The sequence below is a fragment of the Triticum aestivum genome, chromosome 1B (genome assembly GCF_018294505.1).
Source record: "Triticum aestivum cultivar Chinese Spring chromosome 1B, IWGSC CS RefSeq v2.1, whole genome shotgun sequence".
Taxonomy (NCBI): Eukaryota; Viridiplantae; Streptophyta; class Magnoliopsida; order Poales; family Poaceae; genus Triticum; species Triticum aestivum.
The window spans coordinates 436,826,499-436,970,677 of record NC_057795.1 but is presented as its reverse complement, the minus strand read 5'-3'; the positions used below and the strand labels follow the sequence as shown (position 1 = coordinate 436,970,677).

Here is a 144,179-nt window from a genome sequence, read left to right as displayed (position 1 = left end):
GCGGGACCTATGGCCTGTCTAGCCCAGTCTTTTATTTCATATATTTAGCACATGACCAGCCCAGTTTGTTTTTTTCCTTTCTAAAAATGGCTAGCCAGCTATTTTGTTTTTTGCAGAATAACCAACGTAGGCCTACTTGCTTTTCTACGCCCCGCTGGGTCGGAAATCTTTCAAGACGAGGAGGGATGCATTTTGCCCAGAAATGGGCTATAAGTAATAAGAAATGGTCTATAAGTGATAATAAATGGGCTGTAAAATGAAAAAATACAGCAAACAGGCAATTAGTTCCAAAAATGCTTTTTTCTTTCGGATTTTGATATTTTAAATTTCATTATTTTTGTGTGGGTAAAATTTCATTGAATTTAAATTAAGGTATATTTAGTTTTAAAATTAATTTGAATCTGGCTAGAAATTTCGGGCTGTATGCTGTTTGGGACAGATTTGGAGGCTGACTTGTGGGTCTACTAGGTTGACGTGTACGAAAGGCTTTGTTAACTTAGTCCACAAACAATTCTAGCAGCAGTGACCATTGGATGTTAATCCAACGGCCATGTTGCTTCTTCAATATCTGATCTTCTTGCTCCAGCTGTCCAAACCAGCGCCGGTGGGACTGCCTGCTCCCGCCTCCCATGGCCGGCTATGCTGCCGCACAGGCCGCACTGCCCCACCCTACTTCATTGTTGGCCAGGCCATTCCTCTACTCACCCACACCTCCTGTTATTTTCCGGCGACGGCAGTCGTACCAGTAAACCCTCGTACTCCCCACCGCGTGGGCAACCATTGCCGAGTCTTCCCTGGCTCTGTGTCGTTCCCTTCCTAGGCCTCACCTTTGTCCACCGCCATGGTGCTCTCAGTGCGGCCTGGTCAACTTGGTCAACGAACAACATCCATCAGACGTGGACTGTATGTGGAGAGGCTGACAGCTGGGTCCACGGCCGCACACAAGGAAATGCCTCCTTATTACACGCAAAATAATGATTCCTCCACCTGACAGCTGGGACCCACCGGAAGGGCCATTGTATTTGGCAAAAAAACATTTGCCCCGCTGACAGGTCGGACCCACCAGCTATATCTTCGCACGCAAGGAAGTGCCTCCTTATTACGCACAAAAAAATGAATACCCCCTGCTAGCTGGGACCCACCATGGTGGGCGGCTGACTTGTGGGCCAACTAAGTTGACAGGGATGGAGGGCTTTGTCAACTTAGTCAATATGAACGATTCTAGCTCCAGTGACTGTACGATGTCCATCAAACGGCCGTAGTGCTTCTTCAACCTCTGGTCTTCTTGCTCTAGCCGCCCAAACCAGCATCGGTCGTGCCGCGTGCTCCTGCCTCCCGTGGCCGGCTGTAATGTTGTGTGGAGGCCTCACCGCCCCTACTACTCCCACTGCTGGCCAGGCCATCCCTCTACTCACCCACACCCCCTGTTATTCTGCGGCGACGACAACCTCACACCGCAGCCGAACCAGTGAACCCTCATACTCCTCTCCACGTGGGCTTCCACTGCCGCGTCTTCCCCAGCTCCGCGTCGTCCCCTTCCTAGGCCTCGTCATCGTCCACCGCCATGGTGCTCTCGGCGCTGCGTGCTCAATGTGGTCAATGACCAACTTCCATCAAAAGAGTACTGTACGTGGAGAGGCTGACAGCTGGGTCCACCGCAGCCGCAAGGAAGTGCCTCCTTATTACGCGGAAAATAATGATTCCTCCACCTGACAACGGGGACCCACCAGACGGGCCACCATATTTCGCGAAAAAAACATTTCCCCCTGACTGCTGGGACCCACTAGCTACATCTTTGCACGCAAAGAAGTGCGTCCGGGCAAAAAAACGATTCGCCCCCCTGACTGCTGGGACCCACCAGCTACATCTTCACACACAAGGAAGTGCCTGACAGTCGGGACCCACCTGATCAAAGCGTACGTAGTGTTGTCATTCTGGTCGCGAACTTGTACGTACATACTGGTCGATGTAGAGGCGCACACGTGTCGTAGTAGAGGCGCGCATGTAGCATGTACACGTACATACAATGGCCAGTGTGCAAGAAAAAAATACGGCCACGTACGTACATATGGGCGGGGTCTCGAACGCCTACTCGCGCATACGTACGGCCAGGGCTCGTGTACATGGCTGGGTCGAAACGGAGAAATTGCGTCGTCATCGTGTTCATGGGGAGGCAACGGAATGCGTCATGTTCATCGGGAGGCAACGGAATGCGTCGTGTTCATCGGGAGGCAACGAAACGCATGGGAGCCAACCGGCTGGGTCGGAACGGAATGCGTCGCCGTGTTCATTGGGAGGGCTTGGACGGAACAACCGATGGAAACAAGGCATGGCGTACCGCAGAATAGAGGAAACGGCCTTGTGTTCGATTGGCCACGTTCAAAACCGGATCATGTTCATCGGGAGGGGTCTGGCGTACTGCAAAACGGAGGAAACGGACTAGTGTTGGACCTCCTACGGTCGAAACAGGGTCCTGTTGATCGGGAGGGGTGTGGCGTACCGCAAAACGGAGGAAACGGACTTGTGTTGGAGCGCTACGGTCGAAACGGGGTCCTATTCATTGGGAGGGGTGTGGCGTACCACAAAACGGGACTCCACGGGATACTGTTCATCTCCACCGTTGACCTCCTCCAGCCTCCACAGGCTACTGTTCATCGACCTCCTCCAGCCTCCACATGCCACTGTTCATCCACAGGTTCCTGTTCATCCAGCCTCCACCACGCGCTACTCCACGGGCTACTGTTCAACCAGCCCTCTCCATGGGTTCCTGCTCAACCGCCCCTCCACGGGGCTACTGTTCATCCACCCCTCCATCGTCTACTGTTCATCCAGTCCTCCACAGGGTCGTCCTGTTCATCTAGCCCTCCACGGGGTCCTGTTCATCCAGCCCCAACCGGCTCGATCGATCGGGGTCCTGTTCATCTAGAGGCAACACCACGGGGTCCTGTTTATCCACCCCCACCGGGAACTTTTCATCCACCCCCCCCCCCCCCCGCAACGCTCACTGTTCATCTAGAGTCAGCATCGATCGGCTTCAATTAGCAGCAATAGCGAAGGAATCGCTCGATCGGGTTCAGTTAACAGCCATCGATCGATCGCTCGGGTTCTGTAACGCGTTGCAGTGCAATCGCTCAGGTTCAGTTAAAGCCCAACGCCTCACACCCACGCGCGTGCGTGTACGAGAGAAACACGCAAACCTCCATGCATCGCTCGGCCCCGACCACCCACCGTAACAGGGAAAACCCCGATATTTTCCTCGCCCTTGCTTCTACCACGGTTTTTTCCATCATGGACGGCCCAAAGAATGTCATGCAGCTGCGTCTCCGGCCCGCCCAGGACGAAAATCCCATTTTCTATCATGATTTTTTGTCATAGAAGTAGGAGCCCACCACATCTATGACGATACCGGGTTTTTTCACAATTATCGTCATAGAAGTGTCATAAGTATGACAGGAAAAAAATTTGTTCGGCCCAAAATGTCACGGATGTGTCTTTTTTTTGTAGTGGGAGGAAGCAACAGTCAGAGCCGTTCCAACCCCGCGACACCCGCCAAGAAGGATCTGAGTCACTTTACTTGTTTCAAGTGCGGGAAGACCGGACATTACGCCACTGAATGTTCTGAAGCAAAGAATGGAAATGGCAATGGAAGTTCTGGAAAGAAGCCCAACCCTTTCACCAGAGGTCGGGTGAATCATGTCAGCGTGGAGGAGATTGAGGAGCAGCCCGACGCAGTCGTCGGTAAGTTTTTGATTAATGCATTTACAACCCTTGTTCTTTTTGACACTGGTGCATCTCATTCATTCATATCAAGGGGATTTGTGGACAAGTTTAAGTTGCCAACAGTAGCACTTAAGTCACCTATGTTAGTGAGTTCCCCAGCAGAAGAGTATATAGCTAGTTGGGGATGTTATCAGTTGCCAATAACCATAGGTAGACATGTTTTCCCCACCGACCTTATTGTCCTGGAGTCACAAGGATTGGACGTGATCCTAGGCATGGATTGGCTATCCAAGTTTCAGGGAAACATCGGTTTCGCCAGTAAATCGATTCTTCTCACCACCCCAGAGGGAAAAAGGATCACGTATGTGTCTAGGCATGCGCCGAGGAGGACTCGGGTGAATTCCCTTTCTGGAGTTTTTCAGGAGGAAGTACCAGTTGTGAAGGATTACCCCGATGTATTTCCATAGGAGTTACCAGGCATGCCACCAGACCGAGATATTGAGTTTCTGATCGATTTGTTGCCAGGCACCAGACCAATATCAAAGTGACCGTATCGGATGCCCGCAAATGATCTAGAAGAAATAAAGAAGCAGATTAAGGAGTAATTGGAGAAAGGTTATATTCGACCAAGCTCATCACCTTGGGGAGCCCCAGTGCTTCTTGTTTAGCAGAAGGAAGAATCTTTGAGGATGATTGTTGATTATCATGCACTGAATGAGGTGATGATCAAGAACAAATACCCTCTACCGATGATCAATGATTTGTTTGACCAGCTGCAGGGAGCTAAAATATTCTCCAAGATCGATCTACGATCAAGTTAGCACCAGCTGAAGATCCGAGAGCAGGATATACCTAAGACAGCTTTTACCACAAGGTATGGGATATATGAGTATACGGTTATGTCATTTGGCTTGACTAATGCCCCTGCCTATTTTATGAGTATGATGAACAAGGTGTTCATGGAGTTCTTGGACAAGTTCGTTGTGGTGTTCATTGACGATATATTGGTCTACTCGAAGACTGATGAAGAACACAAGGAAAATTTGTGCTTGGTTCTCGAGAAGCTCAAGGAACATCAGTTGTATGCCAAGTTCAAAAAATGTTAGTTTTGGTTGAAGGAAGTTGGATTTCTCGGACATGTTATATTAGGAGAAGGAATAGCAGTAGACCCTACCAAGGTTGCATCTATCATTGAGTGGTTAGCACCCACCTTAGTTGGAGAGATCAGAAGTTTTCTTGGACTCGCAGGTTATTATCGGAGATTTATTGAGAATTTTTCCAAGATCGTGAAGCCCATGACAGAGTTATTTAAGAAAGACACCAAGTTTAAATGAACCAAGGATTGTGAGGCCAGTTTTCAGGAATTGAAGAAATGTTTGGTTACAGCCCCAGTGTTGATTCTCCCAAATATACGCAAGGATTTCCAAGTATATTGTGACGCTTCTCGTCAAGGACTTGGAGGCATTCTTATGAAAGAAGGAAGAGTTGTTTCATATGCCTCACGTCAGCTTCGACCTCATGAGTTGAATTGTGCCATGCATGATTTGGAGTTAGCAACCGTAGTGCATGCGCTCAAGACATGGAGACATTTTCTCATCGGAAACCATTCCGATGTTTACACGGGTCATAAGAGTTTGAAGTACATCTTCACACAGAAGGATTTGAACCTCAGGCAGAGGAGATGGTTGGAGCTCATAAAGGATTATGACATGAGATTGCATTATCATCCAGGAAAGGCCAATGTCGTAACAGATGCGTTGAGCCGCAAGAGTTATGTTAACATGCTCATAACTGGAGGATTACCCCAGGAGTTAGCCGATGATCTCCGAGAGCTTCGCTTGGAGATAGTTCCGAGAGGTTATGTTGCGGCACTAGAAATTCAGTCCACTATGTTGGGAAAGATCCAAGAAGCCCAGAAGACGTACAAGGAGATTGCAGAGATAAAGGAAAGGATAAGTAAAGGAAAGGCTAAAGGTTTTCGTGAGGATGAGCATGAAGCTTTATGGTTTGAGGATCGTATCTATGTGCCTAATGACCCAGAGATCAGGAAATTAATTCTTCAGGAGGCTCATGAGTTGCCTTATTCGATACACCCAGGCAACACCAATATGCATTTGGACTTGAAGGAGAGTTTTGGTTGGACATGAATGAAGAAGGACATTGCAGAGTATTTAGCAGTATGCGACGCATGTCAGAGAGTTAAGGCAGAGCATCAGAAACCAGCAGGGTTACTTCAGCCTTTGCTGATACCCAAATGGAAGTGGGATAAACTTGGCATGAATTTCATTACCGGATTACCCAGGACCCGTTCAGGCTATGACTCTATCTGGGTTGTAATTGGTCGCTTGATTGATAATCCCCAAGTGAAGGGAATCACCGTAGCAATTCCCAAAGGTGGAAGTGATAAGTATGGAGTGTCGAACCCACAAGGAGCTAAAGGTAAGAACAATATTCTCTCAAGCCGTATCCACCACTGATACGACTCTACGTGCACCAAACGTTTGTTTCCAACTAGAAACAAGAAATAAAACCGTGTTGTGGGTATAAAGAGGATAACTTTGTATGATATCGGAGAGCTAAAACATAAAACTAGGTGTTGTTATCATAAAGTTAGAATATATTACTAAATAATATAAATAGCGAGTGTGGAATAATGGTGGATCGGTGTGCGGAATTGTCCTAAGCAATTGTCAACAAGATCGATAGTCGTCATTGCAATTTCATATGAGGGAGAGGCATACACTAACATACTTTTCCTACATGGATCATATGCTCTTATGATTGGAAACTCTAGCAAGCATCCGCAAATACTAAAAGATTCATTAAGGTAAAACCCAACCGTAGCATTAAAGCATCAAGTCCCCTTTTGTCCCATACGCAACAACCCCCTTACTCGGGTTTAAGCTTCTGTCACTCTAGCAACCCACTATAAGCGAATCATGAACGTATTGGAACACCCTACAGCGGGAATCCCTCACGCTTGCGCGACACAGAGGGCACCATAGGACAGCACCAAGATAAATCATACAACTCGTACCAATCTAGATCATCAATCAACTCAAGGACAAAAGATATCTACTCAAAACATCATCGGATGGCAACACATCATTGGATCATAATATGTAGCATAAAGCACCATGTTCAAGTAGGGATTACAGCGGGGTGTGGGAGAGTGGACCGCGTAAAAGAGATGAGGATGGTGATGATGATGGTGATGTTGATGAAGACGATCACCGCGGCGATGATTCCCCTCCCGATGGCACTCCGGTGCCACCAAGAGAGAGGAGGAGAGGTTCTCCCCCTTGTGCTTACTCCTCCATGGCTTTCCCCCTATGGTCCTTGGCCTTCATGGAGATGATGGCCCCTCCGAGATCCTCCTCCGTGGCCTCCAGTGATGATGGCCCCCTACGGCAGGGTGCCGGAGAGGGCCAAGATTGATTTCTCGTGGCTACAGAGGTTTGCGGCGGCGGAACTTCCGATCTAGGTTAATTCCCGAAGGTTTCAGTATTTATAGAAATTTTTGGCGTTGGTTTCACGTCAAGGGGGCCTCCGGGCTGTCCACGAGAAAGGAGGGCCCCCCTGTCTCGTGGGCAACCCAGGACTCCTCTGGCCCAACTGCGATGCTCCGTGGTCTTCTTTTGGTCCAGAAAATATCCTCAAAAATTGGAACGTCAACTGGACTCCGTTTGGTATCCCTTTTCTGTAAAATACTAAAACAAGGAGAAAACAAAAACTGGCACTGGGCTTTAGGTTAATAAGTTAGTCCCAAAAATCATATAAAATGATGTATAAATGCATATAGAACATCCTAGATGGATAATATAATAGCATGAATACTTCATAAATTATAGATACTTTGGAGACGTATCAGCATCCCCAAGCTTAATTCATGCTCGTCCTCGAGTAGGTAAATGATAAAAGAAATAATTTATGAAGTGTGAATGCTAGCAGGTGCACAAGTTTTATCAATGATAATTTCAATCACCGTTTCTAGCATCAAAATGTGTCATAATAGTAGCTTATCTCATAAAACTTTTCATGATCAAGTAACAATCTAGTCACAATGTCAAGCATGGTTCAGAAACTTCATTGAGAACTAACAAACTATAATCTCAGTTATTGAAGCAATTTGAATTTATCGTAACGTCGGAAAGAGTCAAGAATAGAGCTTTTCAGCAAGTTCACATACTCAACTATCATATAGTCTTCTACAATTGCTAACACTCATGCAATACTTGTGGTTATGGAGTTTCAGCCGGACACTGAGAAAGATAGGGGCTTATTGTGTTGCCTCCCAACGTATTCACCTTTAGGTGATGTCAACAATAATAGCCCATGCTAACTTACATCCAATTGGATATATATATCATGATCTTTCAAACACGAGGAGCTTGCCAAAGGATAAAATGAAAAAGGGAAAGGTGAGGATCACCTTGACTCAAGCATAAAGTAAAAACATAAAGTAAAAGATAGACCCTTCGCAGAGGGAAGCAGAGGTTGTCATGCGCGTTTAGGGTTGATGCACAAAATCTTAATGCAAAAGAACGTCACTTTATATTGCCCCTTGTATGTGGACCTTTATTATGCAGTCCGTCACTTTTATTACTTCCACAACAAGATCGTACAAAGCTTATTTTCTCTGCACTAATAAGTCATACATATTTAGAGAGCAATTTTTATTGCTTGCACCGATGACAACTTACTTGAAGGATCTTACTCAATCCATAGGTAGGTATGGTGGATTCTTATAGCAAAACTGGGTTTTAAGGGTATTTGGAAGCACAAGTAGTATCTCTACTTGGTGCAAGGAATTTGGCTAGCATGAGGGGGAAAGGCAAGCTCAACATGTTTGGAAGGTCAATGACAATATACTTTAACTGAGATGTCGGAAAACATAAACCATTATGTTGTCTTCCTTGTCCAACGTCAACTCTTTTAGCATGTCATACTTAATGAGTGCTTCACAATCATAAAAGATGTCCAAGATAATATATTTATATGTGAACCTCTCTTTCCTTATTACTTCCTATTAATTGCAATGATGACCAAAACTATGTTTGCCAGCTCTCAACAACGTTTATGCCTCATGCTTTCTATGTGTGAAGTCATCACTAACCATGTTATAAGTATATAAAAATTCAGATTTATGACTTTCAATTTATTCCCCCATTTACTGATAGGATAAACGTGAAGCACAAGAGTAAATGACAAACTACTCCAAAAGATATGAGTGAAGGACACTGAGTAGTCAAATAATTAACTAGCCATGGGAGGGTTCCTTTTCTATTCAAAATTTCTGATCCAAAGATTTTATTCAAACAGCAAGTAAAACAAAGTAAAATGACATTGCAAGGATAGCACAACTCATGTGAAGAAGCAAAAACTTAGGTTCAACCGATACTAACCGATAGTTGTTGAAGAAGAAAGGTGGGATGCCTAACGGGGCATCCCCAAGCTTAGATGCTTGAGACTTCTTGGAATATTATCTTGGGGTGCCTTGGGCATCCCCAAGCTTGAACTTTTGTGTCTCCTTAATTCTTCTCATACCATGGTTTCTCTTTTTATCAAAAGCTTCATCCACACCAAACTCGACAAGAACTTGTGAGATAGGTTAGTATAAACCAATGTAAAACCTTATCATTTTCTACTGTAACAAATCACTAGAATTATTATTAAACATTGCATACTAAATGTCTCTGCATATTTAATACTCCTATCCTCAAATAGAATCATTAAACAAGCAAACATATGCAAACAATGCAAACATAACAACAATCTGTCAAAACAGTACAGCCTGTAAAGAATGCAAGAGTATCAATACTTCCTAACTCCAAAAATTATGAGAGAACATTCCCACTGTAGTATATTTATCAGAGCTAATTATGCAAAAAGTTTCAACATTATATCATGCTCTGACTTTTCTAGGGAATTTTTGCAACGGTGGTAAACTTTCTGTTTTCAAACAGCAACATGCATACTAGCAAAATAAGCATGGTAAAGGCTATCCTTGACATTTTTATTGAAACTAAAGATACAAAACACTATTCTAAATAACAGCAAGATAATACTAACAAAAGAAAATGATGCTCCAAGTAAAACACATATCATGTGACGAATAAAAATATAGCTCCGAGTAAGATGTACCGATAGTCCTGAAGACGAAAGAGGGGATGCCTTCCGGGGGATCCCCAAGCTTAGGCGCTTGAGTCTTCCTTGAATATTACCTTGGGGTGCCTTGGGCATCCCCAAGCTTAGGGTATTTCCACTCCTTATTCTCCTCATATCGATATCTCACCCAAAACTTGAAAACTTCAATCACACAAAACTTAATGGAACTTCGTGAGATAGGTTAGTATGATAAAGAGTAAACCATGCACTTTGGTACTGTAAAAGACAAGGTTCATAATTGTTTTCACATAATTCCTACTGTAACATATCATTTCTACAATTTATATTGAGAAATATAAGCCATAGAAACTAGAAAACAAGCAAACTATGCAATGAAAACAGAATCTGTCAGAAACAGAACAGTCTGTAATGATCTGAACAATAACCATACTTCTGCTACTCCAAAAATTATGAAATAAATTGGTGGACGTGAGGAATTTGTCTATTAATCTTCTTCAAAAAGAATCAACTCAAAATCACTCTTCTGTAAAAAATGACAGCTAATCTCGTGAGCGCAAAGTTTCTGTTTTTTACAGCAAGATCACATTAACTTTCACCCAAGTCTTCTCAAAGGTCTTACTTGGCACTTTATTGAAACAAAAGCTATAAAACATGATTAATACAGTAGCTTAATCATGTGGGCACACAAAAACATTAAGGATAAATATTGGGTTGTCTCCCAACAAGCGCTTTTCTTTAATGCCTTTTAGCTAGGCATGATGATTTCAATGATGCTCACACAAAAGATAAGAGTTGAAACACAAAGAGAGCATCATGAAGAATATGACTAGCACATATAAATCTAACTCACTTCCTATGCCTAGGGATTTTGTGAGCACACAATTTATAGGAACAAGAATCAACTAGCATAGGAAGGCAAAACAAGTATAACTTCAAAACTTTAAGCACAAAGAGAGGAAACTTGATATTATTGCAACTCCTACAAGCACATATTCCTCCCTCATAATAATTTTCAGTAGCATCATGGATAGCTACTTTGTTCTCATACTCAATTGGAACCTCTTCCGAAATAGTGGAATACTAACTAAAGTTGACACTCTTCCAAATCCACTTTCATAAATATCGTACGAAGATTCAACACCCTCCAAGATGGTGGGATCACTAATTCCTAAAGTCGACACTCTTACAAACCCACTTTAAATTATACTATTATTCATACTCCAAAATATATAAGTGATGTTCATGGAACATTCTACAATTAACATAGACTAACCAATTTCCAAGCTCAAAATATATAAGTGAAGCGCACGAAGCATTCTATAGAACCATACTCAAACGGTTTAAGTGATGCACAAAGAGCAATTCTATAAGATCATACTTAAAAAATATAAGTGAAGCACATGAAGTATTCTATAAATCAATGAAGAGCTATCTCATACTAGCATGATTCTTAAAGAAAAATAAAAACACAAAGGGCACAAACAATGTGAACAAAACAAAAACCGAGGTATACCGATATTTGTTGAAGAAAAAAGATGGGATGCCAACCGGGGCATCCCCAAGCTTAGATGCTTGAGTATCCCTTGAAATATTTACTTGGGGTGCCTTGGTCATCCCAAGCTTAAACTCTTGTCTATCTTTATTCTCCTCACATCGGTAACTCCTTGTTCTTCAAACACTTCATTCACAAAAACTTAAACAAAAACTTGTGAGATCCGTTAGTGTAATAAAGCAAACTACCACTTTAAGGTACTGTAATTAACTCATTCTTTGTTTATATTGGTGCTAAACCTACTGTATTACAACTAATCTATGGTTCATACCCCCCGATACTAGCCATAGATGCATCAAAATAAGCAAACAACACACGAAAAACAGAATCTATCAAGAACAGGACAGTCTGTAGTAATCTGGTAATTTAGTAAACTTCTGTAACTCCAAAAATTATGTAATAAATTTGAAAATTTGAAAAAATTTTACAGAAGTAATGTGCAAAAAGTTTTAGACCCATTTGACTTTCCAGTAAAAAAATGTAAATTCATGCACTACAGCCAAAGTTTTTGTTTTTGTTCTGCACATAGTAAGCAAGCTATTTTATCATCCTACAACCAAAGCTTGGCACATTATTTTTATAATACAATGAATATATACAAGGGGATAATTATTTACAGAGAAACTTCCATGAAAAATTCTACATTGTTTCCATGAGCATGAACACAAGTGCTCAAGGTTGACCCTCACTTCTTCAATGCATAACTTTCCAATCACTTCTCTTTTTGAAAAACTTTTTTTTAGGCATGAGAGGCAAGTAATAATTTTTGGTATTTTCATTATTTTTAAATTTTTTGTATGTTTCACCCACAACTAAACAGAAACAAAAATAAAAACGAAAATCTACTAAGTAAAGAAAGCAAACAAGCACACACGAGAATATCAACCCCATGCTATTGCTCCCCGGCAACGGCGCCAGAAAAGAGCTTGATAATCCCCAAGTGAAGGGGATCATCGTAGCAATTCCCAAAGGTGGAAGTGATAAGTATGGAGTGTCGAACCCACAAGGAGCTAAAGGTAAGATCAATATTCTCTCAAGCCCTATCTGCCACTGATACGACTCTACATGCACCGAACGTTTGTTTCCAACTAGAAACAAGAAATAAAACCGTGTTGTGGGTATAAAGAGGATAACTTTGTATGATATCGGAGAGCTAAAATATAAAAGTAGGTGTTGTTATCATAAAGTTAGAATATATTACTAAATAAAATATATAGCAAGTTTGGAATGATGGTGGATCGGTGTGCGGAATTGTCCTAAGCAATTGTCAACAAGATCGATAGTCGTCATTGCAATTTCATATGAGGGAGAGGCATACACTAACATACTTTTCCTACATGGATCATATGCTCTTATGATTGAAAACTCTAGCAAGCATCCGCAAATACTAAAAGATTCATTAAGGTAAACCCCAACCATAGCATTAAAGCATCAAATCCCCTTTTGTCCCATACGCAACCACCCCCTTACTCGGGTTTAAGCTTCTTTCACTCTAGCAACCCACTATAAGCGAATCATGAACGTATTGCAACACCCTACAGCGGCATCCTTCACGCTTGCGCGACACGGAGGGCACCATAGGACAGCACCAAGATAAAACATACAACTCGTACCAATCTAGATCATCAATCAACTCAAGGAAAAAAGATATCTACTCAAAACATCATAGGATGGCAACACATCATTGGATCATAATATGTAGCATAAAGCACCATGTTCAAGTAGGGATTACAGCGGGGTGCGGGAGAGTGGACCGCGTAAAAGAGATGAGGATGGTGATGATGATGGTGATGTTGATTAAGGCGATCACCGCGACGATGATTCCACTCCCGATGGCACTCCGGTGCCACCAAGAGAGAGGAGGAGAGGTTCTCCCCCTTGTGCTTCCTCCTCCATGGCTTTCCCCCTCTGGTCCTTGGCCTTCATGGAGATGATGGCCCCTCCGAGATCCTCCTCCATGGCCTCCGGTGATGATGGCCCCCTCCGACAGGGTGCCGAAGAGGGCCAAGATTGATTTCTCGTGGCTACAGTGGCTTGCGGCGGCGGAACTTCCGATCTAGGTTAATTCCCGAAGGTTTCAGTATTTATAGAAATTTTTGGCGTTGGTTTCACGTCAAGGGGGACTCTAAGCTATCCACGAGATAGGAGGGTGCCCCCCTATCTCGTGGGCATCCCGGGACTCCTCTGGCCCAACTCTGATGCTCCGTGGTCTTCTTTTGGTCCAGAAAAAATCCTCAAAAATTGGCACGTCAACTGGACTCCGTTTGGTATCCTTTTTCTGTAAAATACTAAAACAAGGAGAAAACAGAAACTGGCACTGGGCTCTAGGTTAATAATTTAGTCCCAAAAATCATATAAAATGATGTATAAATGCATATAAAACATCCTAGATGGATAATATAATAGCTTGAATACTTCATAAATTATAGATACGTTGGAGACGTATCATTGACCAAGGTAGCCCATTTCAACCCCGTGAAGACAACTTATACAAGTGCTAAGTTGGCGAAGATATACATGACCAGGATCGTATATCTGCATGGAGTTCCGAGGACCATCGTATCAGATAGAGGAACTCAGTTTACTTCATGGTTTTGAATCATTTGCACGAAACTTTGGGTACCAGGCTAGAGTTCAGCACAGCCTTTCATCCGCAGACAGATGGACAGATCGAGAGAGTCAATCAGATTCTGGAGGACATGTTGAGAGCTTGTGCGCTAGATTATGGACCTAGTTGGGATGTTAATTTGCCTATGCAGAGTTCTCCTATAACAACAGTTATCAAGCCAGTTTGAAGATGGCCCTTTCGAGGCTTTGTACAGAAGGAGGTGCACGACACCATTGTCGTGGGATGAAGTTGGAGATCGACAGTTGTTCGGACCAGACTTAATCAGAGATTCTGAGGAGAAGGTTAAGTTGATTCGAGATAGACTCAAGATAACCCAGTCCAGGCAGAAGAATTATGCCGATACTACGCAAGGAGGTACCTATGAAGTCAGAGATAGATCATATCTTCGTGTGTCCCCACTTCGAGTAGTTAAGCATTTTGGAGTCAAAGGAAAGCTAGCACCATGATTTGTGGGACCATATAGAGTTTTGGAGCGTATGGGAGAAGTTGCCTACAAGTTGGAATTAACCGAAGGTTTGTCAGGAGTTCACGAAGTGTTTCACGATTCCCAGTTGAAGAAGTGCCATGTAGAGGTGGTTGAGATTCCTTTGAGAGATACCGTGCCACTTGAAGCGATTCGCTTGGATAGTGATCTGACCTATGAAGAGAAACACGTTAAGATTCTCGAGTTTTCCAGCCGAGTTACTCACAACAGAGTCATCAAGCAAAGTTCAGTGGAGCCATCATACCGAGGAGGAAGCCACCTAGGAGTGCGAGGAAGACCTCTGCAAGGACCACCTGCTACCTCTTGAGCTTGCGTTGGTTTTCCCTTGAAGAGGAAAGGGTGATGCAGCAAGTAGCGTAAGTATTTCCCTCAGTTTTCAGAACCAAGGTATCAATCCAGTAGGAGACGATGCACAAGTCACCGAATACCTGCACAACCAATCAAGAACTTGCAACGAACGCGATAAAGGGTTTGTCAATCCCTTCACGGTCACTCGCAAAAGTGAGATCTGATAGAGATAATAAAGTAAATATTTTTGGTATTTTTGGTTTATAGATTGGAAAGTAATATTTCAAAATAGTAGATCGAAAACTAGCAAGATGTAAACGATATTCAATAATATGGAAAAAGAGACCCGGGGGCCATAGGTTTCACTAGTGGTTCTCTCGAGATAGCATATATTATGGTGGGTGAACAAATTACTACCGAGCAATTGATAGAAAAGCGCATAATTATGATGACATCTAAGCAAATGATCATGAACATAGGGCATCACGTCCGTGTCAAGTAGACCGACTCCTTCCTGCATCTACTACTATTACTCCACACATCGACCGCTATCCAGCATGCATCTAGAGTATTAAGTTCATAAGAACGGAGTAACACATTCAGCAAGATGACATGATGTAGAGGAATTAACTCAAGCAATATGATGAAAACCCCATCTTTTTATCCTTGATGGCAACAATACAATACGTGGCTTGCTTCCCCTACTGTCACTAGGAAAGGATACCGCAAGATTGAACCCAAAGCTAAGCACTTCTCCCATGGCAAGAAAGAACAATCTAGTAGGACAAACTAAACCGATAATTCGAAGAGACTTGCAAAGATATCAAATCATGCATATAAGAATTCAGAGAAGAACCAAATAATATTCCTAGATAATCTTGATCATAAATCCACAATTCATCGGATCTCGGCAAACACACTGCAAAAGAGTATCACATCGAATAGATCTCCAAGAACATCGAGGAGAACTTTGTATTGAGTATCAAAGAGGTAGAAGAAGCCATCTAGCTAATAACTATGGACCCGAAGGTCTGTGTTAAACTACTCACGCTTCATCGAAGAGGTAATGGTATTGATGTAGAAGCCCTCCATGATCAAATCCCCCTCTGGCAGATCGCCGGAAAAGGCCCAAAGATGGGATCTCATGGGTATAGAAGGTTGTGGCGGTGGAAAAGTTGTTTCATGGATCCCCCTGATGTTTTTAGGGTATAAGAGTATATATAGGCAAAAGAACTAGGCCGATGGAGCTATGAGGGGCCCATGAGGGTGGGGGCGCGCCTACTCCCTGGGCATGCCCTCCTGCCTCGTGGCCTCCTCGTTACATCGCCAACTTCATCTTCAAGTCTTCTGGTTTGCTTTCAGTCCAAGAAAGATCATCATGAAGGTTTCATTCCGTTTGGACTCCGTTTGGTATTCCTTTTTTGCAAAACTCTTAAATAGGCAAAAATAATAGAAACTAGCACTGGGCCCTCGGTTAATAGGTTAGTCCCAAAAATAATATAAAAGATCATATTAAAGTCCATTAAACATCCAAAACAGATAATATAATAGCATGGAACAACCAAAAGTTATGGATACGTTAGAGACGTATCAAGCATCCCCAAGCTTAATTCATGCTCGTCCTTGAGTAGGTAAATGATAAAAATATAATTTTTGATGTGGAATGCTACCTAACACATTTATTCATGTAATTTTATTTATTGTGGCATGAATGTTCAGATCCAAAAGATTCAAGACGAAAGTTTAATATTGACTAAAAAACAATAATACTTCAAGCATACTAACAAACCAATCATGTCTTCTCAAAATAACATGGCCAAAGAAAGCTATCCCTACAAAATCATATAGTATGGTTATGCTCTATCTTCATCACACGAAATATTTAATCATGCACAATCCCGATGACAAGCCAAGCAATTGTTTCATACTTTTGATGTTCTCAAACTTTTTCAATCTTCACGCAATACATGAGCATGAGCCATGGACATAGCACTATAGGTGGAATAGAAGGGTAGTTGTGGAGAAGACAAAAAGGAGAAGATAGTCTCACATCAACTAGGCATATCAACATGCTATGGAGATGCCCATCAATAGATATCATCAATGTGAGTGAGTAGGGATTGCCATCCAACGGATGCACTAGAGTTATAAGTGTATGAAAGCTCAAAAAGAAACTAAGTGGGTGTGCATACAACTTGCTTGCTCACAAAGACCTAGGGCACTTTGAGGAAGCCCATCATTGGAATATACAAGCCAAGTTCTATAATGAAAAATTCCCACTAGTATATGAAAGTGACAACATAGGAGACTCTCTATCATGAAGATCATGGTGCTACTTTGAAGCACAAGTGTGGAAAAAGGATAGTAGCATTGCCCCTTCTCTCTTTTTCTCTCATTTTTTGGGCCTTTTTGTTTGGACTCTTTTTCCCCCTTTTTTTATTTTTCATCCGGAGTCTCATCCCGACTTGTGGGGGAATCATAGTCTCCATCATCATTTCCTCACTGGGACAATGCTCTAATAATGAAGATCATCACACTTTTATTTACTTACAACTCAAGAATTACAACTCAATACTTAGAACAAAATATGACTCTATGTGAATGCCTTCGGCGGTGTACCGGGAAGTGCAATGATTCAAGAGTGACATGTATGAAAAATTATGAACGACGGCTTTTCCACAAATATGATGTCAACTACATGATCATGCAGAACAATATAACAATGATGGAGCATGTAATAATCAACGGAACGGTGGAAAGTTGCATGGTAATATATCCCGGAATGGCTATGGAAATGCCATAATAGGTAGGTATGGTGGTTGTTTTGAGGAAGGTATAAGGTGGGTGTATGGTATCGACGAAAGTTACGCGACACAAGAGAGGCTAGTAATGGTGGAAGGGTGAGAGTACGTATAATCCATGGACTCAACATTAGTCATAAAAAACTCACGTACTTCTTACAAAAATTTATTAGTTATCAAAACGAAGTACTACGCGCATGCTCCTAGGGGGATAGATTAGTAGGAAAAGACCACTGCTCGTCCCCGACCGCCACTCATAAGGAACACAATCGATAAATAAATCATGCTCCAACTTCATCACATAATGGTTCACCATACGTGCTTGCTACGGGAATCACAAACTTTAACACAAGTATCTCTCAAATTCACAACTACTCTACTAGCATGACTCTAATATCACCATCTTCATATCTCAAAACAATCATAAAGAATCAAACTTCTCTTAGTATTTAACGCACTTTATATGAAAGTTTTTACTATACCCATCTTGGATGCCCATCATATTAGGACTAATTTTATAACCAAAGAAAATTACCATGTTGTTCTAAAAGACTCTCACAATAATATAAGTTAAGCATGAGAGTATAACAATTTCTATAAAATAAAATCACCGCCATTCTCTAAAAAGATATAAGTGAAGCACTAGAGCAATATTGTCTAGCTCAAAAGATATAAGTGAAGCACATATAGTATTCTAACAAATCACGAATCATGCGTATCTCTCCCAAAAGGTGTATAAAACAAGGATGGCTGTGTTAAACTAAAAAGCAAATACTCAAATCATACAAGATGCTCCAAGCAAAACACGTATCATGTGGTGAATAAAAATATAGCCTCAAGTAAAGTTACCGATAAACGAACACGAAAGAGGGGATGCCTTCCGGGGCATCCCCAAGCTTAGGCTTTTAGTTGTCCTTGAATTTTACCGTGTGGTGCCTTGGGAATCCCCAAGCTTAGGCTCTTGCCATTACTTATTCCAAAGTCCATCAAATCCTTACCCAAAACTTGAAAACTTCACAACACAAAACTTCAACAGAAAAATCTCTGGAGCTCCATTAGTATAAGAAAATAAATCACCACTTCAAGGTACTGTAATGAACTCATTATTTATTTATATTGGTGTTAAACCTACTGTATTCCAACTTCTCTATAGTTCATACCCCCCGATACTACTCATAGATTCATCAAAATAAGCAAACAACACACGAAAAACAAAATCTGTCAAAAACAGAATAGTCTGTAGTAATCTGTAAATTTAGAATACTTCTGTAACTCCAAAAATTCTCAAATAAATTGGTGGAAGTTAGGAATTTGTTTATTAATCTTATTCAAAAAGAATCAACCTAAAAGCACTCTTATGTAAAAAATGACAGCTATTCTCATGAGCGCAAAAGTTTCTGTTTTTACAGCAAGATCACATAGACTTCATCCAAGTTTTCCCAAAGGTTCTACTTGGCACAAACACTAATTAAAACATAAAACCACATCTAACCAGAGGCTAGATGAATTATTTATTACTAAACAGGAGCAAAAAGCAAAGAACAAAAAATAAAATTGGGTTGCCTCCCAACAAGCACTATCGTTTAACGCCCCTACCTAGGCATAAAAACAAGAATAGATCTAGGTATTGCCATAATAATGGTAGGGTAAATCTCGAAAACTCATCTCGTACTCCCTACGTTCAGCAGCAAGTTTTTGTGGCAAGCAAAAGTAATCAAAATGGCTAAATTTAATGGGACAGAAGTCCCCAAGATCAAGCTCGGGAGGAATTGGTTCCTCCTTTGGCCCTTCATATTGTACAACCAACTCATCATTAGAAGCATTCTTTTGGGAAAAAAGTCATGAGCCTTTTTTCAAGAGGAAATCCCAACCCATTGTTCTGAATAGCAAAATTATCATTAAGTTCTGAAATCCAATCAACTAGAACATCAGTAGGAACCCTCTTTCTAAGATTTTCATTATAAGAAACATGATCTAAGGATAGTAAACGCATCATGTCTTCTTGGTTAAAAAGAATTTCTTCTATAGGAGGACAACCGGCGTCCACCCTATAATGCGCAAAAATTTCATTAGCCTCTATAAATCTAAACTCATGTGCTAGAAAGATGGTAGCAGCTTGCTTATTAGAAGAATGCTCAATATTGGAAAACTCTAGAAAATCCTTTGTATGCAAGGATGCATGTGAATAAATTGTCTTTCAAGTTCAGCTATGAGCAAAGATATAGCGTCCGCAAGACTACTAGTTTTATGAAAAATAGACCCATCAATAGTGGGCAAGGCACCATCACAAGTAAAGAAATCTTGAATAACCCCTTTTCCAATAATATTAACACTACCAATGCAGAACTTTTTAGTGTGCAAAATAGTAGGTTCTTCATGAGGATTATCACAAGCATCAAAGTTCCCCCCATCGTTACTACTATCTTTTTCAACGATAACCTCCCTAGTTTCAAACATGATGGAAACAAACCACACTAACAAACGAGCACACAAGAAGCAAGTGAGAAGAGATGAATAGAAGAGGGGCGAAGAAAAGGCAAAGGTTTTCAAAAATCATTTTAGAAGTGGGAGAGAGGAAAATGAGAGGCGAATGGCGAATAATGTAATGCAAGGGAGAAGAGTTTATGATGGGTACTTGGTATGGCTTGACTTGGCGTAGATCTCCCCAGCAACGACGCCAGAAATCCTTCTTGCTACCTCTTGAGCTTGAATTGATTTTCCCTTGAAGAGGAAAGGGCGATGCAGCAAAGTAGCGTAAGTATTTCCCTCAGTTTTGAGAACCAAGGTATCAATCCAGTAGGAGACGATGCACAAGTCACCGAATACCTGCACAAACAATCAAGAACTTGCAACCAACGCGATAAAGGGGTTGTCAATCCCTTCACGATCACTCGCAAAAGTGAGACCTGATAGAGATAATAAAGTAAATATTTTTGGTTTATAGATTGGAAAGTAAAGATTGCAAAATAGTAGATCGGAAACTAGCAAGATGTAAACGAGATTCAATAATATGGAAAAGAGACCCGGGGGCCATAGGTTTCACTAGTGGCTTCTCTCGAGATAGCATATATTATGGTGGGTGAACAAATTACTGCCGAGCAATTGATAGAAAAGTGCATAATTATGATGACATCTAAGGCAATGATCATGAACATAGGCATCACGTCTGTGTCAAGTAGACCGACTCCTGCCTGCATCTACTACTATTACTCCACACATCGACCGCTATCCAGCATGCATCTAGAGTATTAAGTTCATAAAGAACGGAGTAACGCATTAAGCAAGATGACATGATGTAGAGGAATTAACTCAAGCAATATGATGAAAACCCCATCTTTTTATCCTCGATGGCAACAATATAATACGTGCCTTGCTGCCCCTACTGTCACTGGGAAAGGACACCGCAAGATTGAACCCAAAGCTAAGCACTTCTCCCATGGCAAGAAAGATCAATCTAGTAGGCCAAACTAAACCGATAATTCGAAGAGACTTGCAAAGATATCAAATCATGCATATAAGAATTCAGAGAAGAACCAAATAATATTCATAGATAATCTTGATCATAAATCCACAATTCATCGAATCTCGGCAAACACACCACAAAAGAGTATTACATCGAATAGATCTCCCAGAACATCAAGGAGAACTTTGTATTGAGAATCAAAGAGAGAGAAGAAGCCATCTAGTTAACAACTATGGACCCGAAGGTCTGTGGTAAACTACTCACGCTTCATCGGAGAGGTAATGGTGTTGCTGTAGAAGCCCTCCGTGATCGAATCCCCCTCCGGCAGATCACCGGAAAAGGCCCCAAGATGGGATCTCACGGTACAGAAGGTTGCGGCGGTGGAAAAGTGGTTTCCTGGCTCCCCTTGATGTTTTTAGGGTATAAGAGTATATACAGGCAAAAGAACTAGGTCGGTGGAGCTACGAGGGGCCCACGAGGGTGAGGGGCGCGCCCTCCTGCCTCGTGGCCTCATCGTTACGTCTCCAACTTCATCTCCAAGTCTTCTGGTTTGCTTTCGGTCCAAGAAAGATCATCGCGAAGGTTTCATTCCGTTTGGACTCCGTTTGTTATTCCTTTTCTGCAAAACTCCAAAATAGGCAAAAAGAATAGAAACTGGCACTGGGCCCTCGGTTAATAGGTTAGTCCCAAAAATAATATAAAAGAGCATATTAAAGCACATTAAACATCCAAAACAGATAATATAATAGCATGGAACAATCAAAAATTATAGATACGTTGGAGACGTATCACCACCCACACCTTTTTGCTGACCAACCCGAATCTTGAGGGCGAATTCATCTTAAGGGGGGTAGGTTTGTAACATCCCAATTTTCAATTTGGATGTTATTCATATATCATTCATATGCATCCATGATTTATGCATTTTGTTGTTTTGTTTTAGTTGCATTTTGATCCAATAGACCTAAGCAACTAAAGGACCAATTTGAGAGAGTTGGAGGTTTCACAAAAGTCCAATTTTTGATTTATCAAAACTTGGGAAATTGGACCAAATTGTTTTTCAAAATTCTTTTTCAATTATTTCTAAATAAAGAGAGAAGATAACATGACTTCTTCAAAGTCCGCAAAGAAATATTGGAAATTGAATTTTGAATTTTTGGAGAGTTTATTTGATTTTATTTGCTAGTTTAATTATTTGTTAGCGGAGTAATTAGTACTATAATGTTTGTTTTTAGTTTAGTCATTTTTGGCCCAGAAAAATGTGCACTAGGTCAATAATAACGTCATATTACTACGTGAATTTTTCTTGTATTTTTAGGATTATATTTATATTTATTTTAGCTAGTTTTGTCTCTCTGAAAAAATGTTTAAAAAAAAGTTCGGGCCGACCGAACTGGGTCGAGCCCAGCCCAGCCGGCCCAGGCCGCCGACGCGTCATCTCCGAGCCGGACTTCCACCGGAGTCCGCCGCCGCCTCAGTTTGCCCCTCCCGCAAGCCGCCTCGACCCCCTCCCCCTCCATAAATACCACCGCCCCGATCCCCTCTTCTCTCCATCTCGAACGCAGCCGCCGCAAGCTGCCCACCGCCGCCTGCGCCGCCGCTGCAACTGCGCCGCACCCCGCCGCCGACACCGTCCCTGTCGTCTGCCGCCGTTCCGCCGCCCGCCGAAGTCGCCACCGCCACCTCGCCCGAAGCCGCCGCTGCCGACGAACTCGCCACCGCCGCCGCCGAACTGCCGTGAACCAGTAGAAAACAGCCCCGGTCCAATCCAGTCTTTTTTCGGTTTTCTTTTTAGTCTGGTTTGTTAGTTTAGTTCAATTATTTAACGAGCGTTCGTTCATTTAGTTTCTGTAGCAAACCGATTCACTAGATTAGTTTTGGTAGTGAACGTTCGTTATGTAGATTTTTCTTTTTAGTTTAACTAGCAAACATGCCCATGCGTCACAACGAGAGAATAAAAATCACACGCTCCTAGATGACTTACTGAAAAAACCTATCAAGCTATTGGATGAGATGAATTACTTGAAGAACACCTTTGTCTTATCTGGTGCTCCCATGATCATGGACTGAAAGAAATGAAAAGACTAGGATCCTGCATGGTGTTTTATTGTTGTATAGGGCATGTTCATTGATTCAACAGGAAAGTAATGTATATACCTGATATACGAACTCCCAATAATTAAACTTCTGTAGTTAAAGAAAACTAACATGTACCATGGCTATCCAAGAGCACATAGTAGTCACAAATCTGAACAGGGTCCCATTTTCTCACGATCTGGTATAAAAGAGCAACACCTTCAGACCAATTGAACTTTGGAAGTCTGAATGGAAAAACTTGCTCTAGCTATCTTGGAAGGTGGGCGACTGCACCAAATGTGTAGCGTAGCCAGTGCACCACCAAAGCTTTGAAGGATATGATTAGAGGCCAAGTCTCTTAAAGGCTGCGACACACATTCGAGCCATGGTTTCGACGCACATCAGCAAGGCCATCGCCCCCATCATCTCAAAGCGACACATAAGACAGAGGCAAAAGTGAAATTCATGTATGCAGATCACAGGCCATGGCTTCACAAGCTTCCGCCGCTCTGCCAATCCAATTCTCCAGTGAGGCCGCGACTCTTTAATCAAAGATTTCCTTCTTTGCGAGATGAGATTTCCTTCTTTACTTGCACGTATTCATAATTCTATCCCTCAATTCCTTTCCCTCTCTTTATTCCTTTCCATATTCGATGGTCTCCATAATTCTGTGCCTCAATTACTTTCCCTCCCTTTATCCATTTCCTTATTTGAGGCATGTTTTCTTTATTTCTTTGTCTCAAATATCCTCTTTACTCTTTCCTTGCACCTTCTCTTATTAATTCATAATAACACAGCTCCTTTTTTTGCGGGGTATATAAGACAGCTCCTTGATACCAGGTAACTCAAAATTGTTTATAAGTTGGTAAGATCTGATGTAAAAGGGCAAGGTGGGACTATTTTCATAATTAAATCAAACATTTAAACAAAACATTAACATGAACACGGGCCCGAGACATTTTTCTTTCACTTATCGGGCCAAAGAAGTAGCCTGGATGGGCCGGCCCACAGTCTCCTCATCGCCTATCTATAGGTTTTATTTTCAATCAAAATTCAAAAGAGTTATTTGGTTGACTGGTTAGCGCATGACTTATCGACCTGAAGTATCGAGGTTCGATTCGCAAACATTGCAATTTTTTAACGTGCTTAGGACAACTCATATTACTTATTATTTACCAGAAAAGGTGGGGGGTTCTTTTAACATGGTTAGGACAGCTCATATTACTTATTATTTATCAGAAAAGGAGGGGGTTCTCTATAAAAATGAGCGACGGTGAACTCGACGGTCTCAACCCGTGCTTTATTATTAGGGAAATATTTTCGGCCAGGGACCCATCCGTGAATATTTTCATCATAGATTAGCCCCTGATCTTTAAATCCTCATAACTTTTTACTCGTTTGTCCAAATTCGACGAAATCATCGCCGAAATCTTCAAAGCAATCTCATCTATCCAGTAAACCAACTTGACACTACTAGGGAAAACCTTATACATAGAACTTTAGCAGTATCGTGGGTCAAAAAAGCACGCTGGTGCTAAGTAGCAGTAGCGCGCCTGTGCAAACCTGCTGCAGATAATTTCCTAGCAGTAGCGCGTCTTGCTGTAAACACGTTAATACTAAAATTCTCATGGCTTAGCCGATAGGCTACACATAGTAGTAGCGATCTATATGGAACCGCGCTACCGCTACTTTCTTTGTAGCAGAGCATTTTATTCTAAACTCGCTACTACTAAAGGATATAAAATTAAATAAAAAGCAAATAGAAAGATAACTGAAAATGAAAGAAATAGAAGAAGGTGAAAGGAAAAAAATAAAATGTGAAGAAAAATAAATGAAAAAGGAAAAAAGAGAAAGGAGTAGCAGTAGCGCGTATCCCATAACGCGTTGTAGCTAACGTAGCAGTAGCGCGCTCTCTAGAACGCGCTACTACTACTTTCGACTTAACCACCGAATTTGTCCTTCCCCACGGCCACTTCCCCCCAAATCAAACTCCTCTGCTCTCGCCGCCGCCGTCGACCGTCGGCCGCCGCGCAGTCTCCACACACCCCTCTACGCCGCCCCCGACCCCGGATTCAACGCCGCCCCCGCCCCCGACCTCAACGCCGCCTCGGACGCTGCCCCCGACCCCGACCTCGACGCCGCCCTCCGCCGCGTGCCCGGGCCCCGACCCCGACCTCGACGCTGCTGCCCCTCTCTCGCCGCAGGCACCTGAGGTGAGCACGCCTGCTCCTCCCCCTCCCCTACCTCTGCCTAGATAGGGTTCTTCAAATTTTAGTTGCATCAAATTAGTTAGGGTTCATCTATGGGTGGAAATGAAATGGATACAGATGCGGCTAGGATGTTTTCTTAGATGATGTTTTCTTAGATGATGAATAAACACTAGTGTAATGCATAATAAAACGAGTAAAATTTGACCACTTATTTCACTTTTAAGTTGGATAATTGGAATATCCGCTACCACTTTCCACCCCTAGCTTCATCAAATTAGATGGTAATTAGGGCAGTAGTTCCTAGGTACTAATTAGTTAGTAAGAACTAGGTACTAATTAGGTACTAGTTTATTTTTATTTATAGTAAGTTTATTTTTAGTAAGAACTAGTTGAATTAATAGAACTAGTTAGTAAGAACTTGTTGCTATTTTTTTAGTTAAAGTAATTTTTCCCGCATCGACGTGGACGATGCCTATCCCGCATCCTCGTCGTCGAGTCGGCGGAGGACGACACCTACTTGACCAGATGGGCCATGTCCGGGACTGGGCTCCGCCGGGGTGGTACTGGGAGGCGCTACCTGAAGGAAATATGCCCTAGAGGCAATAATAAAGTTATTATTTATTTCCTTATTTCATGATAAATGTTTATTATTCATGCTAGAATTGTATTAACCGGAAACATAATACATGTGTGAATACATAGACAAACATAGTGTCACTAGTATGCCTCTACTTGACTAGCTCGTTTATCAAAGATGGTTATGTTTCCTAGCCATGGACAAAAGAGTTGTCATTTGATTAATGGGATCACATCATTAGGAGAATAATGTGATTGACATGACTCATTCCGTTAGCATAGCACTTGATCGTTTAGTATGTTGCTATTGCTTTCTTCATGACTTATACATGTTCCTGTAACTATGAGAATTATGCAACTCCCGTTTACCGGAGAAACACTTTTGGTACTACCAAACGTCACAACGTAACTGGGTGATTATAAAGGAGTACTACAGGTGTCTCCGAAGGTACATGTTGAGTTGGCGTATTTTGAGATTAGGTTTTGTCACTCCGATTCTCGGAGAGGTATCTCTGGGCCCTCTCGGTAATGCACATCACTATAAGCCTTGCAAGCAATGTGACTAATGAGTTAGTTGCGGGATGATGCATTATGTAACGAGAAAAGAGACTTGTCGGTAATGAGATTGAACTAGGTATTGGATACCGACGATCGAATCTCGGGCAAGTAACATACCAATGACAAAGGGAACAACGTATGTTGTTATGCGGTTTGACCGATAAAGATCTTCGTAGAATATGTAGGAACCAATATGGGCATCCAGGTTCCGCTATTGGTTATTGACCGAGAATAGTTCTAGGTCATGTCTACATAGTTCTCGAACCCGTAGGGTCCGCACGCTTAACGTTACGATGACAGTTATATTATGAGTTTATGAGTTTTGATGTACCGAAGGAGTTCGGAGTCCCGGATGACATCAGGGACATGACGAGGAGTCTCGAAATGGTCGATACGTAAAGATCGATATATTGGACGACTATATTCGGAGTTCGGAAAGGTTCCGAGTGATTCGGGTATTTATCAGAGTACCGGAGAGTTACGGGAAATCGCCGGGGAGAAGTATTGGGCCTTATTGGGCCATACGGAAAAGAGAGAGGGGCTGCCTAGGGCAGGCCGCGCGCCCAACCAAGGCCTAGTCCGAATTGGACTAGGGGGAGGGGCCGCACCCCCTCCTTCCTTCCCTTCTCTCTTCCCCTTCCTTCTCTCCTACTCCTACTAGGAAAGGAGGAGTCCTACTCCCAGTGGGAGTAGGACTCCCCCCTTGGGCGCGCCTCCTCCTCCTTGGCCGGCCCTCCCCTTGCTCCTTTATATACGGGGGCAGGGGGGCACCCGACAACAACACAAGTTGATCTACGGATCGTTCCTTAGCCGTGTGTGGTGCCCCCCTCCACCATATTCCACCTCGGTTATATCGTCGCGGAGTTTAGGCGAAGCCCTGCGCCGGTAGAACATCATCATCGTCACCACGCCATCGTGCTGACGGAACTCATCCCCGAAGCTTTGCTGGATCAGAGCCCAGGGATCGTCATCGAGCTGAACGTGTGCTGAACTCAGAGGTGCCGTACGTTCGGTGCTTGGATCGGTCGGATCGTGAAGACGTACGACTACATCAACCGCGTTGTCATAACGCTTCCGCTTACGGTCTACGAGGGTACGTGGACGAACACTCTCCCCTCTCGTTGCTATGCATCACCATGATCTTGCGTGTGCGTAGGAATTTTTTTTTTGAAATTACTACGTTCCCCAACAGTGGCATCCGAGCCTAGGTTTTATGCGTTGATGTTATATGCACGAGTAGAACACAAGTGAGTTGTGGGCGATATAAGTCATACTTCTTACCAGCATGTCATACTTTGGTTCAGCGGCATTGTGAGATGAAGCGGCCCGGGCCGACATTACGCGTACGCTTACGCGAAACTGGTTTCATCGCTACGAGCACTCGTTGCTTAAAGGTGACCGGCGGGTGTCTGTCTCTCTCACTTTAGTTGAACCGAGTGTGGCTACGCCCGGTCCTTGCGAAGGTTAAAACAGCACCAACTTGACAAACTATCGTTGTGGTTTTGATGCGTAGATAAGAACGGTTCTTGCTAAGCCCGTAGCAGCCATGTAAAATTTGCAACAACAAAGTAGAGGACGTCTAACTTGTTTTTGCAGGGCATGTTGTGATGTGATATGGTCAAGACGTGATGCTATATTTTATTGTATGAGATGATCATGTTTTGTAACCGAAGTTATCGGCAACTGGCAGGAGCCATATGGTTGTCGCTTTATTGTATGAAATGCAAACGCCCTGTAATTGCTTTACTTTATCACTAAGCGGTAGCGATAGTCGTAGAAGCAATAGATGGCGTAACGACAACGATGCTACGATGGAGATCAAGGTGTCGCGCCGGTGACGATGGTGATCACGACGGTGCTTCAAAGATGGAGATCACAAGCACAAGATGATGATGGCCATATCATATCACTTATATTGATTGCATGTGATGTTTATCCTTTATGCATCTTATCTTGCTTTGATTGACGGTAGCATTTTAAGATGATCTCTCACTAATTATCAAGAAGTGTTCTCCCTGAGTATGCACCATTGCGAAAGTTCTTCGTGCTGAGACACCACGTGATGATCGGGTGTGATAGGCTCTACGTTCAAATACAACGGGTGCAAAACAGTTGCACACGCGGAATACTCGGGTTAAACTTGACGAGCCTAGCATATACAGATATGGCCTCGGAACACGGAGACCGAAAGGTCGAGCGTGAATCATATAGTAGATATGATCAACATAATGATGTTCACCATTGAAACTACTCCATCTCACGTGATGATCGGACATGGTTTAGTTGATTTGGATCACGTGATCACTTAGATGACTAGAGAGATGTCTGTCTAAGTGGGAGTTCTTAAGTAATATGATTAATTGAACTTGAATTTATCATGAACTTAGTCCTGGTAGTATTTTGCAAATTGTGTTATAGATCAATAGCTTGCGTTGTTGCTTCCCTATGTTTTTTGCTTCCCTATGTTTTTATATGTGTTCCTAGAGAAAACTATGTTGAAAGATGTTAGTAGCAATGATGCGGATTGGATCCGTGATCTGAGGTTTATCCTCATTGCTACACAGAAGAATTATGTCCTTAATGCACCGCTAGGTGACACACCTATTGCAGGAGCAGACGCAGACGTTATGAACGTTTGGCTAACTCAATATGATGACTACTTGATAGTTTAGTGCACCATGCTTAACGGCTTAGAATCGGGACTTCAAAGACGTTTTGAACGTCATGGACCATATGAGATGTTCCAGGAGTTGAAGTTAATATTTCAAGCAAATACCCGAGTTGAGAGATATAAAGTCTCCAACAAGTTCTGTAGCTAAAAGATGGAGGAGAATCGCTCAAACTAGTGAGCATGTGCTCAGATTGTCTAGGTACTTCAATTGCTTGAATCAAGTGGGAGTTCATCTTCCAGATAAGATAGTGATTGACAGAATTCTCTAGTCACCATCACTAAGTTACTAGAACTTCGTGATGAACTATAGTATGCAAGGGATGACGAAAACGATTCCTGAGCTCTTCGTGATGCTGAAATCGACGAAGGTAGAAATCAAGAAAAGAGCATCAAGTGTTGATGATTGACAAGACCACTAGTTTCAAGAAAAGGGCAAAGGGAAAGAAAGGGAACTTCAAGTAGAATGACAAGCAAGTTGTCAGTCCCGTGAAGAAGCCCAAAGCTGGACCAAAGCCTGAAACTGAGTGCTTACACTGCAAAGGAAATGGTCACTGGAAGTGGAAATGCCCTGAATATTTGGTGGATAAGAAGGATGGCAAAGTGAACAAGGGTATATTTGATATACAGGTTATTGATGTGTACCTTACTAGTGTTTATAGTAGCCCCTGAGTATTTGATACTTGTTCGGTTGCTAAATATTAGTAACTCGAAACAGGAGTTACAGAATAAACAGAGACTAGTTGAGGGTGAAGTGACGATGAGTGTTGGAAGTAGTTCCAAGATTGTTATGATCATCATCGCACACTCCCTATACTTTCGGGATTAGTGTTAAACCTAAATAAATGTTATTTAGCGTTTGCGTTGAGCATGAATATGATTTGATCATGTTTATTGCAATACAGTTATTCATTTGAAGTTAAAGAATAATTGTTATTCTGTTTACATGAATAAAACCTTCAATGTTATACACCCAATGAAAATAGTTTGTTGGATCTCGATCGTAGTGATACACATATTCATAATATTGATGCCAAAAGATGCAAAGTTAATAATGATAGTGCAACCTATTTGTGGCACTGCCGTTTGGGTCATATCGGTGTAAAGCGCAGGAAGAAACTCCATAAAGATGGATTTTCAGAATCACTTGGTTATGGATCATTTGATGCTTGCGAACCGTGCCTTTTGGGCAAGATGACTAAAACTCCGTTCTCCGGAACAATGGAACAAGCTACTGACTTATTGGAAATAATACATACCGATGTATGCGATCCAATGAGTGTTGATGCTCGTGGCAAGTATCGTTATTTTTCTGACCTTCACAAGATGATTTGAGCAGATATGGGTATATCTACTTGATGAAACATAAGTCTGAAATAGTTGAAAGGTTCAAAGAATTTCAGAGTGAAGTGAAAAATCATCATAACAAGAAAATAAAGTTTTTGCGATCTGATCGCGGAGACGAATATTTGAGTTACGAGTTTGGTCTTCAATTAAAACAATGTGGAATAGTTTCACAGCTCACGCCACCTGGAACACCACAACGTTATGGTGTGTCCAAACGTCGTAACTGCACTTTATTGGATATGGTGCGATCTATGATGTCTCTTATCGGTTTTACCACTATCGTTTTGGGGTTGTGCATTAGAGACAGCTGCATTCACATTTAAAAGGGCACCATCTAAATCCGTTGAGATGACACCGTATGAACTATGGTTTAGTAGTAAACCTAAGCTGTCGTTTCTTAAAGTTTGGAGTTGCGATGCTTATATGAAAAAGTTTCAACCTGATAAGCTCGAACCCAAATCGGAGAAGTGTGTCTTCATAGAATACCCAAAGGAAACTGTTGGGTACTCCTTCTATCACAAATCCAAAGGCAAAAGATTCATTGCTAAGAATGGATCCTTTCTAGAGAAGGAGTTTCTCTCGAAAGAAGTGAGTGGGAGGAAAGTAGAACTTGATGAGGTAATTGTACCTGCTCCCTTATTTGAAAGTAGTTCATCACAGAAATCTGTTCCTGTGACTACTGCACCAATTAGTGAGGAAGTTAATGATGATGATCATGAAACTTCAGATTAAGTTACTACAGAACCTCGTAGGTCTTCCAGAGTAAGATCCGCACCAGAGTGGTACGGTAATCCTGTTCTGGAAGTCATGTTACTAGACCATGATGAACCTACGAACTATGAGGAAGCGATGATGAGCCCAGATTCCACGAAATGGCTTGAGGCCATAAAATCTGAGATATGATCCATGTATGAGAACAAAGTATGGACTTTGATTGACTTGCTCGATGATCAGCAAGCCATGTTAAATAAATGGATCTTCAAGAGGAAGACGGACAATGATAGTAGTGTTACTATCTACTAAGCTCGACTTGTTGCGAAATGTTTTCAACAAGTTCAAGGTGTTGAATACGATGAGATTTTCTCACTCGTATCAAAGCTTAAGTCTGTCTGAATCATGTTAGCAATTGCCACATTTTATGAAATCTGGCAAATGGATGTCAAAACTGCATTCCTTAATGGATTTATTAAAGAAGAGTTGTATATGATGCAACCAGAAAGTTTTTGTCAATCCTAAAGATGCTAACAAAGTGTGCAAGCTCCAGCAATCCATCAATGGACTGGTGCAAGCATCTCGGAGTTGGAATATACGCTTTGATGAGTTGATCAAAGCATATGGTTTTATACAGACTTTTGAAGAAGCCTGTATTTACAAGAAAGTGAGTGGGAGCTCTGTAGCATTTCTGATAAGTATATGTGAATGACATATTATTAATTGGAAATGATGTAGAATTTTCTGGAAAGCATAAAGGAGTGTTTGAAAGGAGTTTTTTCAAAGAAAGACCTCGGTGAAGCTGCTTACACATTGAGCATCAAGATCTATATAGATAGATCAAGACGCTTGATAAGTTTTTCAATGAGTACATACCTTGATAAATTTTTTGAAGTAGTTCAAAATGGAACAGTCAAAGAAAGAGTTCTTGCCTGTGTTGCAAGGTGTGAAGTTGAGTAAGACTCAAAAACCCGACTATGGCAGAAAATAGTAAGAGAATGAAAAGTCATTCCCTATGCCTCAGTCATAGGTTCTATAAAGTATGCTATGTTGTGAACTAGACCTATTGTATACCTTGCTCTGTGTTTGGCAAAGGAATACAATTTTGATCTAATAGTAGATCACTGGACAGCGGTCAAGAATATCCTTAGTGAGGACTAAGGAGACGTTTCTCGATTATGGAGGTGATAAAAGAGCCCGTCATAAAAGTTACAACGATGCAAGCTTTTACACCAATCCAGATGACTCCAAGTCTTAATCTGGATACATATTGAAAGTGGGAGCAATTAGCTAAAGTAGCTCCGTGCAGAGCATTGTGGACATAGAATATTTGCGAAATAATACGGCTCTGAATATGACAAACCCGTTGACTAAGCTTCTCTCACGAGCAAAACATGATCATACCTTAGTACTCTTTTGGGTGTTAATCACATAGCGATGTGAACTAGATTATTGACTCTAGTAAACCCTTTGTGTGTTAATCACATAGCGATGTGAACTAGATTATTGACTCTAGTAAACCCTTTGGGTGTTGATCACATGATGTTGTGAACTATGGGTATTAATCACATGCAGATGTGAATATTGGTGTTAAATCACATAGCGATGTGAACTACATTATTGACTCTAGTGCAAGTGGGAGACTGAAGGAAATATGCCCTAGAGGCAATAATAAAGTTATTATTTATTTCCTTATTTCATGATAAATGTTTGTTATTCAAGCTATAATTGTATTAACCGGAAACATAATACATGTGTGAATACATAGACAAACATAGTGTCACTAGTATGCCTCTACTTGACTAGCTCGTTTATCAAAGATGGTTATGTTTCCTAGCCATGGACAAAAGAGTTGTCATTTGATTAATGGGATCACATCATTAGGAGAATGATGTGATTGACATGACCCATTCCGTTAGCATAGCACTTGATCGTTTAGTATGTTGCTATTGCTTTCTTCATGACTTATACATATTCCTGTAACTATGAGAATTATGCAACTTCCGTTTACCGGAGGAACACTTTGGGTACTACCAAACGTCACAACGTAACTGGGTGATTATAAAGGAGTACTACAGGTGTCTCCGAAGGTACATGTTGAGTTGGCGTATTTCGAGATTAGGTTTTGTCACTCCGATTGTCGGAGAGGTATCTCTGGGCCCTCTCGGTAATGCACATCACTATAAGCCTTGCAAGCAATGTGACTAATGAGTTAGTTGCGGGATGATGCATTATGTAACGAGAAAAGAGACTTGCCGGTAACGAGATTGAACTAGGTATTGGATACCGACGATCGAATCTCGGGCAAGTAACATACCGATGACAAAGGGAACAACGTATGTTGTTATGCGGTTTGACCGATAAAGATCTTCATAGAATATGTAGGAACCAATATGGGCATCCAGGTTTCGCTATTGGTTATTGACCGAGAATAGTTCTAGGTCATGTCTACATAGTTCTCGAACCCGTAGGGTCCGCACGCTTAACGTTACGATGACAGTTATATTATGAGTTTATGAGTTTTGATGTACCGAAGGAGTTCGGAGTCCCGGATGAGATCAGGGACATGACGAGGAGTCTCGAAATGGTCAAGATGTAAAGATCGATATATTGGACGACTATATTCGGAGTTCGGAAAGGTTCCGAGTGATTCGGGTATTTATCAGAGTACCGAAGAGTTACGGGAATTCGCCGGGGAGAAGTATTGGGCCTTATTGGGCCATACGGGAAAGAGAGAGGGGCTGCCTAGGGCAGGCCGCGCCCCCCCCCCCCCCCCCCAAGGCCTAGTCCGAATTGGACTAGCGGCAGGGGTCGCACCCCCTCCTTCCTTCCCTTCTCTCTTCCCCTTCCTTCTCTCCTACTCCTACTAGGAAAGGAGGAGTCCTACTCCCGGTGGGAGTAGGACTCCCCCCTTGGGCGCGCCTCCTCCTTGGCCGGCCCTCCCCTTGCTCCTTTATATACGGGGGCAGGGGGGCACCCCACAACAACATAAGTTGATCTACGGATCGTTCCTTCGCCATGTGCGGTGCCCCCCTCCACCATATTCCACCTCGGTCATATCGTCGCGGAGTTTAGACAAAGCCCTGCGCCGGTAGAACATCATCATCATCACCACGCCGTCATGCTGACGGAACTCATCCCCGAAGCTTTGCTGGATTGGAGCCCGGGGATCGTCATCGAGCTGAACGTGTGCTGAACTCGGAAGTGCCGTATGTTCGGTGCTTGGATCGGTCGGATCGTGAAGACGTACGACTACATCAACCGCGTTGTCATAACGCTTCCGCTTACGGTCTACGAGGGTACGTGGACGAACACTCTCCCCTCTCATTGCTATGCATCACCGTGATCTTGCGTGTGCGTAGGATTTTTTTTTTGAAATTACTACGTTCCCCAACACTACCTACCGGGGGGCAGGTTGGTGAGGAGCCAGCCTGTTGTTGACCCGAACCTTCTTTGGTGGCGGTCGCGTGGGCCACTGACGGTCTAGAGGCTCAAGGACCCCGCGGGGGTGGTGCATCACTGTATTAGTGAGGGATCTCACTGGAGCTATGATCCCGTGATGGTTCCTTCTCTGTGGGTGTCCACCGCTCGCGCCGATACCCGTCGTGTGCTAGGGTTTTAGTTATATTAGTGATGTTATATGTAAGATAATATTCAGGATGTATTAGTGATAATATTCCATGATGTATGGACGCATGAGATGATTTACTTTTGCTTATTGAATGCATGCTAATTTGAGTCATGTCGGGGATATACCCCGCGGTATGACCCGGCCGGAAGTATGACCCGGCCCGACTTGGCGCTTCACCGATGACCCGTCGGAGGACTGGCGACTCACGGGTCTGGCAGCTCACTAGTCAGACGACTCACTAGCCCGACGACTCATGGATGACCTCGACGGCGGGTCAGATAGAAGACTAGGCCCAAGGCCCAGTAGGCCGGCTCATGTTATTGTGGGCCGGCTTAAGACGGAAGGCAAGAGGAATATTTCCTTTACAAGGAAGCAAGACCCGGACTTGTAATCGACTTGTAAGAGAAGATAGACTAGTCCTAGTCCTACTAGGACTCCACATGTAACCCGCCCCTCTAACTTATATAAGGAGAGGCAGGGCTCCCCTAGAGGGGGGACAAGAAAATAATCTCTAGGGCTAGACAAAAAGAGCCGGCTTACCGGCGACTCTCCCATGAGCATAATGAGATCTAGCCACAAACAACATGTAGGGTTATTACCGGATGATATTTCCCGGGGCCCGAAGCTGTCTAAATCTTCGTCTTGCGTGTTGTGTCTCTCGATTCCGATCAACCCCTTCAAGCTACTGCATAGATGCGTTGGCCTCGCGACTAAGTCCTGACACTAAGAACATCTGCCGTGACAATTCCACGACAGTTGGCGCCCACCATGGGGCCTCGCGCACGGTGGTGTTGAGATTTTGAAGGGATCTTTTTAGGGTTCGAGAAGCTACGACCTGCCGGATCAGCAAGAGCCGGCGTGGAAGGATTCACATCAACTATGAATTTCGTTAGTCAAAGATTGGAAAAGTTTTTTAGCAGCGGCATATACAAGTTTGAGACGAGAGAAAATTAGGGTTTCGACTTGTGCGCCACCGGACGCATCTTTAGCATATTGTCAGTCCAAGGGCGGATACACAGGAGCAATCTGACGAAACCAAGCTGTCCTAATCAGCGGTAATTACAACAAGTATGAGATTGGTTCGGCCCTAAACCAAGGTTGGAAGGAAAATAAACCAAAGGACAGCGACGAGGCGTCAACAGCCAGCGTCCAAATTGACGGTGACAAGGAACCAACTTTGTCAGATTCCGACTTGGCCCGTACCACTAAATCGTAAAAGGAAACTAGGGTAGCGTGACGGTTTGTGGGATGCGCTGTGAGTCGCCGAAACGACAAGTTCTTTTGCTGCCAATTCAATGCATAAGCCATGATGGAGATCGATTTTTGTGCGGGCAGTCCGCCGAGGTGGACACAAGGCTTCTGCTGCACCACTGCTGTCAAATCACAAGTCATCTCTGCACACACACGCTCAAGTTCATCCGGTTGACCCAGCAATAGTAGCGTTGTCACATCTCTGAAGCTACAGCCCTGCCACCCACGAGAAGGACCAAGCACCAATGCTTATGCGAGAATCAAAAGCTAGTAGTATTAGGCCAATTCCACCACGCGACCCTATCCTGCCCGCCCCCGTCCGTTTGGGGTAAAAGGGACAAAGGAGGCGGCCCAGCGCGCGGGCGCAAATGGACTTTTGTCCGTTTTGTGTCCGCTTTCGACCCATCCGCGGCCCAAGTTTGCGCCGCTTTTGGGGTGAAACAGACATCACACGGACGCGCAGGTCGTCTGCACGTGTCCTCCCCTGGCCCGCCCATCGGTGGCACAGGACGGGACTTTTTCTATCCGCCCCCTCCTCCCTCCGGCCGCATCCACTCCACTCTTCCACACTCTTCCCCTCTCTCCCCCTCGCCGCCGCCGGCCACCCGCTGCCATTGCAGCTGTGCACCTCGAATGCGCGCTTGCCCAGCCCCTCCCTCTCGTCGCCGCCGAGCTACCCAAGCACGGCCACCTTGTTTGCGCACCCGCCGGACGGATTTGGGGCGGATCCGGTCGGTCTTGAGCTCGCCCGGCTGTGGGAGGCCGGGCCGCACCATGGACTGGCCGGGCACCTTGCTGGAAGGCCCTGGCAGGGCCGCAAGGCCACATGCAGGCAGTGCCTCGTCGTCTAGCCGCTCGGATCTGCACCGTCGGTGGTCCGCCGGCAGATACGCGAATGGCGGCCGGCCGGGCTCGGTGCTTGCCCAAAAGCTTGTCGGCGCACCGTTGCCCCTCATCAAGTGCGACCATTATCCAAGGGTGGTCGTGCGCCGCTTGTCTACAACGCCGGAGCATCCCGGATGGGTGTTCATCAAGTGCTTAAACGATGGGGTATGTGCTCTTTTAGCTTTGGTGCATGTTTGTGCTCTTGGATTAGACTAGTGGTGCTAACTTTAAGTTTTATTGTGTAGACCGGATACAAGTTTTGGTATTGGGAAGAAGAGTACATCGATATGTTGATAGAGCGAAATGTAGTGCATGTTCGTGCACTTTTAGCTAGCCTAGAGGGTTTAGATGAGACAAGTGCACTTGTTGCTAGATTAGAGTCTAGGCACAATACTACGTGCGAAGAAGCAACAAGGCACGATACTACGTGTGAGGAAGCAACGTCGACTTCTGGCTTGAAGAAGAAAGGAGGGGGCAACGTCGTGCCTCCTCCACAGATCAACAATAAGTGCATCGAGAAGGCGCTAACCCAACTCAAGGGAGCAGTTATGGAAGTTGGGTATCTTCTCAAATGTATTCTTGTGGTTCTTATTTTCTTTGGCCTTGTTTTACTAGTCAAAATGTGATGATGTATTGTCATGTATCGAAAATGAATGATAAAAAAAGTTGAAGTACTTGCAAAGAAATATACGCAGACAGGATGGGGCAAATGGATGCGGCCGCGCGCTGGGCGCACGGCCACTGCATCCCAGGACAGGCCCAGACACGACCCCAAACTCCTACCCAAACGGACAGAATCCGGACAAAACGGACGTCCGTTTGGGGTCGCGCGGTGGATTTGGCCTTACTACTTACTCCTACATGGGAAGGACAAAGACATATACGCCAAGGATCCCTCACGTGAGTTTATCAAATGTGCTAGTTCACGTCCAAAAAAAAGGGGTGGCCAAGTGTTTAAAGACCCAGAGGATTCCTTCTGAGCCGTCACAGCCGTTTTAAGCCGTCCTTGCTGCGTTAAACCGCCGGGCTGTTTTGAATCGCCGTTTTTGTTGTGTGGAATGGATTATTTATCGACCAGACGAATCAGGTGATATCCATTCAAGTTTATATTATTAATATATATTGTTTTCATCAAAGAACAATTTCTTGGTCTTATAATATTTTCGCAGGGCCATTACAAAAAGGTGTCACCTAAGGGGTGCGCGTCAACATCACTTTTACACTGGTGCTATGTCCGTGCTATGATGCTCGGCGGTTACGTGTGCAAGTCGCCTCCCCGATGTTCGGATTACATCCGTCTGCGCCTGCGGCCGATTCGTGCATCTGCACCGGTTAAACAACGTCACGTTTGACTTGACGTCCGCGACATTTTACAACGTCATGGACGACTCGTCCATCTGCCCTCATGGCGGTTCACGCATGGGCACCGGTTTATAATGCAGAGCACAACTGGCTCGTCTGCACCGGCTTACAAGGCCGCAACCGACTCATCTCCCGGAAACCGTTTCTGATGCTGCGGTCGTTTTACTGTCCGTCCTACGGTCCGACATATCGAAAGTGCCGAGTTGACTAAAATGCACAGATCATCTATCGTTCACAAACATCAGGTGATATCCATCTAAAGTTTATCTATTAAACATTTATTGTTTTTTGTCAAAGAACAATTTTCTCCGCCCTGTAATATTTTTACATAGGACAATTTTTTCTGCCTCGAATACGGAGTGCATGGACTAGCATTCGTCCATCCCACGCTGCTTGACAGACATGCGTACAAGCCGCCGTTCCCACGGTCCAGCCTGCATCAACTCGTCAAGACCGCGTGAGTTACCCAATAAAGCATGCACATGCCGCCGACCCCCGCAGTCCGGTCTACATCAACCTACGGCCGACTCACCTGTTCGCTGCAGGCTTACAATGCCGCGGCCGATTTATCTGTCTGCTTGTATGGCCGACTCGCCCATAATTGATTTTAGCTTCACCGTGGTGATCATCAACTCCGCGGTGGATAACTTCTGGCCTAACATATGAGGTGAAATCCATCCAGTATATTTTTATATATTATATATTGTTTTCTTTAAAAGAACAATTACTCTGGTTTGCGATGTTGTTGAGGCAGGACAATGTTCACTACATCAACACGACGTGGTTGACCTGCCCGTCTGCGCCGGCTTACAACGCCGCGGCCGGCTCATCCGTCTGTCTCTCGCAGCCTGGTTTACATCAAGACATCGGGCCGCACTTGTCTGCGTGATCTGTTCATTGAGTATGAGCAAGTCACTACTTGGTAAGCCCGATTTCTCTTCCAATAAATTGGAGGCAAATTATCATATATATCAACCGCCGTCTGCACTGGATGGTTCAATGGGCAGGCGCACAAGTCGCCGCCACTACGGTTTGGTTAACTTCAAACAGCCAGTTGGAAGGAGTCATTGGCCGAGTCGCTGCCACGGCTCATACGGGATCATTTATAACCCGCCGCGGTCACTTCAACCTTCTGTGGGTTCACATCACACGATCACCGCCAATGATATACACCTTCTGCTATGGTCAAATATGGAGAATGTCAAGCCAACTCCTCGAGTCGTCTTGAGACTCGGGGGCTACAATGGTATGACTCGACAAAATTAGCCGGTTTCAATAAATTCAAGAACTCCGGGTCATTGAAGGGAAAAATAATCCGGCCTCGGAGATTACTGCTAGATCGATGAAAATTTAAAGGCCATCAGACGATTTCCGGCTCAAAATAAGGATTTTTAAAATCCGGTTCAAGAGACATCTTTCTCCCACAAAGCACTGAAGCTCTCAAATCCGGTTCAAAATCCGGCCCAAGGTAAATTTGTCCTTCACAAATTTTTGAAGCTTTCAAATCCGGTTTAAAGTTCTAGTTCAAAAAGAATTAATTTCTCGCAAGTTCGAGTTCTCAAAAAAATTTAAAGGTTGCCAAAAAGAACTTGCTGCCATTATGCGCGTTTCAAACTTGGGTATCCTGCCTTACGGCTTATCTTATTATGATCATTTGGCGGCTTCCTGCTCATCGAGCATAGCTATCAGTACCCTCTTGATCGGCGCAATGCCAAAACTTATATGGTCACTTGGGGGCTTCCTGTTCAAACATAGGTCGTATTCGAACCAAAGAGAACATAGCTGTCGATACCCTTTTGATTGGCAAACTGCCGAACCTACTTGGGGGCTTCTTGATCGTATCCGAATCATAGCTCAACCACTTTGGGAATCGACATGGATCGTATTCGAATCAGCGTCGCTAAACAACTCTTAAGGTCATTTGGGGGCTTCCTGTTCAAACATAGGTCGTATTCGAACCAAAGAGAACATAGCTGTCGATACCCTCTTGATCGGCAACACCAACGCCACTGGGGGCTATATGATTGTATTCGAACCTTAGCTTAACCCCTTTGGAATAGTTTACTGATCGTATTCGAATCAGAAGCCTCAAATTTTTTTATCTGTTTTTATACAATTGCAAGTATTTGAGTTGTCACAAATATCATATGTGCCGGCTTTTACAGAGTTGAGTTATCAACTTCACCCTCCGGATCACATAAACCGGCGATATCATTTATTTATAACCCGGCTTGACTTTTGACTATAAGTCGCCAGCTTATAACAATCATCATCTATGTGGAAGCATTGGCTTCTAAGGATTGGGTTATCACCCTTACTGCACAGGTCATGTAAACCGGTAGTACAAATTCAATATCACAGTCGTTATATGTGAGGTATTATGACCCGCCCTGCGGAAAACCGCCAAGGGTTCTTGTGATCTACTTGTGTGCAGGGTAAGATTACATTTGGGTGGTTACCCACCCTGGCTCTTGATGTTAAGTCGCCAGGGCATATGTTGTTTAAACTCTATGCAGGATTTACAGAACTATGACTTATATAAATGCTTCAGTCCAAGCTCATCACTGAAATTGGTGTCTCAAAAGGTTTATCAATTATTCATTTTCTCAAGGGCTATAGGCCACCGGGTTACAAAAACTCTGGCTTACAATGAGTGCGCATTAAGTCGTTATCGGCCAAGAGCCGCCAGGTATTTAAACTCCGGATTTACTTGTCAACCGATGAGGTATTCAAATCTTTAATATCCAAAACTGGCTGGATTTTCATGATGATATTGAATAATTGATGTTTTCATACCGGATTATATTATTCAAATCTTGAATAGACACCATGGCTGGATTTCTATTATGATTGAGGTTTTCAAAGTCGCTTTAGCGCAATGGCTATTATTTTTATCAAGGGGCAGGATTTATTTTACAATGGAGGAAATAGTCCCGAGTCACTGCAGGCTTACGACCCGGCACTTGGGGGCTACATTGTTCAAATTGAGATTACATCGAATATACAAGTCCCATGTCACTGCCAGCATGCACCATGGCCCTTGGGGGCTAATGCAAAGTCATTTTTTGCTCAACTTATTGAAGATCCGACTCATCACATTTTAAATGAGCCGGCCCTTGGGGGCTACCAATTGCTCCTGCAGAAAATTCAAGGTACACAAGCCTTAATCCATTATATTGAAAGATCCATTATTCAGTTGGTAGAGTACAAAGCTCTTAACCTTGTGGACGTGGGTTCAAGCCCCATGGTGGAGATTACATCATTTGATGGTATTATCAATGAATCATATACAAAGTCCCAACTCAGTAATATCTTATTGAGCCGGCCCTTGGGGGCTACACGTTGTTGCTCAATTTTACATGATCATATTTACAAAGTCCCTGCTCATTATTGCATAATGACCCGGCCCTTGGGGGCTACACTGGTTGAAATCTTTATGAGCATAAGGCAATTACAAGTCCCAGCTTGCTGCAAGCATGACAACCCGGCACTTGGGGGCTACAGGTGATATGCATATAAGGGAGGAATAACTTCAAATTATCAGTTTTGAGAAAATCAGTTATGACCCGGTGTTATCAATATTTACAAGCTGACAATTTTTCTCGCCAGCCTCTACATCTTTAAACCGGCGGATCACCAGATGAATCTTGAGTCCAATATGTTTATTAAGCCGGCGCCTTGGAAGCCGACTCAAGTGGATTATTCTTCACAATATTTTTCTGTGAGAAACCAACATCAGCAAATTGAGTATGAAGCTAGCTTATTGACCCGGATTTTTCTAGATGAAGGAAATGACAATTGTATTTAAGGATAATCAGGTCCCGGCTCAGGAGAATATTTAAGCCGGAGTACAAGGAATTAAGGATGATCAGGTGCCGGCTTACAAGAATTTTTAACCCGGCACACAATCTGTCAAAATTGCTCTTGTGTTTGTTTTATAGTATCAGTTTAACATGGATAAATCCAAATTAAACTGTGGGCTAATGTCGGGGATATACCCCGCGGTATGACCCGGCCGGAAGTATGACCCGGCCCGACTTGGCGCTTCACCGATGACCCGTCGGAGGACTGGCGACTCACGGGTCTGGCGGCTCACTAGTCAGACGACTCACGAGCCCGACGACTCATGGATGACCCCAACGGCGGGTCAGATAAAAGACTAGGCCCAAGGCCCAGTAGGCCGGATCATGTTATTGTGGGCCGGCTTAAGACGGAAGGCAAGAGGAATATTTCCTTTACAAGGAAGCAAGACCCGGACTTGTAATCGACTTGTAAGAGAAGATAGACTAGTCCTAGTCCTACTAGGACTCCACATGTAACCCGCCCCTCTAACTTATATAAGGAGGGGCAGGGCTCCCCAAGAGGGGGGACAAGAAAATAATCTCTAGGGCTAGACAAAAAGAGCCGGTTTACCGGCGACTCTCCCATGAGCATAATGAGATCTAGCCACAAACAACATGTAGGGTTATTACCGGATGATGTTTCCCGGGGCCCGAAATTGTCTAAACTTCGTCTTGCGTGTTGTGTCTCTCGATTCCGATCAACCCCTTCAAGCTACCGCATAGATGCGTTGGCCTCGCGACTAAGTCCTGACACTAAGGACATCTGTCGTGACAATTCCACGACAAGTCCTATAAGATATTTTGAAATGTATATCTTGTGTTGCTCAAATAGGATATGTGCTTGCCCAAGTGGCCAGTCATGTTTGCAGGTTACACCTCCGAGTGGCCTATGTTTTGCAGGAGTGTTGATTCATTTCCGTTCCGGCAAATTTCAGGCGCTCGATATGTCCTATTTTAGCAAAGGTCATGCCGAATTTTTTCATGATTTTTGGCATGACTTGTGCCAGAATATGTAGAAAATATCGAGTGCCCCCGGATTTGTGTGTTGAGTATCCTGGTAGTTGTCTTCGATCGATTTTCAATTAATGTTTTAACTATGAACATAGGAAATGTCTGACGACGAAAAGGATTTCGGTATTTGCAAATACTGCGAAGACGAGTGCGGCCTGTGCGACGGAATCTTCCTAGATGATGATAGGCGCTTCAGCATCAAGCTGGATGAGAACTTCGAAGTGGATACAGTAAGTCACAACGACAAGTCTTTTTTTGTAATTAAGCATCACATCTGCTTCATTTGCTTCAACTTATAATTGTTTTTTTACTATTCTACTAGCGTATCCCCTGCCATGCAAGAGTTTTTGTATTGGATAAGATAGGTTTCAGTCGTACTATGGAGGTAAAGAAAGTTTACTTGAAGACCGAGCATAGTTATATTTTCCACGCAAAATTATACAATTCAGACGACTACACCTATTTTGGATGCAAAACATGGCGAGCACTATGCAAGACTTATGCATTTGATCCTGATATGGTTATCACCTTTGATATTCGTCCGGAAGATGATATTGAAGGTAATACCGACATCTGGGTCGATGTGTTGACGCCTCCAGTTGTTACCATTATGTGAGTTTCTCAACCATATTTATGTCTTTGATACTGTTTATTCAAAAATAGTTGACAACTAGTTTCTATTGTCAGCTTATTTCCGTTCAAGAAAACATGTCCAGCGCTTGGTAGACAGGGCCTACTACTGTCCCGGGGCTGAACTAAACTGTGAGGAGCTAAGTCATTATGTTTCATGGCTTGTGGATCTTGATACTGTCAAGACAAGTTTTCTTCCTGGATTTAGAAATGTTAGTACTGAAAACATGCGACCAATAGTGTTCATAATAAACTACGGTCACATCTATTAAGGAAAGATGGTAAGATTTTTACTATTTGTCCTCGGTGCATCTTTTCCATACATTATTTTTTAAGCTAAACTTCATTGCTAAGTATGTTACTATACGATGTTACGTTCTTCAACAGGGACTCCCGATTAATGTTGTGCCTTATGGGATCGAGACTAAAGGTACCATGAGTATTGTTAGCTTACGACCAAGATATCCTACAAATCACTATATTGCATTCAGGATTAGCGACGAATTCTTAATAGTGAAAGACTGGACCAAATCTGTGATGGAGGAGCGCAGACAAGTACTAGGAGGCAGCAATCAGAAGCGCAGCCCACGATTAAGAGACAAGTTCATCTGCATGCTCCAACTTGATGAAGGAGGAGAGCTACACATGTTTTATGTTATTTTACCTAAGAGAGAGAGAGAGAGCAGCAGGAGTGATTAGCTAGCTAGAAATGAGTTTAAAGATGATGATGTGCTACACTATGACTATGATGATTAAATAGCTAGTGTTGGTGGTAATGACTATGATGATTATTATGAGCTAGTGTTAGTGGTGATTAAATAAATACTGTTGGTGCTAATGATTATGATGATGATTAAATAGCTTGTGCTGGCGGATTAGATTCAAGTAGAGGCAACATGTGGTGCACATCGAAAGTACTACTAGTCCAAACTAGATCAAGTTTGGATTAGTAGTATACTTTTGACATGCACCACATATTGCCTCCACTTGAACCTAATCGACCTTCATTTGACACATTGTTATGGACATAATGATATAAACCTCATAATTGGTATTGTACCAAAATTTGTATAACGGCGGATAAATACACTAAAAAAAGAATACTAGTAGCGATGGACAATAAACACGCTGCAAGTAGCTAGATTAGCAGCAGCGCGGGTGTGAACAAGCGCTGCTGCAATGTCTCTTAGCAGTAGTGCATGTCACACGCGCTACTGCTAAGTAATAGCTATAGGGCCTCATTAGTAGTGCGGCAGCACGCACTACTAGTGGGCTTTAAACCTGCGCTACTACTGGGGTTTTCCCTAGTAGTGTGAACATGATTTTGACAATTGAAAATTTGAGTTTAGTTCCGATTTGAATTGATCTTGTTTTGTTCGTATCTTGAGTTTCGTAGCTCCGTTTGAGTTGATTCTTTTTGCAAATCATAGCTAATCACATATACCTACTGTTAAGATCTAATTTACATAAATATAATGCTTTTAGAATTTGTTTTCTGTTTAGATTAGTTATTTGCTTGGTTTTGAGTTCTTTGGACCTTCCTTCGTTTTCTTTCTGCATCGTTTGCTTGATTGCTTATGTATGCTATTGTTTGTCTACGCTAGATTTTCCGGAGTGCGAAGCTTGTCACTACGAATCCCTAGAGTTGTCCGATCGTCAGCAAGGCAAGTTACACTTTGATCATACTTTTCAATACCCAGTTTTTACTATGCATTAGTTTTACCCCTCAAATATTTGCATGAATAGGATTGGGAACATGTGGTTTGGTTTTAGTACTTGAGGTAGGAACCTAATACATTTGATCACCCCGGGAATATACGTTATGCTCAATTATTGCTTAGCCATGCTCGTAGACGTGGATTGGATCGTGATATTCATGGAAGTTGTGAGAGATAATAATTTTGGACAATATTAAGGTGGCAACTTTAATACACATCTGGGTGGATTGGTTGGGGCACCTGGAGAAACAAGTGCTTGCCCATGGGAATCCCAGAGTACCCGTGTTGTTTTCCCTCGGTTCACCACCCAGGCTCAAAGGGATCATATGATATTAAATGCCTAGAAACTTTCGTGTGCAGCCACAAGCCATTATGGGCTCTGGCATAGTTGAGTAAGTTGTGTGAGCTCTTGAAGAGGTGGACTAGCAGATGTAGGGGAAAATAGGTGTACCGATCTACCCAGAGTAGAGAGTTAATGCTTGAGAAAGACTATGTCTCGATCTTCCGGTCATGGATGCGATCGAGTCTTGTGGGGAAAAGTGCGCAAACCTCTGTAGAGTGTACAAACTAATCATGGTTAGCCGTGTCCCCGGTTATGGACAATTTGAGTATCTGGAAGTGGATATTTATGTTGATCTCATCACTCTTTAATTAATGTATTGGGTTGAATGATTATACTTGGTTAATTTTAGGATTTTGAGTTGGAGGAACCTTCTCAATCATTGGTATAAACTTTGTAGTAAATAAAATTTATTCCTTTGTTGTAGGAAAAAATTAGCTTTATGCAAAAATTAAACTTAGATCCTCCACCAGCCAAATATGCATGTAGATATAGTTTCTTGCATTCTTTTGCTCTACAGTCCAATTAACTCTACCAGCATATTCCATGTGCTGACCTACACGGCTGCAACGTCTCATGTTGCAGACTTTACCGAGGAAGAATAAGGTGTGCTACGTCGTTGTCACACACTTAGCTATGCCGTTAGAGTTTGATGGACTCATTTATCTTTGAAGCTTCCACAGTTATTTTGTTTAGATGGCCTTTAGCCATATTATTTGTGTAATAAATACTGTTTATGAGGACCTTAATGTAATAAGTGTGTGATTGAAACTCCGTTATAATTCCTCGAGTATTGTGTGTGTCAGCATACCGATCCAGGGATGACACTTAAGCACAGAGACTTCGGTCCATTGGGATCGTGGTCGCTACCGCAACTTATATCATCTGAAGGTTGGCCCCTTTATTTAACACAACTTTTGGCACCCGTTGCAACTGTTTCTTCAACTCAGTAGTGATGCTCCTGCTGTCTCCACTCCCACTATATATCTCCACTTCCGGCCCTTACACCAAATGGACCAAACCGCCTTTCGTCTATACCATAACTTCCAGGATTGAATCGGAAACATATGAGAGATGACATCTGATTTATTATTAGTGTAGTTTACCTGTCAAAAATTCAGAGAAACATCAATTAGATCGCAGGGTTGTGTTGTAAATGAACAAGAACCGCTGCATCTAAACATCTGTAAAATCAGGCCTGCTCATGAGAGCTTAGCGATAATACATCAAATCTTCCCAGTACCAATGTGTAAAGACGACAACAGTTATATCAATAAAAAATCACGGCTATGTGTTCTAAACTGAAAATTGAGACATCCGAATAATGCAGAAGGAACCAGAGGAGGAGACATGGAGCATCTGGCCGTCGGGGCCAACAAATCCAACCAGGTCTCTTCGCGCACCTCTCCAGGGTCTTCGGCACCGACAAGCTCGAACTGCCTCCACTTCCGGCTTCATCGACCCTCGCTTGCCCTGCGGTCTCACAATCCAGGTCGTAGTTGGTGCTGAGATGGAAGTGCGCCTCGTTGAGCTCCAGCACGAGTACGAGCCCCTCGCCCTCGTCGAGCTCATACAGGCCGCAGGTGTTATAGAACCCGTGAAGCCAAGGCATCCGAACGGCGCAGCATACCCACCGACGTCATATTCATCGAAGACAAGTCAGCCGATGTGGGAATTGACCCCACCAAGACGGACGGGGTTGTTAACGCAGGCGAGGGCCGGGTCGAGGGGCTCCTCGACCTCCTCGATGTGGTTGACGTCGGCATGGATGCACGGGGGGTGCTTGAGCACGAGGACGGCGCGGGAGAGGGCCCAGTCATCGAGGCCATAGAGGCGGACCCGCAGGGCAGCGGTGGCGGCGGTGAGGTGGTGCGCGGGGGCGTCGAAGAAGAGGTTGCGCTGGGAGTCAGTGCGGAGCAGGCAGGGGGCGACGAAGGAGAGGCGGCGGTGCATAGCAGCTGAGTCCCACCCCACGGTCAAGGCACGGGTGATGTTTTTGTGCGTGTAAGAGAGGACGCGAGAAAATCAGTTGTGGTGATAGGAAACTGGTTTCCCATCAAAAAAGGGAAGGAGTAATTATGTATGCGATGCAAAATATGATCGTGATTGATTCTATAGTAATTATGTATATATGTGATGGAGATTAGGATTGCGACTGATTATGGAGTAAGGGCGTGTTCGGGAGCCCTCCAACTGCTGGCTCCTTCGACTTCAACTCTGGAGTTTCACCGAACGCTCCAGCTCCTGGAGTTTAGCGAGAGAAGCTGGCGGCGAGCGCAGTGTAAAAACGAGGATTCGTGGAGCTGGACAAACCGAGCTCCCAAAAAAGGAGAAGCTGGAGTTGATGGATATTACCAGCCCCTGCCACCGCCAAGTGAGTTCCTCACGTACCGGTTCGCTCGCCAAGTGAGTACTGAACACGCCCTAAATATGCGATGGAGACTACCCCCTCCCTCACCCTTTCATTTGAATTTATTTTGGTACCAAATTTATCGGCATGTTTGAGATTGACTGCCAACCGTGGTCTGATTTATTCCCATGCGATATTTATTGCATTACCGAAGTTTAATAATCGGTTTAAACCTGCGGGAGAGGGGATTTGTAAAGAGATAAAAACCAGTTGGAGGGGGGTGGTGGAAAGTGGGACGAATAAAAATTAGACAAAGATAAACCGTACCAGGCTACCAAGTGCTTCATTAGAAATAGAGATTATTTGCTTGCCTCCCCCTCCCATCGAAATTTACGAGTGGGCCCGGGGCCACTAGCCATTGACATAACTCTAGGGCGAATCATCAAACCCTATGTAAAACTAGTCAATGTGTACGTGCAATGCACGTTAATTTGGAAGTATATTAAGTGCATGCGGATATTAAGTAGGATATTATTTGTGTGTTATTATGTGATTAGCATTATATTTGGCATGAAATTAACTGCATGCTAAACATGTTGAGCACTCGACATTGAAGTAGTCTAGGTCATTGGATTGACATAATTTAATGACCGAGATTAATTGGATCTGCCTCTTTGGATCTTTTTATATTGATACAGATATAGATGGGGCAAATGATCCAAATCCCCAGGATTGAGGGGCCTCTGGAGCCGCTCGAGCAGGCGACCCAGGTGGCAGTTCCGCTTTCTTAGCAACACTCGATTCTTAGGTTCATCCAGCTTAACTTTCACTTCGACATCTCGCTGTTCACACTTGATCTCCTTGACGGCTGGTACGCTCCACCGTACTCTTTCAGTGGCGACTCGTGCCGTCTAGCTTCGCTGGCCGGTCACGATGCGGCGGCGGCGTGTCTTCGTTGCTTGCTTCGATCCAACAGTGCCGTACGTCAAGCATCAATCCCCGGCCTTAATCACAACCGGTGATCGCTGACGAACAGCTAGCAACATCTGACCTGCGGCTCCGGCGGCAATCTTGTTGCTGTTTCGATGTTAGGTAGGCATGTGATTCTTCCTCGGCACATGGTGGATGCTGGTGGAAGGAAACCAATCATGCCAGGCAGCAGCCAAGCACCACCCCCAACCCCACCCCAAGGTTCCCAAAAATGAACCAAAGATTCCGTAGCTCGTGACCAACACCGTGCAGTACGCGCGGCCAACTAATTAATAATCCACAAACTCCGTCCAAATCATTCTACCGTCGTACCCGATCGTACGTACAACCACATGGCATTAAGGACAAGATGCCCCCTCCTCGTTTGGGCATCTCTTGACCAGACATCTTTCTGCTCCAGGATATATATCGTCGAGATAATGTCACACGTCACCGGTCTCCGTACACGCGCGTCCACCTCAGTCAAGTTGGCGGTACTCTGGTGCGCATGTGTGGTGGCCGTAGCTTTCGATGGTGCCCCTTCCCGCGCGCGGAGCACATGGATCCGGCTTTCTTGTCGTCGTGCCTTTGAGAAATGGGAGGCGACGACGACGGAGAGCTCGTTCGCGGGTTGTTTCTTTTGGGTTTTTTCCTCGTGTGACCACGTCACCGTCGACATACCAAAACGGTACGATCTGAGGACGGTACAACAGACCAGCACGACGACGGCGTAATTGATCGGGAAAGAGATTTTCGGAGGTACGCCCCGCAGGGTTTAGACGTGGCGTTTTTCCCCGACTCCTCTAAGGCGCTCCTGGCGGCTGACTGGCACGTCGGCAGGGAAGATGGCGACGTCCTCTCCACCGGACAGCGCGCGCGGAACCCCGGGAACCAGTAACCCTAGATCAGCAAGATCGCAGCTTGAGGAAGCGCTAGGGAAACTGGATATCTCCGAGGAGGAAGCTACTCCTCTTGTGATCGATGATCGCGTTGAGGGCGTTCAGGCGAAGTGGTTACTAGCGGGCAAAGTGCTTCACCGCAATCAATATCATGTCCAGATCATTGGCAACGCGCTTCGGCCAGCTTGGGGTAATCCGAGAGGTTTGCAGTTCCGCTTGGTGGGTTCTAATAAATTTGTCGCTGAATTTGAGACACACAGAGATCAAGATAGGGTTTGGGCGGGATCACCTTGGCATATCAATAAGAACGCGGTTATCTTGGCCGAGTTCGAGGAACATATGCGCCCAGATGAGGTCAGTTTTGATCGGCTCTAGGTGTGGGCTAGGGTTCTTAATTTGCCTTATAATCTGAGAGATGATGCATGGGCCCTAACCATTGCGAGGATGATTGACAAGGGAGCCACTAGTGCAAAGTTTGATCATAATGGTGGCTACCTGAGAGCTAGGGTTTCAGTGGAAGTCAGCAAGCCACTCCGTAGATGGATATTGATTGATTCTGCTAGGAGGAAGAAGGTAGACCCATATGATATCCAATATGAGCAGATTCCTTACTTTTGTTTCTCATGTGGTAGGCTCGGACATTCTGAACTTTTCTGCCAGACACCGGGTACCAGAGATGAGAAGGGTGAGCTACCCTTTGGGACGAGTTTGCGAGCACCCGAGGAGAATAAGAAACCAAACTCTAATGATAATCCGGCCAGGGGGCAGAGCTCAGAGCCTAGTAACAAACAGGAAACCAGGAACTCAAGTACCAAATCCAAGCCTGATGGCGAGCAGGAGGTGAACTCGCCGGTGAAAAACAAGGACAGATCACATAATAAGAGGAAAGATGCTCCATCGTTTGTGTATAAGCCGAAGCAGCTCTTGCTTCTGGCTGGTACAGGTGGTGCTGATCATGCAGATCCAACTTTAGCAGCAGCTAATCAGGATGAGGATGAGGGGACCGAAAAGTGTCCGAAGAAGAAGAAGCCTACCCCGGAGAACTCGACAAAGACCGTTGATCGGTCCTGCCCGGCCCAATCAGATGCATCAGCTGAAACTGCCGGGGGCTTGGGAACCCCGAGGCAGTTCGCGAGCTTCGCAGTATTGTGAAGCTGGAAGGACCCACTCTTCTCTTCGTCATGGAAACAAAAATTAAAGGGAAGAGAGTGCAAGACTTACAGAATCACCTTGGCTTCGACGGGTGTTTTGCTGTAGATAGTGTTGGTCTGAGTGGGGGCATAGGCCTCTTTTGGACTAAAGATGTAATAGTGGAGCTGAAGAACTTTAGTTCGGCACATATAGACGTGAAGGTGAAATATAAGGACCAAAACTCTTTTGAGTGGAGGTTTACGGGTTTTTACGGAGCACCTCGAGCTGAGGATCGTCACCATAGCTGGAGGTTCTTGCGTACTTTATATGCCGTGCCGCACTCGGCGTGGATATGTGTTGGTGACTTCAATGAAACGTTATATGCATGTGAACATTTTAGTAGGGCAGCAAGGCCGGAGAGCCAGATGCGAGCTTTTCGTGAACTTACTGATGATGTGGCCTTCCAAGACCTAGGATGGTCTGGCACTGCGTACACTTGGGACAATCGTCAGGCAGGTGTATCCAATGTAAAAGCAAGGCTTGATAGAGCGTTTGCTAATGAGGAATTCCGGCAACACTTCAGACATATCAGGATCAGACATCTTCCATCCATAGAATCAGATCACTGCTTTGTTGTAGCGGAAATCAAAGAGAATTCTCCAAACATGTCAAGACCAAAGAAACAGTTCAGATACGAAAATGTATGGGCTTCGCATGTGGATTATGATCAACTAGTCGCAAGAACTTGGCAGCAAGCTCGTTGTGGCCCGGGACTCCAAGGTATAGCCGGCTCTCTTGATCTGTTGCGAAGAACGCTAGAACCATGGGGCTCTCGGGAGTTTGGCTGCCGCTCACGTAAGGTGAGACAGCTCCAGAAAAGGCTTGATAAACTGAGATGCCGATCAGTCGGACGTGGACCGACTGAGGAGGAGCGTGCTACTGTACGTAGCTTGCGGGAGGCGCTCCAGTAGGAAGAAATCTGGTTGCGGCAACGCTCACAGGTACCGTGGCTTCGGGAGGGAGACCACAACACCTCTTATGTCCAGGCTCAAGCAGCGCAAAGACAGAGGCTGAACAGGATCCAAGGCCTGCGTCGACAGGATGGTTCACTTTGTGCCACCGAAGCCGAGGACAAGAATGAGGTGCAAGCTTTCTACGAGAACCTTTATGAGTCTCAAGGTTACTCGGATGCAACCAATCTGTTGAACCATGTTCCAGCGAAAGTGACGTTGGATATGAATACTGAACTTACAAAACCATACACAGCGGCTGAGGTTCGAACAACGTTATTCCAAATGGCCCCGTCTAAAGCTCCGGGGGTAGACGGTTTTACGGCTGGATTTTATCAGCGGCATTGGAGTTTAATTGGTGAGGATGTTACCCGAGCAGTGTTGGACTTCTTGAATGGAGGGGACTACCTGCAGGTCTGAATGATACTTCAATTACACTAATTCCAAAGGTACTACATCCTCAATCAATTTCTCAATATCGGCCCATTGCTCTCTGTCCGGTTCTTTATAAAATTACAGCTAAATGTATTACAAATCGGCTGAGACCTGTAATGGACTTGATCATTAGTGAAGAGCAAAGTGCTTTTGTCCCCGGACGGCTTATAACTGACAGTGTCCTAGTGGCATATGAAAGTGTTCATACTATGAGGAGGAGGAAGGATGGGAACAATTTTGCTTGTGCTGTTAAATTAGATATGATGAAAGCCTACGATCGAGTTGAGTGGCATTTCCTTGAGGCCATTCTAACAAGGCTAGGGTTCAACATGATCTTTACTCGTTTGATAATGAAGTGTATTACTTCAGTCAGGTTCTCAATTCGGTTTAATGGAGAGCTACAGCCTTTTTTCACAACCTCACGTGGATTTAGGCAAGGAGATCCAGTGTCTCCATATCTCTTTTTGATATGTGCAGAAGGCTTCTCTTCACTGCTAAAGTCTCATATTGGAGGACATATCGATAGAGGTATTCGAGTAAGTTATAGATCACCTTGGGTGTCACATTTACTGTTTGCAGATGATAGTTTGATTTTCATTAGTGCAACTAATCAAAGTGCTATTCGATTGAATGAGATTCTCAGAATTTATAGTGATGCTTCTGGACAGTGTGTCAATCGCGACAAAAGTTCTATCTATTTCAGCTCCAACACACCAGCACACTTGAGACAACAGCTAAAAGCAGTCCTGAACATTTCTGTGGAGGCGTTTAGCGAGCGATATTTGGGGCTGCCAACTGCTGTTGGGTGGATTAACAGTGGTACTTTCGATCACATCGGGGAGAGGGCACGGAGCAAGATGCAGGGATGGTCTAAAAAGCTGCTGGCTTGTGTCGGGCGGGAAACTTTGCTAAAGTCGGTGGTTCAAGCCATTCCAACTTACTCGATGAGTACTTTTTTGCTCACTAAGAAAGTCTGTAAGAGTCTTACTTCTCCGATGGCAAAATATTTCTGGAGTAGTTCTCTTGACAAGAATGGGATGCCTTGGGTGTCATGGAAGAATCTAGCAACACCCAAGTGCATAGGAGGTATGGGTTTTCGAGACCCTCATCAGTTTAACCTTGCGCTACTCGGAAAGCACGGATGGAGGTTCTTAACTAATCCGATCTCTCTTTGTGCAAGGGTTTTAAAAGGCCGCTACTTTCCTGACACAGATTTTATGCATGCAACTTGCCCCAAGTCTGCTTCTGCAACTTGGAGGGCGATAATAGCCGGCAGGGAAGCTTTGAAGGCGGGGTTGATTAAAAGAGTGGGAGATGGATCCTCCATTGATGCGTGGACAGATAAGTGGATCCCGGGCACAATTTCTATGTCGCCCATGATGAAACCGGCGTCTGCTACAGTCCACATGGTGTCAGACCTCATTGATCCGGACAACTGGTCCTGGCGACAGGAGCTAGTTGGATCAAACTTCATTGCCCCGGATGCAGATGCGATCCTCAACATACCAATCCGGCATGGGGGTGGTGATGATTTTTTTGCTTGGGCCTTTGAGACTTCAGGCAACTACACAGTTAAATCGGCGTACCGTGCTCTAATGACTCAGAACGAGCGTCTTGCTCTAGGAGAAGGGGCGGATACCGGAGCTTTAAGAGATGAATCACAACTGTGGAGTGCTCTATGGAAACTCAAAGTTATCCCAAAAGTTCATGTGTTTTGGTGGCATGTACTTCGACGGATTCTACCGGATGAGTGCACACTTAAACACTGTCATATTGCAGTCATCGACAGATGCAATGTTTGCTTGGCCAAGGAGGAAGATCTTATGCATGCTCTTATTCACTGTACTCATGCACAACGCTTCTGGAACGAAGCTTGTGCTTGGTTTGGCATCAGATTACCTCCATTACACCCGGATTCTTGGTCACGGGATATTTTGTGTGATACGCGGTTTCCTGAGGATGACCGACCAAAGATCATCACAAGCATGTGGACGATTTGGCATTCTCGCAATCGCATTAAACATGGAGAAGCAGGTAGGGACCCGACAGCAGCTATTCGAGCCACTAGGGAAGCTATGGCCTTACTGGAGATGCCACGCAACACACCCACAGTTCTCCCCGGCTAAGGGTGGAGACCACCAGAACTGATAAGGACATGACTACCTTGGATATGACCAAAAATATTGCATACATGCATATTTGTCAGGTGATTTCTAGTGCAAACTATTCAATAATCTATTTATGTTATCCAGAACAAAAATACTTCACACACTTTTGTGTTTTGTCTAATTGCAGGTGTATGGTACATTTGTATAATCCACATATGAAGATAAGAAAGAAAGAGACGTTTATTTGCTGTTCAAAAAGTTCTCTCACGTCACTTTTGGCCCAAGAGAAGATAGAGTCCAAGTCTCTCACGTTCTGGACTCAGATTCAGACTGCACAGACATACCTGACTCAAAACGTCAACAACTTTTTCATACGGACTCCGAATTGGGTGATTCCTTTTTTGTTGGAAAGTAGATTTCGTGCTCTTTCCACACCAATTGGATTCACCTTAAAATCCGCCCGGAGCATTGAGTTATGGACGAAATAATCTGACGCTGCACCAGAATCCGAGTCAAACTACAAGTCCAAAGGTGTTACGTCACCTCCACTTGGGCCCATTGGCCTTGTACGACCTAGGGTTAGTTTTAGGCTGCCTTGGGACGTCCTCCCACCTCCTTGGCCGCCACCCCTTGCTAAGTAGATCCATCTAGTAGCTTTTCGCTTGGGATTTGTTTAATTAAAAGTTAGCCATTGCAACTTCGTGTACTTCGTTTGTGTCCAACGACCAGACCAAGACCGCTTACGGATCCCCACCTTTATCAATACTTCATATATACTCGCAATATTTAGATTGCTTTTATCATATTCTTGCTTGTTCTTCGATCGCTTGCAGGAATAGACCTTCGTGGTCAGGTTGATTATGCTCCGGCGTGGTCAATAACCTCTCGAAGTTGGTTTAGTGATTGCTAAGGCGCAACGTCGTGCACGTTTATAGTCGGATCGTCAAAGTTGACTCCACCAAATCGATAGTTATCATCTCATCGAAAGATCGGGACACCCCCGCCTCTATCAAGTGGTATCAGTTTTCAGGTTGCTCGGTGAGAATTTAAAGTTTTCCCTAAATTAGATTTATTTTCTTACCTATTGTCCAAAAAAAAGCCACAAAAAAAGTTAGATCTATTCATCCTTTGTCCAAGCCAGTCTGAGCCTTTGCAATTTTCTCTTCATTGTTTGCACTACTGAATTATCGGTTGCATCGTCGTGTCGAGGTGCTGGTCTTAGTGTCTAGTTCATTTAGAGTTTCGAATTCTGTTCACATTAGTCACGCCGCCGCTGCATCATTATCCCTTCCGTTGTCCACCATCCCATATATTAATTTCCACCACGTGCTACGCACTGTTCATTAACATAATCATAGTTGAGGTCATTCACATCTTCACCTGATCCAATCTGCATCTTATCTAGTTTGTCTTCGAAAGAGGAAAAAAAAGAGAGAGAAAAAAAGAGAGAAAAAAGGAAAGAAAAAAGAGAGAGAAGAAAAAGAAAAAAAAGCGTGAGAAAAAAAAGAGAGAGAAAAAAATCGGATCTATCTAGAATCAATCTCGTACCTGAATTCGGATTGGAATCTGTTTTGCGCACTGTTCAGTAAAACAGGTGTATCTTCCTCATACGAAGTCCGTTTTGGCTCCGTGAGTACTCAAATTGAAGCTAGCGACGAGACGCATCTAAATAGTTGCAGAAGCTGGTTCAATATTTGACACCTCAAAATCGGCTTCTAAATAGGCCTTTTTACCCTCTGAAGTTCGTGAACACAGCTTGTTCCAATTTTTCAGGCCAGTTTTAGAATTCTTTGACTCCTTATATCAACTCAGAATTGAGTGATTCTTTTTGCATTTGAAAGCTTGAGTTATTAGCATTCTTTGAAATAATTTATCATAAAATTGGCCAAACTTTTCAAGAGGAAAGTTGGAGAGAGAGTTGTTGTATATCCTGCTTGGCAGTCGTTTTTCATCATTATCTTCACTTATATCTTGCTGTCAAGAGCTACTTAGTATCCTTCATTGATGCTAGTTGTGCTACGCCGTGACCTCATTAGTGTTCTAGGCTCGCGTCTCTAGTCCGGTCTAGCCTAGGACCAGCACAGTACCGTCATTGAGCGTTTATTCAACATTGCATTTTTGAATTGATTATTGCTAATCTTTTCCTACCATATATAGCCAACCCAGCTCCACATATTTCTACACCATGTATACGTACGCTCTCCTGGCAATCGCTTTACTCAATATTCGGAGTTACTTGACACCGCTGGTTGCCGATCACCGCCTGCTGCATGGTAAGAACTTGTAAGACATTGATATTTGCTTTACTGTGAGCGTTTTACCACCACATCCTAGTAGTTATAGGAACATTATTTTTGGATTTTGTTTCTTGTTCTACTAATCGTGACAGGATCCAGAGTCAATTCATGGGCTTTGTCGATCGCGGGAGACATGCCACCACCTATGCAAATACCACAACCGTCACGAGAGGTGCACAAACATCCAAATGCACATGATCAGGTTCATGTTTCTATACCACCATTTAATGGCCGTTTTAGACCTGCTTTATATATTGAATGGGAGTTCGACATAAAAAATATATTTGCTTCCTATAATTTCGATGAACATAAAAAGGTTAAGGTTGCAGTTGGTTCTTTCACTGGTTATGCTTTGGTTTGGTGGAGTGAATATTGTCGGTTACACCCTGATTATATACCTATTACTTGGGATGATTTGAAACTTGCCATGCGACATACTTTCGTCCCTGCTTATTATACTCGTGATATGATTAAGAAGTTGCAACACTTAAAACAAGGTAGTGACACTGTAACAAAATATTGTGATGATTTACAAACTACCTTGTTGCATTCCTCTTTAGAAGAAAGTGAAGATGATTTTATGGATATATTTTGGGGAGGATTAAACTGTGATATTCAAGAGATACTAATTCATGAAGAGTGTTATCCTATGGACCATTTGTTTCATCTTGCTTGCAAAGCTGAACAGAAAATAAAACGACGTGTTGGCCACGAAGAGAACAAGCGCACGGTGCACATTCCAAGAGTTGATATGATTGTTCCTTCAACTACTAGGCATACTATGACAATCACATCCGTTGTTGTCAGGACTACATCACCTCCACCATGTGACACATCGCCCCCGAGAGTGGCTACATCATCTGAGTTGATCATAAGAGGTAATGACAAAGGTACTGATCTTCCATCTCTACATGAGAATGATGAATGCTTTGTCAATTTGAATGCACCATCTGATGAGCTACCCACTACTTTGATCACACCACCTATTTTAGAGGACTATGTTGATAATTTGACTTTGCCATGTGATCAAACAACTGAAATATCAACAATTTTGAGTACACCCATTGAATTAACTGTTGATGCAAAAGAATCAATGTTTAATCATTTTGATATGACCTTTAATCTTGGTGATGATTCTGTGTTGAATGACTTATTGCATGTTTGCTTATTTAAGCATGTTGTAGCATGTAAATTTGATGCAAGTAAGGTTTATTCACCAATGTTGGGTGGTTTAATGATGAACATTGTCAATCTTTTGAAATGAATAAGAGCTTCACTTATATGTGCAAACTAAGTTACAATATTTTCATGCCTTCTACTTCTTGTGCTAATGTTTTGGCTTTAGATTTTACGAACTATGCAAGTTTCTCATCTAGTCATGTGTCATATATGCAAAAATCAAGGGAAGTAAAAATGGATAACATATACATATACAACATGTACACCTTGTCTCTTTTGTTAGCCACATTTCAGATTAAGCAACACCGAGGACGGCTTTATTTTGAAGAAGGGGAGGATGATAAGGACATGACTACCTTGTATATGACCAAAAATATTGCATACATGCATATTTGTCAGGTGATTTTTAGTGCAAACTATTCAATAATCTATTTATGTTATCCAGAACAAAAATACTTCACACACTTTTGTGTTTTGTCTAATTGCAGGTGTATGATACATTTGTATAATCCACATATGAAGATAAGGAAGAAAGAGATGTTTATTTGCTGTTCAAAAAGTTCTTTCACGTCACTTTTGGCCCAAGAGAAGATAGAGTCCAAGTCTCTCACGTTCTGGACTCAGATTCGGACTGCACAGACATACCTGACTCAAAACGTCAACAACTTTTTTATACAGACTCCGAATTGGGTGATTCTTTTTTGTTGGAAAGTAGATTTCGTGCTCTTTCCACACCAATTGGATTCACCTTAAAATTTGCCTGGAGCGTTGAGTTATGGACGAAACAATCTGACGCTGCACCAGAATCCGAGTCAAACTACAAGTCCAAAGGTGTTACGTCACATCCACTTGGGCCCATTGGCCTTGTACGACCTAGGGTTAGTTTTAGGCTGCCTTGGGACGTCCTCCCACCTCCTTGGCCGCCACCCCTTGCTCCTATATAAGTAGATCCATCTAGTAGCTTTTCGCTTGGGATTTGTTTAATTAAAAGTTAGCCATTGCAACTTCGTGTACTTCGTTTGTGTCCAACGACCAGACCAAGACCGCTTACGGATCCCCACCTTTATCAATACTTCATATATACTCGCAATATTCAGATTGCTTTTATCATATTCTTGCTTGTTCTTCGATCGTTTGCAGGAATAGACCTTCGTGGTCAGGTTGATTATGCTCCCGCGTGGTCAATAACCTCTCAAAGTTGGTTTAGCGATTGCTAAAGCGCAACGTCGTGCATGTTTGTAGTCGGATCGTCAAAGTCGACTCCACCAAATCGATAGTTATCATCTCATCGAAAGATCGGGACACCCCCACCTCTATCAAGAACAAGGCGTGATCAAGATTACCACTGATGGTGCACTGAACTTTGCAGATGGTGTGGGCGGTGCAGGTGGCATCGCTCGTTCCTCCGATGCATTATTGGGGGCTTGGTGCAAACCAGTTGTGGGTATTTCCGACCCACTAATTGTTGAAGCTTTCGCTATGCGAGAAGGAGCCCGCTTTGCTGCACTTCGAGGGCTATCGCATTTGATAATGGAAGTGGACTGTCTGGAGTTGGTGACACTCTGGAACACTCGCCACAATTCTCGTCCGATTGTGGCACCGATCTTGTAAGAAATAAGAGAGCTAGTAGGTAATTTTCCTTTATTTGTGATTCAGCATGTAAATCGGTCGGCAAACTTACCGGCACACCTTTGTGCTAAGCGAGCTTGCACTCTGAGTGTGACCGAAAGTTGGCTCGACAAGACCCCGAGTTTCCTGGTTTCAAGCCTGCTGGCTGATTGCCCAAGGAGCTCTTTTGTTGAATAAAGCTCTCTGATTTGATCGCAAAAAAAAAGAGAAAGAGATTTTCGTAGTTAAGGCCGCTCCTGTCTAGAATGAAAGCGTGCTGGATTTGCCCAGGATGCTCAGGGACGTTAGAGAATCTACAGCCACGTACCTCTAATTCGATCCATCAAATGTCCGCGGACGCGCCTAGTCAGTGATCGGGCATGTTCGTTTTGAACCCCCATTTATCCATCCGCGCAGTCATAATTCTCATCTTTTTCTTATATGTCCAGTCACTTGCATGTGATTGATGGAGATGAAGAGAGAGAAAGAAAAGAATGAATAAATAAACAGAAAAGATGGTTCGGGGGAGGCCGCGTCCTACATGGCGGATTGACCGGGCCCGGCCGGGCGTATCCGCAAACCCTTATATACTCCCCATATTTAAGATGGATATGAGGGTTCGCGGGCAGCCCGGTCGTATGGGGAAGACACGAGGGATCCGGTTGGGTGACTTTTTTCTTTCTCTCTCATGTGCAGTCATTGATAGGGCACAGCCGCAAATATATGAGAGATTGTTTGAGACGTTCGACTGTAGATGCTCTTAGGTGGCCAGCCCAGGTAGCTGGTGTAGTTGTGAGGCCCGAGGCTTTCTCTGTGGCTATGAGCTGGAAGATACGTGTGCATGGGGGGTCAAGAAGCCAGACGAAACGCGCGTAATCTGCTCCATACTGTTGTTGCTAGTGAGTGCCCGTACTGTTGCATGCACAGCAGTGTAGTGACTCCATGCGCCACATCCATGACCAAGGAGATCCAAGAACCGAATCAATGGGTGCGTCCAGTTGGTACCATGTACGTGGAAAGATCAGTGGTTTGCTATGGGGATTTTTTTAGAAAAGAAGGATGACCCCGGCCTTTGCGATGCATAAGGCCACTTTATTAATTATTCTCACAAGACCTTATAAAGTAATATTACAGTAAGACTAAAGCCGCCGTCTAAGCAACAAACTGTCGCTACACCTATCTAGTTGATGAAGGGGCACAGATAGTCTGGGCCTAATACCAAACAGACATCACAGCCAAACCTAACATCTAATACCTGAGGACCCATCCAGGATGCCTGCCAGGCATGGATCTTGCCGGTCCGGCGTGCTCTCAGAGGCCGCCGCCGCCGCCGCCAACTGCCACCGCTCCATCTTCAGAACTGTACTGATGCATCAACCTTGGTCGGTCTAGCTATCGTCGACGCCACCACGGCGCCCAACGACACCTCCTTCCTGCACGCTAACAGTTGTGCATGTCGCGGTCGCCACTGATACACCTCAGCACCATGCTGCCAAGTACCACCAGCCGACACAGCTTGAAGTCTTTGGAAGATCTGTCGTGCGTAGCACCTGCCGACCAGGCATGACAAAGCGTTGCACCTGTCGGTCAGGCATGACTTGACATCTCCACCGAAGCTCCGTGCAAGACGAAGCCGCTCCACCTCCTGCTTCTGACTTCCATCGCTGCTCCACAAACGATACTCCCAAGAGAGGAACGACACTGCAGTGCCGCCATCGTCCGATCTGGAACACCAGATCCCAGGGTTTCCTCCAGAGCAGCACGAATGGGTCGACAATAGTTACACGACAATGCCTCCATCAAGGTAACAGCGTAGAAGGCCGCTGAGGGAGTTCCGGACTAGGGGGTGTCCGGATAGCCGGACTATCATCATCGGCCGGACTCCAAGACTATGAAGATAAAAGATTGAAGACTTCGTCACGTGTCCGGATGGGACTTTCCTTGGCGTGGAAGGCAAGCTTGGCGATATGGATATGTAGATCTCCTACCTAACCGACTTTGTGTAACCCTAGCCCTCTCCGGTGTCTATATAAACCGGATGGCTTTAGTCCTTAGGACGAGCAGCAATCATACCATAGGCTAGCTTCTAGGGTTTAGCCTCCTTGATCTCGTGGTAGATCCACTCTTGTAACACATATCATCAATATTAATCAAGCAGGACGTAGGGTTTTACCTCCATCAAGAGGGTCCGAACCTGGGTAAAACATCGTGTCCCTTGTCTCCTGTTACCATCCGCCTAGACGCATAGTTCGGGACCCCCTACCCGAGATCCGCCGGTTTTGACACCGACATTGGTGCTTTCATTCAGAGTTCCTCTGTGCCGTCACCATCAGGAAGGATGCCCTTTCCCGTCTTTAAAGACGGCACCACCGTCAAGGGAGCTTTGGCCGCTGGCCAAACTATCCGGCTAGGCGGTTTTCTTATGACCGCCTGTTCGGCCGCCGCTCCGACAATGACCTCTCAGGTCATTAAAAGCGATCTTCACGTCAGCTCGGAATTCGCCGAGCAGCTAGATCCGATTGAGCTCTCCTCCGTAAACGAGCTCTTGGATCGCATCGCCGCCCTGGGAGTCGCTACCGACTACGATCAGATTGGGCTTAAAACCGATCTGAGAGAAATTAACTCTCCCCAGGTTACCCACCACGTTGTTGTGGTAGAGGAACAATGCGGCGACTCTTCTTCTATGTTAAAAACCAACTATGTCTGGATTCCCGATCCCTCCATGCCGGATTTCCGCGGAGGGACGGACGCTAATCAAATACTGAACTTAAAGTCAGGCATCGGACCAGATTTGTTGGAAAGCGTCCAGCAAACCAAGCTTCCGAATCCGGAAGCTTCTTGGCCTTTGAGCCTCAGATCGGGCGGGGTTCCGAACTTGATTCCACCCGCCCACCCAAACATAAGCGATCTATCTCAAATACGGCAAGAGCCCGATGAAACAGTACATCATTACTGGGCCAGATTCCTCCTGGTTATGAACAGGATAAAGGACTGCCGTGAAGAAAGCGCGATTTCAATCTTCTGCAACAATTGCACGGACAAGGGAATCATAAACGCCATCAGTCGTCGCGAAGTGACACGCTTCGTCGACCTAGCGACCATTGTACAAAAATACTGCGCGATGGAGAGTGCCTGGAAAACCGAAACTAGGTTTTGGGACAATCCGGCCCTGAATACAACCCCAGTCCGAAATAAAAGGGTGCGTCATACTCAAGCACCTGGGTTAAAAACCAAAAAGCAAAAACCCCCTAAAGGGTACGGAACCGTACTGGAGGGATGGCTCAACGGACCCTGCAAAATCCACAGTACGGAGGGCGCCACTCCAACACATAGCCTTCGAGCATGTTGGATATTACGGCAGGTGGCCAAAAGTGGCGAAGGCTTTTTAGCCCCGGGCAACCAGCCCAGCAGCACCAGTACGGTATTAACAGTCTTCGAGACTTTCGCATCAAATAATATGCGGAAACGAACAATCCGCAGCCTCGCCGAAGTCTACCAAGTCGCAACAACAAATCCATGGAGTGACACGGCTATCACCTTCAATGCCAGCGACGAACCTAAATTCCGAACAGCTAGAGCACCAGCCGCATTGGTCCTCAGTCCGATAGTGGACGGCTTTCGTCTTACCAAGGTACTCATGGATGGCGGCAGCGGATTAAACCTCATCTACGAAGAAACTCTTCAAAAAATGGAAATTGACTGGAGCCGCATCGAGCGGAGCAGCACAACCTTCAGGGGAATAATCCCTAGTCGAGAAGTACGCTGCACAGGAAAAATAACACTAGATGTAGTGTTCGGCTCGCCGGACAATTACAGGTCCGAAGAGGTCACGTTCCAAGTGGCCCCATTCGGCAGCGGATATCACGCTTTGTTAGGGCGAGAGGCATTCACAATCTTCCAAGCTATACCCCATTACGGGTACATGAAGCTCAAAATGCCCGGACCCAATGGAATAATCACTCTCGCCAGTGATCCAGATACAGCACTACGCGCTGAAAATAAGACAGCCGCACTGGCCTTAGAGGCATTATCCGAAGCCCTAGCGGCAGAGGAACTAACTGCGCTGCGCTCAACGGTGGATAGGGACGACGTGATACTCGACAAGAGGTCCAAGTCCACCTCTTTCAAACCAGCAGACGAAATAGTCAAATTTCAGGTCCATCCAACGGACCCCACAAAGACGGCATCCATTGGGGCACAATTAAATCCTGATGTAGAAGCCGCACTACGAGAATTCCTCCGGGAAAATTGGGACATTTTTGCCTGGCACCCTTCAGACATGCCAGGAATCCCACGCAGGCTGGCAGAGCACAGCCTAAATATCCTAAAAGGATTCAAGCCAGTCAAACAAGCTCTTCGGCGATTTTCCGAACCCAAAAGACAGGCAATGGGAGAGGAGCTAGCCAAGCTCTTAGAAGCCGGATTCATCAGAGATATCAAACATCCGGACTGGCTAGCCAACCTAGTAATGGTACCAAAAAAGGACAAATCCTGGCGCCTCTGCGTCGATTTCAAAGACCTTAACAAGGCCTGTCCAAAGGACCCTTTCCCTCTCCCTCGCATCGACCAAATCATCGATGCTACTGCAGGGCACGATTCATTGTGCTTCCTCGACGCATACTCCGGATACCATCAAATAAAGATGGCGGAAAAAGACCAGGCCGCAACGGCATTCATTACTCCATATGGGCCATTCTGCTTCAACACAATGCCCTTCGGACTCAAAAACGCCGGCGCAACATATCAGCGCATGATTCAGACATGTCTGGCCACCCAGATAGGCAAAACAGTAGAGGCATACGTAGACGATGTGGTCGTCAAGACCAAACACGTCGAAACCCTAGTAGACGACTTGAGGGTGACATTTGACAACCTCCGAGCATATGACATTAAGCTCAACCCAGAAAAATGTGTCTTCGGAGTACCAGCCGGAAAGCTTTTGGGCTTCATTGTATCCGGTAGAGGAATTGAAGCAAACCCAGCCAAGATCCGAGCTCTGTCACAATTGGATATCCCAAAAGACCTCAAGCAAATACAAAAACTAACGGGGTGCGTAGCGGCTCTAAGCCGCTTCATCTCCCGTCTGGGAGAAAAGGCTCTGCCCCTCTATCGCCTCCTCCGGCACACCGAACACTTCGAATGGACGGATGCCGCCACGGCCGGACTCGAAGAAATCAAGGCCATACTGGCAACAAATCCGGTCCTGGCCGCGCCCAACCTGGGCGAACCTATGTTATTATATATCGCAGCAACACATCAGGTTGTCAGCGCGGTACTCGTCGTCGAACGAGAAACAGAAGGGCACAGATTCCCTCTTCAAAAACCAGTGTACTACGTATCCACTGTCTTAACTCCATGCAAGTCCCGATAGCGTATGCGGTGTTCATGGCATCCCGGAAGCTGCGACACTACTTTCAAGAGTGTTCCATAACAGGTGGCCTCCGAAGTACCTCTCAACGATATTATAAACAATCGCGACGCAACGGGCAGGATTGCAAAATGGGCCATTGAGCTCTTACCATTTGACATAAACTACAAACCACGGCGAGCTATAAAATCACAAGTTCTAGCTGACTTCGTCGCCGAATGGACCGAAGCCGAACTCCCTAAAGAGTACAGCGCGTACTCCAATTGGATCATGCATTTCAACGGATCCAAAATGTTGGCTGGCTTGGGGGCTGGCGTCATCTTGACGTCCCCAACTGGAGACACAGTCCAATATGTACTTCAAATAATGTACGTGGACTCCAACAACACAACCGAATACGAGGCCCTCCTACACGGCCTCCGGATGGCAATCTCCGTGGGCATTCAACGCCTAGAGGTGCGCGGGGATTCAAACCTCGCAATATCCCAAGTAAATGGAGACTTTGACGCCAAAGATCCGAAAATGGCAGCTTACCGCAACGCCGTCCTAAAAATGTCAGCTCGGTTCGAAGGACTCGAATTCCACCATGTACCCCGGGATAATAACCAGGCAGCAGACGTGTTAGCACGCATCGGCGCAAAACGCGATGCCGTCCCTCCAAACATCTTCCTGGAATGGCTCTTTAAGCCATCCGTACTATGGGAAGAGGAGTCCGGAAATAACAATCTGGAGCCAGCTGCAGCACCTAACCCAGACAATTCTGACACAATCGGCGGCTCAGCAAATGAAATAACACCTTCAGCCCATGAAATAATGGCAGTAATTGCCCCGTGGACGGAACCATTCCTAGCCTACTTAATTAGGCAGGAACTTCCCAAAGACCAAAATGAGGCCCGCTGCATAGTTCGGTGATCTAAAGCCTACAAGGTCCATGAGGGAGAACTTTATAAGAAAAGCACAACCGGAGTCCTTCAAAGGTGTATCTCCGAAGAGGAAGGGCGTAATCTCCTGGCTGAAATTCATGCCGGACTCGGCGGGGACCATGCTGCAGCCCGGGCCCTGGTAGACAAGGCCTTCCGTACATGATTTTATTGGCCGACAGCCCGGGCAGATGCTCAGGACTTAGTCCAATGATGTGTCGGTTGCCAGCTCTTCGCTAATCAGAGCCACATGCCACCCACCGCCCTCAAAACTATACCCATCACCTGGCCGTTCGCAGTCTGGGGGCTTGATATGGTTGGACCCCTTAAAGGGGGAACCCACAAGCGCAAATACTTATTGGTCACGGTGGACAAATTCACCAAATGGATTGAAGCCAAGCCGGTTAAAACGGCAGAATCCGGACCTGTGATAGATTTTATATCCGGGGTAGTACACTGTTTTGGCATCCCCCACAGCATCATCACTGATAACGGCACGAATTTCATGGCCGACGAGGTTAAACTCTGGTGCAAAAATATGGGCATCAAGCTCGACTACGCTTCAGTCTATCATCCCCAAACTAACGGCCAAGTCGAGCGAGCAAATGGTCTAATCATGAGCGGCATCAAACCCGGACTAGTGCAGTCCCTCAAGGAATCTAACACGCACTAGGTAGAGGAGCTCGACTCCGTACTCTGGGGGTTGCGGACCACGCCAAACCGAACTACCGGATTCACACCATTTTTATGGTGTACGGCGCAGAGGCAGTTCTGCCCTGCGATATAATTCATGACTCACCTCGCGTGCGCATGTACGAAGAAAGAGAAGCCGGGCTGGATCGGCGGGACAGTTTGGACGCCTTAGAGGAGGAGCAGGACGTGGCAAAAGCTCGTTCCGCATTTTATCAACAGCAGGCTCGAAGATATCAAAGCAGAGAAGTACGGGCCAAAGCTTACAATGTTGGCGAACTTGTTCTACGCCTGCCGGACAAGAAAAAGGACAAACTTAAGCCCAAGTGGGAAGGTCCCTTCATCATCGACCAAGTCCTAACCGGCGGAGCATACCGTCTATGCAATGCATCTGATAACCGACTCGAGCCGAACCCATTGAACGCAGCCCGTCTCCGAAGATTCTACGCCTAACGCCGGACTCAGAGTCCGTCTCACTCCTCCGTCCACCTTTTTACGTTTTCACTGTCTCTTGCCCCCCTCTTTCTTCCCACTTTTTTTTCGAATAACTTGGATAGGCTGATTTGCGCATTGTTCGCACACAGTTGATGTGCTCCTAGCACTCATTATACCTGGGGGCTTCTTTAACAGAAGCTTAATTATACGGGCTTCATGCCCGACACATGTGTCATACTTTCGCATGTACCTTTTTTTCACCACTATATGCATCAATATGACTTAAGTTTTGGCCAAGTTGGGTTGCCTGGCTCCTGTGCTTACCCCTACGTTCCCGATTATTCGGCTAGGAGGTAAAGGGAGCACCTCTGTAATTGTTACTGCCGGGTCATCCGGATGTGTACCACAGACTGGGTGAAGCCGAAAGCTAGCGTTCTTAAGAGAATATTCGGTCGGTGACTTGAAAGATGATTTAGTACTTATTTATTTGCCCCCAGATGCTTTCTCTGCTATTTTTGTAGTCCAGACATGCACTTTAGCGCATACCTCCCAGGGAAAGGAACCCTTAAAGGAACTATTCTCCCTGGAAGATGTTTCTTACTAACCATGTAATATAACATAGCTAGTTGGGCACTTGTCTGATAAAGCAATTATGACCCTGACGCCTTGTCTCCATGCATGCCCCGGTTCTTCTATAACCGTAAGGGTATTCGGACACACTCCGGAATGTTGGGTCCCGAGGTTGAAGCGAAAAGGTCCGCAAAGACAAACGATCTACAATCCGGCTAGAAGGCATTTTACATGTCATTTCAAATTACATCGTCAAACCGACTGATTGTACTCCTCCTCAATCCCATCTAACAGGCTGTCTAATTTACAGTCCTGTTGGGAATATTTCGCGGCCAGTTTTACTTGGCCATACATCAAGCTCACAGGGATCTCCTTCCCATCAGGCCCCGTAGGTCCGACCTCGGCCATGTGGTTTGGGTCAGCCTTCGGGTACCGCGTCTTCACCATGGCCCAGGCCTCCCTGGCACCCTGACGGCAGGTCGATATCTTCCATGGACGGAGGCGTCGCCGTGCTCCCTGAAGCTTCTCAGCAAGCCCACCAAGGCCCTCGGGTAGGGAGACAGATGGCCATAAAGCCTTAACGACGCCACTCATCGCCCGCCGAACACGTTCGAGCAGTTGCACCAGCTCGGGAAGTTGGTCACCATTGAACCAGGCATTTCCTCCGCAGGGCGACCTGTGAGCACACCTAAAGACACATTTCTGTCAATCGACTTCCTCGCCGAATTCTTCTTTTCAAAGGAATTTGCTCAAGCACTTACTATAAATGCCGCGACGAAGCCGCTGATTCTCCTTCACGGAGCCAGACAGCTGGGCCCGAACACCTTTCAGCTCTTCTCCTAGCTGGGTGTGGGCATCTTGGAGCTTGTTTCTCTCCTGCTGCACCTTCATAAGCACCCTCTCGCCGGCCTTTAGCTGACGCAGTAGTTGTTGCTTGTCCGGCTCTAGTCCGGCGCCTTCTGCAATAGTATTGTCAGATTTACGCACACGCCACACTTTGTTAACTACTTATCTTTTCGAAGTACATATTACCAGCGGGGGTCTCTGTGGCCCCCCCTGTGGTGGCTAGTGCGGCCTCAAGTTGGGCCTTGCACTCTTGGAGCTCCTTTAACAGGTGGGTATTCTTCTCTGTAAGATCCTGCATAATAAATGATCCTTAAATTAGTTATTTTAACTATTTTAAGTCTCAGGGGCTACTAGCATATATAACTATTAAAATTACTTACACGTATGTGCTTCACATACTGCTCCGTGGCTCTGGTTAAACCATCTTGAGCGGCACGGAGGTGCGTGTTTCCCGCATCAAAGGCATTTAACGCCTCCGGGGAGAAACACGCGTCACGAAGAACTGTCCGGCGATGCCTGTGATTCATGGCGCTCTCCACCTCAGATCGGGTGGCGGACAGCCTGTCGGCATCCTCCGTCGGAGGAGCATCCGGCTCTTGCCTTGTGTTCGCCTCCACTTCCGGACCACGCGATGGAGCATGGCTGGCGGAGGCTTGATTGTCAACCTCTCCGGACACCGTCCGGCGAGCGCTCTTTCTCCTGGAAAAAGTTATGAGCATTAATATAGGGATCCTTCCCTTAAAAACAACGGTGCTCCATACCGTTGCAGCGACGTTTTGATTCACGTCGCACTCCTCTTCCGCCTGCTGGGCCGAACTGACCCTTGCTGGTCAGCTGCCGCAGGTTCGGCTTCCCGCCTTAAAGGCACCTCCTGCGATGCACCATCAGTATAGGATGGTCAGAATTGAGAACGGATCAAATGATGGTGTCGAAACCTTGGTCGTAGTCACCTAGGAGGCCGGAAACAAACCGGGGTAGTCAGCCGTAATGGCAACTAGAGCATTGTCCATGCTAAGTTGGTGGAACACCCCGTCAATCAGCTCCACCTTTATGTCCGGGTCCTCTTCGGAGGTCGGATCAAGGGATCGTTCCGGATCCTCGGGCTGTGGAGTTAGGCTTCGTATGCCCTCCACGTCCCGGCGCAGCTCCTGCGTCGAAATCACAAAGTAAAATACTTGACTTTGGAAGTATGGATCGGGTAGATAAACGTTCGCTTACCCAGCTCCGAGGGTTATTCATGGAGAATCCGTTCAATGGATTCGTGCGAAGAAAGTCCTCCTCCTCCCCCTTGTACAAGCCGGACAGGATCTTTGCCAGATCGGCTGCCGAGCTCGGCCCTTTGCGGCCATGACGGGTGGCGTCGTCTTCCCCGTTGAAATCCCACATAGGGTGGCCCCTATATTGGAGTGGCTGCACCCCTCGCATAATGCACGTGGCCATGATTCCAATCATGGTCAATCCGGAGTGGGCCAGTAACCTAATCCGGCCCATTAGATAATGGACGCTCCCATCCTCCTCCCGTTGAGGGCTCCGCGGGCGCCAACTCAGGCATTTCTTCAAGGGAGCATTGCTGAACTCCGGGAGGCCGATCCGAACTGGATCCGGCAGAGGGGCGTCCTCCATGTAGAACCATTCCGAAGGCCAGTCTTCGGACGCCTTCTTCAGGGTGACGGATAGATATCCGGTCCCAGCGATGCGCCATATTTCGGCTCCGCCCACTTGATATATCGACCCCTCATAGGAACGGGGTACGAGGCAAAACAATCTCTTCCACAGCACAAAATGGGGCTCGATGCCCAGGAACAGCTCGCAAAGAGCTACAAAGCCCGCGATGTGCAAAATGGAGGCAGGTGTGAGGTGGTGAAGCTGGAGTCCGTAGAACTCCAGGAGCCCCCGGAGAAACGGGTGTATGGGAAATCCGAGTCCCCTTATTAGATAAGGGACGAAGCATACCCGCTCTCTTTTGGAAAGGTTGGGGACGCTCTCCGCCTGCTTTCCACCCTTGAAGGTGGCCAGTCCGGCTCGAACCGGAACCATGAAAGGTGGGGGAAGATATCCCTCGGTTTGGAGCGCCACTAGCTCGCTGTGTGGAACGAAGCATCTCCCCTAATCTCCTGGCTTAGGGCTGGGAGCGCGAGAGGAGGAGCCGCGTCGACTATCCATGATGGAATGGGTTTTTGTCAGAGGCGCTTCGATGAGGACTTGCGGATGGAGGATGGTGTGAGCTGGATCTAGATCCTCGCCTCTCTTATAGGCGGCTCGTTCGCACGGCTAGGGGGTAAAGTGTAAAAATACCCTAGCTTTTTGCATTCATACGACACGTGGAAGAAGGCCATTATTGGGCGTAGAAGCCAAGGAGCGCAACATTTATAAGGAAGCCGGACACTATTCAACAGGAACATGAAGTTTGAAGGAGAACCCGCCTTGCAACGCCGAAGACAATATACGCGCCGGACTCGTTGTCGCTAAAGCCCGGTTCGGGGGCTACTGAGGGAGTTCCGGACTAGGGGGTGTCTGGATAGCCGGACTATCATCATCGGCCGGACTCCAAGACTATGAAGATAGAAGATTGAAGACTCCGTCCCGTGTCCGGATGGGACTTTCCTTGGCGTGGAAGGCAAGCTTGGCAATACGGATATGTAGATCTCCTACCATTGTAACCGACTTTGTATAACCCTAGCCCTCTCCGGTGTCTATATAAACCGGATGGCTTTAGTCCTTAGGACGAACAACAATCATATCATAGGCTAGCTTCTAGGGTTTAGCCTCCTTGATCTCGTGGTAGATCCACTCTTGTAACACATATCATCAATATTAATCAAGCAAGACGTAGGGTTTTACCTCCATCAAGAGGGCCCGAACCTGGGTAAAACATCGTGTCCCTTGTCTCCTGTTATCATCCACCTAGACGCACAGTTCGGGACCCCCTACCCGAGATCCGCCGGTTTTGACACCGACAGCCGCCATCGACTGCCAACAGCTCGGTTTTCACCGGCAACCATGTCTCCCCAACTCGCAGCCGGGACTAGATGATGGATCTCGAGATCCGATCACCAAGCCTCTGGGCAACCATCTTTGACGACGAAGATGACCACCACCATTGGCCAACGAGACGACGCGAGATGAAGAAGGGCGCTGCCAGCCTGCGTCCTGGCCAGCACCACCGGCGCTAGGCCCATCCCAGACCACGCCTCATGGCCGAGGGCAATAGCAAGCCCTGCCACGACGAGGACGCAGATCGGAAGCCCAGATCCGGCCCCCGTGCGCCGCCACGTGGCCACCACCAAGCGCCGTTCAGGGACAGCCCCGCCACCGTGAGGGACGCCGCCTCACGGGCAGCAGACGCCAGCCCCCGGCGGAACACCGCCGCGCGCCACCGGCCGCCGCGGGATCTGCGCGAGAACGGCGAGTACGCCCCGCCGCCACCTTCCCTAAGGACCACGCGGGCTTCGCCGGTGTCCCCTCCGGCGGCGGCGAGGCGGGGGAGGAGCGGGGAGGGGCGGCTGGCGGCGCGGTTAGGGTTTGCTATGGGAATGATAGACATGGTTAGTATATTCGCAAAAAGGAGGGTTTGACGTTTCCATTGAAAACACTAAAGGCCCATTTTGGATTGTTGGAACTTTTTCTAAGGATTATCTCTGGATCAAAGGAATGATGGCACCTAAATGGATTCGACTCCTATGACTCCGTTTAATAATAATTTAAACATCCATTTCAACCGTCTTTTAAGACATTTCTCTACGTTCCATCCAAACGATTGTTCCTATATTGTTTTGCTATGCTTTCTATCCTCTATTTTGCTATGTCAACCTTGTTAGATCTAGGTTTGTCATATTCTCATGTTTCACGATGCTAGGATCCAAAGTGGCCCTATAGAGATATCATAGTGGCACGGCCTTCTTCATTTTCCCATGGTTATGGAAGGTAAGGGAGTGCATCGGTGAGACCATTTTGGAGGCCTTCAAGGCTACGTGATTTTAGCCACAAAATCTCAGTTTCTGTGGTGCTTGTTGGCAAACTTTTAATGGCCGAAGTCACTGAAGTAGATCTTTCATGCATGTTGTAAACGAAGGAAGTTTCCTACTACTCCGGTGAGCTCCACTTGACTGTTTCTTGTTGAAAGGAGTTCCACTTGTGTGTTTAGTATGCTCGTTCCTCAAGACCTCACAGAATGGTGTGTCATAACCATTAACCAAGTATCATGCAGGCTCATGCCACCAACTAACCATATTGCTGATATGACATAGTATTGATTGAGAAAGAGAGGATACAATAAAGTGGCATAGTATTATACGATATCATTAGTATGATCTAATAAAAAATGTGGCACTACTATGAGCTATAGAAAACGATAAATACGGTCGTTGATATTATGCACTATAGAGATACCATACACTATCATGCATACGATACTAGTGTATATACTCCTAACTAGCCTAATCTCATAAGTTTAATTGGACTTCTACTTTCCCGGCTGAAAGAAAAGCATTTTTCTCCTTCTTGTAGAACCATGTAATGAGGTACCGTCCCTCAAAAAAATATGTAGAGGTACCTATCAACATGGCCAAAAGAAGAAGTTTTCAACTGGACGACCATGCCCAAAAATGTCGATCAGAGCTTTCCATTATAACTCACATATGTACGATACTACGATCTTACACTATTAATTCTGTCACGCACACACAGTAACACATATGCAAGTCTATATGATATACCCCTACATGTTTCTAATCTTACAATTCCAATCACACGCACACATCGTCATATAGAAGGAGCCACTGATCCAAATGTTTATCACACCGATCAGAAAAACTGAATAGAGGGAGATATATATATGGATAACAAGAACACAACAAAACAGGAGACGCCGAACGGAGCCGACCGTACCTCTCCGACCTGCAGGGGTCAGCTAAGGGACAGCAACACAGACGCCGGGATATGCGTGTCGTCTTCCGCCGTTTACGTGCTCCTCTGGCTTGCCTTTGGTAGCTCGGCGCCTCGCCGGTGCGCGCAGATCTGCCTCACACCGGGCACTCCGGGCCGTCGTCTTTGTAGTCGTTCTTGGGCTCGGCGGCGGCGGGCACAGGGGCGACCACGCTGGCGCGGCAGAGCGGGCACGTGGAGTGTAGATGCAACCACGCGTCCACGCACGCGGCGTGGAATCGGTGCCCGCAGCGAGGTAGGAGGCGCGCCAGGTCGCCGTCCCGGAACTCCACGATGCACACCGCGCAGTCGGCCGCCGCCTTCCCGGCGGCTTCGCTGCTGGAGTCGAACACGGACACGGGCAGGGAAGACGGGATGTCCGGTTGGTCGGAGTCACGCAGGCGCCTTGACGCTCTCGGCGAGGTCGCCGGAGACGAGTCGGCCGATGACGCCTCCTCATCAGCGCCGCCGGGGGATGACGGCCCTCGCTTCCCGGAGAAGAACCGCCAGAAGTAGAAGAAGACGAGGAGGATCATGAGCAAGTTGATGCTGACGAGGCAGGCCATCAGCATCGGGCCATGCGGCGCCCAGTGTTTGCTCGTCTCCACCGCCGACGCCGCCGTGGTCGCTGGGCTCGGGCTGCCGCTCTGGGGCGTTGCCATGGCGGCGCTTGATGCAAGAAGATGGCTTTGGACGAGAGGAACAGCCGATGGCAGTTGCCAACGTTGTGCATAAATAACAGAAACCGAATCTTTTTTGTTTTACAAAAAAAATATAGGACGTCCTTCCCCAGCAGATATTCAAGTTCGTCGTTCAGATCTCCCGAAGAGGAGCACCAGAGACGATAATGCGCGCGAAGAACAGGGAAAGATAACAACTAAACTGTATGAGTTGAGAAGAACAAAAAAGGAAGGACGAAGGTAGTGTGGGAAAGTAGAGGGAATGGGGGTTTTATAAGAAGGTAGAGGGGAGATAACATTGGCTCTCAGGGGTTTGGGATGTACAACGGTGATGGATTTGTTAGGCCAACTCCACCGCGCGACCCCATCCTGTTCGACCCCGTCTGTTTGGGGTAAAAGCGACAAACCGATCAGCTCAGCGCGCAAACGCCCAGACCCATCTTTTCTATTTTGTGTCCGGGCCGACCCATTTCGAGCGCAAACATGTGTCGGGTTTGGCTCGTGGCGGACAGCAAACGGACGCGGGCTCGTTCGCGTCGGGGCCGCATGGCAGGCGGCCACCTACCTCACACCCGCCAACATCAATACGCACGTGCGGCCGGGTACGCCTGTCATCCGCCCAGGGAAAGGTCACGGCCCTTCTTAAATGCCGAAGCCGTGGACCGGTCATCGTCCACACTCCCCACTCCACCCCGCGGCCTCCTCGAAACCCGACACCCCCAAACCCTAGCCTCGAACTTGCAGGCCGGCCGCCTCGTAGCCATGGGGCTCTGGAACTACGGCAACAAGGGCAAGCACGACCGCGAGGCTGGCTCCTCGTCGGGACGCCGCCGCGGCTCCGTGAAAAATGAGGCCGCATCGCCACCGCGTCGGGCCCCGCGCCTGCCCCCTTTACCATCGGCCCTAGGCCCGCCGGCGAGCGCGACGGACAGTACCTCAGCGCTGAAGTATGCGGGCGCTACTGGGAGACGAGGACGCCGGTCCCGTGGAGCGACGTCCACCTCCCCAACAATTGGCACCTATCCGCCGACCGGGTCCCGATCCCGCCGGTGCCGATGAGTGGCCTTGCGGGCCGCGATGAGATCGAGCGCCGCCACCGCCTCCTCCCCGACGAACTCTACTACGACGATAGGTAAGCCCACGATTCCGGCCTCTGGGACACGTGGCTCCAGGACGAGCACGACACGCGACGCGCGTCCTACTTCGGCGGCATGGTGTTAGGGTCGCGGCGGCCACGTCGGGAGGTGCACGGCCTCACGCCCACGCCGTCGCATTTCCCGTCTCTGTCACCACCTCCACCTCCTCACATGACAGCGGAGGAGGAGGTCCGGCTCATGCAGCGTGTCATGGAGGACTCCATGAACACGCATGATGAGTGCCAATGGCCGAGCCTAGAGGAGACGATGGCCCTCTCTGCGGTCGGCGATGTCACCATCCCCGACCTGGATATGGTGGCGGCGGAGGAGGTAGTGGAGGACGCGCCGGTGGCCGCGTTCCACATGGATCTGGTGGGCCAGCAGTGGAGCTGGTCGTGCACGGCTCCGGAGATGGCCGACGCCGTGGGGGCCGTGAATTGGTGCCCCACGCTGCCGCGATCACCGGAGCAGGAGGCCTCGCCACGGGAGGAGGTGGTGCAGGCACCTCCGACCTTCCAGCCCGCCGCCGTGTACCACGTGCCGCCGTCCCACCTCTGGATGCCGCCAGACTACGTTGACCTCGACAGCGACAACGACGACACCAGCGTCCACTGAAGACGACGATGGCCACGACATCGACGGGCGCGGCAGGAGCGCGCAGGTGGTGTTTTTTATTTTGTTTTTATGTTAATTATGGCACTGGACCGTTAAGTGAACCGTGAAACTGGGCCGTTTTGTGGCCGTGACCCCTAACTAATGTTTTATGTTTTTTTAACTGCGTTTATTTACTTTTTTTGTCATTTTATTTATGTTTTTCTGTTTTTAATCACGTCCAACACGGACATGATTTGAGGTGCGGCCGCGCGGTGGACGCACGCACGACCCAACGGACAAAAACGGACATGGGTGAACCCATTGCCGCCCCAAAGAGACAAAATCCGGCCAAACCGGACGTTCGTTTAGGGTCGTGGGGTCGTGCGGTGGAGTTTGCCTTAATTCCGAATGGTTTGACTGCGGTGGTTGGGTTGTCGTTACAAGCTAGGTTTACTCTTATTGTCTTACAGATATCGGTGTTCACTGTATCATCGTACAACGACTGGTGGATTATAAGAGAGAAAGTAGTAGATATTGTGTTTGCTTCTTTTGTTTTCACTAGTAAATATGTACGTGCAATGCAGGCCCATATTAAGAAAAAAATAATTGCACATTGATACTAGGCAGGATATCTATTAAGTGTTAATTCTGTATGATACTAATTGCATGTTAAACATGCTGAGTGCTCACCATTGAAGTAATATAAGTCGTTGGATTGACATGATTTGATGACCAAGATTAATTGAATCTGCACTTTGGGTCTTTTATATTGGTATATAGATATATAGATGCATGCACCAAAAGGAAAAAAAAAAGGAATAGTGCTAGTCATTTGCAATAGGGGCACTTAGATCATGCCTCGGTATATTTCCAGTCCATCTTAATGAATACGAGAGTGTTTGTCATTACGATTTCTTTTGATCATCTCAACTTTATGAAACCTTTTCCTTATTTCTTGCGGGCAAGATGTTCTTCATGTAGTCTTTTGTAGAAGTATTTTAAATCGAGTCTTCACGGCATCAATTGTTCACCAGATGAAAGTTTGGAAATTTGGATTTTAGAGGACACATGTTTATGCTTTTCGAATGAAGTTTTGCAAATTGTTTGGTTCTAACAGAAATATACCTGCCCTTGGCATCTATACTTCATCACATGGTTGTTAGATCATTTGGATCGAGTAGCTTAGATGATTCGCGGTAGTTTACCTTCTCCTTGTTTCGAGGAGCTCCCGGTGCCGGTGGTGAACAGAGGGGAGCTCAGCGTAGAGGTCGACGGTGAAGTGGCTTGTGGGGCTTCCCATCGCTTTAGTGCCTCCCTATAGATCGGACTAGGGTTAGGAGTGGGGAACAGTGGCGGCGGCGAACCTCGTACCTTGTGTCGTGATCCCCACCTCCTCTATGTGGCACTGCGCGATAGGGGCCCACCAGCCTTGCTTGGGCTGGACGCCCCCGGTCAGGGCGTGAGTCAAGGGTTCAATGGGCCGTTGGGCCCATTTGGGAAGAGATCAATCTAACATTCTCCCCCTTGATCTCATCATATACTTTTAACTTTATACTTTGAAATAACTCTTTTCAAAGTATTCGTTCCATCACAGATTTGCATGTAGAGCATGTCTCGTCATCACGGTCTATCCTCGATAGAATCAACACCTACACCACACTCCTCTGTTTTGAAATAGATTCTTAACCTTGGGCCCTTTTATTGTCCGGAAATCTTAGACTATACCATAAAATCCATGTCGACTGTGTGTTCTTCGAACACACTGGGCGGTAAGCCTTTAATAAGAAGATATGCAAACACTTGTCTGTTGCTTTTATGCTTCAAGCATTTCTACATAATTCCGGTCTTTCTCCTTTACAACGCATAACTCTGTGTTAGTGTGTTTGGCATCAACACTTGACTTGTTGTCATAGGAGCGAAAAACTTAAAATGGTTATCGCTGTTGTCAACCTTTATCAACTCCGGGTACAGGTCTCCTTAAACATTTTGCCTGTCCCTCAGCCTCATATCAAGCTATAACATGTTTTTGCATCACATTGATGATAATTGTTTCATTCTTTGGAGCTTTTCCACACGAAAACTCCTAGTGTGAAAGTTAGCGACAATTGTGGATTTCTCTATACATTTCACAAGTCTTGTCTTTGTACTCACAATCTGTTGAGAGCACTTATTTCTTTCAGCATGTGGCAGATATATTTGCCTCCATTCCAGCGATCTATATATGGACTGGACATTGCCAAACAACCCGGATACGTGAACTGTGTCAGGGTAATATATCGAGCTTCCAACAGCTGAAGCATATGGCACCATATCCGTTTTCAATCTTTTCTCATCAACTTTTGGAACACCATAGTTTCCACTTTCAATTACCCTTGACTATAAGAACAGGAGTAGGTTTTCTCTCATGGATACTTTAGAGACCTTTCTTAGCATGTCCATGCGACATTCCTAATACCCCATTTTATTCTTTTCTTGGTGAATCTCGATAATTCTAACGAGAGACACTCTACCGAGAACATTGGTTTGAACTTTGAGGACAAGAACTTCTTTTCTCCTCCTACAGTAGATTGACATGACCACTAGCAAGTAAGATGTCATCCATATGCACAGGATTAGAATGAATTTACTATTCTATAACTTTGCGTGACAATTGTCCTCTCATTCTCTTTAACCCAAAATAACATCTGAATCTTCTAACTTTAAATGCCACTGTCTAGAGACTTGCTCTAGTCCATAAAAAACTTCTTGAAGCAGTATCCCTTGTGTTCTTTACTTTTATCTGATGTAACTCAGATCATGATGTCGATCATGATGTGCCACTAACACTCATTGTAATCTATTCATCCTTTTTGCACAAAAACTTCCGATTTAAGTCACGCTTTATACCTTTACATATTTCCTTTGGAGTCACATTGGCCTTGTAGACCCTTTACGGCCTACTGTTTTGGCTCCATTGGAAATTACTTATAAGCAAACATCGTCGGGATTCACCAATTTTATTTCATCTCACATAGTCTTATCATTTAGACAAAAAAACAGAGACTTCTCAAAACTCGGTTGAGCACTTTAAATGAGGTGGGATCAACCTCCATTTGAATTTCACTAACATAGACTTTATAGTAATCAGAAGTATCTGATTCTCTCATTCCTTGAGACCATCTGTGTCTCAGGTACTTGCACTTCTTTCATATGGGGTTGTTGTTGCTCTGTCATTGCCAAGAGGCAAATTAATTCTATAGTCGTTCATTTCCAAGAGGCAATAGGTTTTACAGGGAGCTGTATCACAAGATCCATGTTTACTCATTCTTTATGGCACTTTAAGTGCCATCTTAGTATTCCTTCGACTGCTTTCTGAACTATAAAAGATCCAGGAATACAACTATTTCTTTTCTTTAGGGGTATTATTATGACCGTTGTACTCCCCCAGACGATCACATTCTTCATTAATGGATCACTTTAGATGCATAATGTGCATCAGAGTATCTAAAGTATAGGGGAGTTTCAGCATTCTTAATTTATCTCATATTTCTTTCTCCCCTGCGAAATGTGGCAAGAACTTTTTTTGCCACAATTTCGAAAAACCATTCATAACTCTTGTGAATTGATTACTTCATATGAAATGAAGTTATCTATTAACTGGTATGGGAGTAATTTTTCCTCATTCCATATCAGAAACTCAATAGAGTTCTTTATCATTAGTACTTTTGCAAGTCACACTTGCATATCATTCTTATCTTTAGGTTCATCTATAACTTTTATTCTCTTTTGATTTATTGAGTGCTTAATGACCGTTACACATAAGGTGTACGTTCGATACTAGGAAAGCATAATAGCTACTCCATACTTTTCTCCTAGAGTGGGACACATTAAAAGCACATGAGTCATCATATCTTTCTCCTATCATACAGGATAAGTCCTTTGCCAGAATTTCTCCCGCCATACGGGATTTTTGACATAATATTATGTCAAGTTTACCATATTTGCCACTCTTCATGGATGTTGTGTTTGAATGCTGCTAAGGCTTCGGCGTCCGGACAATCGACAATTTGATTCTTCTTAGCGAGGAATCTGTTTCAAAGCTTGCGGGCGGACTCTCAAGGCTGTTGGATTATGTGACTTAGATCGTCTGCATCCGAAGGCCGGACATAAGTCCCTTGAAAATTGGCCTTGAAAGCGTTCTTGAGTTCCTCCCAACTCCCAATTGAATTTTCGGGGAGGCTTTTCATCCAGTGTCAAGCTGGTCCCTTCAACTTGAGGGGGAGGTATTTGATGGTGTGGAGGTCATCCCCACGAGCCATGTGAATATGCAGGATAAAATCCTCGATCTAGACCCCTGGGTCTGTCGTTCCGTCGTATGCCTCTATGTTCACAGGTTTAAAACCTTGTGGGAATTCATGGTCTAGTACTTCTTCGGTGATGCATAGGAGGTGAGCAGCCCCTCTGTATCTGGATGTGCTGTGGAATGCAGTCGGCTGTTGTTGTGTCCGGTGTTTATTCCGAACTGGTATTTGGCTTGTATGATCATTTTTGGTAACCATAAACCCTCGCCGGGGTGTGTCCTTTAGATCCGTAGATGGACCTGGCCGCACCGGCTTTCTTATCCGGATGTTCATGTAGATCGTGCGCAGCGTCAGTAGCCATTCTGTTGCGGTTGTGAAGCGGTACGTCTGGTTTCCTGGTCGTATTATTCTTTGGTGGAACGGCCTCATCGTCGAATTCTGGCAGTAGCTTGCGTTTTGGGTAGCTCTTTGTATGGCGATCGTCGCCATATCGTTCTTCAGTGTCTAGCACTTTATTCCATCTGCGATTGAGTGTTTCCTGTGCGGCTTTGAGCCGTTGCTTCTGCTTATTTAGACTTCTTGTTGTGGCCATAAGCTTTCTGTGGAGGTTGTCTCATTCCACGCGTCCTTCTGGAATGATGAATGCATCATTGTCCGGACTGTGTTCTTGTCCTGGGGCGGTTTGATGAGCTCGTCCCTCCGGATCATTGTGATCGGGCATCTGCTCCGAACTTGGTTCGGCGTGACCTGGCTCGGCCTGCTCCATCGCTGGGTCCATGTGGTCATTATTGCCTTCGGGGTTTACTGGTATGTCGATCCTTCCCGCGCTCTTGTCGCTATTTTTACTGTTGCTGGACTTTGGGCAGCGTCTGCGCCGCCGTTTTGGCTTTTTCCCGGGTGTTTTATCTTCCGGATTATCGCCGTTGTCCTCCTTGGGCGTATCCACCATGTATATATCGTGTGACGAGATAGTAGTCCCGCGCCCCAGAGATTCTGAAGCTTCTCCTGCATCGTCGTCCATACCGTCGATGTCGTCGGAGTCGAAGTCAAGCACGTCGATTAAATCGTCGACTGTGGCAATGAAGTGGGTGGTTGGTGGGCAGCGAATTCCTTCGTCGCCCGCTTCCCACTCAAGTCGGACATAGTTCAGCCCAGAGCCTCCTGACAAAGAGAGAGACTTTAATGAGTTCAGCATGTCGCCAAAGGGCGAATGCTGGAAGATGTCCGCAGCGGTAAACTCCATTACCGGAGCCCAACCTGGCTCGACTGGCTCGAGGGTGTGCGGACCGGAACCAACAACCAGATACGAGTCCGGGGGCCCGGGGTTACAGGCCTCCACAGAGGTGAGGCCTGTGTTCAGCTCCACCGCCGATGAGTATGCGGCCTGCGGGGCGGGGTACACCCCTCCGTCCTTAGGCAACGCAACCTGCTCCGGATTTAGATCCGGGGCTACTGCAGGGGTGATATCCCAAGCATTGTCCGACAGCAGGTCTATGCCGTGCTCGTCGTGACTGTCCAGCGCTCCTGGCACAGGCCAGATTCCATCGAAGATCAAGTCTCCGTGGATATCGGCCGTGTAGTTCAGGTTTCTAAACCTGACCTGGTGGCCGGGGGCGTAGCTATCAATCTGCTACAGATGGCCAAGCGAATTGGCCCGCAGTGCGAAGCCGCCGAACACAAAGATCTGTCCGGGGAGAAAAGTCTCGCCCTGGACCGTGTTGTTGATGATTGAAGGCGCCATCAAGCCTCGAAGCGACGACACAAAGGAACTCTCAATGAAAGCACCAATGTCGGTGTCAAAACCGGTGGATCTTGGGTAGGGGGTCCCGATCTATGCGTCTTAGGCTGATGGTAACAGGAAGCGAGGGACACAATGTTTATCCAGGTTCGGGCCCTCCCAATGGAGGTAAAACCCTACTTCCTGCTTGATTAATATTGAAGATATGAGTAGTACAAGAGTAGATCTACCACGAGATCATAGAGGCTAAACCCTAGGAGCTAGCCTATGATGGTATGATTGTAATTGTGATCGGCCTTCTAAGGACCAACCTCTTCGGTTTATATAGACACCGGAGAGGGCTAAGGTTTACACGGAGTCGGTTACAAGGAAGGAAATATAATATCCGGATCGCCAAGATTGTATTCCACGCAAAGGAGAGTCCCATCCGGACACGGGCCGGAGTCTTGAGTCTTGTATCTTCACGCTCCAGTAGTCCGGACGATGCATATAGTCCGGCTGTCTGGATACCCCCTAATCCAGGACTCCCTCAGGCGCTGCCCCCCTCCTTGTCCTATTCGGACTAGAGGGGGAGGGGGGCGCGGCCTACCCTGGCCGCCCCTCCTCTGCTCCACTTTGGGCCCATGAGGCCCATGAACCCCCCGGGGGGTTCTGGTAACCCCCCCGGTACTCCGGTATACATCCGATAACCCCCGGAACCATTCCGGTGTCCGAGTATAGTCGTCCAATATATCAATCTTCATGTTTTGACCATTTCGAGACTCCTCGTCATGTCCATGATCATATTCGGGACTCCGAACTATCTTTGGCACATCAATACATATAAACTCATAATATAACCGTCATCTAACTTTAAGCATGTGGACCCTACGGGTTCGAGTACTATGTAGGCATGACGGAGACACGTCTCCGGTCAATAACCAATAGCGGAACCTGGATGCTCATATTGGCTCCCACATATTCTACAAAGGTCTTTATAGGTCAAACCACATAACAACATACGTTGTTCCCTTTGTCATCTGTATGTTAATTGCCCGAGATTTGATCGTCGGTATCTCAATACCTAGTTCAATCTCGTTACCGGCAAGTCTCTTTACTCGTTACGTAATGCATCATCCCATAACTAACTCATTAGCTACATTGCTTGCAAGGCTTATAGTGATGTGCATTACCGAGAGGCCCCAGAGATACCTCTCCGACAATCGGAGTGACAAATCCTAATCTTGAAATACACCAACTCAACATGTACCTTCGGAGACACATGTAGAGACCTTTATAATCACCCAGTTACGTTGTGACATTTGGTAGCACACAAAGTGTTCCTCCGGTAAATGGGAGTTTCATAATCTCATAGTTGTAGGAACATGTATAAGTCATGAAGAAAGCAATAGCAACATACCAAACGATCAAGTGCTAAGCTAACGGAATGGGTCAAGTCAATCACATCATTCTCCTAATGATATGTTCCCGTTAATCAAATGACAACCCATGTCTATGGTTAGGAAACACAACCATCTTTGATCAACGAGCTAGTCAAGTAGAGGCATACTAGTGACACTATGTTTGTCTATGTATTCACACATGTATTATGTTTCCGGTTAATACAATTCTAGCATGAATAATAAAAATTTATCATGATATAATGAAATAAATAATAACTTTATTATTGCCTCTAGGGCATATTTCCTTCAGTCCCCCACTTGCAGTGGAGTCAATAATCTAGACTACACAGTAATGATTCTAACACCCATGAAGCCTTGGTGCTGATCATGTTTTGCATGTGGAAGAGGCTTAGTCAACGGGTCGGCAACATTCAGATCCATATGTATCTTGCAAATCTCTATGTCTCCCACCTGGACTTGGTCCTGGATGGAATTGAAGCGTCTCTTGATATGCTTGGTCCTCTTGTGAAATCTGGATTCCTTTGCCAATGCAATTGCACCAGTATTGTCACAGAAGATTTTCGTTGGTCCTGATGCACTAGGTATGACACCTAGATCGGATATGAACTCCTTCATCCAGAATCCTTCATGTGTTGCTTCTGAAGCAGCTATGTACTCCGCTTCACATGTAGATCCCGCCACGACACTTTGTTTAGAACTGCACCAACTGACAGCTCCACCATTCAATATAAACACATATCCGGTTTGCGATTTAGAATCGTCCGGATCAGTGTCAAAGCTTGCATCGACGTAACCATTTACGACTAGCTCTTTGTCACCTCCATAAACGAGAAACATATCCTTAGTACTTTTTAGGTATTTCAGGATATTCTTGACCGCTGTCCAGTGATTCACTCCTGGAATACTTTGGTACCTCCCTGCTAAACTTATTGCTAAGCATACATCAGGTCTGGTACATAGCATTGCATACATGATAGAGCCTATGGCTGAAGCATAGGGAACATCTTTCATTTTCTTTCTATCTTCTGCTGTGGGCGGGCATTGAGTCTGACTCAACTTCACACCTTGTAATACAGGCAAGAACCCTTTCTTTGCTTGATCCATTTGAACTTTTTCAAAAATTTATCAAGGTATGTGCTTTGTGAAATTCCAATTTAGCGTCTTGATCTATCTCTATAGATCTTGATGCCTAATATATAAGCAGCTTCGCCGAGGTCTTTCATTGAAAAACTTTTATTCAAGTATCCTTTTATGCTATCCAGAAATACTATATCATTTCCAATCAACAATATGTCGTCTACATATAATATCAGAAATGCTACAGAGCTCCCACTCACTTTCTTGTAAATACAAGCTTCTCCAAAAGTCTGTATAAAACCATATGCTTTGATCACACTATCAAAGCATTTATTCCAACTCCGAGAGGCTTGCACCAGTCCATAAATGGATCCCTGGAGTTTGCACACTTTGTTAGCACCTTTTGGATTGACAAAACCTTCTGGTTGCATGATATACAACTCTTCTTCTAGAAATCCATTCAGGAATGCAGTTTTGACATCCATTTGCCATATTTCAAAATCATAAAATGTGGCAATTGCTAACATGATTCGGACAGACTTAAGCATCGCTACGGGTGAGAAAGTCTCATCGTAGTCAACCCCTTGAACTTGTCAAAAACCTTTCGCAACAAGTCGAGCTTTGTAGACAGTAACATTACCATCAGCGTCAATCTTCTTCTTGAAGATCCATTTATTCTCGATGGCTTGACGATCATCGGGCAAGTCAACCAAAGTCCATACTTTGTTCTCGTACATGGATCCCATCTCAGATTTCATGGCCTCAAGCCATTTTTCAGAATTTGGGCTCATCATCGCTTCCTCATAGTTTGTAGGTTCGCAATGGTCAAGTAACGTGACCTCCAAAATAGGATTACCGAACCACTCTGGTGCGGATCTTACTCTAGTTGACCTACGAGGTTCTGTAGTAACTTGATCTGAAGTTTCATGATCAATATTATTAGCTTCCTCACTAATCGGTCTAGTCGTCACAGGAACCGGTTTCTGTGATGAACTACTTTCCAATAAGGGAGCAGGTATAGTTACCTCATCAAGTTCCACTTTCCTCCCACTCACTTCTTTTGAGAGAAACTCCTTCTCTAGAAAGGATCCGAATTTAGCAACAAAAGTCTTGCCTGGGTATCCTATGAAGACACATTTCTCCGATTTGGGTTCGAGCTTATCTGGTTGAAGTTTCTTCACATAAGCATCGCAGCCCCAAACTTTAAGAAACGACAACTTTGGTTTCTTGCCAAACCATAGTTCATAAGGCGTTGTCTCAACGGATTTTGATGGTGCCCTATTTAACGTGAATGCGGCCGTCTCTGAAACATAACCCCAAAACGATAGCGGTAAATCAGTAAGAGACATCAAAGATCGCACCATATCTAGTAAAGTACGATTACGATGTTCGGACACACCATTACGTTGTGGTGTTTCGGGTGGCGTGAGTTGTGAAACTATTCCGCATTGTTTCAAATGTAAACCAAACTCGTTACTCAAATATTCTCCTCCACGATCAGATCGTAGAAACTTTATTTTCTTGTTACGATGATTTTCCACTTCACTTTGAAATTCTTTGAACTTTTCAAATGTTTCAGACTTATGTTTCATTAAGTAGATATACCCATATCTGCTTAAATCATCTGTGAAGGTGAGAAAATAACGATACCCGCCACGAGCCTCAATATTCATTGGTCCACATACATCAGTATGTATGATTTCCAACAAATCTGGTTCTCGCTCCATAGTTCCGGAGAACAGCGTTTTAGTCATCTTGCCCATGAGGCATGGTTCGCAAGTACCAAGTGATTCGTAATCAAGTGATTCCAGAAGTCCATCAGTATGGAGTTTCTTCATGCGCTTTACACCAATATGACCCAAACGGCAGTGCCACAAATAAGTTGCACTATCATTATCAACTCTGCATCTTTTGGCTTCAATATTATGAATATGTGTATCACTACTATGGATATTCAATAAAAATAGACCCCTCTTCAAGGGTGAATGACCATAAAAGATATTACTCATATAAATAGAACAACCATTATTCTCTGATTTAAATGAATAACCGTCTCGCATCAAACAAGATACAGATATAATGTTCATGCTTAACGCTGGCACCAAATAACAATTATTCAGGTCTAAAACTAATCCCGAAGGTAGATGTAGAGGTAGTGTGCCGACCACGATCACATCGACTTTGGAACCATTTCCCACGCGCATCGTCACCTCGTCCTTAGCGAACCTTCGCTTAATCCGTAGTCCATGTTTCGAGTTGCAAATATTAGCAACAAAACCAGTATCAAATACCCAGGTGCTACTGCAAGCATTAGTAAGGTACACATCAATAACATGTATATCACATATACCTTTGGTCGCCTTGCCATCCTTCTTATCTGCCAAATACTTGGGGCAGTTCCGCTTCCAGTGACCAGTCTGCTTGCAGTAGAAGCACTCAGTCTCACGCTTAGGTCCAGACTTGGGTTTCTTCTCTTGAGCAGCAACTTGTTTGATGTTCTTTTTAAAGTTCCCATTCTTCTTCCCTTTACCCTTTTTCTTGAAACTGGTGGTCTTGTTGACCATCAACACTTGATGCTCCTTTTTGATTTCTACCTCCGCAGCTTTTAGCATTGCGAAGAGCTCGGGAATAGTCTTGTTCATCCCTTGCATATTATAGTTCATCACGAAGCTCTTGTAGCTTGGTGGCAGTGATTGAAGAATTATATCCCTGACACTATCATCAGGAAGATTAACTCCCAGTTGAATCAAGTGATTATTATACCCAGACATTTTGAGTATATGTTCACTGACAGAACTATTCTCTTCCATCTTGCAGCTATAGAACTTGTTGGAGACTTCATATCTCTCAATCCGGGCATTTGCTTGAAATATTAACTTCAACTCCTGGAACATCTCATATGCTCCATGATGTTCAAAACATCATTGAAGTCCCGGTTCTAAGTCGTAAAGCATGTCACACTGAACTATCGAGTAGTCATCAGCTTTGCTTTGCCAGACGTTCTTAACGCCGTCAATTGCATCTACAGCAGGCCTGGCACCCAGCGGTGCTTCCAGGACGTAATTCTTCTGTGCAACAATGAGGATAATCCTCAAGTTACGGACCCAGTCCGTGTAATTGCTACCATCATCTTTCAACTTAGCTTTCTCAAGGAATGCATTAAAATTCAACGGAACAACAACATGAGCCATCTATCTACAACAAACATAGACAAGCAAAATACTATCAGGTACTAAGTTCATGATAAATTTAAGTTCAATTAATCATATTACTAAGAACTCCCACTTGCATAGGCATCCCTCTAATCATCTAAGTGATCACGTGATCCAAATCAACTAAACCATGTCCGATCATCACGTGAGATGGAGTAGTTTTCAATGGTGAACATCACTATGTTGATCATATCTACTATATGATTCACGCTCGACATTTCGGTCTCAGTGTTCCGAGGCCATATCTGTATATGCTAGCCTCGTCAAGTTTAACGTGAGTATTCCGCGTGTCCAACTGTTTTGCATCGGTTGATTTGAACATAGAGCCTATCACACCCGATCATCACGTGGTGTGTCAGCACGAAGAACTTTCACAACAGTGCATACTCTGGGTGAACACCTATACCTTGAAATTTAGTGAGAGATCATCTTATAATGCTACCGTCAATCAAAGCAAAATAAGATGCATAAAAGGATAAACATCACATGCAAACAATATAAGTGATATGATATGGCCATCATCATCTTGTGCTTGTGATCTCCATCTCTGAAGCACCGTCATGATCACCATCGTCACCGGCGCGACACCTTGATCTCCATCGTAGCATCGTTGTCGTTTTGCCACCTATTGCTTCTACGACTATCGCTACCGCTTAGTGATAAAGTAAAGCAATTACAGGGCGATTGCATTGCATACTATAAAGCGAAAACCATATGGCTCCTGCCAGTTGCCGATAACTCGGTTACAAAATATGATCATCTCATACAATAAAATATAGGATCACGTCTTGACCATATCATATCACAACATGCCCTGCAATAACAAGTTAGACGTCCTCTACTTTGTTGTTGCAAGTTTTTACGTGGCTGCTACGGGCTGAGCAAGAATCATTCTTACCTACGCATCAAAACCACAACGATAGTTCGTCAAGTTAGTGCTGTTTTAGCCTTCTCAAGGACCGGGCGTAGCCACACTCGGTTCAACTAAAGTTGGAGAAACTGACACCCGAAAGCCACCTATGTGCAAAGCACGTCGGTAGAACCAGTCTCGCGTAAACGTACGCGTAATGTCGGTCCGGGCTGCTTCATCCAACAATATCAGCGAACCAAAGTATGGCATGCTGGTAAGCAGTATGACTTGTATCGCCCACAACTCACTTGTTTTCTACTCGTGCATATAACATCTACGCATAAAACCAGGCTTGGATGCCACTGTTGGGGAACGTAGTAATTTCAAAAATTGTCCTACGCACACTCAAGATCATGGTGATGCATAGAAACGATAGGGGAGAGTGTTGTCCATGTACCCTCATAGACCGAAAGCGGAAGCGTTAGCACAATGCGGTTGATGTAGTCGTATGTCTTCACGATCCGACCGATCAAGTACCGAATGCACGGTACCTCCGAGTTCAGCACACGTTCATCTTGATGACGTCCCTCGAACTCCGATCCAGCCGAGCTTTGAGGGAGAGTTCCGTCAGCATGATGGTGTGTTGACAATGATGATGTTCTACCGACGCAGGGCTTCGCCTAAGTACCGCTACAATTTTATCGAGGTGGAATATGGTGGAGGGGGGCACCGCATACGGCTAATAGATCTCAAGGATCAATTGTTGTGTCTAGAGGTGCCCCCCTGCCCCTGTATATAAAGGAGCACGGGGGAGGGGGCGGCCGGTCAGGAGGAGGCGCGCCAGGGAGGAGTCCTACTCCCACCGGGAGTAGGACTCCCTCCTTTCCTTGTCCAAGTAGGAGAGGGGGAAGGAAGGGGAGAGAGGAGAGGAAGGAAAGGGGGGCGCCGCCCCCCTCCTTGTCCTATTCGGACTAGAGGGGGAGGGGGCGCGTGGCCTACCCTGGCCGCCCCTCCTCTGCTCCACTTTGGGCCCATGAGGCCCATTAACCCCCGGGGGGTTCTGGTAACCCCCCGGTACTCCGGTATAAATCCGATAACCCCCGGAACCATTCCCGTGTCCGAATATAGTCGTCCAATATATCAATCTTCATGTCTCCTCGTCATGTCCGTGATCATATCTGTAACTCTGAACTATCTTCGGTATATCAAAACATATAAACTCATAATATAACCGTCATCTAACTTTAAACGTGCGGACCCTACGGGTTCGAGAACTATGTAGACATGACCGAGACACGTGTCCGGTCAATAACCAATAGCGTATTGGCTCCCACATATTCTACGAAGATCTTTATCGGTCAAACCGCATAACAACATACGTTGTTCCCTTTGTCATCGGTATGTTACATGCCCGGGATTCAATCATCGGTATCTCAATACCTAGTTCAATCTCGTTACCGGCAAGTCTCTTTACTCGTTATGTAATGCATCATCCCATAATTAACTCATTAGCTACATTGCTTGCAAGGCTTATAGTGATGTGCATTACCGAGAGGGCCCAGAGATACCTCTCCGACAATCGGAGTGACAAATCCTAATCTCGAAATACGCCAACTCAACATGTACCTTCGGAGACACTTGTAGAGCTCCTTTATAATCACCCAGTTACGTTGTGACGTTTGGTAGCACACAATGTGTTCCTCCGGTAAACGGGAGTTGCATAATCTCATAGTTGTAGGAACATGTATAAGTCATGAAGAAAGCAATACCAACATACTAAATGATCAAGTGCTAAGCTAACGGATTGGGTCAAGTCAATCACATCATTCTCCTAATGATGTGATCCCGTTAATCAAATGACAACCCATGTCTGTGGTTAGGAAACACAACCATCTTTGATCAACGAGCTAGTCAAGTAGAGGCATACTAGTGACACTATGTTTGTCTATGTATTCACACATGTATTATGTTTCCGGTTAATACAATTCTAGCATGAATAATAAATATTTATCATGATATAAGGAAATAAATAATAACTTTATTATTGCCTCTAGGGCATATTTCCTTCACTTTTTCCGGTGAGGATTGTGTTCTTTGCCCTGTCGAGTAGGGTTCTAGGGGAGGGGGATTCTTTTGCGGGATTAGAACTCACGTTTCCTTTTCCTACGAAATAACCTAAACCAATCTGGCTGATACCATTGTTAGATCCTTTGGATCGAGTAGGTTAGATGATTCGCGGTAGTTTACCTTCTCCTTATCTCGAGGAGCTCCCGCTGCCGGTGGTGAACGGAGGGGAGCTTGGCGTAGAGGTCGACAGTGAAGTGGCTGGTGGCGCTTCCCATCGCTTAAGTGCCTCCCTCTAGATCGGACCAGGGTTAGAAGTAGGGAACAATGGCAGCGGCAAACCTCGTACCTTGTGCCATGGTCCCCACCTCTCTATATGGCTCTGCGTGACAGGGGCCGACCAGCCTTGCTTGGGCTGGACGGCCCCGATCAGGGCAGGAGTAAAGGGTCCAATGGGCCGTTGGGCCCATTTGGGAAGAGATCAATCTACAATGGTAGGATCCATCAGAAAATAGATTTGAATTTTGTAGGAACATCATGATATATATGTCTAAAACTTGCGCTGAATGTTGCAGCTGCATTTTCGGATGATGATAATATGAGTGCATGTGGTGCAATCATCTGAGATAGTTGTGGCATGTTCGTTTGTGCCGCCACAACAAAGCTTGATCATGTAGTAGATGCTTTCAATGTCGAAGTGCAGCCCTAGTAGAGGGTCTAAAACTTTTTAATTTTGTTGGATGCAACTTCATCCTGATACAGACGAACTGTTTGAACTTAGTCGAACTCTCCAGCAAAATACAGGCCACTCCACAATAGCAGCTCTAATTCTGGAGGATTACCGGTTATTATTACTCGATTTCGGGAAGGTCATTTTGGAGTATTGTAATCGTGAATCTAATATGGTAGCTCATGTGCTAGTGTAAAATGGACATGCAGATTCACCAAACTTGTGGTTGGACTGAACTCCCGGTATTATTTCCGAACTTTTAGCGGACGATGTATGCGTTTCTTAAATTTAATAAAGCTAGCCATGATGGTCTTTCCCTAAAAATATATATGTCTAAAACTCTCATCAGTGAAAAAGTAAAGATATTTCGTGGTATATATCCACCATTATAAAGAGAGCGCTGCAACATACTCCTTGTCTTTATTTGTTTCTCACTCAATTTTCTCACCCAGAATTTTATCCCTGAAATATTTCAGCTAAAATTTTGAACTAATCTACAAACGATCCACTGAAAAAAGATTCCAATATTTCTTCATATATATAACTTTCTCCCATTCTGATCACTTTGCTAGTCTCGAACTAAACAGTCGTAGTGTGATTTCAAATAAACTATCTTCCTAAAATTTCTACATAATACTGGTAACGTCCAACAATGTGAAAATTTTCAAGCACTACTCGACACATTCCAAAAGATAAGGTGCATTTCATTTTTTTTCACAAATGTATAATATTTATTGTAATTTTCACTTTTGATGTGCCTACAAAATTAGTAAAATTACATATGACATAAAAGTGCTTTGACATGACAAAACGATGATACTATTATCCACGTAATTATGATATATTAGTGGTCAAAGTTTACAATGTTGCTAGCACATATATTTATGTGCCTTATATTTTTGGAATAGCAAGAGTATACCAATATTAGTTATACTACTCCGAAACAATCCATATCTGGCGCCACATTTCTGGCGGGGTGTAAGAACTGCTTGAGTTACACCCCCATATGAGGCGTTCTAGCTAGAAAACTCACCAGATATGAAACAAAATGTGACATTCACCTCTCACATATAATTATATTTGGTGGTGCAACTTTTGGCCAGCCATAGATATGCTACATCTTGGACTATGATTGTTCATGTTCGTGAATTGGGGCGATACTTTTGAGGGAGGTTTTTTGGCCCGCATATAATCCTCTACCTCAAGCGGTTAATGTCATGTCTGCCAGGAAGGAAAGTTCTTGTCTCACACGGAGCTTTATGAATGGTTGGAGATGTGTATCCACTTTATATGTTTCGGCAGATACAATGCAACTATCTTTTTTTCGGAGAAAATAACATAACACTAAACTATTGGAACCTTGAACGTTTTTATGTATGTTTGGGTCTAGCGAAAAAGAAGTATGTATGTTTTGGTCAACAATAGAAAATAAAATATCCACTATTAAAAGGGAGCTGGTACGTTCTCCTCACTTCCTCTTCTCGCCCCCATATCTTTGGTTTTTCCTCTCCACGCTCCCAATCGTTACTTTTCTTTCCATGTCCTATTGGAAACCATGTCTTGCAATACCTTAATCAAAATTTATGAAAACCATGTCCTGCATTAACTCAATAAAATCAAATCCTATCTTATCAAAACCTCAACTAAATCAAAACTTGCCTTGCCTTCCCCTACACATACTCAAATGAAATCAAATCTTACCAAAAACCAGGAATATGATGGGTGTAAGGTATATGCTGGACATGATTGGTGTTGAACCACTGCCCCCATTGCAACAAATGAGCAATTCGCTACTATAGAGTTACATATGACTTTGTTGGGTTAACAATGTAAACTATGTGAATTCTAATAAAGTGCTTAACTTTGCCTAATAATATTTAGACAATGGCTCATGTTCTCACAGTCATGCACTCTATTAATCAACAAAAGTCGGTGAAAATTAAAAGATACATTGTTTAAAACATCCACAAGTTATTGAATCAAAGACAAGGTTTCAAAATAATAAAAAACAATTTGAAAGCGAAGTGCACTAAACAAAACCATAAGTTTTCATTGGAAAGAGAAGGACATTTACAACAATTTGACAAGGGGATGTTGTCGTGTTGGATTTCCCTGCGCACACCGTATTACAACAATGAACATTTGTGGAAACTATCTTGCAAACTCTGATAGTATTATTCTCTTACATAGGTTCGTGAGGAACCATGAACATTTAACTTTGTAACAATATGAAAATGATGCAAATTGTTAGAAAATGTATAAATAGTTAACTTAATTAATTCAAGAACCATGGCATGTCACTCGCTTGCTAAAATTGCAAATCTTCAATTAAATGCATCAACACATACACAACATCAAAAGATATGTATGAGATGCAACTATAATTTGGAAAACATGTGATCGATGTACAATGTTCTGAGTAAGTTTAATATGAAATTTATTTATTAGTGCACTATGCATCTATTTTCTATAAGGCATGTTTGTGAATTTTTTTCTTGAAGTTGTCCTTTCTTAAATAAGGTGAGCTATTAATATGACTAAACTTGAGGTATTCGATTCATGTAATTAAATGAGGTAAGCATATTCATAAGAGTGGGACACATGATTTATCGTATAGAGAAGGAAACACCCAGGGGCTCTCTCAAGCAATGTGTAGAACTTAATTGTACAAATTTGCGGGAAATAAATCATCATTTTCGATGCGTCACTAGAATTTCGTGAATATTTCCAGAAAGAGCCCATGAAAGACACAAATGTATATTTTTTGTGGTCTAACTTATGTAGGAATTCACTGAAAATTCTATTATGAAGGAATTTCATATGATTCTTAAGTAGATGATGTCCTTATGTTCCAGTTGGCAACATATATAATTGTTCACAGTCCTTAGAAATTCTCAACTCAAAGTGAACCAACACATCACTAGGTTTTCGTTAAATTTTTAAGAGAGAGTGCACATGCAAGACGTACACAAACATGTTTTTGATGAGGTCTAACTTAATGTAGGAATTGATTCCAAGTTCCGTTGGATGAAGGCATTCTATCAGAATTCTTACCTAGTTTTTTTTTAAATGGAGGCGAAAGATTTGCCTCATCAATTAATTAAGAAGAAGAGAGTTGTCCAGTTAATTAATGGAAAATCGGGCGAAAACCAATACAAACAAATCACATGCGGACTACTCCCAAAGTCTAAAACACCAAGATTGCACTGTCGACCCTACAGACATTTCCAACAAGCAATAGACCCAAGCCCACACGCATCTACATCGCAAAGGAATCCCCCAAAAGAACACCTCGGATGTAGACAAATGACCCCCCAAAAACCACGATGATAAGCTAAACCATGAGGACGGCCCATAAGACCAAGGAGCAACCATTAAGCAGCCGCAGACGCCTCCCCTAAGGCATCACTCTTCTTGTTTTTGCTTTTGAGAGACTTCTCCACCTTTTTGATCTTGTCTTTGTTAAACTTTTCGGTCAGGATGCATGCAACCGCTTTACCAGACCCAGGGCTAGCCGCCTCCAAGCTAGAGAGCAAGTTGCAAAGCTCTTTTGCAAAGAGAGCATCGGGACAAGGTGCCAACGTATTTGTCCCAACAACATCTCCACCTGGGGGCACCACGTGTCCAACGGTCACATGCGAGCGAGTGACCGAGGCATCCAAACCTGCACACACACCACAAAGTCAGTCTGGCTAGACTCCAAGGGCGGTGGTGAGGGTGTCGTGGGCACCGCCAAAGCCCCTAGCAAGCCCATCTCCTTCGGAATCGCCACCGAAAGAGGTGGAGTGGACTCCTCACATAGCATTGTCAACTCAGGCATAATCTGTAGAATTGGAGCCACAACCTCAACAATCACTTCATCCCCAACGTCAGTCGACACCATAGAGCAGGGCCTAGCACGAGGAGAGAACCCTCCATAGAGGTCGACTTCCTCTCCATCTGCAGAACCAACCTGAAGCTCGGGAAGTAGAGACCCAATCGGCACAACCTGAAGTTTACCAAGAGCAACCTCCGCCCTTGCCAAGACACTCTCAACACGCACAAGACATTCGCGAAGCTCAATGCAAAGTAGCTCAGCCTGCTACTCAAGGACGGGTTGTAATGGCACATCAGCTTGGATGACAGATGCAGGCGGTGGAGCAACACATGGTTGCAGCATAGCCTCGTCGACGGGTTGCTTCGCACGACAAAAGCGAGCAATGTGGCCGAAACGGAGGCAATTCCTGCAATGGATTGGATCCTTGTTGCATGAAGTAAAATAGGAGTATTTGATTTTTAATAAAATCATAGCCCTTCCAAAATTCTAAATCGGAAGACAACTTGAAACTATCGGGGAAAACTATGTCATGTCCATTTAGTAGAAGCATGGATATATTATACGTACTTACTCATGGCCTCTCCCTGCCCCCGCGTTGCCTAACCTAGGCGACACAGGGGGCAATCTGCCGCCACCGGCGCAAAGGCTTCCTCCCTCGTCCTCCCTTCCCTGCCGCCGCCAGAGGCCACGCCCGTAGCCTAGCCAGTGATGGTGGTGACGGGGCTTTCCCCCTCGCGTAGTGGTTGCGTCTTCCCCTGGCGGCGGCGGTGCACAGAACTACGGGTTCCCGGCGGTGTGGAGCGGCAGGTTCCGGCGGCGAGTGTGATAGCATCGTCAGCGTAGGCGTGATACCGCGGCGGAGCAGCCCCTGTGGCGGCGGCCCCAAATCACGGATCTCGCCGTACCCAGATGGGCTTGGGTGGGCCGACGGATCTGGTGAGCGTCTATAGGCGGGCACGGTGGGCCTGACAACGTCGGCCTAGGCACCATGGTGGTGCCATGGCCGGTCAGGCGGCAGCGGCCTGGATTCTCTGTCCAGTCTCCGGCAGCGATAGCGGCGGTTCGTATACAAGTTGCTTGATGGAGGTCCTCTGTTCAGATCTGGGTGAAAACCTGGCCAAGGCCGGCGGTGATGGCGCTGTTATGCGGCGTTTCCTTCTTGAAGGCATCGCCAAGGAGAAGTTCAAGACACCTATCTGGTACCTCCAGGGGAAACCCTAGATCAGTAGATCGGATGACGGCGGCGCTCTTGTGTCGTTTCCCCTTTGGGGGCGTTATTCTTGGAGGTGTACACATACTCGAGGGAACGATGCTTGGTTTCTTTGGTGAGCGGTGCTTCATCTTAAACATTGATGGCGGCCGATCTCGGCAGCGTGGTGCAGTGGAGACTTGGCGTCCGATGCTTGGAGATGGACTTGCACAGGAGGAGAACGTTGTCTGGCGTCATGGTGGCGTCGATGGCAGAGTGGCCTGACAAGGTAGAAGCCTCAATATCTGCTCTGAAGACGGACATGTGGAATGATGACGGCGACGACACATGTGAGTGCGTCAGGCCTGTTTATGCCCCAGACCCGGTATGTGGCTCTGGGGATTCCGACTTTTGATGATAGGCTTAGATGAGTGGTCTGGGTATTTGACCCAGCTAGCACCCCTTCATCATATGGATAGAAGTAGTGGCATATGTTGCCAAGATGGCGGATTCAGGCATATTGTTGTAATATTTTGTATGGTCTTTGAGAATAATTAATAAAATGGCCGCATGCATCTCCCAGATGCAGAGGCCTGTGGTCATCCTCCTTTTCTAAAAAAAAATAGTAGAAGCATGTATAGGCAAGACATAGCTAGCCAGAGTATATCTTTTTTGAGAAGTTTTTAATTGGTAAGCATCACCTTGGATTCATGTATATTATATTCACTAAAGAACAACTATATAGTAGTATTTCTAAAAAAAACTATATATTTGTAAGATTTTCAAAATTTAAGAAAATGTAGACAAGTCTTAAGCTCTTCTTTACAAGTCTTAAGCTTCCTTCAAGGAATAAATCTAGCTTGTTTTACGTAAGCTGGCCTGTCACATGATACTGCTGATTCGTCAATGATTTAGTGGCTGACATAAGGTTTGGCCATTCTTGAGCGATCCAGCTCAACACCTCTGCTGCTGATGTGTCAATATATTAGAGGATGGGCGAGACAGCTTCCAATAGGATTTGGCAAAAAGATCAGGCGGCATAATCTATCGAGTTCTTAATTGGTATTCGAATGAGACATAAAAATTCACGAGATCCTGCAAGGTCCAGTGAGCCCCCCCTTGCATGCTGACCGGATGTGAGTAGAATTATACGGGAACATATTTAAAAAATTGACAATGGGTGTTTGTTGTCAAACAAGTACTATTAAGAACGTAGTTTATTCGCGGGTCCACTGGTATAAACACTGCAAGTGGATTTTCGACGTCCGCACATCTGATTAGGAAATGCTAGCTGAGCTGTGAGTTGGGAAAGGAGAATAATGTGGAGAAAACAAAAGCGGAGTCTTTTTCTGAGCATTTCAATTTTAGTAGCAGCCTGGTGTTACGACAACAAATTGTTGTGCACAAGCTGGCATTATGTTTGTCAAATGATATTTAATTTAACAAGCTCTTATGGTATTAAAATAAAATTTACAACACTTCCCACAAAGGGTGGACAAATTACATATTGTTGTTCCATTAATTGTAAGCACACAATAGTGAGCATCTGTAGTTGATTCCCTAAAAAAGCTACTCCCTCCATCCCTAAAAATCTCTAAAAGAACTTATATTTAGAAACAGAGGGAGTATATCTTGGATAAAAAATTTAGGTTTAAAGAATTAACCCCTGTCTAGCAGATCCCCTGAACGTCTAACTCCATTAAATTATAAGTTTGCATAGCTTAAAACACTACCCTCTAGCCTATATTTTACTCCAAAGAGGACAACACTCAAGATAAGTAGAGAGATGAACGGGGCACCCATGCATGGCCACTGCGGCCGCGGCACACCTCGCCGTCAGCCGCCCGGCCTGGCCCCGTCCACTCCGGCACCTATGAGACCGAATGTATCTTGTACCGGGATTAGTTACACACGTGCTCTCCTTTTCGGCTATGGAGATATTTGCTGCTCCTTTTCCGTACGTTGCCGTCTTTGTCAACGGGAGCTATGGCGCAGGCCAAAGCGAGCCGTTGTTGTCAACTTGTCATGCATAAACGTACGAACGGTGGGAAGGGTGGTCCGTCCCGGAAGACGGTGCTGCCGGATTAGAAAAATCTGGGAGCGCGCTTTGTTAAGCATATATATGCGGGTCAATGACTCGACGTACCAAGTGGTGCGATCTGAGGGAGGCACATGTGAAGGATCGAAAATATCAAAATAAGACAAGCACTTGCGCCGATAGGTAGTTGGGATGGCTAATTTTTTTTAAATAATACATTTTTTTATTAATTTACACAAATATTACGCTGAAAAATTATTTTTCAAAAATAATACACTGTCGGCGCGCAGCGGGCCGACTGGGCCTAGTCAGCCAGCAGCGAGCCGAGTGGGCGCAGTCGGCCAGTAGCCAGCCGACAGCTGGCCCGCCTCGCACGTGTCGGCCTCGGATTGGGCTGGCCACGTCGCGAGGGGGAGGGAGGGAGCTGTCGGCGCGGGTGCGCCCCTGTCAGCCTGCCGCGGGCCGATCGGCCAGCTGCTGGCCGACAGGGTGCGGCCCCACCTCGCGCGCGGCTGGCCCGGCTCCCTGCGGCCTTATCCTCCCTTTCCTCTATGCTCCACGCCCAGCTTCTGTTCTTCTGTTTCTTGCTTTCTCCTCTCTGTGTACAAAAATGCCACCAATTTGTACACATAAATGAGCCAGTTTTTTATAGTTTTGGCACCGTGAATGAATTCAACTTAGTTAGGGCAGCCAAAAGAGGTATCGATCTACTAATGGGGTAGCTCGTGGTGGTTGTGGTGAGCATTTTGGTGGAGGTGGTGGTGGTGAAGTTGGGGCAGTGTGGTGGAGGGGGTGGAGGTGAAGCTCGTCGTTCGTCGTTCTTCGTTGGAGGCGGAGCACCGGCAGTTTGGTGGCCGCCGTTCGTCGTTCTTCATTCGCACGCACGCTTCAAGGGTATATTTCAGCAAACATTTTATTTTTCGTAGGTGCTCCAGTAGTACTTGTTAATATGTTTCGATGTGAAATAAATTAGGTGTGCGATTATTGTTATTTACCTTGGTAGTATACGTAAATATATTTAGATGTCAACTAATTATTTGTGTAAAAATGTGTAGTTGTTCCGGTGATATTTAGGAGTGTTAGTATTTGGAGTAGCTCCGGTAAAATCCGTAATATAGGCAGTCAAATATTAAAATATGTAAATATTTGTAGTTGCTCCGGCAAATATTTGTAATATACTTGTAGGTGTGTGAATTGTATTAGTTGCTCCGTTAATATTCTGTAAAATATATATATATATATATATATATATATATATATATATATATATATATATATATAGACATGTCTAATATTTGTTAGTGAATTGTATTTCGTTGTTGTAAAAAAATAGGTGAGCCAAGATGTCTGATGTAGTGAAGTTAAGATTTTACTACGGTCCTGGTACTATCCAAACAACTGAGATGGAAGCAGATCTGAGTGAATTTACTCACATAGAGGTGCCAATGAGCGCACCTCAAACATGGCCTGTCAGTCAATTGAAAAAATGGATTGCGGCAAGTTTAGGTCTTGATACTGAAACACACATCGTTGGTGTTCATGCATTATGGACACGGTCAAGTACAATAATTTACTTTTATTTGAGGCCGATAGAGCAAGACTCCGATTGGGTGCGGTGGTTACAAGGTTGTGAACGAAGGGGATGCAATCCTATTGCTTTAGTGCTTCCCGTCGTGAAGGAGGTCACTGCATATGAAGGCGTGGGTGGCTACGAACCTGGTCATAGCAGTGTAGGGAGGTAGTTATCTATGTCAAATGCTGGAGATGATGATTACGAACAAGGACAGAGCAGTCAGGTAGAAGGAGGAAATGCTTATGGTTATGAACCAGGGCAGAGTAGTCAGATAGAAGGAGGAAATGCCGATGGTGATTACAATGGTGAGGTGGACGCTGATGAGGTAGATGGGCACATGCAGGACCAGATGGAAGAAGAAGACACCGATGTTGAAAGGGGTCATGCCGATGATTCTGACGAGTTCAGATGAAGAAGAAAATGCAGAGGACGTCCCGAATCCTGCATGGTGGAATAATGACTTCTCATCTGCAATGACCGTGAATGATGGACATGATTCAGCCTAGCAATGTCATCAGAACAATATTGCAACGGGTGTTATGTATCCGAACAAGCAAGCCCTGAAGGATGCAATAATTAATTGGGCAATGTCCACGCAAAGGGTTTTCACAGCTTAGGTGTCCAGTCAGAAATTCCTGACAATGGTATGCAAGAATGCAGATTGTCCCGCTAGGTTGCACGGCTTTCTCCCTAAGTATGGCACAAGTTGGGTGATAAGTGAATTAGTTAATCACACTTGTCTTATTCCCTGCATCCCTCAAGATCATGCCAACCTTTCATCCACGCTGATTGCTCGGTTGTTTTACGATGAGATAGTGCAAGGCAAAGCTATGGAAGTGAAGGCAGTCCAGACAAAAGTCTTCGCCAGGTTCAAGTACAGAATTTCTTACGGAAAGGCTTGGAGGTCTAAGCATGCGGCGCTTGAGAGGAGATTTGGTTCTTATTTTGATGCATATGACTCTGTTGTCCAGCTCCTCCACACCCTGCAGTAGCGGAATCCAAGCACCTATATCGATATCCAATACATGTTCATGCCAGAGTTCCCAACTATGAGGGTGTTGCATCACCTCTTCTTCTCTTTTGGTGTATGCATCGAAGCTTTCAGGCATTGCCGACCGGTGATATGTGTTGACAGTACTTTTTCCACAGGTAAGTACAAGGGTCAGATCCTGACAGCCATAGGTCAAGACGGCCAAAATCAAGTCGCCCGACTCACATTTGCTTTTGTGGAGAGTGAGAACATTGAAAGTTGGACATGGTTCTTCAGGCAGTTGAAAATATCAGTTGTGAAGGAGAAGCCCAATGTGTGCATCCTTCATGACAGGCATGCAGGTATACTCAGTGCGATAAGGACACTGACAAATCCAGGCCCTGAGGAACAAGTTCCATGGCAGGACTTGCAGAGCCGTTGGTGCATGCGTCATCTGGGGGCTAATTTCTTCTCGCAGTTCAGAAATAAGAAACTGATGAATCTGTTCAAAAAACTCTGCAAGCAGAACCAGTTATGGAAGTAAAATTTGATACGCGACAGACTTAATATGTGCACACAGAGACACGTGAGGGACAGGAAAGCTGCAAGAGATGCAGCGGTGAGGGCACATGTTGAAGAAGTAGCTGCACAGTTGGCAACAGGAACAACGGCCGTGGAGGAGGAGCCTGTTGGGCTATGTGACTTGCTAGGCTTTGACCCACCTGGTACTAGGAGAAGGCTTGGGAGGTAGATTAAAACCTTCGAGCAGTGGATAGAGCATGAGCCTCTGGAGAGGTGGTCTTTGCTACGTGACACACATGGAGCAAGGTACGGTGTCATGACAATGAACCTCGCGGAAACATACAATTTTGTCCTCAGAGGAAACTGAGCATTGCCACTTACAGCCATCGTTGAGGGTATTTTCTATGACACCGTCAAGTATTTCAGTGATAGACGTCAAAAAACAGAGCCGCATATCTTCAACAACCCGAATGCACGATATTGTGAAAGAGTCACAAAGTACATGGACAACAAGATGCAAAAAGCTAGGTCACACAGTGTAGTCGCCATCTGTAATCAAGAAAGAAGGTTTGAGCCTCTTAGCCAACAACAAATTTGGATGTGCAAATGAGCTGAGGACGCATGAGGTGAAAATTGGTAATGAAGCCTGGCCAATGTGTGAGTGCACATGCAACAAACCGAAATTGCTTCACCTACCTTGCTCACATGTACTTGCTGCTTGCGGGCAGCTTGGAATGGACGCAATATCGTTTGTGTCTCCATTTTTTCTGAAAGAGTCTGTCCTCAATACCTGGACCGGTGAGCTGATGGGTTTTTGATCAATGGGTAATTTCAACACCGTCAACCCCGCTGAAAGGCGTTACATTCCAAACCCAGAGTATATGCGTACAAGTAGAGGCAAACGACAGTGTCAGCGCATCCGGAATGATATGGATGAATCTGAAGCAGGAGGTCCGACTAGGCAATGCATTCTATGCAATGAATTTGGCCATAGGGACAATAATTGTCCCACTTTCGTCACTGGGCGTGGACGAGGCAACCGGGGAAGAAGAGGAGGTAGAGGAAGTAGAGGAGTAAGGGCGAGAGGAAGAAGGTAAGCTAGGAGTACTATTAAGTGCGGCACTATGTTTTGAATTTGTATTAAGTGCGGCACTATGTTCTGAATTTGTATTAAGTGTGGTGCTATGTTCTGAATTTGTATTAAGTGTGGCACTATGTTCTGAATTTGTATTAAGTGTGACACTATGTTCTATATTCTGATTTTTAGTAAGTGTGGCACTATGTTCTGAATTTTTATTAAGTGTGGCACTATGTTCTGAATTTTTAGTAAGTGCGGCACTATGTTCTGAATTTTTATTAAGTTTGGCACTATGTTCTGAATTTTTATGTGTAGGAATGTCGGGAATGTGGTTGCTGAATGGGGACATTGATAGGGATCATCGTGCTGCAATATGGTCGTCGTCGAGGAGATGGCATAACAGAGGGTTATGAGGCAATTTGGTCTTCTGCAGTTGGAGCTACCTCCCCCACAGAGAACCCGGTGCCATCACACATCCACAGGTATTAACCAGTTTTACAATGTTGCATTATCTTTCATAGTGCTCAATTCGAAGGGCATGACACCACAATTATCTTTCATATTGCTGAACACACACCACAATTTTAGGACGACAAGGAAGGACATGACTAGGACAACTGCTGAGTAGCTAGTAAGACTAGAGCCGTATGTTATAGAATGGGAGACAGCAAACACAAATCTATGGCACGAGAATCACAATTTTGAACTCAATGAATTCAATCTCTATTTGCGGTGCTACATGAGCGGAACACGGTTACGCATCGTTGAGCACTCTCACCCAGAGGAGATACTTGGTCCTACTCCGTCGGATACGTACCCGAGCTATGATACTTCGGGCTCTAGGCAGTACGCGGTAAGATATATTTTCTTTAAGTAATGTTATCACATACATTGGCATGCATACTTAATAATCGTCCTGAAAATTTGCAGGCTACATTGACACACGAACTCTACGACGACGTGACCACCTTTGGACGATCACTGTCGTCAGGACCTTTTCTTCATCACCGTCCTATCAATACAACCCTTCTTGGAACGGATGCAGAACAAAATACGGGCTGTCTACGAGGCTATCACGTGCACCCGGAGAAGCGACGTTGTTCAGCACCAGCCGCACCATCCGCGTCCCTCCTTGCACCAACATCAACCACGTCCACGTCTAGCACATTAGCCGACGACTAGGCCACCCCCTCCTGAACAACCTGGCAGTTCATCGTGGCAGCACCCACAACACTATGGTCCCATGTCGAGCTTCATGTTTTCTCCATAGCCACAACACCACGGTCCCTCGTCGAGCTTTGTGTTTGAGCTAGAGCAGCCGTCACAGCCGGCAGGTGTGTGTCTTCATATTTATTGTTTTCAATATTAGTTGAGGCGACATCAGTCTTCATGACTTAAAGTTCCAGGAGCCTATGGATATCATGCGTCTATGTCGACATCACATGATACGTGGGGGAGTGATCATCATCCCGAGGATAACATACAGGCTCCGATGTCACAGCACACCCACTGGATGAACATGTTTTCGACTCCTCCACCAGGCCCCATACAGGATACACAGCAAGACCAGGGAGAGTCTGAGATTCCTCCGCGTCCCATTAGGGCACCTGACAGATGGGGATGGACGCCGCTTCCAGATCCGCCTCCCCGCCAGGCCATACGTCGTCACTAACGCTTCTATCTATCAGTACAGACATTACCATCTATTTATGTGTGAGACTTATGTCTATTCTATGTATGAGACAAATGACTATGTACTTATGTATGAGACATATGCCTACTCTATTTTAGTACTCCCTCCGTCCCAAAATTCTTGTCTTACATTTATCTACATACAGATGTATCTAATACTAAAACTGTATTAGATACATCCGTATCTAGACAAATTTAAGACAAGAATTTTAGGACGGAGGGAGTACTATATTATCCGAACTACAACATCATATTTAGATAGAACAGAATACTCGTACAACAAGACAGTACAAACAACTACATAGAACTACATCTAAATTAAACGGTACGTATGAGTGAACTTACAACATACAACATAAAACTACATGAAGTCATCATCGTCATCCTCCATCGATGCAGAACTCTTGCCCTTCGACGATGAAGAACTCTTGCCCTTCGACAATGAAGAAACCTTGCCCTTCGACGATGAAGAACTCTTGCCCTTCGAAGATGCAGAACCCGGAAGCGGCGGCATGAAGATATCATCTTCGTCCTCGCTCTCCTCAATCCATAAAGATGGATTATTTGCTGAAATCCTTCTGAAAGTTTCACTCTTCCGCACCACCACCTTCTTCCACCTTTCATGCAACCTAAGAAGTTCTTTACGTACCTCCTCATAGGTCCTTTCAGGCCACCCAGACCTACGTAATTGGTGAGCCAACTCATTCATTATGGTGTCACTACCGGTGAGTTCGTCCCATGGAACTATCCTATTGTCCATCCTGAAATCGGTAGCTAGGCTTAGAAGAGTCCTGCTCATCCCAGGGTGAAAACTATGATCGAAAGGATAATGGGACATCTCAACTACACTACACTAGAATGCTTATCCAACTCCATCTAAAGGGGGTTTTATAGGTGGCGGAAAAGAGTTGGCGGGAACATATGGCGGGAAACGGGTGGCGGGACAAAGTTGGCGGAAACATATGGCGGGAAACGGGTGGCGAGAAAGATTTGGCGGAACATATGGCGGGAAACGGGTGGCGGAAACATATGACGGGAAAGCGTTGGCGGACAAACATATGGCGGGGAAAGGGTTGTGTGAAAAAACATCATAGTTTTGAAAAACAAATCTGTAATATCGTACGGGGCAAAAAAATTGTAATATGGAGCACCAGTCGGCCCACAGCAGACCAATTAGTTCCAGTCGGTCCACAGCAGGCCGCCTGGACTCTGTCGGCCCACAGTTGGCCGACTGGACTTGAGCTGGCGGCCGACAGGCCAATCGGCCAGCAGCAAGCAGATAGGATGTGAGTCGGCCTGCTGTGGGCCGACGGTGTATTATTTTTGAAAATCATTTTTTGGGCATAATATTTGTGAAAATTAATAAAAAATGTATTATTTAAAAAAATTAGCGTTGGGATGAGCTAGCTAGAGATTGATCGGAGGCGGAGGTGGAATGCTAGATAGATTCAAGCCCCGTTCGAATAAAAGGAAATGACAAACATAGAGTAGAATTTAGAGCATCTAAGCCGCCTCAAACCCCCTAACCGGTTAAAAATAGTCGACTCACGTGGGCATCTCACACAGTCCTCAAATGGCCGCATCTCTTATATTCAGCCCAAATCTATGATAAATATGGGTAGTCGTGGGCGCATCCGTCATGTTGGATCCGGCCCATGCTGGTTCATCCGGCCCAACATATATTCGTCCCTATCCTTTTGCTGGACCAAGCCATACCCACTCCACTCCACTTCCCACAGCTCCGCCCCCAAGCTCATTTCTGACGCACTCCGGCCTTCTTCTGAATGGCGGACAACTGATCTGCTTCCGATCACTCCGGATCCATCGGCTGGGGTAGCATCCCTTGCATGATGGAGGAGGCTATGGCCGTACCCATTGCCCTCCGCCCTCTCGGATGGACTGCGCCCAACCGACGACAGGCCCAATCCAGGGCGAATCCAGCGTGTTGGCGCAACAGGTGCTCGGATCCACCGGTGCTGGAGCACCGCGGTCTGTTAGGCTCCCCTCCGATCCCCCAGCGTATGAGTACTACACAAACATGTGTGCCCGCCATGGCCGGACTTGCCCCTCTCGTTTACGTTGTGTTTGTATGGATTTGAGGTTTGCTAATTAAGGTGTACGGCTGCGGGGAGGAAATTTAAGGTCTAACCGGACACAGTTCATGGACGCGCCCAGACGCGTCCGCGGGCGTTTGAGAGATTAGATTTGTTGTATCTGATCGTAAATGCTCTCAGGGAAACACATGACTCGAAAGGAGCGGAGATATAAAACACCAGAAAGAAAATTGCTTGTCTTAGGCATCTCCAATGCTGACTCTCAAAACGGACATGGTATCTGTCCATGGATTGATCCGGACCAGTACACGAACAACGATGCGGAGCTGACCATCCAACACAGTCTCTAATTTTTTTGCCTTTTTGTAAGTCCGCAAGCTCAAATTAACAGCATATCAAATCATAGATAATTGAAAATATTCAAATGCAACAGTGATTCTAATTTAAATATTACAATCCAACTAAGTTTTAATACTAAATTAGTTCAAACTTGAATTCAACTAGCACACGAAAAACATAAATTAGGAACTTGTTCATATTGAATGGCATACATGTCCCTGCTACTCTTCCTCATTGAATCTATTCCGATCCACCTCCTCAAGGGCTTCTGAACATCAATCGTCACCCTTGCTCTAAAACACCCCCCTACGAATCAAACTAAATGCTCATCAATTTTTATGCAACCTCTAGACCCCATGTCTTAGTTTGCAAGTTAAAGAGAAGGTTAAGAACCCTAGACCACAATTGAAGTTTATCAAACTTAAGTTCCAACGGCCTTATGCAAGCATCAAACTCAGCGAGAATCTCTGCATACCGACTGACATGCCACAGAGATCCTTCACGCAAGCGATCGCGATCACGGCAATTCTTTAACTCCGCCACAAAGACGTTCTTCCCCAACTGGGCGGAAGATCAAACCTCTAGGGTCACCCCATGCCGGGCGCAAAGCACTGGTTATTGTATGAATATGAAACACTTTGCAATGCAATACCTTGCTAGTGATCACCGACTTCTGCTGGACCCCCTCCTCAAGATCATCAACCACCAACGGTGTGGCTTCTTCCTCTATGAGGTCCAGATTTCACATGCCTTCCTCCAGTTGTGCCCTCGCTGCTCTAGGAGATAGAGGCACTTTCTGCCCCTTGCTCGTGTTCGAGGACGACGGTATCCTCAGTCCCAGGATCGATGCGCCCCACTAATGCGAGATAGTCGAGGGCCGACTTTTCCACTCAAAGCCCTAATCGTCTCTCATGAGGTCTCCTAGTTTTTCAGGGAACTCAGATGGTTTGGGGCGAACTCATAAGAGCATCTACAACCACACTCATCGAATTTGGTCCCTCAAATGTCCGTGCACGTGCCCGGTCAGTGTCCGGGCACATTCACTTTGACTCTCATTTCTCTCTCCAAAACAAACAAAGCCCTCATTTTCAGCCCTCTTTCTCTCTCTCCATGCATGCAGCATTTTATCGAACAGGTTGTGTGCATGCTGAGTGTGCACACACGCGATGGATGCGGTGGCAAGTACGCAACCGCGAGCACACGAGTGGCGGCTAGCAACCAAGCGCAGAAGCATGCTATGTCCAGCAGCTCAGCACGCATGCATGTAGCTATCCGGGCACGCACGCGGCGGCAGCCAACGCGCAACCTCCGACCACGCACGCGGCGGCTAGCACGCAGGCACACGGCTGTAGCTGCACAAGCATCGAGCACGTTGATGAGTCCAAATCATGTGATTCTTTTGTTAGTATTTTTGTGCCTACTCCGTAGGCTTTATGGAATTTTACCGAGTTCACGCAATTCTTTTTCTCGTTTTCCTCAGATAATGCTTTTTGCCCCAAATAGTGTTATATGGAAGAAATTCAAGGAAATGGTAGTGGAATCATGCAATTAAAGTGATAATCATCTACCATAAAGAAGAGAAGCAGATTGGGCAAAGAGGCTATCGCCGCAGATCCCTCAGAGCAAAGGACGATGTTCCATACCACCGCGACCGCCGGTATGAGCAGTCGTATGGACTGCCATCGCCGTCGACTGGTAAACTATATTCACCTGTGAAAACAGATCAGGGAGGAGATGCCTAGAGACACCAAAACCTCGTTCAAAATTAGGAACCTTAGCCGCTGAAGTGATCCGGAGGGAGGAACCAACAAGAGGAGGTCATCGCCTCCACCATCCACATCAAGAAGGCTCCAACATCATCACAACTACTATCATCATCATCTACCTTTTCCCCTATTGTAATATCAAGAACCCTAGAGGAATAAGTTGGGTATTACACATGCGATTCATTCATGATTTCCATCTTTGGTGCTTTGATGTCTATTTCATTCATGTGGGAGTAGTTCCCTAGTTCTTGGGGAGATGGATGAACCCTAGTGTGTGATAGATCGATTGATATTAGGATTTGATATCCTCTTTGCATGTTTATGTTGATAATCTTCTTGACGTTGGGTGAAGTCTACCATCCATTGTATACCAATTTTGGACGGAAGGTTATTACTGTTGGCGAACCGTGTGGTTGGTGAGGTGGGTGAGTGACAGAACCCATTTTCCTGTGTAGCGGATCATTGCAACAGGGGGTAAAATAGAGACAACCTTGGCTATGTTCACGCCGACATTTTCCCCTTAATTACCTTTTGATAACCGGAGTGGGGAAGAACGGTGGTCACGTATGTGATACGGAGCTACCGCGTGTGTGCATGTATCTGAACCGGCTCTGCCCACACAAAGAGAAACATGTAAACTGTCTTAGGATTTCGAAGCAGCATTGTGTTTAGGCACCGATATAGATGCACACTAGTGGGAATTCCGGACTCCCCGGGAACGCTTTCATCCTATCTATCTCAAGCCCTTTAAATTACTATTCTAGTCATTTGCTTTTACTTATTTATTTACCTTTGCACCTTCAATATTATCTTTCCATCACGTTACTCCTGCTTTGGAGAACTAACAGCTCACATGCACTCTAGTCACATCACTCGAGAGACAAAAAGATTGATTTCTGTGCTCCCTGCGGGATTGATACTCTTACTTTGAGGAAGCTACAACTAATCCCTGTGCACTTGCAGGACATCAAGCTTTTCCTGGCGCCGTTGCCAAGGAGCTGAACACTTTTGATCTTCGTCTTACTTTTGGTTTGAATGTTGTGAACTAAGTTGTTTGCAGATCCAAAGCTGTCATGGCTGAGTTTGAACATCACTATCAACTATCAGCCATGCGCCTTCGGGACCACCTATGTGAGAAATGTTCACATTATTGGGTCCTAACCCTGTTGGTGTTGCTTATGAGTTGAACCCAAGCGTCGTCGAATTATTGCGTAGTAAGCAATTTAAAGGCGAGGAAGGTGAAGATCCTTATCAACATTTACAATTTTTCGAAGATTCTTGTGTGAAATTTAAATTAAACGCTTTTAGCCCTGATGATATGAAGTTGAAATTGTTTTCTCACATTGTGGCTAATAAGGCAGAGGAATAGTTAGTGTCTCACCCTGCAGGTACCTTTGATACTTGGGGCAAATTAGCATAATCCTTCTTATTAGACTTCTATCCAGAAATGAAATCCTATGAAGCAAGGAGAAGAATTCCGAACTTTCGGTTGAGACCTGGAGGAAGTCCGGTAAAAGGATATCAAAGGTGTAAAATTTTATTAAACAATTGCCCTCATCATAAACTCCCAGAATGGCTAGTGCTGAATCTTTTTTATGCAGGACTATAGCATGACTCATAAGAGGAATTAGATTTAGCTCCTGCAGGTTCTTTTATTACTAGAAAAGTACCTGAAGCACAAGAATTGTTAGAAGGTAAACTTACTAATTATGAAGCTTGGGAAAGTGATGATGATGAAGAAGAAGGTAAAGTATAAATAGATTTTGATTGCATTAAAGCCTATTTAAAGCGAGGGAGAGTTGATCATATTAGTAGTGAGCTATATCTTGATCCTGATGTTATTTTGAGATTTGTTCAAAGCTATGCAGAACATATGGAATTCCCAAGAAGGAAATGGGAAAACTATGCTTCTGAGGACCCCGAGGAAGAGGTCATGGTTGAGACCTTGGAGGTGGAAACGTCAGTTGTTCCCAAAGAAGATGACTATGAACCTAAACCAGTATTGCCTTACCCAGTAAGGAAGGCTCAGCTTGAATATTTGAAGAAAGACCATCCTGAAGAACGGGATAAGAATATATGCAATATTCATGTAAAAGCCAATAATAGGAGGAAGCAAGACAGGCCAATTGAAACAATGGAGGAAGGGGTAACTTATTTTGTGAAAGGTTGCATTAAAGCAGCCGACACCGGTAAACCTGTAGTGCCTCGTTCTTTCGGTAGCACCTCTTATTTTGGTCTTCGTGATATAGGCTCCTCTATCCATGTGATACCCTACACCCTTTATGCTAAGATTCATGATGAAATTTATGCTTGTGATTTGTAGCCTACTAATGTGGAAATAAAACTAGCTGATGGCACTTTAAGGAGACCTTATGGGGTGGTATCTAATTTTTATGTCATACTAGGAACTTTCACTTATCGAGCAGACTTTGTTGTTATGGAAATTCCTAAGGATGATTTTTGCCCCATAACTTTTGGTAGACCTGTTATTAGTATTGCAGGTGCAAGCATAGATTATAAGAGCGAAGTTGTCTCTCTCAAACTTGGGAATGAGGTAAGGGAGTTTAACTTTTCCAGGTTTAATAATCGTCCCCAACCGTTAAAACATGATAACTATGAAGAGATAACTATAGCGCAACTGGCCGCTATATACTTCGGAACTCCTGAAGATGATCTGGAAAGGAGCTTAACTGACTATAACTAAACTTCTTCCGTATCCCCGACAACAACTTTCCATATATAAATCTTTACCTACGGAGCTCCTCGTGATGTCCTGGGTCCCATCCGAGACTCCGAACAACATTCGGACTTCACCATACTAATATCTCAATACTACCCTAGCACTACCAAACGTTAAGTGTGCGACCCTACGGGTTCGGGAACATACAGAGATGACCGAGACTCCTCTCCGATCAATAATAAATAGAGGGACACGGATGCCCATATTGATTCCCACATACTCAACGAAGATCTTTATCGGTTGAACCATGATGTTGAGGATTCAGTTAATCCCGTATACAATTCCCTTTGTCTAGCGATATGTTGCGTGCTCGAGATTCGATCATCGGTATCTCCATAAGTAGTTCAATCTCGTTACCGGCAAGTCTCTTTACTTGTTCCGTAATAGAAGATCCTCGTGACTAAATTCATTAATCACTTGCTTGTAAGCTTCTTGTGATGTTGTATTACCGAGAGGGCCTAGAGATATCTCTCCGTCACACGAAGTGACAAATCCTAGTCCCGATTCATGCAAACCAACAAATACCTTTGGAGATGCCTGTAGAGCACCTTTATGATCACCTGGGTATGAAGTGACGTTTGATAGCACACAAAGTATTCCTCCGGTATCCAAGAGTGACATGATCTCATGGTCTAAGAAACTGATACTTGACATGAAGAAAGTTGTAGCAAATAACTAAGTGACACAATTTGATGCTGAGCTTATGGTTGGGTCTGTCCATCACATCAACAAGCTAGTCTAGTAGAGGCTCACTAGGGACACGGTGTTGTTTATGTATCCACACATGTATTTAAGTTTCCGGTCAATACAATTCTATTATGAATAATAAACATTTATCATGAACAAGGAAACATGACAATAACCATTTTATTATTTCCTCAAGGGCATATTTCCAACACAGCGCCCATTGGTCGTCCCTGCTTGGCCTGGGCTCAGGTTGTGCATGGCCATGTAGGACCACCGGAGAGAAGCAAAAAAACAGATAGGAATGGGACGCGAGGAGCCGAGGAAACAAGAAGCCGAGATAGACAATGTAGTGAGGTCATCTCCAATGCCAACCCCCCACTCGCAATCGTCCGGACCGCGCGGTTCGAATGTGTTGTGCCATCCAACGTGAACCTGTATCGGTCTGCTCAACGGTCCGGTTGCACTTTTTCTTGCAAACAGGAGACAAACTAGGGGGCTTTGCGGGCATTCGGGTAGCAGCCACGCCCGTGTCTGACTAACCTGGCCCACCAAAAATGGCATCCCTCACCCCCGTGCGCTTCCTTCCCGAAACAATCGACGCTGCTCCACAACGTCAGTGCCACATTCATGCCTAGCCAGAGTGGACGCGGCCTCTCACTGGCATCACCTCCCGGTGTAGGAGACTACTCCGTGTTCAAACGACACCTCGTCGGTCTGTCGCCCTATACATTAATGATATGAGTTGTCGAGGAACCTACTCTGGCGCCACCCGTCTGTCTGCCTGCCGCCCACCATTAACCTCACTTTTATTGCCCATTGCCTTCCCGCCCGCTATATAAACTCCAACTTTGATCATAGCCGAAATCATCCTCCTCTTGCCCCTTTCTCCTCTCCGCATCACACCCGCCATGGCCTCCTCGTGCTCCAAAGACCTCTAGGACACCCTCTCCTCGGAGCAAAAGAAGTAGATGCCCACCATTGTTGTCGACGGGTAGGCCAGCTGGCAGACGAAGGCTGATAACGCCCCAATCGAGGATGAGGCGGTGCCACCCTCCTCGCCAGTGCGGGTGGGCCTCACTGATGCGCACTACACAAACATATTGCGGGAGGAGGAGGAGGAGGCCAAGTTCCGGCAGGCGCAGGCCGACCATGCCTACAACCTCCGCCTCCTCGAGGAGCACTGGCGTGCGAAGGAGCTGCTCGTCGTCCGCACATCCATCGTGTCGGACATGGACATGCCCGAGCAGGAGGCGTTGCTCGAGTCCTGCTGCTGCGACCGCTGGCGGTACCGCCAACGTCAAGCAGGTTAGAAGCCGCCTACAGGGGGTTCGACAAGGCGGCAGATGAGGTGTGAGGCAAGAGCAATGACGAGGAGGACATCACCAGCTTCGCCCCGGCTAGGCCCCGCCGCCCTAACCACGAAGCCGATACTTCCGCGGGCGCCGCTGGCAGATAGGAAGAGTAGTGCATGATAGGTCGCCGTCGCTCGAGTCCCAAGAAGCCCACCGCTCCTCCCCTCCCATTGCAGACAAGCTTGGTCGGCTGAACATCGTCGACCCATTAGCCGCTTGGCGACGACGGGGAGACAGACAACTTCACTTTCCCGGGGCTCGGAAGGCAGAGGTTACGAGGCGGAGCTCGAGAGCGTCGAGGCGGGACTAGAGAAGGCGAAGCTTCAGTTCTCGGAGCTCATGGACGGACATGGAGAATGGTCTCGGCGATCATTTGGTTTAGGCTTAGAGTAGGGTTTAGTTCGGTTTATATGAAAAATGGTATGAATTCCGTCCGGTTTTATGAAATCTGCCATGTTTGCAAGAATTTCATCTGATTCAAATAGTGATTGAAATGTATGCGGGCAATGTTGAATGACCGCCTTCAACATCAGTATCTGTGGCCTGGTCCCTCTGTCCACTGCCTAAGCAAATTTACGGTCGGTGTTGGAGATGGCATGGGATGCAGAAACGTGGGTTCGTTGCATGCAGATTTTGAAGGTTGGTCGCTGCAAAAGTGGCTCTTCTCTTGGGCTAGGGATCGTGCATGTGTGCCATGTCACCATATACCCGGTAGATCACAGTGTCGCCCGCCTGCTGCCTCTTAGAGCATCTCAACTCGCCTCCCCCCAACAGCCCCCCCTAGGCCCCTCTTTTATCGTCGGCTCGAAAAAATCGGCCCAGTCGTGCCCCCAGTAGCCCAAATTTTGCCGGTTAGGACCGAAATTGGCGGCGGCGGATCCAAGCAGAACCCGGTGTGCTGGGGCGCCCAGGGGCGTCGGGGGAAATGAATTTGGCGCAAAAACTGGTGGACCCACCTAGTCAGCGACTGGGCGACGCCGAGAACCTTCGTCGTCCTCATCACCTTGGTTTCCCGCGAGAATCAATGCGAAGGCTGCCGCCAGTTAGCCTTCCATTGATTCACGGGCGGCGCAGTGAAGGCGCGCCGCCGCGCGTCCCACCCTCCTCCCGCCACGCGTCCACACTCCTGCCGCCCACTCGCCGCTATAAAATCCATCCACCCTCGCCGCTGTTCGTAGGCTTGCCTCACCACAACCTCTCTCTCTCTCTATCTCGCCACCGACGCCCACCCTCCCATCCCATCGATGGCTGAACGTTTCCCCGATGACGGAGCGACAGCCAACGAATTCGGCCACCGCCATCTCCATCAGTCGGAGGCGCGCCTCCTCCATGAGGCGGACTACCCAGCACCGCCCGGCATGCGCGTGCCGGGCTCGTGGAGGCTTAGTGCCGGAAAAGTCCCCGTGCCCCTGCCACCCACCGACACTGACCACCGCGCCGAGATCGCGTGGATCTAGCCGGCGCTGCTGGAGGAAGCGAGGCAGCAGGCAAGGTACGCCCCTGACAACGCCAAACTGTGGACGGCGTACTCGAGACCGGCCTGAAGTGGGCGCAGGACGACTACGTTCGGGAGGAAATGGAGCGTCGGCGCCGCGCCTCGAGGAGATCGCTGCTCGGCGCTGCGGCCGCGACGAGGACGGCGTCGTCATCCTCGACGACAGCAACGAGGAGGCGTCAGCGCCGTCCAACCTTGTCCGCCTCGGCGACCTAGGACAAGGCTGTAGCAAGGACGGCAACGGGGACGGCGGTGACTACACCGCTTTCTACAAGCTCCTCGGCATGTAGAAGGCTCGGGACAGCGGTGGCGGCATAGTTTTATGGTTTAAATATGTCTTTTAAATTATGTATAAATATATACAAATATGAATGAAAATCGTCTGAATTTCGTCTAAATTTCATCCAATTTCTTCAAATTTTAGCCGAACTTTTGTTTCAAAAAATGGCGTCTGGGGACCAACTTGGGGTGGCGGGTGGGAACCCGACCGCCCCCACGGTGAAAATAGCACCAGCTAGCCCCAGGAGGCGCTATTTCGGTTCTAGGGGCGCCGAACGAGTGGAGATTCTCTTAGGGGCACTGGATGGACGGCGCTCTGGTTAGATCATGGATGAGTTCGTGTCAATAATAATCAGAGGATGGAAGCAGCGCCTGGAAAAAGATAGCATCCGGATAGATAGGGACAGAGATTACGAGTACGTTTCCAGCAGGGAACACGTTTGGGGAAAATTGATGGCCGATGATGGCCGAAAAGGGCCTGAATTAAGGGCTGCGTCCTGCGTCCGATCTCATGTACGATATCTTCTTCCCGCCGCCATTATCTTTCGCCTTTCGGACGATGCAATGAACGCACAGTCCAACATGCCGTGCAGTAGCCGGGACTATTGAGTCGACCGGACACGGCCTGCTGAATAGTGAGTGTGGCAACAAGAGTGCTTTCGCGGCAATAATCCTTGATGTTGCAAAATTCCTACGACCTTGATGTATTCCTAGGACGCCCCATGTGTTTGGCGTATATGCTTGGGGGAGATAGAATAAGGCAAAGATTTAGATGTCACTTGAAGAGATTAGGAGATGATTGTTCGGATTGGAGTGTACTAGCGTCTAGAATGGTTGATTAACAATTAATCAAGGGAGCTTAACCGGTACAAGAGAAGTTTTAGAAAATTCTGTGCTGACAACACAACAACATAAATAAACTATCTGCCCATCCTTGTGGTAAGTGTGGTAATTTTCATTTCTACATTTAAGAGATTATTTTTTCCGATAAACGGTGGATTTTATTGTTTCGTAATGGAGCATCAAGAGAATACAAGCATAATGTGCACACACCCGGTCTTTGCATGGTAGGATGCACGGAGCCAACACCACACACACACAAACACGCCACAATCGTATAAGATCAAAACTATGCATAGGCGAGAGAAAAAAAGCGATTAGATCCGCGAGCAAACTACAACAATGACCATATCCACACCAACCTTCTCATGACACCACATGATTGATGAGGTTTTTCAACAACAAGGACTTCAGGAAGGGAACGATGCTCAAGCACTGTTGTCACCAGATTCAACCACAAGGCAAGAATCTAGTTTTCACTTTGAAGAATCAGTCTAAGTATATCCGAGCAATGTCTTCAACAAGGCAACGATGTAAAAACACCACCATTACCAGGTATTACCACCATGGGTTAGACCTAGGCTTTCACCCCAAAACTCAAGACCGGATGCACAAAGCACCACCATCAAATCACTCATGTTTTGTCACCATCATTTCTCCGCGATCCCTGCAGCTAGATGCGGCGTGCAACCGCCGCCACTGCACAACCATCCGTTTGCGTCAAGCCATCATCCATACTTTGCATCTCACCGTTGAAGTCAACCGTCAAATTTGCAGGGATGAACCCCTCCCAAGACCTTTCGGTGACTAACCCCATCGTGGAGCCATAGATGATCGTTGTAGCACAGTCTGCAACCACCACCATCTGCTGATCCAATTTGGATCACCACAACCAAAGTTGTCTTGATCTGAATTAGTGCAACCACGTCGAGTTGAATGGACGACGTCGGCCGCTCAACAACAGATCAGGACCAAAGGCTGGTGGCCGTGGCGGCAGCGAGGGCAGAGCATGTCGAGCATATGACCCGACCTTTGAACCCGCGCGTCCAGCACGACCAAAGTCTCCTTGCGCCAGCGAGCGGCAGCAGGAGGACTTCCAGCCACAGGTTGTGCCCCTCCCAGACCGCAAGCAGATCACGAATCAGGGACTGATGTTGAAGTGTGCCACGATTGTACTTCAGTGTAGTGTTAACCAGTACCTGTTAGTCCTAGTGTTCAGGGATGACTTCCAGCACGTCGCCCTCTAACTGAACGTGCCCTGCATGTAGGGCACTCTCCGTTGTATAGGTATCTGTTCAATCTATGAATGAAACCAGCGCAGAACACTTTGCTTAGTATTCTTCTTGGTAATCAAAGCTGAGTTCTCCCACCCTCCTCTCCCATGGCTTCCTCCGGCGACGCTCCCGTTTCCTCACCCGCCGGCTCCGTCACCAGCGATGACCTCGTCGCTGAACGGGCCGATGAGCAGGCTGCCAACAGTGGAGGCGCACCCCTTGCGTCCTTCCCTTGTCCCCGCGCCAAGGTCACTGATGACACCTCCCGTGATGGCTCCCTCCCTCTCGCTGCTCCAACCGACGCCGGTATGCTGCCGCTCACGTCCCTCCCCACTACCTGCACCCCCTCTGTCGCCCCCTCGATCCACGGCGTCAACATCGGCAGCTACATCTAGTTCAAGGTATCTGGGCGCCGTCAACTTCAACCGCTGGCGCATGGTCATCGGCTTCCTCCTCGCCTGCCACCACGCATAGGACCACGTCCAGAAGGGGCTAGACTCCCGGCTCGCTGATCCCGATTGGCGCGACTGATACGTCTTCAACGTATCTATAATTTTTTATTATTTCATGATGTTATATTATCACTCTTGGATGTTTTACAATCATTTTATATCATTTTTTGGTACTAACCTATTGACATAGTGCCCAGTGCCAGTTGTTGTTTTCTGCTTGTTTTTTACATCGTAGAAAATCAATACCAAACGGAGTCCAAATGCAGCGAAACTTTTTATGGACTTTTTCTGGACCAGAAGACACCATATAGGCCAAGAAAGTACCTGAGGGTGCTCCGAGGGGAGCACAACCCACCAGGGCGCGCCTGGGGGCCCGGGCGCGCTCAGGTGGGTTGTGCCCACCTCGGTGGCCTCCCGCGTCGCCTCTTTGCTCTATAAATATGAAGGAAATATGCCCTAGAGGCAATAATAAAGTTGTTATTTATATTTCCTTATATCATGATAAATGTTTATTATTCATGCTAGAATTTTATTAACTAGAAACTTAGTACATGTGTGAATACATAGACAAAACATACTGTCCCTAGTATGCCTCTACTTGACTAGCTCGGTAATCAAAGATGGTTATGTTTCCTAACCATAGACATGTGTTGTCATTTGATGAACGGGATCACATCATTAGAGGATGATGTGATGGACAAGACCCATCTGTTAGCTTAGCATTATGATCGTTACAGTTTTATTGCTGCTGCTTTCTTCATGACTTATAGATGTTCCTCTGACTATGAGATTATGCAACTCCCGAATACTGGAGGAACACCTTGTGTGCTATCAAACATCACAACGTAACTGGGTGATTATAAAGATTCTCTATAGGTGTCTCCGAAGGTGTTTGTGGAGTTGAGATCAAGATTAGGATTTGTCACTCAGTGTATCGAAGAGGTATCTCTGAGCCCTCTCGGTAATGCTCATCACTATAAGCCTTGCAAGAAATGTGACTAATGAGTTAGTTACGGGATGAAGCATTACAGAACAAGTAAAGAGACTTGCTAGTAACGATATTGAACTAGGTATGATGATACCGACGATCGAATCTCGGGCAAGTAACATACCGGTGACAAAGGGAACAACGTATGTTGTTGTGCGGTTTGACCGATATAGTTCTTCGTAGAATATGTAGGAGCCAATATGAGCATCCAGGTTCAGCTATTGGTTATTGACCGGAGACGTGTCTCGATCATGTCTACATAGTTCTCGAACCCATAGGGTCCGCACGCTTAACGTTCGATGACAATTTGTATTATGAGTTATGTGTTTTTGATGATCAAAGTTTGTTCGGAGTCCCGGATGAGATCACGGACATGACGAGGAGTCTCGAAATGGTCGAGACATAAAGATTGATATATTGGAAGGTTATTTTCGGACACCGGAATGGTTTCAGATAGGTTCAGACATTTTCCGGAGTACCGGAAGGTTACCGGAACCCCCCCGGGGATTAATGGGCCTTCAAGGGCCTTAGTTGAAGAGTGGAGGCGTCGGCCAGGTGGAGGCGCGTGCCCCCTAGCCCAACCGAATTGGACTAGGGGTGGGGGCGTGGCCCCCCTTTGCTCCTTCTCCTCCACCTCTTTCCCTCTTCTCCTATTTGGGAAAGGAAAGGGGAATCCTACTAGGACTAGGGAGTCCTAGTAGGACTCCCCACACTTGGCGTGCCCCCTAGTACGGTCGCCTCCTCCCCTCCTCCTTTATGTACGGGGCGGGGGCACCCCAAAGCACATCAAGATTTCTCTTACCCGTGTGCAGTGCCCCCCTCCACAGTTTAGTCCTCCGGTCATACTGTCGTAGTGCTTATGCGAAGCCCTGCGCGGATCACATCACCAACACCGTAGACACGCCGTCGTGCTGACGAAACTCTCCCTCGACCCTCTACTAGATCAAGAGTTCGAGGGACGTCATCGAGCTGAACGTGTGCTGAACACGGAGGTGCCATACTTTCGGTACTTGGATCGGTTGGATTGTGAAGACGTTCGACTAGATCAACCGCGTTAACTAGCGCTTCTGCTTTCGGTCTACGAGGGTACGTGGAGACACTCTCCCCCTCATTGCTATGCATCTCCTAGATAGATCTTGCGTGATCGTAGGAAATATTTTGAAATTGCATGCTACGTTCCCCAATAGTGGCATCCGAGCCAGGTCTATGCGTAGATGATATGCACGAGTAAAACACAAAGAGTTGTGGGCGATAATAGTCATACTGCTTACCATCAAAGTCTTACTTTGATTAGGCGGTATTATTGGATGAAGCGGCCCGGACCGACATTACATGACCGCGTTCATGAGACTGGTTCTACCAACGTGCTTTGCACATAGGTGGCTGGCGGGTATCTGTTTCTCCAACTTTAGTTGAATCGAGTTTGACTATGGGCGGTCCTTGTTGAAGGTTAAAACAACACACTTGATGAAAAATCATTCTGGTTTTGATGCGTAGGTAAGAACGGTTCTTGCTTGAAGCCCGTAGCAGCCACATAAAACTTGCAACAACAAAGTAGACGACGTCTAACTTGTTTTTGCAGGGCTTGTTGTGATGTGATATGGTCGAGACATGATGTGATATAAACTGTTTTATGAGATGATCGTATTTTTTAACAGAGTTATCGGCAACTGGCAGGAGCCATATGGTTGTCGCTTTATTGTATGAAATGCAATTGCCATGTAATTGCTTTACTTTATCACTAAGCAGTAGCGATAGTCGTAGTAGCAATAGTTGGCGAGACGACAACGATGCTACGATGGAGATCAAGGTGTCAAGCCGGTGACGATGGAGATCATGACGGTGCTTTGGAGATGGTGATCAAAGGCACAAGATGATGATGGCCATATCATGTCACATATTTTGATTGCTTGTGGTGTTTATCTTTTATGCATCTTATTTTTCTTAGTACGGCGGTAGCATTATAAGATGATCCCTCACAGAATTTCAAGGTATAAGTGTTCTCCTGAGTACGCATCATTGCTACAGTTCGTCGTGCCGAGACACCACGTGATGATCGGGTGTGATAATCTCTACGTTCACATACAACGGGTGCAAGCCAGTTTTGCACATGCAGAATACTCGGGTTAAACTTGACAAGCCTAGCATATGTAGATATGGCCTCGGAACACTGAGACCGAAAGGTCGAACGTGAATCATATAGTAGATATGATCAACATAGAGATGTTCACCATTGAATACTACTCCATCTCACATGATGATCAGACATGGTTTAGTTGATTTGGATCACGTGATCATTTAGATGACTAGAGGGATGTCTATCTAAGTGGGAGTTCTTTAGTAATATGATTAATTGAACTTTAATTTATCATGAACTTAGTCCTGATAGTTTTTTGCATATCTATGTTGTTGTAGATCAATGGCCCATGCTACCATTCCTTTGAATTTTAATGCATTCCTAGAGAAAGCTAAGTTGAAAGATGATGGTAGCAATTACACGGTCTGGGTCCGTAACTTGAGGATTATCCTCATTGCTGCACAACAGAATTATGTCCTTGAAGCACCGCTGGGTGTACCACCTGCGCCAGCAACTGTAGACATTGTGAATACCTGGCAGTCGCGTGTTGATGACTACTCGATAGTTTAGTGTGCCATGCTTTACGGCTTAGAATCAGGACTTCAAAGACGTTTTGAACGTCATGGAGCATATGAGATGTTCGAGGAGCTGAAGTTAATATTTCAAGCAAATGCCCAAGTTGAGAGATATGAAGTCTCCAACAAGTTCTATAGCTTCAAGATGGAGGAGAATAGTTCTGTCAGTGAACACATCTCAGAATGTCTGGGTACCATAACCACTTGACTCAGCTATGAGATCATCTTCCTGATGATAGTGTCATTGACAGAGTTCTTCAATCACTGCCACCAAGCTATATAGGATTCATGATGAACTATAATATTCAAGGGATGACAAAAACGATTCCCGAGCTCTTCGCAATGATAAAGGTTGCGGAGGTAGAAATCAAGAAGGAGCATCAAGTGCTGATGGTTAACAAGACCACTAGTTTCAAGAAAAGGGGCAAAGGGAAGAAGGGGAACTTCAAGAAGAATATCAAACAAGTTGCTACTCCCGGGAAGAAGCCCAAGTCTGGACCTAAGCCTGAAACTGAGTGCTTCTACTGCAAAGGGACTGGTCATTGGAAGCGGAACTGCCCCAAGTATTTGGCGGATAAGAAGGATGGAAAAGTGAAAGGTATATTTGATGTACATGTTATTGATGTGTACCTTACTAATGCTCCTAGTAGCGCCTGGGTATTTGATACTAGTTCTATTGCCCATATTTGCAACTCGAAACAGGGGCTACGGTTAAAACGAAGATTGGCTAAGGACAAGGTGACGATGCGCGTTGGAAATGGTTCCAAGGTCGATGTGATCGCCGTCGGCACGCTGCCTCTACATCTACCTTTGGGATTAGTTTTAGACCTGAATAATGTTATTGGTGCCAGCATTAAGCATGAGCATTATATCTGGATCTTGTTTGATGCGAGACGGTTATTCATTTAAATCATAGAATAATGGTTGTTCTATTTATATGAGTAATATCTTTTATGGTCATGCACCCTTGTTGAGTGGTCTATTTTTGTTGAATCTCGATCCTGGTGATACACGTGTTCATAATATTGAAGCCAAAAGATGCAAAGTTGATAATGATAGTGCAACTTATTTGTGGCACTGTCGTTTAGGTCATATTGTTGTAAAGCGCATGAAGAAACTCCATGCTGATGGGATTTTGGAATCACTTGGTTCTTGCGAACCATGCCTCATAGGCAAGATGAATAAAACTCCATTCTCCGGAACAATGGAATGAGCTACTGACTTATTGGAAATAATACATACCGATGTATGCGGTCCAATGAGTGTTGAGGCTCGTGGCAGGTATCATTATTTTCCGACCTTCACAGATGATTTGAGTAGATATGGGTATATCTACTTAACGAAACATAAGTCTGAAACGTTTGAAAAGTTCAAAGAATTTCAGAGTGAAGTGGAAATTCATCGTAACAAGAAAACAAAGTTTCTACGATCTGATCGTGGAGGCGAATATTTGAGCTACGAGTTTGGTCTTCATTTGCAACAATGTGGAATAGTTTCGCAACTCACGCCACCTGGAACACCACAACATAATGGTGGGTCCGAATGTCATAACTGTACTTTATTGGATATGGTGCGATCTATGATGTCTCTTACTGATTTACCGCTATTGTTTTGGGGTTATGCTTTAGAGACGGCTACATTCACATTAAATAGGGCACCATCGAAACCCATTGAGACGACACCTTATGAACTATGGTTTGGCAAGAAACCCAAGTTGTCATTTCTTAAAGTTTGGGGCTGCGATGCTTAAGCTTCAACCTGATAAGCTCGAACCCAAATCGGAGAAGTGCGTCTTCATAGGATACCCAAAGGAAACTATTGGGTACACCTTCTATCCCAGATCCGAAGGCAAGATATTTGTTGCTAAGAATGGATCCTTTCTAGAGAAGGAGTTTCTCTCGAAAGAAGTGATTGGGAGGAAAGTAGAACTTGATGAGGTAATTGTACCTTCTCCCGAATTGGAAAGTAGTTCATCACAGAAATTAGTTCCAGTGATTCCTACACCAATTAGTGAGGAAGCTAATGATGATGATCATGAAACTTCATATCAAGTTACTACCGAACCTCGTAGGTCATCCAGGGTATGATCCACACCAGAGTGGTACGATTATCCTATTCTGGAAGTCATGTTACTAGACCATGATGAACCTACGAACTATGAGGAAGCGACGATGAGCCCTGATTCCACAAAATGGCTTGAGGCCATGAAATCTGAGATGGGATCCATGTATGAGAACAAAGTGTGGACTTTGGTGGACTTTCCCGATGATCGGCAAGCCGTAGAAAATAAATGGATCTTCAAGAAGAAGACTGACACTGACGGTAATGTTACTGTTTACAAAGCTTGACTTGTTGCGAAATGTTTTCGACAAGTTCAAGGAGTTGACTACAATGAGACCTTCTCACCCGTGGCGATGCTTAAGTCTGTCTGAATCATGTTAGCAATTGCCGCATTTTATGTTTATTAAATTTGGCAAATGGATTTCAAAACTGCATTCCTTAATGGATTTCTTAAAGAAGAGTTGTATATGATGCAACCAGAAGGTTTTGTCGATCCAAAAGGTGCTAAGAAAGTGTGCAAGCCCCAGCGATCCATTTATGGACTGGTGGAAGCCTCTCGGAGTTGGAATATACGCTTTGATAATGTGATCAAAGTAGATGGTTTTATACAGACTTTTGGAGAAGCCCGTATTTACAAGAAAGTGAGTGGGAGCTCTGTAGCATTTCTAATATTATATGTGGATGACATATTGTTGATTGGAAATAATACAGAATTTCTAGATAGCATAAAAGGATACTTGAATACGAATTTTTCAATGAAAGACCTCGGTGAAGCTGCTTACGTATTGGGTATCAAGATCTATAGAGATAGATCAAGACGCTTAATTGGACTTTCACAAAGCACATACCTTGATAAAGTTTTGAAGAAGTTCAAAATGGATCAGTCAAAGAAAGGGTTCTTTCCTGTGTTACAAGGTGTGAAGTTGAGTCATTCCCAATGCTTCAGCCATAGGTTCTATCATGTATGAAATGCTATGACCAGACCTGATGTGTGCCTTGCTATAAGTATAGCAGGGAGGTACCAAAGTAATCCATGAGTGGATCACTGGACAATGGTCAAGAACATCCTAAAATACCTGAAAAGGACTAAGGATATGTTTCTCGTTTATGGAGGTGACAAAGAGCTTGTCGTAAATGGTTACGTCGATGCAAGCTTTGACACTGATCCGGATAACTCTAAGTCGCAAACCGGATACATATTTATATTGAATGGTGGAGCTGCCAGTTGGTGCAGTTCCAAGCAGAGCGCCATGGCGGGATCTACGTGTGAAGCGGAGTACATAGCTGCTTCAGAAGCAGCGAATGAAGGAGTTTGGATGAAGGAGTTCATATCCGATCTAGGTGTAATACCTAGTGCATAGGGTCCAATGAAAATATTTTGTGACAATACTGGAGCAATTGCGTTGGCAAAGGAATCCAGATTTCACAAGAGAACCAAACACATCAAGAGACACTTGAATTCCATCCGACATGAAGTGAAGGAGGGAGACATAGAGATTTGCAAGATACATAGGGATCTGAATGTTGTAGACCCGTAGACTAAGCCTCTTCCACGAGCAAAACATGATCAGTACCAAGACTCCATGGGTGTTAGAATCATTACTTTGTAATCTAGATTATTGACTCTAGTGCAAGTGGGATACTGAAGGAAATATGCCCTAGAGGCAATAATAAAGTTGTTATTTATATTTCCTTATATCATGATAAATGTTTATTATTCATGCTAGAATTGTATTAACCAGAAACTTAGTACATGTGTGAATACATAAACAAAACATAGTGTCCCTAGTATGCCTCGACATGACTAGCTCGTTAATCAAAGATGGTTATGTTTCCTAACCATAGACATGTGTTGTTATTTGATGAACGGGATCACATCATTAGAGAATGATGTGATGGACAAGACCCATCCGTTATCTTAGCATTATGATCGTTACAGTTTTATTGCTATTGCTTTCTTCATGAGTTATACATGTTCCTCTGACTATGAGATTATGCAACTCCCGAATACCGGAGGAACATCTTGTGTGCTATCAAACGTCACAACGTAACTGGGTGATTATAAAGATGCTCTACAGGTGTCTCCGAAGGTGTTTGCTGAGTTGGCATAGATCAAGATTAGGATTTGTCACTCCGTGCATCGGAGAGGTATCTCTGGGCCCTCTCGGTAATGCTCATCACTATAAGCCTTGCAAGAAATGTGATTAATGAGTTAGTTACGGGATGAAGCATGACGGAACGAGTAAAGAGACTTTCCGGTAAAAAGATTGAACTAGGTATTGATGATAACGATGATCGAATCTTGGGCAAGTAACATACCGATGAAAAAGGGAACAACGTATGTTGTTGTGCAGTTTAACCGAGAAAGATCTTCCTAGAATATGTAGGAGCCAATATGAGCATCCAGGTTCCGCTATTGGTTATTGATCGGAGATGTGTCTCGATCATGTCTACATAGTTCTTGAACCTGTAGGGTCCGCATGCTTAACATTCCATGACAATTTGTATTATGAGTTATGCATTTTTGATGACCGAAGTTTGTTCAGAGTCCCGGATGTCGGTGTTAAAACCGGCAGATCTCGGGTAGGGGGTCCCGAACTGTGTGCCTAAGGATCGAAGGTAACAAGGAGGCAGGGGACACGATGTTTACCCAGGTTCAGGCCCTCTTAATGGAGATAATACCCTACTTCCTGCTTGCTTGACTTTGACGAGTATAGGGATTACAAGAGTTGACCTACCTCGATCGTAATGGCTAAACCTAGATGTCTAGCCTATATGATTGTGTTCGTCCCTAAGGACTAAACCCTCCGGTTTATATAGACACCGGAGGGATCTAGGTTTGTACAGAGTCGGTTAGAGACAAAGGAAGGTACATGATCCGAACGCCAAGCTTGCCATCCATGCAAAGGAGAGTCCCATCCGGACACGGGGAGGTCCTTCTATCTCGTATCTTCATGTTCCATTAGTCCGACCCATGTCACATAGACCGGCCACCCCAAGACCCCTTAGTCCAGGACTCCCTCAGTAGCCCCTGAACCAGGCTTCAATGACGATGTATCCGGTGTGCAGATTGTCTTCGGCATTGCAAGGCAGGTTCCCTTTCTGAATACTCCAAAGCAGCTTTCCACACACAAGAGCTGTATCAGGCCCTGCTTAACACGTACAGCCCTAAGCTGTAAAAAGCAACAATACTTAAAATAAGTCACGTCCATGGGCCACTTTTTTGGTGAGACATTATGTTTTGGCCTTATTATTATTCTGAACCATTTTACTGCCTCATTTCGCATTTCGAGGTACGACCAATGACACATCTTGTCAAAGCAGAGATCGTGTCTCCTTATCATGGGATTCTCATCAATAGGGGTTTTGGGTAATCCAACCATGCTGTTCACACATCCCCTTGGGAATAGGCGAGATTTAAGGCTTATAAGGGGGCGCTTGATATTCGTTGCCTCTATAAGAGGACAAAGACTCATCTGTTCACCTCACGCCTTCTTCTTCATCTGCCTTTCAATCCCTCGAGCTCCAGCGCCCAAGTTCCAAACTTTCCTTCCGCCCCAACTTCTCCAGCAATGGTCGGTTCCGGCTTTCAGGGCAAGTGGATGGCCTCCTCCGTAACGGAGAAGAACATCCAGGATCTGTGGGAGGCGAGGTACGTGACGGCAGAGATCAAACATAGGCTTCCAACCCCAGGGCAGGTCATCCCCACCCCGGCGAAAGGGTGGTTTTTATCCCTCACTTCCTTCGAGGACTTGGGTTCGCCCTTCACCCCTTCGTCTGAGGCCTCATGTACTACTACGGGCTGGATTTCCATGATCTGGCCCTGAATTCCTTACTCCACATCTCGGCGTTCATCGTCGTGTGTGAGGCATTTCTCCATGTCCCTCCATACTTCAGCATATGGCTCAAAGTTTTTAGTGTGAAGCCAAAGGTGGTTGAGGGCCAACACGCCGAGTGCGGCGGTGCCATGGTGAGAAAGCTCAACCATGTTACTTGGCCCAAAGGAAGATTTGTGGATATTGTCAAGGTGTGGCAACAGGAGTGGTTCTATATCACCGAACCCCGGGGCACCAAGTGGGCTGCTGCTCTTGCCTTCAGATCTGGACCTCCGCTGCGGCTCGCATCCTGGACCAACAAGGGCCTAGATTGGGGGTCCCTTGACGAAGTATCGATCCCGCGGAAGCCTATCAAGAGCATGATGAAAAAGGACATCACCCTTGCTGATGTGATTCAGGTGACGCTCATCCGCCGAGATCTCCCTTGCCAACGACGGCCTCTCAAAATGTGGGAGTTCAATCCGGAGGGGCCACGGACCCTGCAACACTTCTTTGGTACGACGCACAAAGGGATCTGGAAGCTGCTCTTTAAGAAGCAGAAGTCGTGGCCACGGACGTCCGACGACACCGGCCTCGACTGCAACAATCCGGCATCCCCAGCAAGTATCATATTTCCGAACACTACTTAGCTTATTCATCTTAGGGAGGGGTCCTCAAACTTCCATCTCCTGAACAGGACTGGATAAAGAAGGCCGAGCGGATTAAGTGTCCGGCGCTGCTCCCCGAAAACCCAGCCGATCCTCTGTTAATGAAGATGCTGGTCCCGGCGCCTTACCAGGCGCCGGCAAAGAAGGACAAGAAGAAGAAGACCAAGGAGGCCAAAGGCGAACTCCACCCCGAAGAGACTTCGGGCGCCATGTCCGGAGGAACCGAAGCTCCTTCCTATCGCGAGGAAGACGAAGATGAGGACGAGGAGGAGGAGGAGGAGGAAGTAGAGAACCCTCCTCCCAAAGGGAAAAAGAGAGCGGCCTCCATAGATCCCGAGGAGGAGGCGTCCAAGAGGGGAAGGGTATCCCTCTCCGATGATTTGAATTCGGGCACTGAGGCCATTCCCAAGCACCGCCCCCGCACCAAGCCCCTTGCTCAATCGTGAGTACCTTCAGATGCCTTGTATACATCTAATCTTTTTTATAGGTTATAAGATCAATATCCAATTTCATATTCCATTCCGGCTCGCGACATTCCTCAAGAATCGTCGTCATTAGGGGATCTTTCACCGGGGAAGATGGAGAGCGAGATGCCTCCACAAGCTTCCCCGCCTCCTAGGGCGGACGATCCCGAGGTGTCATCCCTAAGGATTTCTTCGTGCTCCGGAGAAGTGCGAGAGAGGACCAATGCGGCACCGGAGGCTACCGAGAACATGGGAGGGGGCGCAACCCTCATGGAGACCGGCCATGGGGGTCCTGGGTCATCCGACCCTCAGCCGGATACTGTTTCGGAGAGCTAAACGGTTCCGGAATCGGATCGGCAGCTAATACGTCTCCAACATATCTATAATTTTTATTGTTCCATTCTATCATATTATATGTTTTGGATGTTTAATGGGCTTTAATATGCTCTTTTATATTATTTTTGGGACTAACTTATTAACTGGAGGCCCAGTGCCAGTTACTGTTTTTTTTGCCTATTTTAGAATTTTGCAGAAAAGGATTATCGAATGGAGTCCAAACAGAATGAAACCTTCGCGAGGATCTTTCTTGGACCAAAAGCAATCCAGAAGACTTGGAGTTAAAGTCTGGGATTCTACGAGGAGGCCACGAGGCAGGAGGGCGAGCTCACGGGGGTAGGCGCGCCCCCACCCTCGTGGGCCCCTCGTAGCTCCACCGACATACTTCTTTCACCTATATATACTCTTATACCCTAGAAACATCATGGGGAGCCATGAAACCACTTTTCCACCACTGCAACCTTTTGTACCCGTGATATCCCATCTTGGGGCCTTTCCCGGTGATCTGCCGAAGGGGGAATCAATCACGGAGGGCTTCTACATCAACCCCATTGCCAGTCCGATGAAGCGTGAGTAGTTTACCACAGACCTTCGGGTCCATAGTTATTAGCTAGATGGCTTCTTTTCTCTCTTTGATTCTCAATACAAAGTTCTCCTCGATGTTGTTGGAGATCTATTCGATGGAATATTCTTTTGCGGTGTGTTTGCCGAGATCACATGAATTGTGGGTTTATGAACAAGATTATCTATGAATATTATTTGGTTCTTCTCTGAATTCTTATATGCATGATTTGATATCTTTGCAAGTCTCTTCGAATTATCGGTTTAGTTTGGCCTACTAGATTGATCTTTCTAGCAATAGGAGAAGTGCTTAGCTTTGGGTTCAACCTTGCGGTGTCCTTTCCCAGTGACAGTAGGGGCAGCAAGGCACGTATTGTATTGTTGCCATCGAGGATAAAAAGATGGGGCTTATATCATATTGCTTGAGTTTATCCCTCTACATCATGTCATCTTGCTTAATGCGTTACTCCGTTCTTATGAACTTAATACTCTAGATGCATGCTGGATAGCGGTCGATGTGTGGAGTAATAGTAGTAGATGCAGAATCATTTCGGTCTACCTGACATGGACGTGATGCCTATCTTCATGATCATTGCCTTAGATGTCTTCACAATTATGCGCTTTTCTATCAATTGCTCGGCAGTAATTTGTTCACCCACCGTAATACATGCTATCTTGAGAGAAAACACTAGTGAAACCTATGGCCCCCAGGTCCCTTTCTATTATATTACATCTCTTTTATTTACATCGCATCTCATTTACTATTTTGCAATCTTTACTTTCCAATCTATAAAACAAAAATACCAAAAATATTTACTTTACTATGTCTATTAGATCTCACTTTTGTGAGTGACCGTGAAGGGATTGACAACCCCTTTATCGCATTGGTTGCAAGGTTCTTCGTTGTTTGTGCAGGTATTAGGTGACTTGTCTGTCGTCTCCTACTGGATTGATACCTTGGTTCTCAAAACTAAGGGAAATACTTATGCTACTTTGCTGCATCACCCTTTCCTCTTCAAGGAAAAACCAATGCATGCTCAAGAGGTAGCAAGAAGGATTTCTGGTGCCGTTGCCGGGGAGATCTATGCCAAGTCAAGACATACCAAGTACCCATCATAAACTCTTCTCCCTCGCATTATATTATTTGCCATTCGCCTCTCGTTTTCCTCTCCCCCACTTCTAAAATGATTTTCAAAAACCTTTGCCTTTTCTTTGCTCCTCTTCCGTTCGTCTCTTTTCATTTGCTTCTTGAGTGCTTGTGTGTTGGATTGATTGTTTGTCACGATGGCTCAAGATAATACTAAATTATGTGACTTTTCCAATACCAACAACAATGATTTTATTAGCACTCCGATTGCTCCTACTACAGATGCTGAATCTTATGAAATTAATACCGCTTTGTTGAATCTTGTTATGAAAGATCAATTGTCTGGCCTTCCTAGTGAAGATGCCGCAACCCATCTAAACAACTTCGTTGATTTGTGTGATATGCCAAAGAAGAAAGATGTGGATAATGAAAATTGAAGCTATTTCCATTTTCGCTTAGAGATCGTGCTAAAACTTGGTTCCCTTCTTTGCCTAAAACTAGTATTGATTCATGGAATAAGTGCAAAGATGCTTTTATCTCTAAGTATTTTCCTCCCTCTAAGATCATCTCCCTTAGGAATGATATTATGAATTTTAAGAAACTTGACTGTGAGCATGTTGCACAAGCTTGGGAGAGGATAAAATTAATGATACGTAATTGCCCTACACATGGTTTGAATTTTTGGATGATTATACAAAAAATTATGCCGGATTAAATTTTGCTTCTAGAAATCTTTTAGATTCGGCCGCGGGAGGCACTTTTATGGAAATTACTTTAGGAGAAGCTACTAAACTCCTAGACAATATTATGGTTAATTATTATCAATGGCACACCAAAAGATCCACTAGTAAAAAAGTTCATACGATTGAAGAGATTAATGTTTTGAGTGGAAAGATGGATGAACTTATGAAATTGTTTGCTAATAAAAGTGTTTCTTCAGATCCTAATTATTTGCCTTTGTCCACTTTGATTGAGAATTATAATGAATCTATGGATGTGAATTTTGTTGGTAGGAACAATTTTTGTAACAACGCGTATAGAGGCAATTTTAATTCTAGGTCGTTTCCTAGTAATTCCTCTAATAATTATGGTAATTCCTAAAACAACTCTTATGAAAATTTTAATAAGATGCCCTCTGATTTTGAGAATAGTGTTAAAGAATTTATGAGTTCGCAAAAGAATTTCAATGCTTTGATTGAAGAAAAATTGCTTAAGATTGATGAGTTGGCTAGAAACATGGATAGAATTTCTCTTGATGTTGATTCTTTGAAACTGAGATCTATTCTACCTAAGCATGATATCAACTAGTCTCTCAAATCCATGAGAATTTCCATTGATGAGTGCAAAGAAAGAACCTCTAGGATGCGTGCTAAAAAAGATTGCTTTATGAAAGCGTGTTCTTCTAGTTTTCATGATAATAATGATAAAGATCTAAAAGTGATTGATGTGACTCCTATTAAATCTTTGTTTTCCAATATGAATCTTGATAAAGATGGGACTGGAGATGAATCAACCTTACTTAAAAGGCGTCCCAATGATTTGGAGTTTTTAGATCTAGATGCAAAAATTGATAAAAGTGGGATTGAAGAGGTTAAAACTTTGCATAGCAATGAACCCACTATTTTGGATTTCAAGGGATTTAATTATGATAATTGCTCTTTAATAGATTGTATTTCCTTGTTGTAATCCATGTTAAATTCTCCTCATGCTTATAACCAAAATAAAGCTTTTACTAAACATATCATTGATGCTTTAATGCAATCTTATGAAGAAAAGCTTGAACTAGAAGTTTCTATCCCTAGAAAACTTTATGATGAGTGGGAACCTACTATTAAAATTAAGATTAAAGATTATGAATTCTATGCTTTGTGTGATTTGGTTGCTAGTGTTTCCACGATTCCGAAAACTTTGTGTGATGTGCTAGGTTTCCATGAATTTGATGATTGTTCTTTAAATTTGCATCTTGCGGATTCCACCATTAAGAAACCTATGGGAAGGATTAGTGATGTTCCTATTGTTGCAAATAGGAATTATGTGCCCGTAGATTTCATTATTCTTGATATAGATTGCAATCCTACATGTCCTATTATTCTTGGTAGACCGTTCCTTAGAACGATTGGAGCAATTATTGATATTGAAGAAGGAAATATTAGATTACAATTTCCGTTAAGGAAAGGCATGGAACACTTTCCTAGGAATAAAATTAAATTGCCTTATGAATCTATTATGAGAGCCACTTATGGATTCCATACCAAAGATGGAAATACCTAGATCTATTCTTGTTTTTATGCCTAGCTAGGGGCATTAAATGATAGCGCTTGTTGGGAGGCAACCCAACTTTATTTTTGTTCATTGCTTTTTTCTCTTGTTTAGTAATAAATAATTCATCTAGCTTCTGTTTAGATGTGCTTTTATGTTTTAATTAGTGCTTTTGCCAAGTAGAACTTTTGGGAAGACTTGGGTGAAGTCTTTGTGATCTTGCTGTAAAAAACAGAAACTTTTGCGCTCACGAGATTAACTGTCATTTTTTACTGGAGAGCGATTTTAGGTTGATTCATTTTGAAGATGATTAATAGAAAAATTCCTAACGTCCACCAATTTATTTCAGAAGTTTTAGAGTTACAAAAGTATTCGAAAGTTACAGATTTCTACAGACTGTTCTGTTTTTGGCAGATTCTGTTTTTTGTGTGTTGTTTGCTTATTTTGACGAATCTATGAGTAGTATCGGGGGGTATGAACCATAGAGAAGTTGCAATACATTAGTTTTAACACCAATATAAATAAAGAATGAGTTCATTACAGTACCTTAAAGTGGTGGTTTATTTTCTTATACTAACGGAGCTCATGAGTTTTTCTGTTGAAGTTTTGTGTTGGGAAGATTTCAAGTTTTTGGGTAAAGATTTGATGGATTTTGGAATAAGGATTGAAAGAGCCTAAGGGACTCCCAAGGCACCCCAAGATAATTCAAGGACAACTAAAATCCTAAGCTTGGGGATGCCCCGGAAGGCATCCCCTCTTTCATCCTAGTCTATCGTAACTTTACTTGAGGCTATATTTTTATTCACCACATGATATGTGTTTTGCTTGGAGCGTCTTGTATGATTTGAGTCTTGGCTTTTTAGTTTACCACAATCATCCTTGCTGTACACACCTTTTGGGAGAGACACGCATGAATCAGAATTTATTAGAATACTCTATGTGCTTCACTTATATCTTTTGAGCTAGACAATTTTGCTCTAGTGCTTCGCTTATATCCTTTTAGAGCACAGTGGTGGTTTTATTTTATAAAAATTATTGATCTCTCATGCTTCACTTATATTATTTTGAGAGTCTTTTAAAACAGCATGGTAATTTGCTTATGTGATAAAATTAGTCCTAATATGATGGGCATCCAAGATAGGTATAATAAAAACTTTCATATAAAGTGCATTGAATACTGTGAGAAGTTTGATGCTTGATGATTGATTTGAGATATGAGGATGGTGATATTAGAGACATGCTAGTAGAGTACTTGTGAATTTGAGGAATACTTGTGTTAAAGTTTGTGATTCCCGTAGCATGCATGTATGGTCAACCCGTATGTTATGAAGTTGGAGCATGATTTATTTATTGATTGCCTTCCTTATGTGTAGAGGTTGGGATCGTGTGATGGTTAACTCCTACCAACCCTTCCCCTAGGAGCATGCGTGTAGTACTTTGTTTTGATTACTTGTAGATTTTTGCAATAAGTATGTGAGTTCTTTATGACTAATGTTGAGTCCATGGATTATATGCACTCTCACCCTTCCATCATTCACTACAAAAAAAAGACACATCTATGACATTTTGGGCTGAACAATATTTTTTCCTTTTATACATAGGACACTTCTATGACGATAATTGTGACAAAACCTGGTATCATCATAGATGTGGTGGGCTCCTACTTCTATGATAAAAAATCATGACAGAAAATGGGCTTTTCGTCCTGGGCGGGCCGGAGACGCAGCTGCATGACATTCTTTGGGCCGTCCATGACGGAAAAAACCATGGTAGAAGCGAGGGCGAGGAAAATTTTGGGGAGTTTCCGATTACGGTGGGAGGTCGGGGGCCGAGCGATGTGCGTTTCTCTTGTACACGTACGCGCGTGTGTGCGAGGCGTTGTCTCTAACTGAACCCGAGCGAGGCGTTGGGCTCTAACTGAACCCGAGCGATTGCACTGCAGGCTACGCGTTACTGAATCCGAGCGATCGATCGATGGCTGTTAACTGAACCCGATCGAGCGATTCCTTCGCTACTGCTGCTAACTGAAGCCGATCGATTGGATGAACAGTGAGCGTTGCAGGGGGGTTGGATGAACAGTGAGCGGTGGCGTTGCCTCTGGATGAACAGGACCCCGTGGTGTGGAGGGCTGGATGAACAGTAGACGGTGGAGGGGTGCCCATGGAGGGGTGGTTGGATAGGACCCCGTGGTGTGGATGGCTAGATGAACAGTAGACAATGGAGGGGTGCCCGTGGAGGGGTGGTTGAACAGTAGCCGGTGGAGTAGCGCGCAGTGGAGGCTGGATGAACAGGAGTCCGTGGAGGCTGGAGGAGGTTGACGGTAGCCCGTGGAGGCTAGAGGAGGTCGACGGTAGAGATGAACAGTATCCCGTGGAGTCCCGTTTTGTGGTACGCCACACCCCTCCCGATGAACAGGACCCCCGTTTCGACCATAGCGCTCCAACACAAGTCCGTTTCATCCGTTTTGCGGTATGCCACACCCCTCCCAATCAACAGGACCCCCGTTTCGACCGTAGGAGGTCCGTTTCGTCCGTTTTGCGGTACGCCACACCCATCCCGATCAACAGGACCCCCGTTTCGACTGTAGGAGGTCTGTTTCCTCCGTTTGCGGTACGCCACACCCCTCCCGATCAATAGGACCCCTCCGAACGTAGGAGGCCCGTTTTCTCTGTTTTGCGGTACGCCAGGCCTCGTTTCCATCGCTTGTTCCGTCCAAGCCCTCCCGATGAACACGACCACGCATTCCGTTCCGACCCAGCCGGTTGGCTCCCACGCATTCGTTGCCTCCCGATGAACACGACGCATTCCGTTGCCTCCCCATGAACACGACGCATTCCGTTGCCTCCCATGAACACGACGCACTCCGTTGCCTCCCCATGAACACGACGACGACGACACTGTTTCTCCGTTCTGACCCAGCCATGTACACGAGCCCTGGCCGTACGTATGCGCGAGTAGGCGTTCGAGACCCCCGCCCGTATATACACATACGTGGCCGTATTTTCTTTCTTGCACCCTGGCCGCTGTACGTACGTGTACATGCTACGTGCGCGCCTCTACTACGACACGTGCGCGCCTCTACATCGACCAGTATGTACGTACACGTTCGCGACAAGAATGACAATGCTATGTACGCTTCGACCAGGTGGGTCCCGACTGTCAGGCACTTCCTTGCCTGCGAAGATGTAGCTGGTGGGTCCCAGCAGTCAGGGGGGCGAATCGTTTCTTTTTGCCCGGACGCACTTCCTTGCGTGCGAAGATGTAGCCGGTGGGTCCCAGCAGTCAGGGGGGCGAATCGTTTTTTTTGCCGGACGCACTTCCTTGCGTGCGAAGGTGTAGCTGGTGAGTCCCAGCAGTCAGGGGGGCGAATCATTTTTTTTGCCCGGACGCACTTCCTTGCGTGCGAAGATGAAGCTGGTGGTCTCAGCAGTCAGGGGGAAACATTTTTTCCGCGAAATACAGTGGCCCGTCCGGTGGGTCCCAGCTGTCAGGTGGAGGAATCATTATTTTCCGCGTAATAAGGAGGCACTTCCTTGCTGCGGCCGTGGACCCAGCTGTCAGCCTCTCCATGTACAGTCCACGTCCAATGGAAGTTGTTCCTTGACCACGTTGACCAGGCCGCGCCGAGAGCACCACGGCGGTGGACGACGGCGAGGCCTAGGAAGGGGACGACGCGGAGCCGGGGAAGAACGGCAGTGGAAGCGTACGCGGAGAGGAGTACGAGGGTTCACTGGTTCGGCTGTGGTGTGAGGCTGCCGTTGCCGCAGGGCCTGGCCAGCGGTGGAAATAGTAGAGGCGGTGAGGCCTTCGTGGCAGCACAGTCGGCCACGGGAGGCAGGAGCATGCGGCACGACCGGCGCTGCTTTGGGCGGCTGGAGCAAGAAGACCAGAGGTTGAAGAAGCACTACGGCCGTTGGATGGACATCGTACGGTCACTGGAGCTAGAATCGTTCATATTGACTAAATTGACAAAGCCCTCCGTCCCCGTCAACTTAGTTGGCCCACAAGTCATCCTCCCACTATGGTGGGTCCCAGCTAGCAGGGGGTATTCATTTTTTTGTGTGTAATAAGGAGGCACTTCCTTGTGTGCGAAGATATAGCTGGTGGGTCCGACATGTCAGCGGGGGGGACATTTTTTTCGCGAAATATAGAGGCCCTTCTGGTGGGTCCCAGCTGTCAGGTGGAGGAATCATTATTTTGCGCGTACAGTCCACGGCTGATGGATGTCGTTCGTTGACCACGTTGACCAGGCCGCGCCGAGAGCACCATGGCGGTGGACGACGGCGAGGCCTAGGAAGGGAACGACACGGAGCCGGGGAAGACTCGGCAATGGTTGCCCACGCGGTGGGGAGTACGAGGGTTTACTGGTCCGGCTGCCGTCGCCGGAAAATAACAGGAGGTGTGGGTGAGTAGAGGAATGGCCTGGCCAGCAATGAAGTAGGGTGGGGCGGTGCGGCCTGTGCGGCAGCACAGCCGGCCACGGGAGGCGGGAGCAGGCAGTCCCACCGGAGCTGGTTTGGGCAGCTGGAGCAAGAAGATCAGATATTGAAGAAGCAGCACGGCCGTTGGATTAACATCCAACGGTCACTGCTGCTAGAATCGTTTGTGGACTAAGTTGACAAAGCCAAAGTACACGTCAACCTAGTAGACCCACAAGTCAGCCTCCAAATCTGTCCCAAACAGCATACAGCCCGAAATTTCTAGCCAGATTCAAATTAATTTTAAATCTAAATATACCTTAATTTAAATTCAATGAAATTTTACCCGCACAAAAACAATGAAATTTAAAATATCAAAATCCGAAAGAAAACAGTATTTTGGAACTAATTGCCTGTTTGCTGTATTTTTTCATTTTACAGCCCATTTATTATTACTTATAGCCCATTCTATACTTAGCCCATTTCTGGGCAAAATGCATCCCTCCTCGTCTTGAAAGATTTCCGGCCCAGCAGGGCGTAGAAAAGCAAGTAGGCCTACGTTGGTTATTCTGCAAAAAACAAAATAGCTGGCTAGCCATTTTCAGAAAGGAAAAAAACAAACTGGGCTGGTCATGTGCTAAACATATGAAATAAAAGCCTGGGCTAGACGGGCCATGGGTCCCGCACAACCCAGTTGATACCCTTCTCCGTCCCGAAAAAACAAAATTACTGCGCGCGCTGCTGGGTCCCTACTGTCATCCTCACCATGTACAGTCATCTCCTTATTCCTCTCGGTTGTTGACCATGTTGACAACACCGGAGGGCGGCGCCGCGGCGAGCGAACCAAGGCGGAGGACGATGGTGAGGCCTCGGACGGGAACGAACAGGAGCCGGGGAAGATCACAGCCAGCCGTGGGAGGCGGGAGCAGGCGGTCCCGCCGGCGCTGGTTTGGCTTTGGCGGCTCGAGGAAGAAGAGACTGAAGAAACGCGACAGACGTTGAATGTCAATCCAACGGTCAAGGTTGGCACAATCGTTTGTTGACTAAGCGGACACCAAGTAGCATACTTTTTTATATATAGGAAGAAAACTGCGAGGAAAATGCGTTCGTCTGCCGTCCTCCTCACAGGGAACGTTCGCCACATAAGTGACTAGCACCCTTGGTTTTCAACCGAGAGGTCTTGGGTTCGAGTCCCAGGAACTCTCAATTTTGTCCTCCTTCCTTCCTCGCAAAAAAAGGGAAAGAAAATCAAAGACTTGGGAAGGAGTACAGAACAAGCTAGTGTACCAGTAAAGAGACGTTCCCGAGTTTTAGAAAAAAGAGAGACGTGCTCCTGTATCTGGTTCGAATCCAAACCTAGACTATGACTATATATGGTGCTATGCTACTCTGCAAGTAATGAAACTGACATATCCAACGTTCGCTTCTCCTCTTCTCTACTTACTCTGCCTAGCATCAGAAGCTCTGGCCGCAGCAACCATGTCTGCTGGCTGCTCGTCCACCTGCTCTTCGGCAGGCAACAATCAGGTATGCGCCAAGTCGCCACCCGTACCATCACCTGTGGGTCTCATCACACCCCCGCCGGCACGCGCACCGCAGCCGATTGCTCATCGCAACCCGCTGCCGTTGGTGTGGTGCCACTGCTGCAAATCACGCAGAGTCATCCGTCGGTCTCAACCACAATCCTCAACCCTGGCCGAGTCTTCTACAAATGCCCGAATCATGGGGTAATAATATGTTTAAGTGTTGTTCTGCTGCTTTCAGTTGCTGATTTTTTTAATAGTTTGGTTGATGATCTTCCAATTTGATTCGTGCAGAAAAGGGAAGATTCGTGTGATTTGTATTTCTGGGAAGTTGCTGATGTGGGGGAATGCAACTACGCTGATTATTTGGTTAGCCGAGGAATCCCAATACCAGCAGGTTGGGGTGTTGGACAAGTAACTGAAGGAACGGCAGAAGAGGAAGATGCAGAGCAGAAGGTTAAAGATGCAGTTCCTCTGATCATGGCCAAGCAACAGCTGCTGAACGGCCTTGACAGCAATGAGGAGATGAAAGAGCTTGTGAAGATAATGGGCAAAATCGATGTGCTCTGTAGGATGATTGTCTCTTTATTTGCAGTGTATGTAGCACTCGTGATGTATTCAGTGGCTACGACATGAGCACTTTGCTGAAACTAGTAATGAATGAAACCTGTGTAGCAGGCTGGGCGTAGTGTTGTGAACATCTAATGATTTCTATTAACGGAAATCAGGGGGTATCCCCTTTTGCTCATAAATAAATAAATAGCAGAGGCCCTGTCGGGTCAGCTTTGTTCTCATTCGAAGACGTCGAGCAAATTGCAGTCCAACAGCAAACTATGTCATCAAATTCAAGTTTCACAGCCAAATATGAGTACAACTAAACAACAATGTCATCATGTTTTAGTTGTCATACAATCACCAAACACAAATCAGCATACATAACAAGTGATGTTCTCACAGCAAAATACTAAACAACATGTTCATCAGGTTTCAGTTGTCATAGCAAACACAATTTCACATAGTAGATAAAAAACGTCTTCTGACAGGCAAATACGACAAAAGCAATGTAATCATCATCCGCAGCAGCAGCGTCAACATCTTCGCCATGTGTATCAGTCTGAATCGTAATTCCCCATGGTGTCATCTTCTTCTTCGTCCTCAACGTCCTCGAACGTTGGCTTCTTCTTGATCAACTCTTGTATGTCCACAACACGACAGGCAATCTTTTCGCCGGCGTCATTGACGTGATGGTTCTCAAAGATATTAGGAACATCTGTGTTATCTTGTACATCAGGAGCAGTGTAAGCATCATCTTGTTGTGCAACTTCATTAAACGAATTCCTCTGCTCAAACCTTTGCAATACTCTCCAGTCATCGCTACGTGCAAATGTGTCTTCCAAGAAAAATATCTGTGTTGCTTGATTTGCCAAAATAAAAGGCTCGTTGGTCTGGTACGCCGCCTTGACATTGATGGATTTGAAATAATCATCAGCTCTGGGTTTTGCGATCCTGGAAAACAGGTTATACCAACGACAGCACAACAGAACCACACACCGATGATCCTCGAAACTGGAGATATACTGCAACTGAACAATGTCTGTTATGTTAGCATACATTTCAGTTGTCTCTTTGTCATACGTATCCGTGCTCATGATGGCACTGTTTTGTGTCTTCCTGCCTTCGTCTCGTGCAAGGGTGTTGTAGCGCACATCTCCAACAACGCAAGATTCATAATGTCTTACCCGAGTATCAGGACCCATTGCTAGTGAGTAAAGGGCATCATCAACTGCCTGCCCATCCTCCCGCATCTTCTTAACCTATGGTTAGAAAATAGACAAGCTGATCATCTTATGTACTCAATATATTAAAAAAACTGACAGTGCACTTCAAAAGCTTACATGGTTCTTGAACCATTTCGCAAATCCTGCCATAACCAGTTTGTCAATGTTTCTTGGATTTTGCGGCAGTAACTCCTCTTTGTAGATGCTGCACAACATAGTGATCGCGTCAAACATCTAAATATATAAGAATGTGCTGCAAGTTTAGTAGATTACGATGTATAAGCTGCAGTACTGCACTTACTTGATATAAGGTAGTATCTCAGGACAGTTATTCAACACATACCAAACCATTTTGTCCAAATCTTTAGGTTTGTCCTCTTGTCGACTCTTCCCTGTAACTCGAACAGAATAATCGAAAACATTGAGCCCGGGATTGTCTTCACCCACCTCTTTGCTAAGCTGATCAGCTGTTTCAATGTATTTTGAGCAGAATGTCAACGCTTCTGTAGCAATGTAGGCCTCTGCAATGGAACCCTCGGGTCTAGCTCTGTTCCTAACATAGCCCTTGAAAGTGCCTAGCCGCCTTTCAATAGGGTACATCCAGCCATACTGTACTGGACCTCTAAGTAGTGCCTCATCAGGTAGATGAACAGCCAAATGCACCATCACATCAAAGAAGGCTGGAGGATATATCTTCTCAAGGTCGCATAGGATAGTTGGTATCTTGTCTCTAAGACGCTCCAAAGCATCTATCCTGATATTTCTACTGCAGAGTTCCCTGAAGAATTGTCCCAACTCTGCAACTGCTCTGTATAAGTCAGGGCGGCCCAATCCTCTAAGGATAACAGGTAAAACCCTTTGAAGTAGGACGTGGCAGTCATGAGTTTTCAACCCTTGTACCTTGTTTCCATCTGCACTGACTCTCCTTTCAGGGTTGGAAGCAAATCCATGTGGGAATCTCACACGTGACAGGACCTCGCAGAATTCTTTTCTTTTTACCTTGTCCAAGACGTACACAGCTGGTGCCATATCCCGTGGTTTACCTTCATCTTGCACCTGCAAATCCTTTCTGATACCCAGGTGTGTCAAATCAATCCTAGATTTTAAGGTATCTTTCGTCTTGCCTTCAATATTAAGAAGTGTGCCGATAATGCTGTCACATATATTTTTCTCGATGTGCATCACATCAAGATTATGCCGCAGATCCAAATCTTTCCAATACTCCAAGTCCCACAAAGTGGACCTGCGGGTAAACAATAATCTCTCTTCTGCCCTGCCACGCTTCCTTTTCCCGCTACCATTACCAGGATGGTTTCCTGGTGTAATATGCCTGACCTTCTCTAATTCCACTTGCAACTCATCGGCGGTGAGCCTCTTTGGCGCATCACGGTTTTCATGCTTTGCATTGAACACATGTCTTCGGTATTTTCTAGGATGCGGCTTGTCCTTGGCAAGGAAACAGCGGTGTCCAATGTAACAGATCTTGCTAAGTATTGCGTATGACAGCGGATTCCTGTCACAGCGAACACATGCATTGTAACCATGTGTCGTTCGCCCTGACATAGTGCCCAAAGCCGGATAATCATGGATGCACCAAATTATAACAGCACGCAGAAAGAAATCAGCTGGTGGGCTGCTATATAGGTCTCGAGTGAGAACACCCTTCCATAGCTGTTGAAGTTCCTCCACAAGAGGCTCCATGAACAAATCAAAATCCTTTCCAGGACTTTTTGGACCTGGGATGAGCAAGGCCATCATGTAGTTTGATTCTTTGGTGCAGACATTTGGAGGCATGTTGTAAGGGATAACAAGCACTGGCCACATGCTATATGTGGCGCTCTAGTGGCCAAATGGGTTAAATCCATCTGAAGCTAAGCCAAGTCTAATGTTTCTCGGGTCAGCAGCAAACTCTTTGTGTTTATCATTGAAGCTTTTCCACTCACTACCATGAGATGGATGGCTCATTACATTCTGATCTCTGTACTCCTGGTTCCTAGAATGCCACAGTACATCCTCTCTTGTTTCAGCATCATGAAACAACCTCTGCAATCTTGGTGTAATTGGAAAATGTCTCAGAACATTATGAGGAATCCTCTTCACAGCATCGCCATCTTTCCATCTTGATGATTTGCATTTCGGGCATTCACTTAAGTTGGCATAATCCTTCCGGAACAGAACACAATTATTCTTACAAACATGGATCATATCATATCCAATTCCAACTGCACGAAGGAAATTCTTCATTTTACTGTAGGTGTGTGGCAGCTCAGACGCATCTGGGAAAGATTTGCGGAAAGCAGCCAACATCGCATCGAATGATTTGTTGGTCATCCGCTCAGATGTCTTCACCTGAAGAAAGGTGACCATAGCTGAGAATACTGACAGCTTATTTCCTGGGGTGACAGCAACGTTGCATTGTTCCAACATGCGGGCCCACCGTTTTTCTTCTGCAGGTGAAAGTTCACGGAATGCACGAGCATTTCGTAGCATTGTTTCAATGTTGGTCAAACTCACTGGCTCCGCCACCACCACCTCCTCCTCCTCTTCCACCTGAGCATCAGGCAGATCAAGATGGTGATCTGCTGCTTCCACGTAGTCAATAACATTGACGTTCATAGCTTCACCATGATGAACCCACCTAGTATATGTGACCGACATCCCATACAAGTGTAGATGATTTTGCACAGTTGACTGGGGTCTTGTAACTGAATTCATACAACTGCTACACGGGCAGAGCACATCTGATTTCGGACCACCGTACTCAGCTCTGATAAAGTTCATGAAGTTTTCAACCCCCTCGACATATGCAGCGGAGAATCTTCGAGCAGAAGTTATCCAAGTCCTGTCCATCTGTTAGACATACAAATTAGTTCTTCTACTAGATATTACAGGAAAAACATATATGCTTTTTTATGAAGTCCAGAAAAAAAATACCTAGGTCGATGTCTAAAGCTATGGCAAGATATTTGGATGAGCAGATCTAAGTAACGAAATATATGTAAAGCTAATTCAGCAAACATATTTGAGTGCTAAATTATGGCAGGCTATTTCAGCAGTCAATGAGGCTGAGCACACAACCATCGAACTATCGAAGGCCATCGCAGCAACAAAGATCGAGTATAAAACGGTGTAGAGCTATTTCACCTAACAGATTGGCTACTAGACCATGGCAATCTACGTCACAATAAATATATGGCAGGATATTTTAGCAACTAATCGGCCTTGGCATGCCATCTCAGCTAAGCAGATTGAGTGCAGAACAGGGCAAGGAAGCTTCTTAAGAAGAGCATATTGACAGTAAACTACTTCGGCAAACAGTGAGATTAACAACATCTATCAGCTAACATTCAGCGCTACACCGACATGAACGGGGCCTCAGTCTAGAATGCGCGTATCGTGGGAGAAGCTGACCGCCGTCGTCTCCACACGAACATCGCCAGCGGTGGCAGCGTTGACCGCCGTGCGCCTCCACAAGAACATAGCCAGAGGTGGCGGCGCGGCTAGAGAACGACAGTCTACGAGAGCGTACTGTGGGAGCGAGAGGATCGCCGTGCGTCCTCTCGATGAACGACGGTGCCGACGTATCGGCGCAGCGGGGAGGGCGGCTTTGGTGGAGCGAATGGAGTGGAGGGGGACCGGGGGGAGGGGGGTTTGGGGAATATTATTGGCTAGTTGGCCGAAGGGCGGTTGAATCGGATTTGGGCGGAATTTTTGTGTGTGGGGGAGGGGGAGGATTTTCGCGCGGTGGGCGGGGGGAGTTTGGCATATGGTCGGTTTCTCCAAGTGCAGTCCCACGTGTCAGTGAAGAGGCAAGCCGAAGCGCGTTCCCTTTGCGTGAGCCGTGTGCAGGACCGAACATGTGTGGGGTGCAATGCGACCGCGACAGGAGTGCTGTGAGTGTACCACCTTTTTTCCTTTTAAACTAGGTGCTTCGCCCCATCAAAAAAATTGTTGCTTCACGCGATCCATCCATACTACTACTAGTAATCCGGTAATCCCGACTGAAACGGCGTGCCGGGTCTTTTCCC

The 144,179-nt window shown here is 45.5% G+C and overlaps 1 protein-coding gene across 1 annotated transcript; it reads right to left on the bottom strand.

Annotated features, from left to right (window-relative positions):
• Positions 1 to 73,303: 73,303 nt before the first annotated feature.
• On the bottom strand, positions 73,304 to 74,523 carry LOC123092301 (RING-H2 finger protein ATL2-like). Its single transcript, XM_044514037.1, has one exon. The coding sequence runs from the start codon at positions 74,280 to 74,282 to the stop codon at positions 73,719 to 73,721; it is 564 nt and encodes a 187-aa protein (XP_044369972.1). The 5' UTR covers positions 74,283 to 74,523; the 3' UTR covers positions 73,304 to 73,718.
• Positions 74,524 to 144,179: the final 69,656 nt, after the last annotated feature.

Coding starts and splice junctions, on each gene's coding strand:
- LOC123092301 (XM_044514037.1), bottom strand. CDS start 74,282: ATGGCAACGCCCCAGAGCGGCAGCCCGAGCCCAGCGACCACGGCGGCG.